Source organism: Sciurus carolinensis, chromosome 5 (assembly GCF_902686445.1).
Source record: "Sciurus carolinensis chromosome 5, mSciCar1.2, whole genome shotgun sequence".
Classification (NCBI taxonomy): Eukaryota; Metazoa; Chordata; class Mammalia; order Rodentia; family Sciuridae; genus Sciurus; species Sciurus carolinensis.
Genome location: NC_062217.1, coordinates 90,305,492 through 90,449,670, shown reverse-complemented (window position 1 = coordinate 90,449,670; position 144,179 = coordinate 90,305,492). Strand labels below are relative to the sequence as shown.

The window sequence follows — 144,179 nt, the reverse complement described above, 5'->3', positions numbered from 1 at the left end:
CTAAACATTGTCATTATAATGCAATTTTTAAAATTATTTTCAACCTGTGGTTGGTTCAATCTGCAGATGCAGAGCCCATAGATATAGTGGGCTGACTGTAAAATGAAATTTAATGCTAATACAAGAGATAAATCAAAAGATGAACAAAAATATACCAGATAAATGTAAATAAAGAAAATTAGTTGCTCATGCATTTAGAGTCTTTAAAATGTCTCACAGGAGAATGAACTACACACTTCTAAACACAGCATTCAACAGATTATTCTATACCCGCTTACATATCATTTAAACCTATCTCACAGTACTGCTTTGTTAAATACTGTGTTTTTCAGTTGTTGTTCTTGTATTTCATGAAGGTGTTGCAAAATTGTACAGCAAACTAGAAAACAATGTGGCATCTTCTTAAAAAGTTATAGATACACTTTTATGACTCAGAAACCCCATTCTTTGGAATTTATCCTATAGAAAAGAAAACTTACAGTCAAGTGAACAACTATATACAAACATTTCTAGCAGTTCTATTCAAAATTGCCCCAAACTGGGAATAGCCCAAATGTCCTATAAAGGATGAATGGATAAACAAACTGGTTCATCTATAAAAGGAACACTACTCATCAATACAAAGGAACAAAATATTGGTACCCAGAATAATTTAACTGAATCTCAAAGGTATTGAGTGCTTTGTGAAAGTAGCCAGTCTCAAAAGTCTCACAAAATGATAAAGAGAGAGAACAGATCAAATGATTACCAAGGGCAAGAAGTTGGGGAGGGTATCAATAGCATGAAAATTGTTTTGTTTTGTTTTGTTTTTAGGTCATACAATGCTCTGTATCTTGGTTATGATAGTAGTTACATGAATCTACATGTATACTTCATAAGCTTGTACAATCAGAAAAATTTTAAAAAAATTTTACAACATAATGCTTTCAAAATAAATGCAATTGCATGTATAAAGAAAAATAAAATGAAAGAAAAAATAAATAAGGCATTAGCAAATATATGAGTGATTTAGAAAATAGAAAAAAGTGGCATAGTTGAGAAGTAAATTCAAAAGCCTGTTCTGAGGGAATGAGCTGTAGTGGAATCTGTAAATCACCAAATAACATAAAGAATGAAGTTTCTTAACACCACAAGAAAAGATAATAAGATAGAAATAATTAGAAAGTGAAAATTAAAAGAATCATAAAGATTTACTTGGTCAATTCTATTCCAATATATTCGAAAACATTTGAAATTGGATAAACTCCCTAGAAAAATATAACTCATCAGATCTAAGTCTCCAAAAGTGTTAACAAGTTTAAATAGAGGAATTTGCAAGAAAAAGATCAGACTCTTGTTATGGGTTGAATTGTGTCCCCAAAATTCATGTATTGAACTCTTAATTCCCATACATCAGAATGTGACCATATTTTAAAATAGGATTATTACAAATATAATTAGGTAATTTAGGATGAAGTCATATTACATGAGGGTGGGACCTAATCCAAAACTGCTGTGTCCTTGCTAAAGGGGAAATTTGGACACTGACACAATCACACAAGAAAAACACCATGCAAAGATTGGGATTATGCTGCCAACATCAAGGACTTATCATAAGGTAGGAGAGAAACCTGGAACAGATCCTTTTCGAGAGGAACACAGTCCTGCATATTCCCTGATTTCAGCTTTCTGGCTTCTAGAACTGAGACAACAAATATCTGTTATTTAAGCCACCCAGTTTGTGGTACTCTGTTACAGGAGCCCCAGTAGATTAGTATAGTCATCAATGCACTATTCCCCAGAATAGCCTTAAATAATTTTATAAGGGAATTTCATAGCCTTTAACAGATAACGGGTATTTTCAGTGCTTTTTAAACTGTTACCAAGCATTGAAAAATGAGGAGGAAAACTTCCAGATTTTTCCTGTGAGTAAATAAAACATTAAAGCTTGGTAGAACATATTGACAAAAAAGAGGATATGTAGACCAATCTTAATTATTACCTCCAAATTTTAAAATCCTGAGTATATCTGAAATAAAATTTTAAAAGTATACATAAAAGTGCTTTGAAATAATAATATACCCATTATGACTAAGCAGAATTTATTCCAGGAATAAGATGATTGAATATTAAAAGTTAATATACTTCATGAAATAAATAACTCTAAAGAGAAAAATAATATGATTATAACCCTAGACCATAAAAATTATAACTTCAGTCTTGATTTTAATATTTAAACAAACCAATAGTAGATTAGTACTTCATATATATTGATACATCTTAGTCCAAAAATTCATATCACTAGAAGGAATCCTAGTAGTATCAGAAATGAAATGAGGATTTCCCTATTACCATTATTACTTAATATTGCTTTTAAGGTACCAGCTAATGCATTGGAGAAACAAATGAGAAGTAGAAAAATTGGAAAGAGGAATTATGACTATTTGCAGATAGGATTGTTTATCTATATAATCCAAGATAATCAATGAAAAAGTCCAACAAATAAGAAAATCCACTAAAGTAGTGGAGAATGTCTTAAAAAAAAATACCTTTTCACATGTGAAAACAATATGAATTAACAGCCTACCAATAGAAAGACAACTGAAAAAGGCAAAGAAAACTGGACATGGTGGCACATGCTTCCAATCCTAGCAATTTGAGACACTGAAGCAGGATTTCAAGTTCTAGGCCAGATTCATCAACTTAGTGAGATCCTGTCAAAATAAAATGTTTTAAAGGCCACAAATGCAACTTAGTGGTAGAGCACCCCTGGGTTCAAGCCCCAGTACCAAAAAAGAAAGGCAAAGAACTTCAATATATATCACCAAAGAAGATATATACAAATGGTCAATAAACATAAACATAAAAATGTTGAACATAATTTATCACTGGGAAAATGTAAAACAAAACCACAATGAGATACCACTTCATACTCTTTTGGATGGCTGTTAATAAAAAAAAAAGAAAGATAATAGCAAGTGTTGGTAGAACTGTAGAGAAATTGAAACTCTTGTCATCTACTGATGGGAATGTAAAACGGTGCATTCACTTTGAAAAACAATTTGGCAGTTTCTTACGATGCTAAAGATAAAATTACCATATGACCCAGGAATTCTCTTAGGTATATATACAAGAGAAATAAAAACAGTATGTCTACATAAAACTTTGTACACAAAAGTTTGTAGCAGCATTATTCATAGTAGCCAAAAGTGAAAATGACCTAAATATTTATCAATTGAGAATGAATTTATTAATTCTAGAAGTTTTCTGGTGGAATTGTTGTATCTTCTAAATATAGAATCATGTCTTGGCAAATAGTGATAGTTTGAGTTCTTCTAAATGAAGGTGCCAAAAACATTCACTGGAGAAAGGATAGCCTATTCAACAAATTGTGCTGGGAAAATTGGAAATCCACATGTAACAAAATGAAATTAATCCCCTATCTCTCACCCCACACAAAAATGAACTCAAAGTGGATCAAGGACCTAGGAATTAGACCAGAGGACCCTGTGCCTAATAGAAGAAAAGTAGGCTCAATCTTCACCATGTTGGCCTAGATCTAACTTCCTAACAAGACTCCTAAAGCACAAGAAATAAAATCAAGAACCAATAAATGGGATGGATTCAAACTGAAAAGCTTCTTGTCAGCAAAGGAAACAATCAATACGTGAAGAGAGAGCCTACAGAATGGGAGAAAGTCTTTACCGCATGCACCTCAAATAGAGCATTAATCTCCAGGATATATAAATAACTCAAAAAACTTAACACCAAGAAAATAAATAACCAATCAATAAGTGGACTAAGGAACTGAACAGACACTTCACAGAAGACATACAATTGATCAACAAATACATGAAAAAATGATCAATATCTCTAGCAATTAAAGCAATCCAAATTAAAACTACTCTAAGGTTTTATCTCACTCCTGTAAGAATGCCAATTATCAAGAATGCAAGCAACAATAAAGTTCGTGAGGATGTGGGGAAAAAGGTACACTCATACATTGCTGGTGGAACTGCAAATTAGTGCAACTACTCTGAAAAACAGTATGGAGATTCTTCAGAAAGCTTGGAATGGAACCACCATTTGACCCAGCTATTCCACTCCTTGGTTTATACCCCAGGGACTTAAAATCAGCATACTACAGTGATGCAGCCACATTAATGTTTACAGCAACTCAACTCACAATAGCTAAACTATGGAACCAACCTAGATGCCCTTCAATAGATGAATGGATCAAGAAACTTTGGAATATTACTCAGCCCTTAAGAATAATGAAATAATGGCATTTACAGGTAAATGGATGGAGTTGGAGAACATTATGCTAAGTGAAATAGACAAGCTCCCCAAACCAAGGTGGAATGTTTTCTTTGATATGCAGATGCTAATTCACAATAAGGGAGTGGGGGGCTAGGGAAAAATGGAGGTACTTTGGGGTAGACAGAGGGGTGTGAAGAGAGGGGAGAGGATATGAAGGAAGAAAGGATAGTAGAATGAATCAGGCATTATTACTCTATGTACATATATGTCTATGCAACTGCTGTGACTCTACATCATGTACAACCAGAAGAATGAGAAGTTATACTCCATTTATGTATGATGTGTTGAAGTGCATCCTACTGTCATGTGTAACTAATCAGAACAAATAAAAAAAACACTTGCAATCTTCACACAACAGATTAATATATATATATGCATAGATGTATATATGTGTATTTATAATACATGCATATATGTATACACATACATACACATGCACACACACATGTACATTGGTTTTGTTTTTCTGGAGAACCTAGTATATACATTTGTTTAAGACATTTTGTTGTGCCAGAAAATAAGGAATTGTTTGAAAACTGACCATGATGTAACAAAGGACACAGGATCCAACTTGAAGATGCTCCCTCTGATGAAATCTGAGGTAATTTGAACATGAAAACAAAATAATGAAAGCCTATTTATATGGATTACCTATAAATTTTAAAGGAGGAAAAAGGTATCTTTGCAAGAAAAACCCTGGCAGACACTACATTGATATTGACTGAAGGTTAAATAATACTAGTATAAGGACTAGCATCCGATGTTGCCCTAAGAAAGGTACAGTGTTATTCCTGCCAAAGATGTGTAACTTGAATTTAATCATGAAAGGACATCAAATTCAAATAAAACATATTCTACAAAACAACTGGCTTCCACACCTCCGGAGTATCACAGAAAATCAATGTTATATCAGATAATTGTATTATGGTTATATAAGAGAATGTCCTTGTTTTAGGAGACAGGTTAAAATGCTTGAAAAATGGTTGTGGTATCTGCAATTTGTTCTCAAATTGTACAGAAAGAATGAGACTGAGGGAGAGGGAAAGAGAGAAGGAGGGAAGGGGAAGGGAAGAGAGGGAGACAAAAAATGTTATCTAGAGACTTTAGGTGAAGGTATTCAGAGATAGGCCATGTTAATCCTAAAACCACAAAAGTGGTGTCTGCTCAGGGTTGCAAGGTGTTGCAACAAATGTTCACACTGATCAGAGGGTTATAAACAGTGCAGGTGACATCCAAGTGGAGCTTATTGCTATCTTTTTTTTTTTTTAATGCAGAATCTAGAGCAGGTTTATTGAATTCCTGTCACGTTCACAGGCTGTGTGATCTTGGTTAAGTTAGCTAACTGCTTTAGACTCCAGTTCCCTCATCTATAAAAAAGGTATAAGAACAATTGGATTAGTCCTAAGGCTGTTTGAAAATAAACAGAGGTCCATATATCTATAAGGCTTACCAGAGTGTCTGGCACACAGTATGGACTTGTAATGTTAATTATATTAATTATCACTTATTATTATTATTTTTTCATTACCATGTTAATTTTTTAAATTTATTTTATTGTAAACAAATGGGATGCATGTTGTTTCTGTTTGTACATGGAGTAACAGCATACCATTTGCATATTCATACATTTACATAGAGTAATGATGTTTGATTCATTCCATTATTTTTTTCTCCCCCCCACCCCTCCCACCTCTCTTTTCCCTCTATATAGTCCCTCCTTCCTACATTCTTACCCCCTCCCACCCTCATTATGTGTCATCATCCGCTTATTAGTGAGATCATTCGTCTTTTGGATTTTTGAGATTGGCTTATTTCACTTAACATGATATTCTCCAATTTCATTCATTTGCCTGCAAATGCCATAATTTTATTACTCTTTATAGCTGAGTAATATTCCATTGTATATATATACCACAGTTTCTTTATCCATTCATCAATTGAAGGGTATCTAGGTTGGTTCTACAGTCTGGCTATTGTGAATTGAGCAGCTATGAACATTGATGTGGCTGTATCTCTGTAGTATGCTGATTTTAAGTCCTTTGGGTATAGGCCAAGGAGTGGGATAGCTGGGTCAAATGGTGGTTCCATTCCAAGTTTTCTAAGGAATCTCCACACTGCTTTCCAGAGTGGCTGCACTAATTTGCAGCCCCACCAGCAATGTATGAGTGTACTCCATTCTAATTGGGGTGAGATGGAATCTTAGTGTAGTTTTTCATTTGCATTTCTCTTATTACTAAAGATGGTGAACATTTTTTCATATATCTGTTGATTGCTTGTAGATCTTCTTCTGTGAAGTATCTGTTCATATCCTTAGCCCATTTGTTGATTGGGTTATTTGTATTCTTCGTGTAGAGTTTTTTGAGTTCTTTATATATTCTGGAAATTAGTGCTCTATCTGAAGTATGAGTGGCAAAGATATTCTCCCACTCTGTAGGCTCTCTCTTTGCATTACTGATAGTTTCCTTTGCTGAGAGAAAGTTATTTAGTTTGAATCTATCCCAGTTGTTTTTTTTTTCTTTTTGTTTACTGATTTTTTTTTATTTTTTTACGTTTACATAGGGTAATGATGTTTATTTTTTTTTCCCTTCCCCCCCACCCCTCCCACCCTTTTCCCTTTATACAGTCCTTCTTTCCTTCATTCTTACCGCTCTCCTTAGCCTAACTCTAAACCTAACCCTAAACCTAATGCTAACCCCTCCCACCCCCATTATATGACCTCATCCGCTTATCAGCGAGATCATTCGTCCTTTAGTTTTTGAGATTGGCTTATCTCACTTAGCATGATATTCTCCAATTTCGACCATTTGCCTACAAATGCCATAATTTATCATTCTTCATTGCGGAGTAATATTCCATTGTATAAATATGCCACAGTTTCTTTATCCATTCATCAACTGAAGGGCATCTAGGTTGGTTCCACAATCTGGCTATGGTGAATTGAGCAGCAATGAACATTGATGTGGCTGTATCTCTGTAGTATGCTGATTTTAAGTCCTTTGGGTATAGACCAAGGAGTGGGATAGCTGGGTCAAATGGTGTTTCCATTCCAAGCTTTCTGAGGAATCTCCACACTGCTTTCCAGAGTGGCTGCACTAATTTGCAACCCCACCAGCAATGTATGAGTGTTCCTTTTTCACCACATCCTCGCCAACACCTATTGTTGCTTGTATTCTTGATAATCGCCATTCTAATTGGGGTGAGATGAAATCTTAGGGTAGTTTTGATTTGCATTTCCCTAATTACTAGGGATGTTGAACATTTTTTCATATATCTGTTGATTACTTGTACATCTTCTTCTGTGAAGTGTCTGTTCATTTCCTTAGCCCATTTGTTGATTGGATTATTTGTATTCTTCGTGTAGAGTTTTTTGAGTTCTTTATAGATTCTGGAAATTAGCGCTCTATCTGAGGTATGGTTGGCAAAAATATTCTCCCACTCTGTAAAATCCCAATGATGTACCTTGCAGAAATAGAGCAAGCAATTATGAAATTCATCTGGAAGAATAAAAAACCTAGAATAGCTAAAGCAATCCTCAGTAGCAAGAGCGAAGCAGGGGGTATTGCAATACCAGATCTTCAACTCTACTACAAAGCAATAGTAACAAAAACGGCATGGTATTGGTACCAAAATAGATAGGTAGATCAATGGTACAGAATAGAGGACACGGACACAAACCCAAATAAATACAATTTTCTCATACTAGACAAAGGTTCCAAAAATATGCAATGGAGAAAAGATAGCCTCTTCAACAAATGGTGCTGGGAAAAACTGGAAAACCATATGCAATAGAATGAAATTAAACCCCTATCTCTCACCCTACACAAAACTCAACTCAAAATGGATCAAGGACCTTGGAATCAGACCAGAGACCCTGCATCTTATAGAATAAAAAGTAGGTCCAAATCTTCAACTTGTTGGCTTAGGATCAGACTTCCTTAACAGGACTCCCATAGCACAAGAAATAAAAGCAAGAATCAACAACTGGGATAGGCTCTCTCCTCACATTTCTGATAGTTTCCTTTGCTGAGAGAAAGCTTTTTAGTTTGAATCTATCCCAGTTGTTGATTCTTGCTTTTATTTCTTGTGCTATGGGAGTCCTGTTAAGGAAGTCTGATCCTAAGCCAACAAGTTGAAGATTTGGACCTACTTTTTATTCTATAAGATGCAGGGTCTCTGGTCTGATTTCAAGGTCCTTGATCCATTGTGAGTTGATTTTTGTGCAGGGTGAGAGATAGGGGTTTAGTTTCATTCTGTTGCATATGGATTTCCAGTTTCCACAGCACCATTTGTTGAAGAGACTATCTTTTCTCCATTGCATATTTTTAGCTCCTTTGTCTAGTATGAGAAAATTGTATTTATTTGGGTTTGTGTCCATGTCCTCTATTCTGTACCATTGATCTACCTGTCTATTTTGGTGCCAATACCATGCTGTTTTTGTTACTATTGCTTTGTACTAGAGTTGAAGTTCTAGTATTGCGATACCACCTGTTTCATTCTTCCTGCTAAGGATTGCTTTAGCTATTCTGGGTTTCTTATTCTTTCAGATGAATTTCATGATTGCTTGCTCTATTTCTGTAAGGTACATCATTGGGATTTTAATTGGAATTGCATTGAATCTGTATAGCACTTTTGGTAGTATGGTCATTTTGACAATATTAATTCTTCCTATCCAAGAACATGGGAGATCTTTCCATCTTCTAAGGTCTTCCTTAATTTCTTTCTTCAATATTTTGTAGTTTTCATTGTAGAGATCTTTTACCTCTTTGCTTACATTGAGTCCCAAGTATTTTATTTATTTATTTTTTTTGAGGCTATTGCAAATGGAGTGGTTTTCCTCATTTCCCTTTCAGATGTTTTGTCACTTGTGTATAAAAATGCTTTAGATTTATGTGTGTTGATTTTATGGCCTGCTATTTTGCTGAATTCATTGATGAGGTCTAGAAGTTTTCTGGAGGAGGTTTTTGGATCCTCTGAATATAGAATCATGTCATCAGCAAATAGTGACAGCTTAAGTTCCTCTTTTCCTATTCATATCCCTTTAATTTCTTTGGTCTGTCTAATTGCTCTGGCTAGAGGTTCAAGGACAATGTTGAATAGAAGTGGTGAAAGAGGACATTCCTGTCTTGTTCCCATTTTTAAAGGGAATGGTTTCAGTTTTTCTCCATTAAGAATGATGTTGGCCATGGGCTTAACATAAATAGCCTTTACAATGTTCAGGTATGTTCCTACTATCCCTATTTTTTCTAGTGTTTTGAGCATGAAGGGATGTTGTATTTTGTCAAACGCTTTTTCTGCATCAATTGAAATGACCATATGATTCTTATCCTTAAGTCTATTGACATGATGAATTACGTTTATTGATTTACGAATGTTGAACCATCCTTGCATTCCAGGGATGAACCTCACTTGATCGTGGTGCACAATTTTCTTAATATGTTTTTGGATACGGTTTGCCAATGTTTTGTTAAGGATCTTTGCATCTATATTCATCAAGTATATTGGTCTAAAATTTTCTTTCCTTGATGTGTCTTTTCCTGGTTTCCGAATGAGGGTGATATTAGCTTCATAGAATGAGTTTGGTAGGGTACCCTCTTTTTCTATTTCCTGGAATACTTTGAGAAGTATTGGAATGAGTTCTTCTTTGAAGGTCTTGTAGAACTCAGCTGAGAATCCGTCTGGTCTTGGACTTTTCTTGGATGGTAGATTTTTAATGACTTCTTCTATTTCATTGCTTGATATTGATCTGTTTAAATTGTGTATGTCCTCCTGGTTCAGTTTGGGAGGAGCATATGTCTCTAGAAATTTGTCAATGTCTTCGGTAGTTCCTATTTTGTTGGAATACAGATTTTCAAAGTAGCTTCTCATTATGTTCTGTATCTCAGTGGTGTCTGTCGTGATATTTCCTTTTGCATCATGTATTTTAGTGATTTGAGTTTTCTCTCTCCTTCTCTTTGTTAGTATGGCTAAGAGTTTGTCTATTTTGTTTAGTTTCTCAAAGAATCAACTTTTTGTTTTGTCAATTTTTTGAATTGTTTCTTTTGTTTCAATTTCATTGATTTTAGCTCTGATTTTAATTATTTCCTGTCTTCTACTACTTTTGCTGTTATTCTGTTCTTCTTTTTCTAGGGCTTTGACCTGTAATGTTAGGTCATTTAGTTGTTGACTTTTCATTCTTTTCTGGAATGCGCTCCATGCAATGAATTTTCCTCTTAGTACTGCTTTCATAGTGTCGCAGAGATTTTGATATGTTGTATTGTTGTTCTCATTGACCTCTAAGAATTTTTTAATCTTCTCCCTGATGTTTTTTGTTATCCATGTTTCATTCAATAGCATATTATTTAGTCTCCAGGTGTTGAAGTAATTTCTGTTTTTTATTTTGTCATTGATTTCTACTCTCAGTCCATTATGATCTGATAGAACACAAGGCAGTATCTCTATTTTTTTTGCATTTCCTAAGGGCTGCTTTGTGGCATAACATATGGTCTATTTTCGAGAAGGTTCCATGTGCTGCTGAGAAGAAAGTGAATCCGCTCATTGATGGATGGAATATTCTATATATGTCTATTAAGTCTAGGTTATTGATTGTGTTATTGAGTTCTATGGTTTCTTTGTTTGGATTTTGTTTGGAAGATCTATCTAGTGGTGACAGCGGTGCATTAAAGTTACCCAGAATTATTGTGTTGTGGTCTATGTGATTCCTGAAATTGAGAAGGATTTGTTTGATGTACAGGGATGCACCATTGTTTGGGGCATTAATATTTACTATCGTTATGTCTTCCTGATTTATGGTTCTCTTAAGCAGTATGAAATGTCCTTCTTTATCCCTTCTAACTTTGGCTTGAAGTCCACTTTATCTGATATAAGGATGGAAACCCCTGCTTTTTAACTGAGTCCATGTGCATGGTAGGTTTTTTCCCATCCTTTCGCCTTTAGTCTGTGGGTGTCTTTTTCTATGAGATGAGTCTCTTGCAGGCAGCATATTGTTGGGTCTTTCTTTTTAATCCATTCTGCCAGTCTATGTCTTTTGATTGATGAGTTTAGGCCATTAACATTCAGGGTTATTATTGAGATATGATTTGTATTCCCAGTCATTTGGCTTATTTTTGGTTTTTAAGTTGGCTTGGTTTCTCCTTTGAGTGGTTTTTCTCTAAGGTATGTCCTCCCTTTGCTGACCTCCATTGTTGTTTTACATTTCCTCCTCATGGAATATTTTGTTGAGAACATTCTGAAATGCAGGCTTTCTATTTGTAAATTCTTTTAACTTTTGTTTATCATGGAAGGATTTTATTTCATCTTCAAATCTGAAGGTTAGTTTTGCTGGGTATAGGATTCTTGATTGGCAACCATGTTCTTTCAGAGCTTGAAATATGTTGTTCCAGGCCCTTCTAGCTTTTAGAGTCTGGGTTGAGAAGTCTATGACTATCCATATTGGTCTCCCCCTATACGTAATCTGATGCTTTTCTCTCACGGCCTTCAAAATCCTATCTTTATTTTGAATGTTAGGCATTTTCATTATAATGTGGCTTGGTGTGGATCTGTTGTGATTCTGTGCATTTGGTGTTCTGTAAGTCTCTTGTATTTGATTTTCCATTTATTCTCAAGGTTTGGGAAATTTTCTGATATTATTTCATTGAATAGGTTGTTCATTCCTTTGGTTTGTATCTCTGTGCCTTCCTCAATCCCAATAATTCTTAAATTTGGTCTTTTCATGATGTCCCATAGTTCTTGGAGATTCTGTTCATGATTTCTTACCATCTTCTCTGTTTGAGCAACTTTATTTTCAAGCTTAAATATTTTGTCCTCATTGTCTGAGGTTCTGTCTTCCAAGTGGTCTAGTCTTTTGGTGATGCTTTCCATTGAGTTTTTTATTTGGTTTATTGTCTCCTTCATTTCAAGGATTTCTGGTTTTTTTTTTTTTTTTTTTTTTTTTTTTTGAGAATCTCTATCTCTTTGTTGAAATGATCTTTTGCTTCCTGCAGGTGCTCTTTCAGCTTATTGGTATTATTATTCATTGCCTGCATTTGCTGTCTTATCTCATCCTTTGCTTCGCGAATCATCTTAATCATGTATAATCTGAAGTCCTTTTCTGACATTTCTTCTAACATACTGTCATTGGATTCTATTAATATAGAATCTAGATTTGTTTGGATCATTTTCTTCCCTTGTTTTTTCATGTTGTTCATGTATCTTCCCCTCTAGCAGTGCAGATCTGGGGTATTGCAGATTTCCCCCTATAGGCTTATATTGGCCCTATAGGTTTCCAAAATGCTTTCTTTAAGGGGAGATCAATATTAGCAGTGCTCAAATCAGACACTATGCAATCCTAGACCAAATAGCCCCTATGGGAACAATAACAAAGTTGTCATAATAAACAAAATGAGTTCGAATATTATCTTGGGTAAAACAAACAGGTTTGCAACAAGGTCTGCAGTTTCTAATGGAGGACAAAGAGGATGCAGAGGGATGTAGAATGTGGCTGTTAATGGGATAAGAAAAGAATATACAGAAGTTCTAGAAAATAGAAAGAGTGAGAGTGTAATCAAAAGAAATCGGATGTTAGCATGCAAAAAAGGGAGAAAGAGACTCTGAGGGAATCACTTATAATTAATATTAATTAGAGAGAATTTTAAAAAATCCTTCAACTGTCTCAGTCTCTTAGTTGTCTAAATTTTCCATATGATATTACTTAAAAGAATTTGGGTAAGTCCTAGTCCAGAAAGCAAGCCCTCTTTAATTTCAGAAAGATTCAAAAGCACTGGGTTCTTTCCATGATCTCCTACATGTCCTTCCTGCACAGGAATTAGGCCAGGTTGAAGGGCAGTGCAGAGGTAGGAGAGACCAGGGGAATAACCATTTCTGCATAGTAAAGACAACAAGGAGACATGTGGGATGAGAACCCAGTGCCATTTTCCTGCAACTACCACTAAAACAGGTAGACCAAATGAGACTTTTTTTTCTGAATAATTTTTGCATCACAGTAAACTAGAACCAAGGGGAAAATGTCAAAGCTATACTTGAGTAGTAAATTCATAGTTTTAAATGGCTTAATTTTTTTTTTAAAAAGAGGTGTTCATTAGCTATTACTTTTACATCTTGGTTCTTCTGAAGATGAAGTCACCAAATCTCAGCATGCTGAAATGACAGAGTATTGAGGCATGTATGTGACAGGACATACACAGGTTTGGGGGAGCACCATTAGCAAGAGGAAAAAAGTGAAAAAAAAAACCCTTTAGCCCATCAGCAACAGAATGAATAAACTGTAGTATATATGTATAATGGAATACAATTTCACAGCATTGAAAATGAATGACATAACAATCTAATTAAATCCCCAAAACTTCATGGAGCAAGAGCATCACAAAAGAATGCATGTAATATAATTGCAGTAATACAAAGTTCATTGTATATACTAACAAAGAAGAACATGGATGTCATCACCAAAATTGGAATATCAGTTATCTCTGGCAGTGAACAAGGGGCATGTGATCAGAAAGCATCAAACAGGAAGGTGGAGGTAGTATATTCCAAGCACTGGAAACATTATTCCTTTTTTAAAAGTTTTATTTTATTGGTTCTTTTTAGTTATACTTGACAATAGAAACCATTTTGATAAAATTATACAAGCATAGGCTATATCTTATTCCAATTAGGACCCAATTTTTGTGGGTGGGCATGATGGTGAGGATCACTTAGGCAATTTCATATGTGTACATAGGAAAATTAAGTTAGATTTATTCTACTGTCTTTCCTATTCCTATCCCCCAAGCAGAATGGAGGTTCCTCAAAAACTAGGAATGGAACCACCATTTGACCCAGTTATCCCACTTCTTGGCATATATCCACAAGATTTTAAATCAGCATACGACAGTGACACAGCCACATCAATGTTTATTGCAGCACAATTCACAATAGCTAAGCTATGGAACCAATCTAGATGCCCTTCAACAGATGAATAAATAAAAGAAAATTTTTATTCTGAAATTGGGTGTGAGTATAGACCTGCTTAATGCAAAATTATATTTTAGATTGTGCATCTGCATTGTACAGATTCTTCCATGTTTATGTTCTGCATTTTGTTTCATCAAATGGTAATATGGGACCTTCAGGTTGGAATCTTTTGTGTCTTACAGTTTCAGGTAAGGATAGTGTAACCCATATGAATTTTTCTCACTCTTATTCTCATAACTTCTGGAGTTTCTTTGGAATATGGTTTATTTTATTGTGCTTCTATGTAAGATGAAGAATTAGCTATTAAAATTACATTTTCCACATACAAAAAAAGAAAGAGAAGGAAGTAAAGAGAGAGGAAGAAAAAGGAAAGAGAAAGAAAGAAAGAAAGAAAGAAAGAAAGAAAGAAAGAAAAAAGGAAGGAAGGAAGGAAGGAAGGAAGGAAGGAAGGAATGAAGGAAGGAATGAAGGAAGGAAAAGTTATGTGGGGAGGACAAAGCAACCACAGTTGTGACAACTGGGGAAAGTACTGCATGCCTGGGAGCAGAGAGAAGGGGTACCTGTCATTCTATGTAGGTTGAGGGTGAGGGCAGGAGAAGGCTTCCAAATTGAGGTATGAATCATGAATGGGAATTTGCCAGGTAAGTTGTCTTCCAGGCAGAAGGCAGCATATGCAAATTCCTGGTGGTCATCTATCTGATAGGAGGAAACTCAATTGGTCTAATTTCATTTTCTTTTACACCTCTCTGTCTGAATATGCAAGCATGCAAACATGCATATGTATATGCATACATACATAAGAGTCCTACATATATAAGCCTAGCATATGGTGGAAAGTTAAAAAAAAAAGAAAAAATTTAACCTATCTTCTTTCTTCCTTCATTACCTCCATTCTTCCTACCTTAATTAAAAACCAAAATCTGCATTATAATTCTCTAGTTGTGCCTTTTCATTCAATTTGTGATTTTCATATGTCCACACTGCAACAATCTGTTTCCAATCTAGCTGTCCTCATATCTGTCTGGTTTTTGAAGTTGGATCCTTGTGTTCACTTAGCTACCAGCTCTAATATTGTTTTCTGTTTATCTTTCCACAATTTAGTAGAGCCCTTCATTCTGAGTGGTACAAACTGCTAATTTGTAAGCTGTGATACTCCATCTCTCACTCCTGGCAACATAGCTCAGGGTAACCTCAGGTCACTGGAGCCAACAGCTGCATCAAGGCTCATAAAAGGCCTCACCCAAGGAGACAAGGCAGAACCTCCCCTGTGGAGGTGGTAACCAGAACAGACCTCTCCTTAGTGCGTAGCAGCTGTGGCCTCACTGCAGAATGGAGGGGAAGGTTGGCAAAGGGGAAATGGGTTGGTGTGTATGAGGGGAAGGGGCCTCAGGGTCACCACCTGGGTTCAGAACCTGCAGCACAGGCTCCTTTCTGCCTTGCCTATGGTGTCTCTAAGAGTCCCCGCCCAAAGTCCAGGGGCAGGGGAACTGTTACCCACGCAAATGCTTTGCCTCCTATTGTTCAGCCAGCATCCATTACTAAAGATAAAAATGTGGCTGCCCTTGCCACATTTTCTCCTTACTCAGTCAAAGTCACTTTCCCAGTTCAAAGAGGATAGTCAGGCACTCATTTCACTGGGATGGAATGGAGACAGGTAGTAGCACTGGCCTTAAAATCTGTTTGCAAGGACCTATGCTTCTGCCTGGTCTAGTTTAAGCTCCTTATCCAAGAAATGAGAAATTTGTTTCCTTTCCCAATGTCTGTGGTCAGCATTGAAAGGTTTCTCCTCACTGCATTACTTTAACAATAATGGGAAAAGGAGAAAAAGACAGAAGACCAGAGACACAGACTCATACCTTCCTTGATTTAAAAAGCAATAACAGGGCCCAGAGCTTTTCTGAAGACAGTCCTAAAAGTCATCTCCACTCTGGACTTAGAATTAGTGCTCAGCACAAAGTGGGTCCTACAACAGTGCTTGCAGATGTCTCCTTCATGGAGAAGAAGCATTTTAAAGATAATTTTACCTTCAGGAGAGGTTGAATGTGTGTATTTATAGAAGGGTGAGTGGAGGAGGCACAAGGGGGCAGGAAGCTAGACTTTGAAGGAACTTGTCCCCTAGCTGTGAGCAGTCACCGCTTTCCATTGGTCACTGGGTATCTTGCTGGGATGAACTGTCCAGTCGGTCTTCTCACTTCATTATTGCTGTACACTGATGGCCACAGCACACAGAACACAGGACATTTTCCAGTGAGCTATCATTGCCTGATCAGGCAATCTTCAATGAGATGAGAAACAAATAAAATACACATTATAAAATAACTTTTAAATTTAATTTTTTCATCAACACATAATTGTACATATTTATGGAGCATGGTGTGCTGTTCTGATACATATGTATATTGTATAATGATTAAATCAGAGTAATTAACATATCCATCCCCTCAAATATGTATCATTTTCTTTGTGATGAAACAATATACAATATATTATTCTTCACCATAGTCACCCTACTGTACAGAGCTCATTCCTCCTAACTGTAACTTTGTATCCCTTTGCCAGCCTCTCCCCCACCTCCACCCTCCTCAGCCTCTGATAACTACCATTCTACTCTCCAGTCTATGAGATCAACTACTTTATATTATACATGTAAAAGAGAACATGCTATTTGTTTTCTTCCCTCTAGCTATAAATGTATTCATTCATCAAGTGTCTGCACACCTGACCCTCTCAGGGTTAGATGAACTAGAACCATGGCACACAGTCCCTATCCTGGGGTCCCTAGATTTATAATTCAGTTCTCTGCTTCACTGAAATACATGAAAGAGCTTACAGTAAGGATAAGTGGAGAAAATATCTTAAAAAAATACCTTTAGAATGTTTTAAATATGTTCTTCCTTTTTCTCTCCAAAGTACACATTCTACTTTCAGAAATGGACATCTGCCAAGGCCAAGACAAATGAAGAGGAATAAAGACCACCTTTTGTTATGTGGAAAGGGCAAACCCTCCTAGCTAGAGATAGGCTCCTAAGTGGTTCATCTACTACTGGTACAAAAGGTGTGGTTATCCCCTAAAACACTGTTTGGGAGGTAACCACTTAATCATTCCTTTCAAACACACAGACTCTATAACCCAGCAATTCTACTTGTTGGTCTCACTCCTGTTTGAAGTATCTGTGAATGACGTTGTGTTTCACAATCTTATTTTCAACAGGAAAACAATCTAATCTCCATAAATGAGAAATGGGATAAATAAACAGGGATATATATCCATAAAACTATGAATAGCAATTTTATAATGAGATGTCATTATAGGAACGGATCTGGAGAGACCTTTAAGATATATTATTAAAGACAGAACTCAAGGAACAGAACTACAGGTACAGTTATGGTTAATGTAAAACAAAATGACATTTTGGAAAAATAAGGAAGTGACTGTTAATAGTGTTGCTCCCAGTAAAAGAAAACAGGATGATAGCAGAAGGGTTGGAGGGGACTTAATTTTCACTTTTGAATTTTGTATTGTATACTTTGTGTTTTCCAAAAATAAATCAAATGCATTTTTTCAGTTTGACTGTGTTTTGGGAACAGCTACCACCAGCAGCCATCTTATTCCCACCAACCTTCTCCTTGACCCCAGGGACCCAAGTAAGAAAATGTCCCACAACCTCATCACTCAACTCTGCAAGTACATCTAAACTTAATCAAAGCCTGTTCCCTGAGCTACCTGCTTTTCCCTCAAGTTTCTAGTTCCCTATACCATAGCTCTTCTTTGTAATAGAAGAAACCTACCACCTGCCTTTGAGGCTCATGTGGTTTGGGTAGTCTCTCACCATCACGGTCACACCCACATTAACACAGGACATCAGAATCAAATTTCCTCAGCTATACACTGAATCTTGCCAAATCCTTGGGGAACCCGATATCTGTATGAATTGCCCATCCAACACAGCAGCAGCCCATTCTCCAATACCTAACTTAGCACTCACCACCAGCTCCTCCTCCACACTCTGTTCCATCCCTCAGCTGAAACTCCAGGTCCTCTATCCTTACCATACTCTTCAAACTACCTTGCTCGATTCTCCATTTTCCTCATTTACTTCTTCTGCATTCAGCTTCTTTCCTGAGCTATTTTATACTTCTTTTCTAACATCTGGTGTTGAACATAGAGCTCATTAATTTTCATTCTATCTTGTTCTCTACCCTAGCACTTAAGGTTATAAATTTCCCTCTAGTGCCATTTTACCTGCATCCCATGAGAGTTAATATATGCTGCTTCTATTATTGCTTGGTTTATATCTTTTGTATTTTCCATTATCATTTTGGCTTTGGCCATTGAATTACTGTGTTTTCCAGATGCATCTGGGTTTGGGACCTGCCTTTCTGTGATTGACTTCTAACATTATTGTATTGTGATTAGAGAGCATGTCCTGCGTATCATCTCTGGTATTTGTTGAAGCCTCCTTTGTAGTCAAGAATGTAGTCAATGTTATAAATGTCCCATCTGTGCTGGAAAAAATTAGAATGCCTTACATGTTAAGTGCAGTGTTCCATATTTGCCCAAAAGATCAAATTTAGCAACTATGTATTTCAATTCTCCTTGTTTTCATGAGTTTTTTTTTTCTGCTACACGTATGATTTTCTGAGAGGTGTGTTAAAATATCACATTGCACAGCTGAACTTGTTAATGACAAGTTTTGCCTTGTCACTCTGAGGCTATGTCATTTTTCAGCCTGTCATGGCTTCCCAGTGTATTACTGCTGTATCCAGGTTATCACTCCATCACTATGGCTCTGTTATCCCTGCACTACTTCCTTCCTTAATGGTTTTCTAATCTGCTTTCTTTGGGTTAGCATTTAGTTATTAGACCGCTTACTTTATCAAAACCTAACCTGAGCACGTTTCATGAACAGGTAAGTTTAATTTCTTCACACTTAACTCTCTTAATGATACATTTTGGATGATTTTTACCAACTTGCTTTCCAACTCCCAATTTTTGCTTAATATCTAGTTGACTGAGTTTTCTTTTTCTCTACCCCCATGACTGATCTAGAGGTGATAAAATCTCTCTTGGGTTGTAATGGCAGTTAGTTTTTTTGTGTTTTGTGACTTTCAGGCACACAAAGCCCTTGCCCTGCTCAGGACTGGCCATCACTGGCATTGGTCTAATCCTTCCTCACTGTCCTAATCCCGTTCCTCACATGCCCCATCCCAAAGCCTCTCAATGCATGTTACATGTCCTTTCCAGGTCAGGTGCCTATTATTTATTTTATGTCTTTGTACACAGAAAAAACACAAATCACCATTTATGTGGCCTTTTTGGTGTACATGAGTGGTATTGGACTATAGTTTCATTCTGATTCTTCTTGTGTTTTAACTGTGTCCCATTCATACCTCCTGCCTGCTGCATGGTCCAGCTTTCCAATGGTTCCCCACTCACTTGGTGACATGTTCTTCAGCCTCTGTGGGGCTCTGAGAACTCTGAGGTCAGATGTATTCTTGCTTCATAACTTTATTTCCCTCTCTGGAATTCTACTTTTTCTGGTGTGAGGGGAAGGGCGGCAATTTGTGAACACTTCCATCTGAAGTCTTGTGTTTCTTTTTAATTCTTTTTATAATAATTCCCTGCTATCTTTTATTCTACTTAATAGGGAGTTAAAAATTGTCAGTTTGCACATTTTATTATCCAGTATTATGCCAAAAATTCCAGTGTGTATCTTTTATTTTTTCACACACACAAAAATAAAAATTATATTCACTTAGAAAAGTTGACTCCAACCAAAAATGCAAAACAGGTTTCAACCAGCTTAGATTTCCTGGTATACTACTCCTAACCCAAAGGCAGAAGAAATACATCTTCCACTTACATGTCCACATTTCTGACACAAGCAAAGTGGATAGAAAAAAACTCAGAACAGTCCCAAGCAAATATGGGAAGTCACAGCAGAGAAACCTAGATTTCTCAGAAACGGTGTTAAGTGGGAAACCTCTAATCCCACCTGGAGAGTGCTTTTCTGTGGGTTTTTCAGTGTGAGTCCAAATCTCACAAATACCTTCAAGGACGGGAGTACCCAGTAACGGGTATGGCAGTAAGTCCAGTAGGATAGCTGTAAGGACCACGTGAATAATGGTGAAAGAAAATTAAGGATCAGATGCTGAGACATCTCCTTATGTTCCATAGTTGGAACAAGTAGTTGAACCCTAGATAGTTTTCTGCATTTTGGAAGCTAGTCACTCAAACACATCTTGTATTCCAGCTGCCTTTTGTTTAAAGAACTGTGTTCTGGGCACTCTCTTGGCCCCAGGCTAAGTTGACAGAGTGGTGTCTTGATCTACAAGGTGGGTGCATTTGGTAGGACCATAAGGTCCAAAGTTCTTAAGTTGCATGACTTTAGGAAGAAGGGTTTTGTTGGAATGATCCTCCAGGGTAAGTGCACTGAAATCTTTCCTGTGTACTTCTTCATCCTTAACCATGAAGAAGGCACGTCGGTGATAGTACTTCTGTAAAAACTTGTATTTGCCCTTAACAGCTTTGTTGGTGATGACTTTGCCATTTGCCTGAAGCTCATGTGAAGTCTTGTGTTTTTCTTTAATTCTTGGAAGTTGTCGGTTAGCCTCTTAGAAACAGGGGGAAAAAACCAACTCACACACTCGGCACTTCTAACACCAGATGTGTGGAGATTTCTCCCCCCACCCCAAGCAAGCCATTCTTCAGTGGACACCAGCTGGGTGTCATCTAGTTCAATTCTAAAACTATCTGGACATTCCATGGTAGAGGGTTTAGTCCCATGAGACTGCACTCATCTCAAACTTTAGATACTAACGCAAGTCCCAGGTTGTCTTACCTGTGCTTCTGACCAACTGGCTACAAATCACCATTCCCATGACCCCCCCTTAGGTTCAAATAATTTGTTATAGCATCTCACAGAACTCAATGAAACAATTATGTCTACCGGTTTATTATAAAGAATATTTACAAGCTAGATTTGGTGAGGCATACCTGTACTCCCAGCTATTTGGTAGGTTGAGAAAGAGGATCACAAGTTCAAGGCCAGTCTTGGAAACTTAGTGAGGATTTGTCTCAAAAAAAAAAAAAAAAAAAAAAAAAAAAAGTGTTGGGAGAGTAGTTCAGTAGTAGAGCATCCCTGGGTTCAATCCCCAGTACTGCAAAAAAAGAAAGAAAAAGATAATAACAAAGAATACAGATGAATAGACAGATGGAAATAATGCACAAGGTAAGGAATGTGGGGAAGGCACAGAGTTTCCATGTCCTCTCAGAATGTGCCTCCCTCCGGGAACGGCCAGGTATTCTGACACCCAGAGTTCTTAGAATTCTGTCTCCTCTGGGGTCTTTATGGAGGCTTCATTACATAGGTATGGTTGATTAAATCTGTGGCCATTGGTGACTACTCAGCCTTCAGCCTCTCTCCACTTCCCAGAGGTGGAGGGGGAAGGGGACTGAAGTCTTGACCTTCACATGGTTTGTTTCCCTGGCAATCAGTCCCAACCTAAGGCTATCCAGGAGCTCCTAGTCACACTCATTTTGTCAGCACATAGAAAGACACATTACCTTGGAGATTCCAAGAGTTTTAGGATACGTGTGCCAGAAAACAGGAAAAAGAACAAACATGTATCTTATTGTAAATCACAATATCATAGCCTATCTTCAAATATTTTCTCCATCTTTCCCCACTTTTCATGACAGGGTCATATGTTTTTCTGCCTTTCATACCTTTCAATCTTCCTCTCATGCTTTCTACTTCCTTGTCCCTTCTTGATGCTTTCTGGAGAGTCCCTCAGTGAAATCTTCCAGCTCATTTCAACAGTTACATTCTTCATACCTCACATCTCCAGCTGATTCATCATAACTGCTTCTTCTGAGCTTATGTTCCCACATGCTTCCTTCTGACAAAATCCTTGGAGGACTTTGGTCACTTACATTCCTATTAATTGTCTCCTGTGGCATAGGGGGCTCCCTTTGGGGTCTTTCTGTCATATCTCCTGTTCATTCCCTTAGGAACATCAGCCACTTTGTGCAAGTCTCCCAGGAAGTGGGAGTGGACGTCGACTTTTGGCTTCTCCAGGCAAGGTTGCAGTGAGAGAAAGAATATTCAGGAAGTGGGCAGCCCCTGTGCTTACTGCTGCCAGCTGTGTGCCCAGGCTACCCCAGCATATCTTCATGTCACTACTGAGTCTACCTCTTGTTGCCCAGTCCCCCAACTCTAGGGCATTAACTATACAGGTGGCTAGGCTGGAGGCAGGTTGGAGAAGCTGGTGACTGCTCCTGCAGGTACATATGGACCTTCTTGATCTGAGGACCTTTAGTGCCACTAATGGAGGGGCCCCTCCGTGCTCAGAAGCCAAATGCCCCTCAGGCTAGTTCAGCCAAGCAATGCTGAGGGAGGAGAGAACCCAGTGTGACAGGGGGCCCCAGAAATTCCTCCATTTGCACCTATCATGTCCCCTGTAATCAGGGACCCACCCCTGTAGTCTCCCTAAGCATCCCTGTAGTTTTCCATTTGCTCTGGGCTTCTCTCTCCCAGAATTTCCTGAGCTGGATTGTGTGAAGTTGCCAGCAGCCCTTGATAGTTGACCATTTCAAATCTCTAGCACCAGAAGTTCCCAGATGTGTAAAATGCAAACACTCTTCTCCAGCTCTCACAGTGTCCTTAAACCTCTTGACCTCTTATCCTTCTGTTGACAGCTCCCCGCTCTGATCTGAATCCAATCAAATGTCCATCTTCTGGTGCCTTCAGATATGGCTGTTGCTCTGGAGTTACCACAAGTGCAGCCCAGCCTCAAGGGCCCCCACCTCTTGCCTTATCCCCAACCCCTGTCTTTCACTACCCACACTTGTCATCACACATGCCTCCCTTCCCTGGAACCTCACCCTGTCATCCCCTTCCCTCCCCGCCACAACCCACACACACAAACACTTAACACATATGCTAACACAAAGCCCTTTGAACTGCTGAGGGAGGTAATGAGGCAATTGTTTTCCCACCAAAGGTATACTCCCAGCAAAACTCCAGGGCCTTCCTGCCTGGCCCCTCAACCTATTTTCTTCCCCAGTCTCCTAACACATATAACTGTGTTTAAATCTCTTCTCTTAAGAAAAAAAGAAAAAAGGAAATAAAAAGACTTCCTCAGTCCCATCATTATCTGGCTCCAGCCACCTCATCTTCCTACTGTGGCCAACCCCTCAGCAGAGCCTGCACCAGCCCTTCCAGCCTGTAACCAGAGAACACTCCATCCTGGGCTCTTGCAGAAGCCAGTAGCAAGTTCCAAAGTCTGGCCCTGAGTGGTCAGCACTGAGGAACTCATTTAACATGATGAATTCTGTTTTCCCAAACTTAACTGCTCTCAGTACTGTTTCTCGTGTAACACCCAGGAACACTCCCATCTCATGTTCCAAGGAGACAACTTGGGAAATCACAGGCCATACTCACTGGTCTCTTGAAGCATTCAATGAGCAAACCTGAAGGACACCTATCCACTGTCCCTCCATGGCCCTGACAACAACTCTGCCTGTGCCCTCTGTCCCATCCTTGGTGACTGCCTGCAGCTCCACCTCCTGGGGTCTTTCTGGCTCTCTCGGCAGCCCTTGGCTCTTTTGCCCTGAGCACTCCCAGGGGACTCTCAACCTTGGATGACCAATTCCCTGGGGACTCTCCCACCCTGATGGCTGCAGGCTGGCTTCCCTTTGCATTTCAGTCCCATCCACTCCTGGACCAGATACCTCCTGTATCCCGGGTCAGCTACCCCAGGAAGGAATTGATCTCCACCTACCTCCTCACCCTGCAGCCTGACCTGAGAGCTCTGACACTGGCTGTACCACACACAAGCCTTCTGATACCACCTCCCTCCATACCTTCAAGCTGACAGTCTTCCTGAAGCACAGCCTACCCTGGGCCAAATATTTCTGAGGCTCTGTATCACCAAGTTTAAACTCCTGGGTGTGTTTATTGTCATCTGAGCCCCACCTACTTTCCTGGATTCTCTTCTGAATCACAGAAAGGACCAACCATCTATCTGGGTTGGGATGGAATACTTTACTGGCCATGGGACTTTTGAGGTTAAAACCAGGGTAGGACAGCGCTTGGACTCGAGCAGCCGCTGGGGCTCCAGGCGGCTGCCTGGGGAGGAGCTGCGTGGCGAGATGTTTGGACCCAGAACAACTGCTTCTGAACACCGGGGGGTTGCCCGGAGGAAGAGGAGGAGCGCGGCGGGACGCTTGGTCTAGGAGTGACTACATCAGAGCCACAGGCGGTTGCCAGAGGAGGAGCTGCGTGGTGAGCTGTTTGAACTCAGAGTGGGCGCTCCTGAGCGCCAGGGGACTGCCCGGAGGAAGAGGAGGAGCGCGGCGGGACGCTTGGTCTGGGAGTGACTGCATCAGAACCACAGGCGGTTGCCAGAGGAGGAGCTGCGTGGTGAACTGTTTGAACTCAGAGCAAGCGCTCCTGAGTGCCGGGAGGTTGCCCGGAGGAGGAGGAGGAGCGTGGCGTGTTGCTTGACCTGGGAGTGACTGCATCAGAGCCGCGGGCGGTTGCCGGAGGAGGAGCTGCGTGACGAGCTGTTTGAACTCGGAGCAGCTGCTCCAGAACACTGGTGGCCTGCCTGGAGGAGGAGAGCGGTGGGACGCTTAGTCTGGGAGTGACTGCATCAGAACCACAGGCGGTTGCCAGAGGAGGAGGCGAGTGGTGAGTTGATTGGACTAAAAGCGACCGCTCCTGAACACCGGTGGCCTGCCTGGAGGAGGAGCGTGGTGAGTCACCTGGTCTCGGAGCCACCGCTCCTGAACACCCGGGGGGCTACCCCAAGGAGGAGGAGGAGGAACAGGGCGGGTCACTTGGACTTGGAGTGACTGCCTAGGGCTACAGGTGGTTGGCGGGAGGAGGAGACCCGAAGTGAGTTGCTTGGACTCCTAGTGACTGCGTCGGAAACCGGGTGGCTGTCCGGAGGAGGAGGTGTGTGGCGGGTCTCTGGGTCTCGGAGCTATTGGCTCCAGGTGGTGGCTCGGAGGAGGGGCTGCATAGCCAGGCGATTGGTGCAGAGCAGGGTCCCGGGAGCTAGGTGGCTTCTTGCTGGAAGAGCCGCACAGAGACACGCCTAGGGGCGGAGCAAAGTTTCCAGGGCGGCGGGCAGATTCTCTGGGAGAGGCAGCCTAAGGAGACTCGCCTGCGAAGGGTGAGGCTCCCAGGCCCAGGACGTAGGTCCGGGCCCCTGGGATCGTTGCAGAGGAAGACAGCCCAGCCCAGGTGGTAGTTGTAGATTGAGGGGAACCTCTAGGAGGGCAACTGACCAGCGAGACGTCCCCACTGAGTGACTCTTCCCGGCCGGGGGAGGTTTTCCCACAGGGACGGTAAAGCCAGGGACATAGGCACAAACAGGCCTTGCCTCAGCCCGCAGTCTAGTTCCCCATTGGATGACCATTGGTCAACAAGTGGAGGCACCTCTGCCCACTAGCAGGGAATATACGCCACCTGAGGGTTACCACACCTAGAGAGGCAGCTTCTTCGTGGAGCTCTGCATTATCAACCTCCTCCAAGACTTCAGGCTACTGAAGGATAAGAGGGGATATACTAGCAATCTTCAGGGACATTATAAGTTGATAGAGGAAATCTGCAATATCTTAATGACCCACTGATTCCTGAACAATATGAGAAAACAAGGGAAGAAAATGCCCCAAACAAATCTAGATGTTACATCAATAAAATCCAATGACAGCATGGCAGAAGAAATGACAGAAAGGGAGTTCAGAATGTACATAATTAAAATGATTAGGGAAGCAAACGATGAGATGAAAGAGCAAATGCAGGCATTGAATGATCACACCAATCGACAGTTAACAGAGCAAATTCAGGAAGCAAAAGATCATTTCAATAAAGAGTTAGAGATATTGAAAAAAAACCAAACAGAAATCCTTGAAATGAAGGAAACAATAAACCAAATTAAGAACTCCATAGAAAGCATAACCAATAGGATAGAACAGCTGGAAGACAGAACTTCAGATATTGAAGACAAAATATTTAACCTCGAAAACAAAGTTGAACAAACAGAGAAGATGATGAGAAATCATGAACAGAATCTCCAAGAACTATGGGATATCATGAAAAGGCCAAATTTGAGAATTATTGGGATTGAGGAAGGCTTAGAGAAACAAACCAAAGGAATGAACAATCTATTTGAAGAAATAATATCAGAAAATTTCCCAAATCTGAAGAATGAAATGGAAAATCAAGTCCAAGAGGCTTATAGGACTCCAAATACACAAAATTACAACAGACCCACACCAAGGCACATTATAATGAAAATACCTAACATACAAAATAAAGACAGAATTTTAAAGGCTGTGAGAGAAAAGAACCAAATTACATTCAGGGGGAAGCCAATACGGATATCAGCAGATTTTTCAATCCAGACCCTAAAAGCTAGAAGGGCCTGGAACAACATTTTTCAAGCTCTGAAAGAAAATGGATGCCAACCAAGAATCTTATACCCAGCAAAACTTACCTTCAGATTTGACGATGAAATAAGATCATTCCATGATAAACAAAAGCTAAAAGAATTTACAAAAAGAAAGCCAGCATTACAGAACATTCTCAGCAAAATATTTCATGAGGAAGAGATAAAAAACAAAGAAGCAAATCAGCAAAGGGAGGAATTATCCTAAAGGAACTGTCAAATAAAGGAGGAACCAAGATGTGTCAAAAATTTTAAATATGAACCAAATGATGGGAATACAAATCATATCTCAATAATAACCCTGAATGTTAATGGCCTGAATTCATCAATCAAAAGACATAGACTGGCAGATTGGATTAAAAAGAAAAATCCAACAATATGTTGCCTGCAAGAGACTCACCTCATAGAAAGAGATACCCATAGACTAAAGGTGAAAGGATGGGGAAAAACATACCATGCACATGGGCTCAGCAAAAAAGCTGGAGTATCCATCCTCATTTCAGATAATGTGGACTTCAAGCCAATGTTAGTTAGAAGGGATAAAGAAGGACATTTCATACTGCTTAAGGGAAGCATAAATCAGCAAGATATAACAATCATAAACATCTATGCCCCAAACAGTGGCTCATCCATGTATGTTAAACAAATCCTTCTCAATTTTAGAAACCAAATAGACCATAACATAATAATACTAGGTGATTTTAACACGCCTCTTTCACCACTGGACAGATCTTCCAAACAAAAATTGAACAAAGAAACCATAGATCTCAATAACACAATCAATAATTTAGACTTAACAGACATTTATAGAATATACCATCCAACCAAGAGCGAATACACTTTCTTCTCAGCAGCACATGGATCCTTCTCTAAAATAGACCATATATTATGCCACAAAGCTAATGTCAGCAAATACAAGAAGATAGAGACACTACCTTGTATTCTATCAGATCATAATGGATTGAAGTTACAAATTAATGAAAGAGTAAAAAACAGAAACTACTCCAACACCTGGAGATTAAACAATATGCTACTATATGATGAATGGATAACAGAAGATATTAGGAAGGAAATTAAAAAATTCTTAGAGGTAAACGAGAACAAAGAAACATCATATCAAAATCTCTGGGACACTATGAAAGCGGTACTTAGAGGAAGATTTATTTCATGGAGCGCATTTAATAAAAGAAGTAAAACTCAAAAAATAAATGACCTAACACTACAGCTCAAAATCCTAGAAAAAGAAGAACAGACCAACACCAAAAGTAGTAGAAGACAGGAAATAGTTAAACTGAGAGCTGAAATCAACGAAATTGAAACGAAAGAAACAATACAAAAAATTGACAAAATAAATAGTTGGTTCTTCGAAAAAATAAACAAAATTGATAAACCTTTAGCCACACTAACAAAGAGAAGACGAGAGAAAACCCAAATCACTAAAATTCGGAATGAACAAGGAAATATCACAACAGACACGACTGAAATACAAAACATAATTAGAAGCTATTTTGAAAATCTATACTCCAACAAAATAGAAAATTTCGAAGACATCAACAGGTTTCTAGAGACATATGAATTGCCTAAACTGAACGAGGAGGACATACACAATTTAAATAGACCAATTTCAAGTAATGAAATAGAAGAAGTCATCAAAAGCCTTCCAACAAAGAAAAGTCCAGGACCAGATGGGTTCTCAGCCGAGTTCTACAAAACTTTTAAAGAAGAACTCATTCCAATACTTCTCAAAGTATTCCAGAAAATAGAAGAGGAGGGAACTCTCCCAAACTCATTCTATGAAGCCAATATTACCCTGATTCCTAAACCAGACAGAGACACATCGAGGAAAGAAAATTTCAGACCAATATCCTTAATGAACATCGATGCAAAAATTCTAAACAAAATTTTAGCAAATCGCATACAAAAACATATTAAAAAGATAGTGCACCATGATCAAGTGGGTTTCATCCCAGGGATGCAAGGTTGGTTCAACATCAGGAAATCAATAAATGTCATTCACCATATCAATAGACTTAAAGTCAAGAATCACATGATTATTTCGATAGATGCAGAAAAAGCATTTGATAAAATACAGCACCCCTTCATGCTCAAAACACTAGAAAAAATAGGGATAGTGGGAACATTCCTTAACATTGTAAAGGCCATCTACGCTAAACCCATGGCTAATATCATTCTAAATGGTGAAAAACTGAAAGCATTCCCTCTAAAAACTGGAACAAGGCAGGGATGCCCTCTTTCACCACTTCTATTCAATATCGTCCTTGAAACTCTAGCCAGAACAATTAGACAGACCAAGGAAATTAAAGGGATACGAATAGGAAAAGAAGAACTCAAACTATTCCTATTTGCTGATGATATGATGGTATACTTAGAGGAACCAGGAAATTCCACCAGAAAACTTTTAGATCTCATAAGTGAATTAAGTAAAGTAGCGGGATATAAGATCAATGCACATAAATCTAAGGCATTTTTATATATAAGCGATGAATCTTCAGAAAGAGAAATTAGGAAAACTACCCCATTCACAATAGCTTCGAAAAAAATAAAGTATTTGGGAATCAATCTCACAAAAGAGGTGAAAGACCTCTCCAATGAGAACTACAGAACACTAAAGAAAGAAATTCAAGAAAACCTTAGAAGATGGAAAGATCTCCCATGTTCTTGGATAGGAAGAATTAATATTGTCAAAATGGCCATACTACCAAAAGTGCTATACAGATTCAATGCAATTCCAATTAAAATCCCAATGATGTACCTTACAGAAATAGAGCAAGCAATTATGAAATTCATCTGGAAGTATAAAAAACCCAGAATAGCTAAAGCAATCCTTGGCAGAAAGAGTGAAGCAGGGGGTATCGCAATACCAGATCTTCAACTCTACTACAAAGCAATAGTAACAAAAACGGCATGGTATTGGTACCAAAATAGAAAGGTGGATCAATGGTACAGAATAGAGGACACGGACACAAACCCAAATAAATACAATTTTCTCATACTAGACAAAGGGGCCAAAAATATGCAATGGAGAAAAGATAGTCTCTTCAACAAATGGTGCTGGGAAAATTGGAAATCCATATGCAACAGAATGAAACTAAACCCATATCTCTCACCATGCACGAAACTAAACTCAAAATGGATTAAGGATCTCGGAATCAGACCAGAGACCTTGCATCTTATAGAAGAAAAAGTAGGTCCAGAGCTTCAACATGTCGGCTTAGGACCAGACTTCCTCAACAGGACTCCCATAGCACAAGAAATAAAAGCAAGAATTAATAACTAGGACAGATTCAAACTAAAAAGCTTTCTCTCAGCAAAGGAAACTATCAGCAATGCAAAGAAAGAGCCTACAGAGTGGGAGAAAATCTTTGCCAATCATACTTCAGATAGAGCGCTAATCTCCAGAATCTATAAAGAACTCAAAAAACTCTACACCAAGAATGTAAATAATCCAACTGACAAATGGGCTAAGGAAATGAATAGACACTTCACAGAAGAAGATATACAAGCAATCAACAAACATATGGAAAAATGTTCAACATCTCTAGTAATAAGAGAAATGCAAATCAAAACCACCCTAAGATTCCATCTCACCCCAATTAGAATGGCAATTATCAAGAATACAAGCAACAACAGGTGTTGGCGAGGATGTGGGGAGAAAGGTACACTCTTACATTGCTGGTGGGGCTGCAAATTAGTGCAGCCACTCTGGAAAGCAGTGTGGAGATTCCTTAGAAAACTTGGAATGGAAACACCATTTGACCCAGCTATCCCACTCCTTGGCCTATACCCAAAGGACTTAAAATCAGCATATTACAGAGATACAGCCACATCAATGTTCATAGCTGCTCAGTTCACAATAGCCAGATTGTGGAACCAACCTAGATGTCCTTCAATTGATGAATGGATAAAGAAAATGTGGTATATATATACAATGGAATATTACTCAGCCATAAAGAACGATAAAATTATGGCATTTGCAGGCAAATGGATGAAACTGGAGAATATCATGCTAAGTGAGATAAGCCAATCTCAAAAAACCAAAGGAAGAATGATATCGCTAATAAGTGGATGATGACACAATGGGGGGTGGGAAGGGTTAGTGTTGGGGTTGGAGTTGGGTTTAGGGAGGGGGGCAGGAATGGAGGAAGGAAGGACTGTATAGATGGAGGGGAAGGGTGGGAGGGGAGTGGGGGAAGGGAAAAAATGGCAGAATGAATCAAACAACATTACCCTATGTAAATTTATGATTACACAAATGGTATGCCTTTACGCCATGTACAAACAGAGAAACAACATGTATCCCATTTGTTTACAATTAAAAAAAAAAAAAAAAACCAGGGTAGTCCCTAGTAGAGAGATAAGTTGGTCACATATGCCACAGTCTGTGTGGCCCTGGATGTCCCTTTCACCCCTATTTATATTGTTGGGGTGTTCAGTTACGGTCCAGGTCCTTGGTGTTATAAATAGAGAACTGAGCAAGACACACTCAAGTAACAGGCAACGTACAGATTTATTGAAGGTAAAGGTGAGAGTAACCCTCCATAAGGTACAGCAGAGTGGGCTGAGGGAAGAGAGACTCAAGGCATCCATGTCTGGAAATTCATGTCTTATGTGCTCACTATGAGATGTTCTCTTTCCTATACAGACCTGGTTGAAAACTTTACCCCATTTGCTCCCATTATGATACCTAGTTAGAATATTGTTCAATTTTCCCCCATTGGTTACTTTAGAAAACCTAATTAGAATACTGCCCACTTTATCCCCATTGGTCAATTTAAAATATCAAACCTGTGTCAGGAGTTGTCATGGTGATAAGTCCTCAGTGGCAAGAGTTGTCATGGTAATGGGACTCATCATAAACAGGGACATGATTTGTCCCTGTCTTGTCCTCCAGTGGCATTTGTCTTATACCCTGCCTCCACCATCTTGGCTTTCCTGAACTCCAACTAAACACTTAGGGATGGCCCTCCTACTCAAGGACTCACTCAGAAGAGCCTGCTGGGCCCTCCCACAATCTGCCATGTTTTCCTTAGGCCTCATCCCACTTATTGCCCATCCTCATGGGTTTGGGTCCCAAAGAGAAGGAACCATGGACTTTAACTCTGTATCCCCTGACCCAGGTAGTGGCCTAATGAGGTTTCCTCTCACACCTTGTCCAACCTGAGCACGCAGACTCTCTGTGGGGAGGGGAATCATGAAGAACCAGCTTGGTGAGGGATCCATAGAATGCCTATCCATCACAAGGGCAGAGGAGTGAGTCCAGAGCCCCTGCCTGAGTGGGTGAGGCCTGAGGGAAAGGCAAAAAGGACAGGAAAGAAGCCTGATACCTTAAGAATCAGCCCTGAATCCTTGGGTGTGGTGCGGGGCCAGGTACCCTGTATGATGCACATACCAAGGTGGACAGGTTTGCCTCTCCAGAGAGCCCCAACACTCAGTGGTCCAGAGCTCCAGGGAGTCATTCAAGTAAGAAGGAGGGGCCTCACAGCTCTACAGGGACAGGCAGAGGCTGTTCACCTAAGGAACTTTTCCTCTCCCTCTGCCACAGGCCATGCTGAGGACAGGTCTGAATGGAGCCCATTGTCAACACAGAAGGCTCCTCTTCCACTGCAGGAAGTAAATGCATTCCACAACTCCAGATTCCGCAGTCAGTCTTCAGCCATCAGCCTCCAATTTTATCCACAGGGCAATGTCTCTGGCCATTCTGAAGGACACTGCCCCTCTGTCCCTGCTAGTCACATACTTGTTGAACCCAGCAGCCCAAGAAGCACATCCAGTTGCAATTATGGCCTGAGCAGTGTGACAAGAGCAAGGGGAAGGGTAGGAGTTGCCCCACAAAGTTCCCTGGGATCCCAAAGGTGACCATAGGCCAGGCAACCCATGTGGTATCCACCCAGGTGACTGCAAGGGCTACTCAGATTCCTGCTGGCTGAGGTCGCACATAGCTCACCAAGACCCTCTGATTGCTGAGCCAGTCAAACCACAGGAATCAGGTGAAGATTCAGAGCAGGGCAAACCTTGTCTGGGGGCTTGAGGGAGGCTGATGTCCACATGTGGAAAGAAGAAGGGAAGGCACTTTATGGATGGTAGGCAAAAGCAGGATACTCAAGGATCTCAGAGTCCATGGGCCAGAGCCCAAGCCCTGCATGGTTCATGGAGTCTGCTCAGTACGTTTTGTAATATGGAAATGAGACTGAGATGCAGTGTCACCCAACTGAACTTCAGCTACACTGTCTGTGGTGGCTTCCTGGTAGAGCCTGGCACCTCTCCAGCCTCCTTGTGTCTCATGGACTTGCTGAGCTTCTCCTACCTTCCCAACAGGTCCTTTTGAGGGGAGCTGGGCAGCACCCACACAGTTGTCATTGCCCAGAAGTTCCATGCAGGACATGGGGCACTATTTCTCAGCCTCTAGGCCATCTCTCTGCTGTGCTCTCTGCTTCTGTATTCACCCACCAGTTCACCACCCACCTCCCCCAAAAACATGAGCCCCAGAAGAACAGAGACAGGACATTGAATCCCTGGACCAGGGCACTCAGTCAGTGTTTGCGGAATGGACAAACAGGGGTGATAAGTGCTGCCAAGGCTTCCTATTTAATTCCAACAGACTTTTTATCTGTTTTGTTTTGTTTTGTTTTGTTTTTCACAACTGGCTAGGCTGTGCTGACCATCTTCATATCTGTATTGGTCAGGGTTCTCCAGAGAAACAGAACCAATGGAAGATTCTGTGTATTATGGAAATGAGTTCATATGATTGTGGAGGCCAAGTTCCTCAATCTGCCTTCTGCAAGTTTGAGACACATGAGACCCACTCTGAATTCCAGGGGAGTCAATGGATGCTAGGGCAGGAGAAGAGGCAAGCCCCAGCCTAAAAAAGCAGGATAACAAAGAGCCCTTCTTCACCTTTTTGTTCTGCTGAGATCTTCAACAGATTGGCTGAGGCCTACTCCCACTAGGAGGGCTATATACTTTATTCAGTCCACCAATGCTAATCTCTTATGGGAACATTCTCATAGACTCACCCAGAATAATGGTTAATCTGAGTATCCCATGGTCCAGCCCAGTTGGCACATGGTTAACCACCGCAATATCTTAATTACCCACACCTCATGTCTCATGCCTGTTCTCACCCACCATTGGACAGCTGGTTGCTAAGACAGACTGCCCTAATATCAGCACATTAATGACCAAAAGAACCCTCACATATGCATTGAAACACTGTGCAAGTGCCACAAGGGCCAGGCTCACATGGCACTAAGAGAAAAGGTTGAGGAGACTAAGACACACAACTTGTTCATGGGGAGCTGGCATTTGAACCCAGGCCAACTGAGCTTCAAAGCTCCCAACCACTGGGCCACTGACTCTCAAGGATACACCTGCCCAGGGTATTTTCCAGTTTCTCCATTGTCTGACAACATGAATGAGGACAGCACCGTACAAGGTTTTGCTGCAGAACACTGCAGATGACAGAGATGACACACTCCCAGGGGACTCTAACATGCCTGCTGGAATCCTGTAGCAAAGGGATTTTATTTATTTATACCTTTATTATTTGAATGAATTTGTGGCAAATCACAATATAACACAAACTTAAGAAAACTGAATACCATCACAGCTAGAAGATAATTGTGTGTTTATGTAACTGTATCATACAAATATCTGTTTGTAGGCACTCAACTGTGCATTGCACACACACATGCAGGGGTCTGCCCAGACTTCTACCAAAAAATGGTTCTGGCAGAGCCTTCTGAGCAGCTGGGCAGGTGGCCACCTGCACTAACAGGCTTTGCATTTGGAAAATGGATTTGATGGGAAAGCCAAGGAAGACAGCAGTGTGAAGCCTCAATGATTTCTTAAGGACACATTTCTAAATGATTTAATCCCTTCCTGAGACACTGCCCATGAATTGATGACCTTTGCTTTTCCTTTCTCAAGTCTGATGAGCAATGGCTTTTCTGACAGGCCAGTAAATTTCTCCCATTGCTTCAGCTAAGAAAAAAATATTTTAAAGATGATGAAGGGAAAGTGCTTTATTGCAAAGCACTCTGCACTCCACCCCCTTCCCTGGCTACAGTGAAAAGAAGTATGAGCCAGTGGCAGTGCTCTGGGGATGAGCCCAATCCTTTTAAATTAAAACAAATGCAGGCGACTTCCAGATGGTGACTCACACACAAAGGAGACTGGAGACAAGGGGAAGAGAGCTGGCTGTCTTCCTGAGTTGCACCCAGGTTCCATGATGAGGTGTCCAGGAGTGGGGCACCTCCTGGCCTCCCTCCACTCCCAGAGCACCCCCAGTCTCTGCACTCACCTCTAGAGGGGGAGGGGATTCTAGAGAGACCAGGAGGTAACCTCATTCTGCCTCTCAGAACCAAGGCCCCAACCATCCATCAATGGCAACAACCACTTTCCGTGCACTTCTGGAGGACAGACACATGGCAAGTCTGTGCCTGCCAGATACCTTTACCCTGAAGTCCTCTAGGATATATCATCAGGAATTCTAGTGCTGAGGTCTGGTGACTGACAACAGCAACCAGTGATGGAAGGCAGCGAAAAAGGAAACAGGATGGGTGAAGGAGTAGAGGAAGGGACTGCGAAGGAAGACAAAGATACCCTGAGAGTACAGTGTGGTGGAGAGGCGACTGAGCAGGCACTGGGTGTGAGAGTCTGGAGAACCAGGAGCTGAGAAAGGTCTTCCTCAGCACCCACCTGAGTACAGCATCTCTTGGGCCTGTTAGCAGCCCCACCTGTCCCTCTCTTACTGCTGCACAAAGCCCCCATCTGCCTGCTTAAGTCACTCCAACATGGTGTCCACCAAGGTTTTGTGTGAGTTGGTTCAACCAGGAAGGGCCAGTAGGCCTGGGCACAAACTCACACTGTGCCCTTCTGTTTTCTCCAGGTGTTTGACAAGCCCTCAGTTTCCATGCTTCTGAAGGGAAAGGGGTTATGAGAGGGAATAAAACACAATGAGATATCCAGGTACTGGACACAAATGTGTAAGGCCTGCCTGCATAGACCACTACCAGCCAGGCTTGGCAGCACCTAGGGTGGCCTCCAAATTTGGGGAAGGGGCACCTAGGTCATAGGCGTGTGCCCCGTCACCCTCTCCCTGTTGTTCACCCCTGGAGAGCAGGGTTCCCTCTCTTATTTCCATGTCTCACATCACAACCCATATGCTTAGCAGACAGCCCTGTCACATCCCATCTTTATTTACTCACTTTCCAGAAAGATGTCCGGAAATCAATAATAATGGGGGAAATGTAAAAAAAAAAAAAAATCCCCATTATTGACCCATACAAGAAGGGAGAGAGACCAGGGGTTTCCACCAGAGAACCTGCCCAGGGAAAGTAGATCTGGAGTTGAGCCTAAAACTTGCCGCTGAGCTTCCTGGAAGCCAAGGTAAAAAAGAGATCCAGGACAAGAAGCAATAATCATTTCTGGGAAAGACACATGTTTTCTTAACCCTCTCCAAGAGATGTATTATCATCTGCTGTCACATATAAAGATCTGAAGACATCTCAGGGTCTCCAATGGTTACCTTTATGTGACCAAATCTCAACCAAACCTTATCAAAAAGCCATGTTAGGTCCTGGTGCTCTAACACATTTCTGTGGAGAGCTTCATAATATAATTAAGGTACGTTACTTAATGGACTAATCCAAGTTCGAGTGTTGTCAGAAATGGATGGCAGTCATGGCCATGGCTCCTGGTTCACTGACAGAGTCTTGGTTTTCATCTCGTAATGGGCACAAACATGAGGGAAAACCATGCAAGCAGCACCTTCCCTCAGTGGCCAGGAAGTGGGACGGATGCCTGTTGCCTGCTTAAAGGTCCTGATCCTTTATAGGGTACAGAGGTCCTTGCCACCATGTGACCTGAAGACATCAGAGGTCTCAGGCAGGCAGCAGAAAGGGGAAGTTGCCAGCACTTGACACTCCCAGCATGAACCCTTGGTATGACATGGGACACATGATGTGGGGAGATTTCCTCTCATAGCATAACCCTGTAGTCAGGGATCCTCGTCATCTATGTCACTTAGAACAAGTCATCTGAGGTGAATCACCTGGGGTCAATCAGTAAGCCTCCTAGAATCCCATTATCCTACACTCACCTAAGGGTGATGGAGCAAAAGTGGCAAGATTGTTTTAAAGACTTGGTGATATGTTAAGCTTCTAGTATGCAGTATGGGAAATGTGGGTGATATTTTTCTAACTTACCTCTTAACCCCCAAAGAGAGCAAAATCCCACCTCTCCTTTCTGGCTTGGAGTCTGAAAATTAATAGACGGTCAGAAGAGTTAGGAGTGGGACATGAAGAGTGGGGGTCAGTGGAAGTCACTGACAACATGGCTATCATCATCACTATTCATGTCCCATGTCTCTTGAGGCTTCCAAAGTCATATGCCAGGTTCTCCATCTGGGCTATAGTCACTCTGCATTTTTGAACTATGGGACTATCGGGTAAGATTCTGCTGAACCAGTAAAATGACATTTTTCTGGGTTCTCAGTCCAGAACCTGTTTCAATAAGCCATGCAAGGGACAGTTGAGATCAGTGGGCATCTCCTTTCTGTCCACTCTGCTCACAGAATTCACAGGGCACCATCCAGACTGCAGAGAATAAGGAGGCCATGTCAGCTGAAGCCAGTTCAGTGAGAATCTCACAAGGAGAGGGCACTTGTGACAGAAAAATGCAGGGGACGCACCCAGTTACACCCAGCCACTAGGATGCACAAGAAGGGTCTTCCTGCCAACTGGGTCCTCTCCTCCTGGCAGCCTGTGATATGCACCCTGTGGTACCCCAGGCACCTCCTTCCCTTTCTGACCCCTGCCTGCTGGGGACACTTTTGCCCTCCAAGGCCCCAACCCCATCAATAACATAATAGAACACCCTCCCCTTCCACTTGGCCCCTCCTTGCTGGGAAACAGACCCCAGACTCTGGAGGCTCCCTTCACGCCACCCCTTGCCCAGCTGTGCTGTTGCTTTTCACTCTGCCTAGAAGGCCCTGTTGGCCCAGCTTCTCAAAACTGAGTGGCGGCCTCCAAGGTCATCCTGGGTGCAGGCTTGGGGGTGGGGCAGGAGAGCCAAAGAGCAGGGTGGCCTCCCTGTATCCAACTCCTGGAATGTTTGACCTTGTCAGTTCTCTCCCATGCACCTGTTGATGATGCTTTCTGGAAAATTCTGGGGAAACAATCCCCAGTATTAATACAGTTCTCAGTCCTGGATTTCAGTCTGTTAACATAATTGAGAGAATGTCTGGACTCTCCCCAAATTTCTTCTCTTAAAAATTTCAATTAAGAGCCTAACCTTGATGGAAAATGGACACTTTCTAGAGTATTCGGCAAAATACTGATTCCTCATTGCTGAATGCTTTTTCCAAGCAGATGCAAACTCAGTGATTTTGAATAAAATCAAAGAAGGGAGGAGAGCAGACAAGCAAGACCAGTGAAAGATGGCCTGGAGCAGGCTCCTCCTTGTCAGAACCAGTCTGGTGGCTGGAAGGTCTCTGGGGCCCTTCCTGCCTGGAGAGAAGCTGTGAGCACTGAGCAGCGTAGATGCCCTGGGACTGGGCCCGGCTGCCAGCAAAGCAGCTGAAGTCTTGAGAAAACTTCCTGATTGCATTAACAAGGTCACACCACCAGGACATAATCAAATCTCTCTGGAGAACGGGGGGCTTCCGGAAAGGCTGTTCCTTACACGCGGCTGAATTAGGGCAACCAGGGCTAGATATAGTGGATGGAGGAAAGTCCCCATACTGGGACCCAGGATAGGAGGCAAGAAGACCCTTGGACCAAACTACCTGGACTAGAGAGCAGCACAGAGCCAGCAGGCAGTACTGATTTACATGGCCCAGGACCAGCCCCTCCCAGAGATCTTGTGCAGACCCCTGACACACCACGTCCCCATTTACTGCCTAGTGGCTCCATGTCACAAGTCCTGCTGATTTTTCAGTTTAGGAAGAAGCCTAGAAAAAAAATACAAGACCACAGGGAGAGCAGGATCTGAGCAAACCTTTTCACACTAGCCCCTGCACGGCATGCTGGGCAGGGAATGAACTTTGATTCCAGCTCCCCATCTGTGCCTCTGCCCAATAGGAGGAAGACTGTGAGGATCTCAGGAAACTCCAGCATGGAGAATGCATGGTGCAGGTGTATGCTTTGGAGTCGGCAGGTTGGGCCCAACCTTGACTTACAGCCTCCTGGTTAAGGAAACTCCGGCGTCTGTTAGCCTCTCTGAGGCTTACCTTCCTCATCTGTGAAATGGGAATAGCAATTGGCTTGTTTTGAGGTTCAAAGTAAGAGAATGTAGGTAAAGCACTAAACACAGAGCCTGGCATAGGAAAGCAGCAGACGATGATAGAGCTGCAGCTGAATTTCTTAGAAGACAGAACCATTCCATTGGGAGTTAGTGCCTGAGCAGAAGAGAACCCACAAATCTGCTCCTTCACTTTGTAGTCCCAGTATCCTTGAGACACAACTCTTACTAACTAGCCCACAAAACCCAAGGGATACACCCAAGGTCAATATCCCACAACCATGCCTCCTGGTTTCTTCTCCAAGAATACTTTTTATTAAAGTTCTCAGGGAAGCTAATTCTATATTCTTATGTACTGACCATGGAGAGAAAATAAATATGAGTTTCTCATTAGGTTTGTTGCAAAATGTACAAATGCAAGGATGAATGAAGATATCCAAAGACACACAGCAACTCAGTAACCCTCCGGTGCTTGTGAGGGCAGTTTGCCATGGGCCTCCATCCCTGGCAGGACTCCCGCTGTGTCTGGCTGCTACACAGTCTTCCTCACTGGGTCGGGCCCACCCCATTCACTGCCTCCTCTACTTGTTTTTTCATCCTGCCTTGCAACTCCAGGAATCCTTCATTGGTCCTTCAGCTTCCTCTCTCTTGGAGACTGAAAATTTTTCCCTACCCCAAACCATTGTGGTGGGTGCCCCTTGTACCTAAGGCCAGGATTTCAATTACTGTACCTCACCTGAGCATTCCTTTGGGGCTCAGGGGATAGACATGCAAGACCACACCTCAGAGGAGTCCTGAGCACAGGGGCAGGAGGGCTCTGCTAGTTGTCAGCATGTTCCTCTTGGTCCTCAGAAGCTCCTGTCAGCAGTTGCTTACCCTCCTGTGTCTGCTCCCTCATTCCTGATTCCTGGGATTGCCCCAAATTAACCACCTCTTTTTCTTTCTTACATTTAAGATATTAATCCGTATGGAATTTCTTTTAAAGCATAGGATGGGGCAGTGAATTTATGTTTTTTCAGTGGAGCACTGTAACTAGCAGCCCAAATCCCACTTACCAAATAACCCATCTCTTCCGTTTCAAGAGGCGTCTGAGTCACCACCATGGTCATGTGCCTGTTTGTCCATATTGTGGGCTCCTGGAAGGACCATCCTTGGGTGACTTCCTTCCCAAGGGATGACCCAGTCACCAAGTTGCCCTCTTGATGGCTCAGGACTTTCTCAATGCTTCTGATTCTTCCCCTGCTCTTTGTCACTCTATTTTCCTCACCATATTCCATCCACCTCCCCTGAAGTATAGGAGGAAGTAAAGGAGTGCCTTAGTCCAACCCCCAATACTCCTTACTAAAATTGGGCTTCCTGAGTCCTACGCCCCAGAATGTGACCCTCAGGATGCAACTGGGTGGCAGCTTCTGCCCTGGGCAATAAATACAGACATTTCTCCTTAATTCCTCAATTCCATCCTCAGGCCCACTCACACTCACGTGCAAGTACACAGAGATACATACATATACACACAAAGACATACATACAGAAATGTGTAAACACTCACATAGACACACATGCAAAAGTTCACAGAAATATATGAAAACACACCTGGAGGGACACCCATGTACTCCCCTCAGGCATGTACATGCACACATGGGCACACTCTCGCATGCCCATACTCCAGCACACATACTCATACGTGTGCACATACAAGCAGTTATGCTTAAAACACCTATTTTATGTTAGAGAACCTCAGGCTCAAAGGCATATTCAAAAGGCACATGACTAGTGACTGGCAAAATTCAGGTCTCTAGTACTTTCAGTTCAACTGGGAGTTTTTAAGTGACAGATTTTTAAAAATACAAACTTTCAATATTGGAGAAATGAAATGAGAAATGCGAGAGTCAGCCCTGGGAGTGTAAGCACTAAATAAGCAATACCCCTCATGACTAACAATTATTCTAGTGGGTCACGGTAGGTCTGGGTCAGGGCGCTCACAAGCCTCCCTCGAGCTGGCGCTTGTCTGTGGCGCCACCTCGTGGCCACTTCATGTAACTTTCCCTGAAAAGGGACCTGAAAGAGTGGGCTTTGGGTGGCAGGATCCGGAGCAACTTGTCAAAAGACAGCTTACACGTGGACACCTAGAGATGGAAAAGTGGGTGGGGGTAACACAGGGTGGAGAAAGGACCATCTCCATGCCTTAATCCCCAGGATCCTGAGAGCAACAAGATCACCCAGCACTGGGGAGATCTGGGACTGTCTTCTGAGCACACACTGACACCTTCACATGCACAGACACATGCACGCACTTAAAAGATCCTTTACAGGTATCATGCTTGGTCTCTCACATGTGGTTGTACTCAGACTGGCACACTCACAGGCACACACACCACTCCTTCTCTCCTCACCCCTCTGGGGGGACTGGATGTTGCTTCCCCTCACAAAGGCACAAGGTGTCAGAACCCCATGCCTTCATGTTTATTTTATAAAAGATAGGGGGTTGGGGAGATAGCTCAGCTGGTAGAGTGCTTGCCTCACAAGCACAAGGCCCTGAGTTCGATCCCCAGTACGGCCAAAAAAAAAAAAAAAAAAAAAAGGAACAGTGAGACCCCTGAGAGAACACACACTGAGTCCAGTCCAACCCCCTACATCTGCTGCCCCACACCACTTGTGGGAACCAGGGTGGTATCTGGTCAGCTCCCAGCCTAGAATGCAGCACTACTGCCCCAGGGGGACGACCACCAGCCCTGGCTCCCAGCAATACTGGCAGACTGTGCACTACAGCACAGGACCCGGAAAGTAGCTGCTTTGGCCTCTGTCAGTCACAGCTGAGCGTTGTTTGTTCTGCACTTTCAAATCCAGCCAGGAAACAGATGTCTCATAAAAAAAGATGCAATAAGAGTATTAGGAGGGATAGGATGGGCATCTACATAGAACACAGAGAGACACAGGGGACAGGACACATAGGCTGTCTGTGGGACAACCCTAAAACTGAGTTTCCAAGGCTGAGGTTATTGAAAGTCAGGGGGCCCTAAAGAGAAGGAAAGTGAGTGCTGAGGCTCCTAAGGGAGAAATAGCTGTGAAAGTACTACTGAAAGACAGATGGGTACAGACAAGTTTTCAGACTTGTCCCTGGGTGGTAAACTGAGCCTTGGCCAATACCTTCTGCAGGAGTTCTGCCCTATTAACTTCTACAACCATTCAATATACACATAACTTCAATTGTACAGATGGAAACTGGCATGATTTTTAAATTGTGGAAAAAACACTCAAAACATACCATTTACAACTTACCAATTTTCTAGTGTATAATTCAATGGCACTAAGTACATTCCCATTGTGCTACCATCACCACCATGCATCCACAGAACTTATTGATCATCCTAGAAGTCCACACCCATTAGACACCAACTCCTGACTCCTGGTCACCATCATTCTACTTTCTTTTTCTATGAATGGTTTATTTTACTGAGCATGTTAGGTTTATCCATGTTGCAGTATGTGTCAGAATTGCCTTCCTTTTTAAGACTGAATAATTTTTCATTGTATTTATAATCACATATTGTTTATCTATTCATCTTTCCATAGACAGTTGGGTTCATTTCACTTTTAGATCCTTGTAGATAATGCTGCTATGAACATAGGCATGCAAATATCTGCTCAATTCCTTGTTTTCAAAAAAAAATTCATGTTCTTACTGCCACATAGAATCATTTCTCCAAAAACTCAGGGAGGAGCAGAAGTGGAGAGAGCCGGTGTGGGTCAGCCAAGTGCGGAACTAAGGAAGTTGGAGTTTGACACACTGCAAAGGATCCATGGCCCCTTGAGAACCACAAGGGAAGGAAGCAAGCCCACAGGGTTATTTTTGTGCAGGATTAGGGTCAGGGAGAGGCCTTAGACACCATCAGAGCAGACGTTCATGAGGGACTTAAGATCTCTGCAGGAGGGGTTCCACACCTGTAGGCTCATCTTCATATGGTTGGTTGGCTCAGAAGCTCAAGCCAGGTGGAAACCAGCTGACGTAATCAATCATGATTAGTACACAAGACAGTGCCTCAGCTGCAAAAAACCAAACAGGTGGAACTTCCCCCAGCACCCCCAATGCAGGGGAAATGCACCTGCCATGCCACTAATCCCACTGCACTCACTGCACTTGCTTGGATAGGCAAGGGAGATTACCTGGCAAGGCACAACTAAGGCAACTGAAAATTCACCAGTCCTGGACAGATACCAGGCTTTTCTCTATTCCCCAATCTATAAACCTAATAAGCAGAAAAATATGCAGAACATATGAAAAGATTCACTGGCTCAAAAGATCTGAACAAACAAAACATTTAAATAAGACTATAAAAAATAGCATACTGAAATATCTTTAACTCATTTTTACAGAGACATTAGAACCCATATCCAATAGAGAATATGTGTTTCTTTCAAGTTCCTACATTGTACATTGAAAAATTGATTGTAAGCAACACAACCAAGGAAATCTCAAGATATTTCCAAGAATGATATTATAGAAATCATATTCTCTCATGAGATTGCAATAAAATAGGAAAGAAACATTTTAAAAGACAATGTTTAGAATACATTTTGGAGTTCTCTGTCTTTGCACTGGGAGCAGCTCTCTTGCCACAGCCCCTCACCCCCTGAAAATGTATGCCTGTTCCAAGTTCCTCTTCACCCATTCCTCGGTCAGGAGCACCTCTCAGCTGCTGAGCCAACCACTATCTGCAGTGGTGCTGAACCAACCAGAGACACTGACATATGAGAGCTTCAGCAGCTCTGCATCCCCACATCCTGTCCCTTGACCTCACTTATCCCTAGCTGTAGCTTCCAAACCCAGCCCTGTTTCAAGGGACATCAACATAGCAGCCAAGTTCATTGGGGGCTGGGCTGCCACAGTTGGGGTGACTGACTCTGGGGCTGGGATTGAGACTGTATTTGGAAGCCTTATCATTGGTTATGCCAGGTACCCTTCCCTGAAGCAACAGCTCTTCTCCTATGCCATTTTGGACTTTGTCCTCTCAGACATCATGGGACCCTTTCGCCTGATGATGGCCTTTCTCATCGTCTTTGCCATGTGAAGGAGCAGTTTCTGCCTCTCATTCTTTCTCCAGTGTCTTTTCTGCCCTGTATGTCCCTTTTCCTATACCTCCTCAGACAGTCTGGGGAGAGTGGTTGGCTCAGGGTTTGATAGAGGGAAGACAAATAAATACTGTATTAATAAGAAAAAAAAAAGAACACATTTTGGAAACAAATTCACACAATGATAATTATGAAATGTTTGTAACTCAAAGGTAGTAAGGTATCACATACTAAAATTACAAAATTCAACAAAATTGGTATTAGAGGTAAATCTGTATTCTCAAATTCATTTGTGATCAACAGGATAAAAGGGAGAAAGGAGACAGGTGATGGTAGCATGAGCCAAAGAAAATATAAATACTATAATTAAAAATTCTTTACAAACAAACTATAATAAAAGGATGATGTATAAAAATCCATGGGATATGTACGACACAGTATTTGGGAGAAAATTTATAGCCTGACATATGTGCACACGTGCCTAAACATAAGAAATATAAAATTGTATAAGTTAAGCAAACAGAATGAATAAGAAATAAACTCATATAATTTTAAAACAATCATAATAAAAGTATACTTGTCAAATAAAACCCCAAACTGGTTCTTTCAAAAGATCAGTAAAATAAATAAATCTCTGGGAAGTAGAGCAAAAGAGAACAAGAAAAGGCAAAAATTGAAAATGTTAGGTTAAAAACAGTGACACAACTATAAATGTGCAGGGGTGTTTTAAACGACAAGAAGGTGGTAGGTATAGCTTCATTCTGGTAGATTTCATTTTCTCTGGATGAAATGGAAGATTTTTCTAGAAATGTATAAATTGCCAAAATTGGTTTAACAGGAAACAGAAAACTTGAATAGCATAAGAAGCTCAGGACAGACTAGAAAAGTAACCAGAGGTGTCCATTGACTCTATCAGCTTCCAGAGACAGGGTATGGCTGTGTTCTGGACAGGCCAAACCACAGGAGAAAATGGGAAGCTTCTGCTTCTATCTACAAATGGACAAACTGAACAAGGATTACACACACACACACACACACACACACACACACACAGAGCAATGACATGGAAAGATACCCTATGATGCTTAGGAGTTAATAGAAAGTTTCTGGGCTGGGGGTAGCTCAGTGATATAACACTTGCCTAGCATGAGCAAGGTCCTGGGTTCCATCATCAGAACTACCCATACACAAATAGAGTTTCTGAACCATCCTTTCTGTGTGTATGCTTTTTTAATATAAAAAAGGACACCACACAGAAGAATGTAATAATATGTGGACATGTATATGTAGGTCTAGCGAGAAAGATTGACCTTGTTAGGTGTGGTCAGGGGAAGACTAGGGACTTGGGAGAAAATGTGGAACTGGAGATGTTTAGCTCAGTGATAGGGCAGTTGCCCTGCAAATGGAAGACCCTGGGTTTATCTCCAGCACCCCTTCCCCTGCACACACATCCACAAAAGATATGGAAAGTGTGGCATACTTTCACTCTTTCTGTATTGTTAGGATGTTTACAAACTGAATACATTTATAATTTACTTCAAAACAATTCAATTAAACTGGTGCAAATTAATACATGCAAATAAATATGGCAATGATTAATAATGCAATAAACAATTTTAAAGAAAAATGATATTAAATAATTAATTAAAATATTTTTCAGCTAAAAAATAAAACTTGAAAATTTAGACAACTCATGCACAGTTCTTTTATGGTAGGATAATATTTAAAAGGAACACTTTTGTGACTAAAGAGGTAGAAAAGACTTGCCCAAACAAGAAACAAAACTTCGAATCCCCCTAGAGAAAACATCGGGTTTGTTTTTATGGACATTTAAATTCTCTGAACCAAACCAAACCAAAACAAAACAAAAAAACAAAAAACAAGCATTGTGTTAGAAGACAAGTGTCACGCTAGGGGAAATATATTTATAACATTTATCAACAGTCACAGGATTTATGCAGAGATCATGTAACAAGCTTCTATGAACAAAGGCAACCAACCCTGCAGAAAAATGGGCAAAGAATAAGAAAAATCACATGAGACAAAATACCCAGTAAACACTTGAAAGGATGCTGAAACCTGCTGGTTATTAATTAAAATGCAAATTTAAACAATAATGAGACGTGTCTTGTGCTCACCAGACTGGCAAAAATTAAAAGTAATGCTTCCATTCACCACCAGTTGGCGTGGGGAAATGGGCACTTCCTGCACCGCAGGAAGGAAAGGAACCTGGAAGAGCTCTTTGGGAGCAGAGGGCGCTGTCGCTGGCATCTGCTCTGCCCTGCAGACCCTGGGCCAGCGCTGCTGCGCCCAGGCCTTAAAGTCCGCGGGCCTCCCCAGTCGGGTCTCAAGGGCCTGCTGGCAGCAGCCTGTCAGAGCTGAGTCTCCCCGACCTGGCTGGCCCTGGCAAAGCCCGCCTGTCTGGCCGCCAGTGAACGCAGCGCTTCTGCCAGGCTGACAGGAAGAACTGGGGTCACCCGAAGCCGCCTACTGACATTGGGGACTTGGAGGGCCCAGGGCAGGTTGACGCCCACAAGCTCCACCAACGCTTTAGACTATGAAGTCGCACAGATCTGGGTCCTGGGGTGACCGCCCAGGGCCGGTACCGAGACCTCACGGGTCCTCATAAAGACAACAAAGGTCCTAACAGTTGTGGAAGGTGAGCAAAGACCTCGGTGAATGCTTGGTCTTCTAAAGTGGTAACACAGCACATGTGCCCAGTGAGAAATGCCCACCACCCCTTAGGAAAATTTATTGTCCTTTTGTAGAAGGCCTGTGTGTATAACATGAAAACGCGGCTCCCCCCGCACCCCACACCCCTTTTAAAAGAGAACTTTTGCTACATGTGGACATCTGGGTGTAGGTTGTCAAAGTATGCTAGAGTTAGAAAATAACACGTCTAGTAAATGTCCATTTGTTTTTAAAAATCAGAAAAGAATTGACCCATGGAAGTGATTTTTTTGAAACGGAGTTGGTAGACCACCTCCAGAAGCAACACCAGGAGGGAGACTCCTTCAGGTTTGTTCCTTGGGTTACAGGACTTGAAGAAGGAAGAGAAGGTCCTGTGCCAGACTGGCCATAGGCAAAAGATGTTTGTATTTTAACTATTGTTTTGTGTGTGTGTATATTCCTCACTACTGTATGTATGTTTGTCAATGCTAAGTACTTTTTTTAAGTATCTAGTCTTTCTAGATGTTTTGAAGTACCTGATGCTAAAAGTACAAGTAGTAAAATATTACACATTTTGTAAATTTATTTTTGTTAAAATTTGTATGAAAATTATTTTGAGGGGAAATAACAACCCCCTCTTGAATAGTATGCATTATGGTTGTGCACTGATTCTCTGAAGAAGGAATTCAAAGAGCACTATGCCCATGTCTTTATAATGAGGAAAGAGTAACAACTCTTCCTTATAATCTATGCTTTTGTTTTACTTGCTGCATACATTGTGTCTATAAAGGACAAAGGAGCCCTGATCTACAACATACAGTCTTTCTAGATGTTAAAGAGGTTACCATTCTTTGACAAAAGTAGAGTTAGTAAATAATAAATTTCACATTTTGTATTAAAAATCCTAGAAAAGATTATCATCTGAAAATGTGAGCGTCAGAGAATAGGGGCAATTCACTCAGTAGGGTTGGTGGTGAAGGGCCAGAATGCTCATATTTCAAAGACACTTTCAAATGAGAACTACTGTTACATGTATACAGTTTATTCAAGACTATTGTGTTCATAGTGAACAAATTGAGTTCCCACTTGAAACATCTGGATGTTTAGAATTGTATGACATACATTAAATGTACAGGTAGTAAAATACTCTTCGTAAATTATCACTTTGCTAAAATTCATATGAAATATTGTTGGTGAATGAAATTGTTAAAACTCTGTGGAGGAGGTGGGAGAGAAGCAATTGCAAACAGTAATATGCTAGTGTGTTCATACTTGGACGTTTCAGACACCATTTTCTGTATGTTTTGTATATTTTCTTTTTGTGTGTGTGTATCGTGTATATAATGAGCAAGCAAGACCAAATTTTGCAGCAACCAGTCTCTAGAAGTTGAAGAGGTCTCCAGTGTGTGATAAAGTAACAACTTGTGTTAAAATCCATATCAAAACTTGTCCTCTGTAAATGACTTTTGGATATGAATTTGTTCAACCATTTCAAGAATTACATATGCCTATATTTATCTACTGGACTGATGACAGAGAGAAGGGTGTAAGGATGGAATGGTTCAAGGCCAAATGGTCATATTAGAAGATACCTCAGATTATAATAATTGCTACAGGTACAGTTTTATTTACCAGTGCTGAGTGCATAACAGATAAGTTCTTATATAAAAATCTAATCTTTCTAGATATTTAGAAGTACTTGATATATTTAAGACTAAAAGTAGTACAATTAAACTTTTTATAAAGAACTATTGAAAATTGTTAGGAAATACTGTGTTTGGAAATGGAATCATTATGGAGATCCAAGATAGCGGACTACGGGGAGGCTGCACTCCTTGTTGCTCCATAACTTGGGATTCAAGCAGAGGAAATAATGTTTCTCTGTGAGGCAGTCACTGCTGCCCACTGATCCCCGATAGTTTACCCCATCCGTCCACTTCGATCACCAACCATCTGCCAGAATATTGCCTACTTTTGAGGGCAGATCGCTCACTGACTGACACCTATCATCTGCCATTTGCCTGTTTACTGCCTCTTGCCTGCCCATCACCCACTGCCCAATATTCACCTGCCGATCAGCCACCAATAGCCTGCAGGCCACCTGCAGACCCCCAGTAGATCATCCACTGCCCACTGTTGCCTGGAAGTCCATTGTCACAGTACCCACAAGTCTAGTTACATGTGACTGCGACCATTTGGGGGCAACAGCCTGGATCTGCAGGTTTGCTGCTGTGGCTGCCACCATCTCCAGGCATGGCCACCTCAGTCTGGGGACTCAGGCCAGGACCTGGAGATACATTGTGGTACCTGCAGGTCTGGTTGAACCTGAGGTCTTTCTGCTTGCTGTGGTAGTGGCTGCCATCTGGCTGACTCTTTGCAGTGTCGCTCCTTTGCGTGGGCACATACCTGGTTGTCTCTCTGCAAGTTGAAAGGGCATTGAGATCTTGGGACTTGCAGCAAGACAGGGCCTATGGAAGCTGAAGCCCGGTCCATCAGATTGCAGCTGGGTTTGTGTAGGCCAGTCTGGGTCTGGCAAGCCTGTGGAAAGTCAGAGAATAGGGTCCATTCCCCGGGGTGAACACAGGTTGAAGAAACTGGAGAAAATTGGGCTCTGTTCAGCTCAGTGAGTCCTGAAATGTGCAGGGATAGAAGACACTGGCTATAACTGGTGGAAAGACTGTAAGAGGGTGTGAGGGCATCTTACTGTCAGCTCACCCACCTGACCGGTCTGGCACCCACTGGACTGAAGCTAACATCAAACTTCAAACAGCTTCACCTATCAGTAGAGAAGGGAACCTGAGAAAAGTTTTGAAAGCCAAGGGAAGCAATCATTCAATTTTCCATTGAGACTTTCCTCCTTTTTTCCCCACTCTTTTTCACCCTCTCTCTCACATTTCTACCATCTTTGCACCCAAATATTTTTCATGCATCAATTTATTGAGGAATGGAATGTCTGGAAAGCATATGACAGTTTTGTTGTGTATTCCTAGTTTTTACTTTTTTAAAAAACAAATCTGTACATATTTTTTCTCACCTACCTGTCTCCCTAGATTCTCTTTCTCATTTTTCTCATAGTAACAGCCAACCTCTATTAATTCCTCCCTTGCTCTCATTATAAATTTTAACTTCTAGCTTCTCTCTCTCGCTCTCATAAACATCACATCTTACACTACTTCTGTTCCCTCATTGTCCATCGTTTGAAATGGAAAACCCGTTTAGCAAACTTACTGCTTATATGGTAGACAATAATTGAACACTTCATTTCTATCTACTGTGACAAAACAGTAAATGCCTTAATAGGAGACATTTGGTTTAAGGTGGTACTTCATTTGCATTGAGTGCCGTTAATATTGGTCTGCCACTTAAAGGTGAGGTACTGGAAATCTTCAGGGACACTAAAAGACTACAGGGTAGGCTCTGTACTGCCTCAGCTCTGTACTGATAGATGAGAAGACACACAAACAACATGAAACAACAAGGGAACAAACTGCCTCAAACAAACCAAGATGTCCTGACAATAGAATCCATAGACAACACAGTAGAGTAAATGTCAGAGATGGAGTTTAGAAACTATATAGTTAGATGGATCTTCAAAATAAAGGGTAGTATTGGAGAGAAAACACAGGAAGTGAAAGATCACTTCAATGAAGAGGCAGAAACTCAAAAACAATTGTAGTTTAGTGTGTGTTTAGTAATTTTAGTTTAATTATGTGTGGCAGTAATGAAGCCACTTTTACATCAAATCATTTTTTCCCCTTAGAATTACAGCAGAATAATTTCTATAGTTGACAGTGAGATCTTACAGTGTTTCAGCCTTGTTAGTTTATTGGGGAAATTCAAGGATCATCATAATTCTCTGGGTTTATGCTACTGTATCATCTCTCTTTGAAATATATTAAATAGAACATATATGTGTATAATTTTTTCCCTGTATGTGTGTTGTGCTACAGTTCTTAAAAATTTATTCTCTGCCATGTAAAAATGTATGGTTGCAAAGACTAATAAAAATATCCAAAAAAAAGAGGCAGAGATTATAAAAAGGAATCGAGCAGAAATACTCAAAATGAAAGAAACAATAAACCAAATTAAAAATTCAATGAAAAATATGACCAACAGACTAGACCACTTGGAAGACAGAAACTCAGTCAGTGAAGACAAAATATATACTCTTGAAAATAAAGTTGATGGCACAGAGAAGATGGTAAGAAACCATGAACAGAACTTCCAAGAAATATGGGATAACATGAAAAGACCAAATTTAAGATTTATCAGAATAGATTAAGGTGTGGAGATATAAATCAAAGGAATGCACAATCTTTTCAATGACATAATATCAGAAAACTTCCCTAAAAAATGAAATGGAAAATCAACTACGAAAGGCCTACAGGACCCCAAATGTACAAAATTAGAGCAAACCCACACCAAGGCTCATTATAATGAGAATGACTAACATACAGAATAAGGATAGAATTTTAAAGGCTGTGAGAAAAAAATCAAATTACATATGAGGGAAACCAATTTGGATTTCAATAGATTTCTCAACCCAGACTCTCAATGGCAGGATGTCCTAGAAAAACATATATCAAGCTCTGAAAGAAAATTAATGCCAACTGAGAATTTTATATTCAGCAAAATTAAACTTCAGATTTGAAGATGAAATAAAAACCTTCCATGATAAACAAAATTTAAAAGAATTTACAAATAGAAAACCTGCATTACAGAACATTCTCAGCAAAATATTCCATGAGGAGGAAATGGAAAAAAATAAAAACCAGCAAAGGGAGGAACTACACTAAAGGAAACGTCAATCAAAGGAGAAACTAAGTCAAGTTAAAAACCAAAAATAAACCAAAATGACCAGAAATACAAATAATATCTCAATAATAACCCTGAATGATAATGGCCTAACCTTATCAATCAAAAGACATAGAATGTCAGATTGGATTTTTTAAAAAGACCCAACAATATGCTGTCTTCAAGAAATGAAACTCATCTTCTAGGAAAAGACATCCATGAACTGAAGGTGAAAGGTTGGGAAAAAACATACCACTCATATGTACTGCGTAAGCAAGCAGGGGTTTCCATCCTCATATCAGACAAAGTGGATTTCAAACCAAAGTTAGTTAGAAGGGATAAAGAAGGACATTTCATAGTGCTTAAGGGAATCATACACCAACAAGACATAACAACCATAAATATATATGCCCCAAATTTGTAGCATCTCCATACATCAAACAAATTTTTCTCAATTTGAAGAATCAATTAGACCACAACCCAAAAATATTGGATGTCTTTACTACACCTCTCTAACCACTAGATAGGACTTCCAAACAAAAACTAAACAAAGAAGTTACAGAATTAAATGATACAATGATTTAGAATTAATGGACATATATAGAGTTTTTCATCCATCGAGTGAATACACTTTCTTTTCAGCAACACATGGATACTTCTCTAAAATAGACCACATCTTCTGCCACAAAGTTACTCTCAGCAAATACAAAAAAATAGAAATACTACCCTTCATTCTATCAGATAATAACAGAATGAAACTAGAAATCAATGATAAAAATAAAAAATAGAAGTTACTCCAACACCTGGAGACTAAATAGTATGCTATTGAATGATGAATGGATAAAAGAAGAAATCAAAGAGGAAATAAAACAATACTTAGAAGTAAATGAGAGCACCAATAAAACATATCAAAACCTCTGGCATGCTATAAAAGGCAGTGCTAAGAGAAACATTCATTGCATGGAGCTCATACATTAAAAGAAAAAAAAGTCAACAAATAAATGACCTAACATTACATCTCAAAGCCCTAGAAAAACAAGAACAAATGAACACTAAAAGCAGCCAAAGACAGGAAATAATTAAAATCAGAGCTGAAATCAATGAAGTTGAAACAAAAGAAACAATTCAAAAAGTTGACAAAACAAAAAGTTGGTTCTTTGAAAAACTAATTAAAAATGATAAACCCTTAGCCACACTAACAGAGAAAGAAAGAAAAGTCAAGTTACTAAAATTCTTGATGAAAGGGAAATATCATGACAGATACTACTGAAATACAGAAGAAAATTAGAAATTATTTTGAAAATTTATACTCAAATAAAATAGAAAAACTTGAAGACATCAACAAATTTCTAGAGACATATGGTCTACCTAAACTGATACAGAAGGACATACACAATTTAAACAGATCAATTTCAAGCAAGGAAATCGAAAATGCCATCAAAAGTCTACCAACCAAGAAAAGCCCAGGACCAGACAGAGTCTCAGTCCAGTTCTACAAGACCTTCAAAGAAGAAGTAATACCAATACTCCTTAAATTATTCCATGAAATAGAAAATTCCATGAATTTCATGATTGATTTTTCTATTCCTATGAAGTATGTCATTGGAATTTTAATAGGAATTGCACTGAATCTGTATAGCACTTTTTGGTAGTATGGCCAACTATATTAATTCTGCCTATCCAAGAACATGGGAGATTTTTCCATCTTCTAAGGTCTTCTTCAATTTCTTTCTTTAATGTTCTGTAGTTTTTTGTTGTTGTTGTTGTTGTTTTTTATTGTAGAGGTCTTTTACCTCTTTCATTAGATTGATTCCCAAGTTTTTTTTTTTAAGGCTATTGTGAATGGGGTAGTTTTCCTAATTTCCCTTGCATCTTCATTGTGTCAGCTTAGGATCTGACTTCCTTAACAAGACTCTTAAAGTGCAAGTAGTAAAATTAAGAATCAATAAATGGGATGTATTCAATCTAAAATCTTCTCAGCAAAGGAAAGAATCAACAATTTGAAGAGAGAGCCTACAGAGTGGGAAAAATCTTTACCACACCCACCTCAGATAGAACACTTATCTCCAAGATATATAAATAAATAATTCAAAAACTTACCACCAAAATACAAATAACCCAATCAATAACAAGACAGAAGAAATACAGTCTGAACAAACACTTCACAGAAGAAATACAGTCCATCAACAAACATATCAAAATAGTTCATCATTTTTGCAATTAGAGAAATACAAATCAAAACTGCTCTAAGATTTCATCTCAGTCCAGTCAGAATGGCAATTATAAAAAATACAAGCAATAATAAGTGTTTACAAGGATGTGGGGGAAAAGGTATACTCATACATTGTTGGTGGGACTACAGATTGGTGCAAACACACTGGAAAGCAGTATGGAGATTCCTCAGAAAACTTGGAATAGAACCACCATTTGACCCAGCTACCCCACTCCTTGGTTTAAACCCAATGGACTTAAAATCAGCATACTACAGTGATGCAGGCACATCAATGTTTATAGCAGCTCAATTCACGATAGCAAAACTATGGAACCAACCAAAATGCCCTTTACAGATGAATGAATAGAAAATGTGGTACACATTCACAATGAAGTATCATTCAGCCTCAAAGAAGAATGAAATTATGGCATTTGCAGGTAAATGGATGGAACTGAAGAAGATCATGCTAAGTGAAATAAGTCAATCCCAAATAACCAAAGGCCAAACGTTTTCTCCGATAAGTGGATGCTGATCCATAGTTGGGGGTGGGTAGGGAAAAATGAAAGAACTTTGTGCAGAGTGAAGTAAGGGGAGGTTTGGGGCAGGTGTGGTTGGGAAGAATGGTAGGTTGAGATAGACATTATTACCCTATGTACATGTATGAAAAAAAATTTTAAAAATATTTATCACTATCAAAAAAAGTTAATGAAAAAAAGTTTAAAAAAAAAGAAATGGAATCATTAAACCACCTCTGTGAACAGTATATTGTGCATACTTGTTAATTGGGTTGAGGGAGGTGGAAGGGAGAAAATTTCAAAATATGTTTTGTTAGCATGTGCTGCAAAATTTCAGCCTTCCCATTGCCCTGTATGCTACATTCATTTCATTTAATTTTGCTCTACTGTATATATTATATGTATTCTTGACAATGGAGTTCTAATTCTTTAGCCTCTAGATATAAAGTGGTTGTTAATGTATAACCAAAAAGTAGAGTTAATAAGGTCACACATTTTGTACACTTCATGTTGAAATTCACAGAAAGACTGTCTTATGAAAAGGATTTTTGGGAAGTGAAAGTGTAACATCACATCTAAAAGACATATGTGTCCATGTCGTGGAATATAGGAGAAAAGGAATTAGAAGATATGAAGGATTCTGGGCCAGAATGCTTCTGCTTAGTAGACACTTTCATATATAAACATTGTCACATGTGTGTACTTATTCATAATTACTAATGTATAGTAGACAAACTTAAATCATTATTTGAAACATCTAGTCTTTCTAAATATTAAAATTTCACAAAGTATGTTTAAAAGTAAACACAATAAATATCACATTTTGTAGATATTCTTTTGTTAAAATTTGTAATGAAATATATGACTCTTCACTGGGTGGTGGATGGGGGAAGAGAAGTTATGCAGAGAAAAGTGTCCTGTACCCCTTAGATTTGTTCAGATTAGCTAGCCATTGTTTTATACGCTAGGTATTAAAAGGCAAATCCTAATGCCCAAAATATGTTAGAAGTTGCAAAATAGAGTGTAAGAGGAAGATGGTGGGAGTGAGTTAGGCAGTGTGTCCTGCTTTCACTACATGGGAGGAGAGAAGAAAAAGGAGAATTGAGAGGTGGGTGACAAAATAAATGCTCTAAGACTCACTAGTAAAATATGAGATCTGGAGAGACTAGACGATAGGTTACCAGAGTAGAAAACAAACTCAGAGTCCCCTAACCCCAAACCCAAACCTGGGGTAGGGGCCACAGAGAGAAAGAGGGGGGTAAGGGGCAGAAAATCTCTTAAGCTCACTTAAAACATGCATTTGGAAAGACAGACAAAATTTAAAGTGCAACAGTAATAGAAGGGTCCTTAAAACAGAGCAAACAGCTTAAAACTAAATCATGAAAAGAAAACTAAGCAAGGGGCCTGCAGCCACCTTGTGGAGCCCTCAACCAACCGGTCACCCCCTTAAATCAGCATGGCATCTTCCCACATACAGACAACTTCAAATTAAACCAGAAGGAAGTCCCCTGCAGTGGGACTTCTTAAGAATATGGCCAGAAAGAACTTCTAGAAGGACCACTACTGTCAGAAAATTGTCCTGTCTCCCTCCCTATTAGCATGGGCAAGGGGAGTGGGCTGACAAGACTTGAGCTCCAGAACTGCCCCTAACCCTGCTCGACTTCTGCAATCCCCTCTGAAACCCAGGCAAGGGCTTTCTGCTCTGTGCAGTATTCGCTTGCTCAACTCTGAGGCAGCAATGTACAGCTTTGGTCCTGAACAGAGGAAAGCAGATTCACAAGGCCACAACCACTGACGTTGAGGGCAGGCACCATGGGAAGCATCGGTATGATACCCAGGATTGCAGGGCTGTAGCAGAGGGAAGCTGCCTGAATATACAGAGAATGAATGCAGCATCAAGGGCCCAATCCCAGGCTTAATTGATGCACTGCCTGACCCATGATCACAACTTTCAAGTGAAAGGGCATTTTTTGGCAGGACCTTGCATCAGACTCAGTAAGCAGAGGGAATCAATGTCCACCATTCACAACTGGGGCAGTATAAACTAGAGCCCAGGTAAACCACCTGAGACCCTTCACTACAGTACCTCAGAGAGTGGCATCAGCATGGGCAATAGTTCTGTACCAGAGAACTCCTGCAGAAAAACCACAAGAGTTCTTGTGCTCACAGATAGCCCCCAGGATCTTTGCCACTGTGAAAAGAATTCTATAGAGGGGAGCAGGTACACAGTGAACCACAGCAATCACAGGGATACTCAAGAGCCTGCATTCTAATTTTTCTAATTTCTCTTTCGGAGGATTCATCACTTATAAATAGAAATGCATTAGATTTATGAAGATTTATGAGTGTTGATTTTATATCCTGCTACTTTGTGGAATTCATTTATTAGTTCTAGAAGTTTTCTGGTGGAATTTTTTGAGTCCTCTATAGAATCATGTTGTTGGCAAATAGTGATAGTTTGAGTTCTTCTTTTCCTATTCGTATCCCTTTAATTTCTTTCATCTAATTGCACTGGCTAGAGTTTCAAAGACTAAGTCAAATAGAAGTGGTAAAAGAGAGCATCCCTGTCTTGTTCCAGTTTTTAGAAGGAATGCTTTCAGTTTTTCTCCATTTAGAATGATGTTGGCCTTGGGCTTAGCATAGATAGGTTTTCCAATGTTGAGTTATGTTCCTACTATCCCTATTTTTTCTAGTGTTTTGAGCATGAAAGGGTGCTGTATTTTATCAAATGCTTTTTATGTATCCTTTGAAATGATCATATAATTCTTAATTTTAAGTCTATTGATGTGATGAATTACACTTATTGATTTCCAGATGTTGAACCAACCTTGCATCCCTGGAATGATCATGGTGCACTTTCCTTTTAATACGTTTTTGTATGTGGTTTGCCTTAATTTTGTTAAGAATTTTTGCATCTATGTTCATAGGGATATTTGTCTGAAGTTTTCTTTCCTTGATGTGTCTTTGTCTGGTTTTGGTATCAGGGTGATACTAGCTTCATAGAATGAGTTTAGAAGGGTTCCCTCCTTTTCTATCTCATGGAATACTTTGAGGAGTATTGGTAGTAGTTCTTCTTTGTAGGTCTTATAAAACTTGACTGAGAAACTTTCTGGTCCTGGGTTTTTCTTGGTTGGTAGGCTTTTGATGACTTCTATTTCATTGCTTGAAATTATCTGTTTAAATTGTATATGTCCTCCTGATTCAGTTTGGGTAGGTCATGTCTCTAGAAATTAGTTGATATCTTTGAGATTTTCTCTTTTGTTGGAGTATAGATTTTCATAATAGCTTCTAATTATCTTTTGTATTTCAGTAGTGTCTGTTGTGATATTTCCTTTTTCATCATGAATTTTAGTGATTTGAGTTTTCTTTCTCATTAGTGTGGTTAAGGGTTTATCAATTTTGTTTCTTTTTTCAAAGAACCAATTTTTTGTTTTGTTAATTTTTTGAATTGTTTCTTTTGTTTCAATTTCATTGATTCAGCTCTGATTTTAATATTTCCTATTCTACTACTTTTGGTGTTGATCTGTTCTTTTTTTTTTCTAGGTCTTTGAGTTGTAATGTTGTCATTTATTTGTTGACTTTTTATTCTTTTAGTTTATGAGCTCAATGCAATGAACATTCCTCTTAGCACTGTCTTCATAGCATTTCAGCATATTATTTAGTCCCCAGATATTGGAGTAGCTTCTATTTTTTTATCATTGATTTCTAATTTCATTCCATTATGATCTGATAGAATGCAGGATAGTGTCTCTATTTTTTTTTTTTTTTTTGGTATTTTCTAAGAGTTGATTTGTGGCATAACATATAGTCCATTTTAGAGAAGTTTCCATGTGCTGCTGAGAAAAAAGTGTATTTGCCTGTTGATGGATGGAATATTCTATATGTCTGTTAAGTCTAAATTATTGATTGTATTATTGAGTTCTATGGTTTCTTTGTTCAGTTTTTGTTTGGAAGATCTATCTAGTGGTGAGAGAGGTGTGTTAAAATCACCCAGTATTATTGTGTTGTGGCCTATTTTGTTCCTGAAATTGAGAAGGTTTTTTTTTTTTATGTACATAGATGCTCTATTTTGGGGGGCATGAATATTTATAATTGTTATCTGTTGTTGATGTATGATTCCCTTAAGAAGTAAGAAATGTCCTTCTTTATCCCTTCTGACTAACTTTGGCTTGAATCCACTTTATTTGATATAAGGTTGGAAAACCCCAGCTTTTTTACGGAATCCATGTGCTTGATGTGTTTTTTCCCATCCTTTCACCTTCAGTCTATGGATGTCTTTTTCCTATGAGATGAGTTTCTTGAAGGCATCATATTGTTGGTTTTTTTTTTTAGTCCAATCTGCCAGTACTGGCTAACTTGTAGGTACCTTGATATTGGGTTTCTAGTCTCCAGCAGGTGTCCCAAGATGGAAGGTGCCCCAATTAAAGATGACTGTGGGAGCAGTGGAGGTAACCCAAGATGGTGGTTGCAGTTTCCCAAGATGGAGGCTGTCATGCATTGGTAGATGTTGCCCTCCCTTTATTGACCAATTATTATCACTCCAATTGTTTAGTCCTCACTTAAGATTATAGGAAGTTTACTAAAACAACTAATTTTTTACCTATTTCAGAACTGTATCATAAGTTAATACTTGAATTTGTGGAACCATGAAGAATTATTGCAACAAGTTTTTGTTTCTTGTACGGTTAAATAGAATAAGACTTGGTTTTAAAATGATTATAGTAAATAGGGCTCAGCAGCATCTCTTAAAGTGGTGCTGATATTAGGATCAATAGCAGTCACACATGACTTAATACTCTTAAGAGAAATAAGTAGTTCTTCACTTAAAAGAAGTGAGAACTATACCAATAGATGGGTAGACATACAAACAAAATGAAAAAACAAGGGTACAAACCATCCCAAACAGCCCATTACTCTTCAACGACAGACTTCATTGACATCACAGTGGAGGAAATGTCAGAGAAGGAATTTAGAAAGTTCATAGTTAAAATGTTCCATGAGCTAAAAGAAGATGTAAGTAGTGAAATCAGAGAGAAAACACAGTAAGTGAAAGGTCACTTAAATAAAAATAGATTATATAAAAGAACCAAACAATATCCTCAAAATGAAAGAATCAATAGCCAAATTAAAAATTCAATGGAAAGCATCACCAATATGTTAGGCCACTTTAAAGATACATTTTTAGACCTCAAAAACAAAGTATATGATCTTGACAATAAAGTTGAACATAAAGAAAAGATATTAAGAGACCATGAACAATATTCAAGAAATCTGGGATAACATATAAAGGCCAAATTTAAGATTCTTTGAGATAGATGAAGGCTCTGAAATGCAAACCAAAGGGATGCACAGTCTTTTCAATGAAATACTATCAGAAAAATTTCCAAACCTTAAGAATAAGATGGAAATTTAAGTACAAAGAGGCATATAGGACTCCAAATATACAGATTCACAATAAGAGAACCATTCTTTTCTTTTAAATATCCATGTATAACTGTGCTTTGATTATACTCTTCTGTCAGGTGTTTAAGACCAAAACATCAAAATTGACCATTTTCCTATTTGTTAAGAATCAACTGGGAGGAATCTGCTGCTGCAGATGCCACTGCTACAGACTGCCCGCCACCTCCTGGAGCTCTTTTTTCCTGGACACAGCTGTGGCCTATGCCACTGCCACCGATACCGCTGTCCCCAACTCGGTCTTTTCTCCACTCAGCTGTCGGTGCCCAGAGGTCTTTTCCCCAGGCGAAGCTCTTCCCTATGCTTCTGCCCTCAATGCCACTGCCACCTTGGTTGGGAGGTCTTTTCCCTGGTTGCCTATGTGATGCCCCTGATGCTGCTCCTACTGCCACAAGGAGGCCTTCTGTCACAGGCAGTTGCTGCCTACGCCACACCTACTGTCACTCAGAGGTCTTCTTTCTGGACACTGATGCCACAGTGAGCATGATAGAAAGAGTAAGTGTTAAACCAGCTGGTGTTTGACTAGAGCATGCTTATCTATCTCCTCCTGTACTGGACACCAGAGGTGTGGTTGAATGGGCAAGCTGAGGCAAGACCAGCTTATCAAGAAATACCTAGGACACCAGATGGGCATAACCATGGGGTGGAAACCCACAACCAGAAGTAAGTCCCAAAACCTTTGAAGCAACAGGACCAGAACAGAACTGGACATCAGAGAGAACAGCTGATGCTGCATTCACCTGTGATCCCTGCCATGCCCCATGAGGAAACCGACTACAGCTTCTCAACTAAGACACATCTCAGTAAGTGTGCTCTGGGTTCAGCACTAGGAGAAATAGGTTAAGCTTAGAATGGGATTGAAGTGATGTGTGATACCTCATGTGATGCATAATAAAATGAGTTCAACTCGACAACCAATTCCTAGTCAATAAGATGCTCACAACAGCTACCACTGGGGCTGTTCCCACCAATTCTCTAGGTGCTGCTACAAATGACCTGCCACCCTCTGCTGCTGACCTGCTGCTGCCACCACCCAGAGGTCCACTGCCAGAGTGCCTACAGGTTTGATTACACACTGCCGCCTTCATCTTGGGATACTGGCCAGCACCTTGGGAGCCAGAGTGCCAGCAAGTTTGCCACCACTGCCATCTCATGGTGTAGCCTCCTCTGGAGACACTGGCCAGGAACTGGAGGTCCAGTGTGGGAGTTCCTGCAGAGTTGGCTTCACCTGGATTCTTCCTGTTGGGTGTGCTGGTGACCGCTATCTCACTGCTTCTTTTCAGGGTCACTCCTCTATGTGAGTGAATCTCTGGTTGTCCCTCTGCAAATTGGAACAGCACTGAGATCTTGAGACTGTAATGTGGCCAAACATCTGAAACCCAGATTGGTGGGATAGTGACTAGGTCTCTGTGGGTTGGTATGGGTCTGGTAATCCCATGAAGAATCAGAGACAGAACTGAGAAAACTTTGAATGCTGAAGTGAACACCTGTTCAGTTTTCCATGGAGTTTTTGTTTGTTTGGATTTTGGTTTTGTTTTTAAATCATTTTTTTCTCTTCTCTAGCATCTCTACTATTTTGGGGGTCAGGCATTTTTCATTCATCAGTTTGTTGAAGACTGGTGTATGAATGGTATTTTGCAGTTTTGGTGTGTTTTCTTTTTTATTTGTACTTTTATTTTTAGTTGTAGATGGACACAATACCTTTATTTTGTATATTTAGTTTTTTTATGTGGTGCTGGGGATCAAACCCTTGCCTCACCCATGCTAGGCAAGCACTCTACCACTGATCCACACCACAGCCCTTGTTGTGTATTAATATATTTTTAATTTTTTTTTTTTGCAGTGCTGGGGATCGAACCCAGGGCTCTATGCTTGTAAGGCAAGCACTCTACCAACTGAGCTATCTCCCCAGCCTTTAATTTTTTATTATATATATTTTTCCTCTTGCTTGTCTGTTTTCCTGGATTCTCTATCTTTTCTCCCACTAACAGTCAGTCTATGTTAATTCCTCTTCCACTCTTACTGTAGATATTTGCTTCTGGCTTCTCTCTTCCTCCCTCATGAACATCATGTTCTGAACCACTTCTATTCTCTCTTTGTCCAATATTTGGAATTGTGAACCCTTTTATCAAATTTGCTGTGTGTAGTATGGACAGTAATTGAACTCATCATTTCTGTTGCAAGAAAACTGGAAGTCTCGATAGAATCTAGTGGGTGTGAGGTTGTGTGTTGTTTGCATTGGATACTGTTGATGTTGGTCTCCCCCATTGAAGGCAAGGTGCTGGAAACCTTCAGGGACACTATAAGTTGCAGGGTAGAATATGTGTTGCCTTAGATCCACACTGCTAGATGGGAAAACACAAACAGCATGAAAAAACAAGGGAATAAAGTGCCCTAGACAAACCAAGTTGCTCCAATGACAGAATCCACTGACAACACACTACAAGAAATGTCAGAGGAATTTAGAATGTACATAGTTAAACTGATCTATGAAGTAATGGATAGTATAAGGAGAAAAATAAAAGAAAAAACACAGGAAGTAAAAGATCATTTCTATAAAGAGAGATTGTGGGGAAAAAAACCCAGATATCCTCAAAGTGAAGGAATCAATAAACCAAATTATAAATTCAATAGAAAGCATCATCAACAGACTAGACTGCTTGGAAGACAAAACCTCAGGCAATGAAGACAAAATATATAATCTTGAAAATAAAGTTGACTATGTAGAGAAGATGGTAAAAAATCACAAAGAGAACATCCAAGAATAATGGGTAACATGAAAAGGCCAAATATAAGAGTTATCGGGATAGATGAAGGAGCAGAGGAATGAATAATCTTTTCAATGATATAATATCAGAAAATTTCCCAAGTCTAAAGAATGAAATGGAAAATCAAATATAAGAGGCTTACAGAACCCCAAATGTACAAAATTACAGCAGACCCACACCAAGACATATTATAACGTGAATGACTAACACAAGAGAAAAAAATTGAATTACATATAGGAAACCAAGTCAAATCTCAACTGATTTCTCAACCCAGACTATCAAAGCTAGGAGGCTCAACAATAATATATTTCAAGCTCTGGAAGAAAATAGATGCTAACCAAGAATTTTATATCCGGCAAAATTAAGTTTCAGATTTGAATATGAAATAAAAACTTTCCATGATAAACAAAATTTAGAAGAATTCACAACTAGAAAGACTGAACTACAGAACATTCTCAATAAAATATTTCATGAGGATGAAAGTGAGAAAAAAAGTGAAAACCAGCAAAGAGAGTAACAATGCTAAAGGAATAATCAATCAAAGGAGAAACTAAGTCAAATTAACTAGAAATAAAACAAAATGACTGGGAACACAAATCATATCTCAATAATAACCTTAAATGTTAATGGCCTAAACTCATCAACCAAAAGACATAGAATGGCAGATTGGATTAAAAAACAAGACCAACAATATGCTCTTCTCTCCAAGAGACATTCACAGACTGAAGGTGGAAGGATGGGAAAAAACATGTCATGCACATGGACTGCATACACAAACAGGGGTTTCTACCCTCATATCAAATAAAGTGGACTTCAAGCCAAAGTTAATCATGAGGGACAAAGAAGGACATTTCATGCTGCTTAAGGGAATCATACATCAACAAGATTTAACAATCATAAATATTTATGCCCCAAACAATGGAGCACCTACATACATCAAACAAACTCTTCTCAACTTCAAGAATCAAACAGACACAACACAATAATACTGGGTGACTTTAGCATACCTCTCTCACTACTGGATAGATCTTCCAAACAAAAAACAAAGAAACTCTAGACCAAAATAATACAATCAATAATTTAGACTTAACAGACATATATAGAATATTTCATTCATCAACCAGTGAATATACTTTTTTCTCAGCAGTACATGGATCCTTCTCTAAATTAGACCATATCTTATGCCATAAAGCAACTCTTAGCAAATATAAAAAAACAGAGATAATACCCTGCATCCTATCAGATCTTAATGGAATAAAATTAGAAATCAATGATAGAATAAAAAATAGAAACTGTCATAACACCTGGAGACTAAATAGTACTCTATTGAGTGATGAATGGATAACAGAAGAAATCAGAGATGAACTAAAAAAATACTTAGAAGTAAATGAGAACACTGTTACAACGTATCAAAATCTCTGGGACAACATGAAGGTAGTGTTTAGTGTTTTCACTAAGTGTTCATTGCATTGAGCTCATACATTAAAAGAATAAAAAATCAAATAAATGACCTAACATTACAACTCAAAGCCCTAGAAAAAGAAGAACAAATCAACACCAAAAAAAAGTAGAAGATAGGAAATAATTAAAATCAGAGCTGAAATTAATTAAATTGAAACAAAAGAAACAATTGAAAAAATACACAAAACAAAATGTAGGTTATTTGAAAAAATAAATAAAATTGATAAACCTCTAGCCATGCTAACAAAGAGAAAAAGAGAAAACTTAAATTACTAAAATTCATGATGAAAAAGGAAATATCACAACAGACATGACTAAAATGCAGAAGGTAATTAGAAACTATTTTGAAAATTTATACTCCAATAGAATGGAAAACCTTGAAGTCATTGACAAATTTCTAGAGACATATGATCTACCCAAACTGAATCAGGAGAACATACTTGATCAATTACAAGTAATGGAATAGAAAATTCCATCAAAAGCCTACCAATCAAGAAAAGTTCAGGACCAGATGGATTCTCAGCTGAGTTCTATAAGACCTTCAAACAAGTACTACTACCAATACTCCTCAAAGTATTCCATGAGATAGAAAAGGAGGGAACCCTTTCAAACTAGTCAGGCTAATATCACCCTGATACCAAAACCAGACAAAGACACATCAAGGAAAAAAAAAAAAAAAAAAAAAAAAAAAAAAAACCTCATGAACATATGTCCCTCATGAACATAGATGCAAAAATTCTTAACAAATGGCAAATCGCATACAAAAACTTATTAAAAGGATAGTGCACATGATCAACTAGGGTTCATCCCAGGGATGCAAGGTTGGTTCAACATATGGAAATCAATAAATGTAACTCATCACATCAATAGACTTAAAAATAAGAATCAAATGATCATCTCAATAGATGTAGAAAAAGCATTTGACAAAATACAGCACCCCTTCAGATTCAAAACTTTTTTTCCTTGAAAAAAAAAGGAATAATAGGAACATACCTCAACATTGTGAAAGCTATCTATGCCAAACCCAAGGCCAACATCATTCTAAATGGAGAAAAACTGAAAACATTCCCTCTAAAAACTGGAACAAGACAGGGATGACCTCTTTCACGACTCCTATTCAACATAGTCCTTGAAACTCTAACCAGAGCAATCAGACAAAAGAAAGAAATTAAAGGGATATGAATAGGAAAAGAATTCAAACTATCACTATTTGCTGATGACATGATTCTATATTTAGTAGAGTCAAAAAATTCCACCAGAAAACTTCTAAAACTCTAAAATGAATTCAGCAAAGTAGCAGGTTATAAAATCAATACCCATAAATCAAACATGTGTCTATACATCAGTGACAAATCTACTGAAAGAGAAATTAGGAAAACTACCCCATTCACAATAGCTTTGGGGAAAAAAATACGGGGGAATCAATCCCACAAAAGAGGTAAAAGACCTGTACAATGAAAATTACAGAACATTAAGGAAAGAAATTGAAGAAGACCTTGGAACATGGAAAGACAGACCTTCCATGCTCCTGGATAGGTAAAATTAATATTGTCAAAATGGTCACACTACCAAAAGTGTTACACAGATTTAATGCAATTTCTATTAAAATTCCAATGACATTCTTCATAGAACTAGAAAAAGCAATCATGGAATTCATTTGGAAAAATAAGAGACCCAGAAAAGCCAAGGTAATCCTTAGCAAGAAGAGTAAATCCGGAGGCATCACACTACCAGACCTTAAACTATACTACAGAGCAGTAGTACCAAAAATGGCCTGGTATTGGCACCAAAATAGACATGTAGACCAATGGTACAATCTCTCCGCTCATCTCGCCTGGGCAAGGGAAAGGGTTCCTGTTGGAGGGATGACTGTAAATTAATTGCTAAGAAATTTATTTAATAGAAAAAAAACCACAGGAGACAATTATCTTTTGAATCAGGTGTTGTGACTGGTTGAGTCATGCTAAAGGGTCTGGCTCTAACAAAATGAAGGAGCCCATGTTTCTTTTATTTATAGCAGCACAGATCAAAGAGGGACCTGGAGGAGCTTCTACTGTGAGAAACAGGATGGGAAGGAGTTAGGCAAGCCATTTTGCTCTAGTGGATCATCCCAGCAGGACCTGCAAATTCCAGTGGTAAATCACTGCATGGAAACCACAAACTCCAGGCGATCTGGACAATGTCTCATGATTGGTTCCCGAGAGTCAGATTTCCGTATCTGATAGCTCGACCAAGTCTGTTTTTATTTTTTTCTGACCTTTGATTGTGCCCCATAGTACAAAATAGAAGACACAGAGACAAATCCACATAAATATGGTCATCTCATAATAGACAAAGGTGCCAAAAACATACATTGGAGAAAAGATAGCCTCCTCAACAAATGGTGCTGGGAAACCTGGAAATCCCTATGTAACAAATGAAATTAAATCTCTATCTCTCACCGTGCATAAAACTCAACTCAAAGTGGATCAGAGACTTAGGCATTAGAACAGAGACCCTGCACATAATAGAAGAAAAAGTAGGCCCAAACCTTCACCATGAGGGTTTAAGATCTGGCTTCCTTAACAAGACACCTAAAGCACAAGAAGTAAAATCAAGAATCAGTAAGTGGGATGGATTCAAACTAAAATCTTCTTCTCAGCAAAGGAGACAATAACGTGAAGAGAGAGCCTACAGAATGGAAGAAACTCTTCACCACATGTACCTCAGATAGAGCAATAATCTCCAGGATAAATAAAGAACTCAAAAAACATAACACCAAAAAATAAATAAACAAATAACCCAATCAATAAATGGGCTAAGGAACTGAACAGACACTTCACAGAAGAAGAAATACAATTGACCGACAAATATATGAAAAAATGTTCAACATCTCTAGCAATTAGAGAAATGAAAATCAAAACTATTCTAACATTTCTTCTCACCCTAGTTCGAATGGCAATTATCAAGAATACAAACAACAATAAATGTTGGTGAGGATGTGGGGAAATGGTACACTCATACATTGCTTGTGGGAATGAAAATTGGTGCAACCAACTGGAAAGCAGTATGAAGATTCCTCAGAAAACTTGGAATGGAACCATTTGATCCAGCTATCCCACTCTCATGATTGCCAGTTCCTGAGAGCCAAATTTCCATGTCTGATAGCTCTACCAAGACTGGTTGTATTTGCTGGTCATGGATGGTGGTCTGCAGCGCATTTTCAGTACAAATGAAATTTTAAAAAATATTTTTGGTCCATGGTTGGTTGACTTCTGGAATGTGAAACCTACAGATATGGAAGCCAAATATACTTGGTAGAGAGCCTTAGAACCAGGGTGATACCTTCCAAATAGATTTTTAAGACAGGAGGCTACTCTAGGCAGAGCTTAGGGCAAAAAACCTGGGTCCTCTTTGCTCATCTCCAGGGGCTACCTGGTCCCCAAGACACTTCCCTATCCTTCTAACCTGGGTGAGGTCTCTGACCAGAGGTTGCCAATTTGTGTTGTGATTTGACTTTCCCTTGCAGTAAGAAGGAGGGAGTATTCATGTGCCGCCAGCCAACCTGCCCAGATATCATGGCACACACTCCAGGGTATAATTCATTCACAAAAGTGATAAACCTCTACCAAGATTGACAAAGACAACAAGAGTGAACACACAAATCATTAATATCAGGAACAATACAGAGAATATTACAAAAGATGCTGTAGCCATGAAGAAAAAAGGAATATTATTAACAATTATTCTCATAAATTTGACAACCTAGGGGAAAAAATTAATCAATTACCCGAAAATCACAAATTACCAGAGCTCAGAAAAGAGGAAATATATAACCTGAATAGTCATATAGTCACTATATGAATAGGATTTGTAATTAAAAGTCCCTCAATATGAAATATATAGGCCCAGGTAGTTTCACTGGAGAATTTATCAAATATTTAAAGAACAATTAACTCTGGTTTTATGCCATCTCTTCCAGAAAATAGCAGAGGAGAGAACACTTCCTGACTATTTTTATAAGCCCAGAATTGTACTGATATGAAACAGGACAAAGGCAACACAGAAGATAAGGAAGGGAGGGAGGAAGAGAAGAATGAACACTACACACAAATATTGCTCATAAACTTAGATGCAAAATCCTCAAGAAAATATTAGCAAATCAAATTCAACCATGTAGAAAAAGAATAATAGATTACAATCAAGAGAAGTTTTACTCAAGTTAGGCAAGGCTGTTTCAATATTTGAAAAATCAATGTGATCTATCACATAAAAGGCTAAAGATGAAAATCATATGATCATATAAATTGACCTAGGAACAAGTTTTGACAGAATTCAATACCTATTCATGATGTACATTCTTAGCACACTTATAATAGGGAAAAATTTCCTCAACTTTGTAAAAAGTGTCTATAAAGCCCTATAACTAAAGTCATACCTAATGGTGAAAATTCGAATATTTTCCCCTCAAGAACCTTTTCATCACTTTTATTCCACATAGCACTACAAGTCCTAGTCAGTGCAATAAGGTAAGGAAAGGAGAAATTACATTTTATTTATTTATTTGTACTAGAGATTGAACCCAGGAGTGCTAAATCACTTAGCCACATCTTTAGCCCCTTTTTTTATTTTTTATTTTGAGACAGAGTCTCACTAAGTTGCTTAGGGCCTCACTAAATTGCTGAGACTGGCCTCAAACTTGCAAATCCTCCTGTCTCAGCCTTCAGAATTGCTAGGATTGCAGGCATGCACTACTGTGCCTGGCAAGGAAAAATTTTTAAATGCATAAATTGAAAAGAAAGAAAAAACCCTGTACATTTGCATAAGATATATCGTCTGGGGGCGGGACAAAAAAAATCAAAGGACTGTATAAAAAACATTCTTGATCTAATCAGTGAGAGCATCAAGGCCACAGTGTACAAGATCAACATACAAATTGTACTTTGATGTACTAACAATGAATAAGTGAAACTAAAATAAAAATAGCAATACTATTTACAAGTGCTCCGGACAAGAAATAGGCATAAATCTGTGTTAGTCAGCTTTTTTACTGCTGACTAAAACAGCAGTGAAAATTAGCAGAGAAAAAGCTTATTTGGAGGTTCATAGTTTCTGAGGTCTCAGTACATAGACAGCTATCTCCATTCCTCAGGGGTCAAGGTGAGGCATAACATCATGGTGGAAGAGTGTGGTAAAGGAAAGCAACTGGGAACATGGTGCCAGGAAGTAGAGAGACTCCACTGTCAGATGTAAAACAAACACCCCAAAGGCAAGCCTCTAAGGACATACCTCCTCCAGTCACAGCCGACCTGCCTTAAGTTACCAACCAGTTAATTCCTCTTAGAGGGTTAATTCACTGATTGGGTTAAGGCTCTCATAACTCAATCTTTTCACCTCTAAGCCTTTTTGCATTGTCTCACACATGAACTTTTGGGGGACACCTCACATTTAAACCATAAATATTCCACAAATTATTTAATAGTAGAGTGGAAATTATAAAATTCTGATGAAAGAAATCAAAGACTATCTACCTAAATGGAGAGACATACCATATACAGAGATGTGAATATTCTCCATAGATGTTAGTCTACCCCAAGTTGTAGATTTAACACAATTCCTATCTAAATTTCAACATTATTTTTTGTATTATATATACATATATCACATATATGTGTGTGTGTGTGTGTGTGTGTTAAATTTTTAAAAATTTTTGGTAAAAGGGAATGGCACTAATATAGCCAAAACAATTTTGTACACACACACACACACACACACACACACACACATAATTTTTCTAAAATTTTTGGTAAAAGGGAATGGCACTAGTATAGCCTAAACAATTTTGAACAATAATAATTAAATGGAAAGAATCACTCTACCCCCCTTCACCAAATAGAAGAAAAAGTAGACCCAAATCTTCATCATGTTGGTTTAGGACCAGACCAAATAGAAGAAAAAGTAGACCCAAATCTTCATCATGTTGGTTTAGGACGAGACTTCCTTAACAAGACCCCCAAAGTGCAAGAAATAAAAGCAAGAATCAATAAGTGGAATGGATTCAAACTAAAAAGCTTTTTCTCAGCAAGGAAAACAATCGATAATGTGACTAGAGAGCCTACAGAGTGGGAGAAAATTTTTTCCACACACACTTCAGACAAAGCACTAATCTCCAAAATTTATAAAGAACTTAAAAAACTTTACACCAAAAATACAAAGAACCCAATCAATAAATGAACTAAGAAACTGGGCAGACACTTCACAGAAGAAGATATACAGGTGATCAACAAATATATGAAAAAGTACTTATCATCTCTAGTAATTAGAGAAATGCAAATTAAAACCACCCTAAGATTTCATCTAATTTCAATTAGAATGACTATTATCAAGAACGCAAGCAATAATAAGTGTTGGTGTGGATGTAGGGGAAAAGGCACACTCATACATTGCTGGTAGAGTTGCAAATTGGTGCAACCACTCTGAAAAGCAGTATGGAGATTCCTTAAAAACTTGACCCAGCTATCCCACTCCTCAGTTTATACCCAAAGGACTTAAAATCAGCATACTACAGTGATGCAGCCACATCAATGTTCATAGCTGCTCAATTCACAATAGCTAGATTGTGGAACCAACCTAGATGCCCCTCAATTGATGAATGGATAAAGAAACTGTGGTATATATACACAATGGAATATTACTCAGCCATAAAGAAGAAAAAAATTATGGCATTTGCTGGTAAATGGAGTTGGAGAATATCATGCTAAGTGAAATAAGTCAAGCCCAAAGAACCAAAGGCTGAATGTTTTCTCTGATAAGTGGATGGATGATACATAACAGAGTGGGTGGGGTTGTGGCAGGGGGAGCAAAGAGAAGAATGAAGGAACTTTGAATGTATAGAGGAAAATGGGGTAGGAGGGGTTGGGGAAGGAAAAATAGTAGACTGAGACATTATTACCCAATGTACATGTATGATTACATGAATAGTGTGAATCTACATTGTGTACAACCATAGAAATGAAAAGTTGTACCCCATTTGTGTATAATGAATCAAAATGCAGTCTGTAAAAGTAAAAATAAAAATTTAAATTTTTTTTTAAATAGTGGGAGAAAGAGATGTGACATGAGAAGGATCCAAGAGCCAAGAAATGCAGACTCTGGTGGCCAGAAAACAAGGAAGCAGACCCTATCCAGAGCTCAAGAAGGAAGCACTTCCAACACCAGGGAGGCTTGTCTTGGGTTTCTGCCTCCTGCACCATCAGATACACATTCATGTTGTCTGAACCACCACATTCGTGGTGATTTGTTACAGCAGCCACAGGAAACTAATACAGCACTACACTTTTTGCTGAAGGAAGGATTTAAAAAATGAAAGAAGGGAGTAGAGTCTTCAGCGACCCCCAAGGGCACTCGCTGTAAAGTCCATTTCTGTCTCAGTCTGTGCCGCCCAGGATCTGCCCTGCACTCACGCTATTGGGTGGATCTACTGTTGGCCTCTTCTTTTCAGCCTCTTGCTGGTAGTAGACCACTCGCTAGTGCATCTGAGGTAGCCAAGCTACACTGGCCTCACACTGAACTGCTCTCAGATTTCCATATTTAGCTAGAGAGTCAGGTGCCCTGTGCTGCCTGTCTGCTCTGCTTCCAGGGTAGGGCTGACCTCTGAAAGACATGCGTGATGTCTCTCCCCAAACTGCCCCTGCCCCCCAGGCCTGCTCTTGTGCTCCCTCAAACAGGTTCCCGTGGCCTCTGGAGGGCTCCTTTCTGACTTGGGTACAATCGTTCTTGTATGACACAAGTTGATTTCCATGATGGTTCCAAACCCAGAGTCTCTCGACCTTGGCACTGGGATGTCTCATGTGCACAAGTCAGTCGCAGGACTGTCCCGTGCATGCCGGGAGGTTGAGCAGCATCCCTGACTTCGGCTTCCAGACCCCAGTAGAACCCTCCTCGGTCACCACACTCCAAACTGTCTTCAGACATCGCCAAAGGCCCCCTGGTGGGAGGCAAAATCACCCCACGGGGTTTCTATCTGCACCTCTGTTTCAGTTAGACCTGTGGATGGATCTGCATTGTCCCCTCCTGGGCTTCCATAGCCCCAGGCTCTGCTCCTGGTTTTCAAGGGGACGCGAGTGGGCTGCTCTATGCGTGAAGGTGTCCACAGAGAGGCCAGTTTTCATTAGTGTTGTGGATTAGTCGGGCGCCCCAGAGAAATGGAGCGGAGCCAACTGGATGTGTGTGCCCAGTGTATGCCAGAGAGGTCCGTTGTTAGGCATCTGCTCACGTGACTGTGGAAGTGTGGTTAGGCCAAACTCCGCAGGCGGTCTAGCAGTCCAGGCTGGAGCCAGCTGAGTCCAGCCGCCAGCTGCTGGCAGACTGTTATGGGTCAGGTTTTATGGGCAATGACCAGACTCCGTTTTACCCTGAGACTCCTTGTCGTGTAAAAAATGCGTCTCCCATGAGGAAACTCTGCCTCTGCCATGCTGATCCTGCTTAGCACACATTGCTTGGAAACGCACATGTTTTTGTTCCTCTTATACAATGTAAAATTGTCCTCTTTTTGGTTCCTATTTTTCTTGGGCAGTGTACCCTGTCAGAGAATGATTGTCCAGACATTAGTAACCATTCTTTAACTTGTACTCAACTAGGGTCATTTTGACCCACTTCCCCTTCCGCTTATGATTCTAGATCTCATAATGTTTGTTCGTGGTTTTGAATCATAGCAACAGCCACTGATGACAATGTGGTTTTGGACTATTAAGGTGTACTCTAGCCCTTGGATGGGGTCGAGGAGTGTAGACTTGCAGTCTGCCCTCATACTGCCAAGCTGGGGGCCGCTGGCTGGTGAAAAAAAATGGTTCCAACTCCTGCTGTTAAAAAAAATAAAAATAAAAAGACTCACTCTAGCCAATATTAAAAGCTTACTCCATATAGTAATCAATTCAGTGTAGCACTGGGGGAGTGACAGACACATTGATCAATGGTACAAAGCAGAGAACACAGAAAGAGACATGGAAATATGCTAAATTTTTTACAAAAAGGCAACAGCAAATCAGTAGAAAAGAGAGAGGCTTTTCAACAAGTACTGCTCAAACTCACACTGCACAGGGAAAAGACAAACCCTGACCTAATCTTCACATTTTATATTTAATTCAAGGGTTATGGATTTAAATGTTAAAGTATACATTCAGGAAAAAACAAAACGAACAAAACAACAACAACAAAAAACCCCAAAAAACAGGACAAAATCTTTCAAGACCAGGATCTAGGCAGAGTTCTTAGACTTTGCATCTATAGTAAAACTCATTAAAGGAAAAATCAATATATTGGGCTTTATTAAAATTTCTTTTTTGCTCGGCCAAAGATCCTGTTAGGATGATGAAAAGAAAAATTATAGATGAGAGAAAATAGCTACAAATCACATATCTGATGGAGAACTTATCTCTAGAATACAGAACTCTCATAACAACATTAAATAAGAATTCCAATCTAACATGTATAAAAGACATGAACAGATACTTGGCCAAAGAGGATATTCATATGGCAAATAAACACATGAAAGAATGCTCAATATCATTAGACATTAGGAAAATGCAATTTAAAACCACTGTGAGATATTACTACACATCTATTAGAAAGGCTTTAAAAAAGTGATAACATCAATTCTGGCAAGGATGCAGAGAAACTGCAGCACTCACACATTGCTCTTGAGAATGTAAAATGGTAAGCCACTCTGGAGAAGGTTTGGTGACTCCTTATAAAACTAAAATTGGGCTTATTGAATGACCTAGAAAATACAACCTTGGGTATTTATACCAGAGAAGTGAAAACTTACTTTTACACAGAATCTTATATGCAAATATTCAAAGCACCTTTATTTGTAGCCTTGAAAAACTGGAAATTACTGAGGTGTCATTATATGGCAAATGGTTAAACAGTAGTATATCCATATTATGGGCATTACTCCAAATTAATAAAAGAAACTAATGATATATACAGCAGCAAAGCTGAAGGAAATTATGCTGTGAAAAAAGTCAATTTTAGAAGAATACATAGTACATGATTCCACATATAGAATACTTGTGAAATAGCATAATTATTCAGCTGGAAAGTAGATTAGTATATTCTAGGGGTTAAAGAAGGTGGAAGTGAGGGTCATGTGGCTATAAAATGATGTGAAAAAACCTTCTGGTGATAAATGTATCATGATTATGGTGGTAGGTACACCAAACTATACACATAAGACTATATAGAATTATTCATGTATACACAAAAATGAGTACACAGCACTAACTCATTAAATCTGAATAAACTCTGTGGGTTGTACCAATGTCAATTTCTTGATTTTCCTATTAGTTATGTCAGATGTTAGCATTAGGGAAAGCTGGGAAAAGGGCACAAGAACCTTGCTATACATTTCTTTGCAACTTCATATGAATCTTTATTTATTTAAATAAACATTTTTAAATGGCCAAAGGATCTCATTCATAGGCATTCATTTTGAGGAAACTAAATGAGGAGAATTTCAGTTTAGGGGAAACAGACTAAGCACATTTCACCTTGCAGTTTTCATTAAATGCTATTATAGAAATAGGCCAGTAAGCATGGAGAAACTATTGGAAGACTTTTAAAATCAAATAATGGTAGGTATTTTAAAAGACCATATTTCAAATTATCTCAGAGCTGCCATTGAGTTTTACCCTTTTCCCTTCCCTGAGATCTCCCAGCCTGTGCTCACGGCAGTCTGAACCTGAACATGGATACTGGTGCAAACAGCTTGGAAGAAGCCTTCAGGTCTGGCTGGAAAGCATGAAAAGGATCCTTCTAAAACCCAGAGTGCAAGAAACTCCCTTTATTCCTTAATTCATTTCCCATTTCCCAATCCCCTGTAGGCCCAAACACCTTCTTTTCTGACAGGTAGAACTGTGATCCAGGCAAGGTAGGCACACCCAAGAATGGGTCTAAAGGAACAGAATGTTGAGAATGAGTTTTCTGAATAGGCTCTGGGGTTTCTAAAATTGTCTCTAATCTGATTAGGTATACTAATAACTATTTCCAGTGGCAAGAGAACACTGAGTCCATGGCATGATCTAGCCATAAGAGATACACAAAATATCACTTGATATTCCTAATTCGTAAGAAGCAAGGATCTGGATTACACATGTATACTATTACTTTGAAATATTTTTTAAAACTAATGAATATAAAGAGATCAGCTGATTTCTTCTATTGTCACTGGACAAAATGGGGGAAAGGAAAAGATGAATGAGCTCAGATTTAAATCCTCAGATCAAGTGTCATACAAATAATATGAAAATCTCGTTTTCCCTCCCGCAGACCCTTAATTCCTGCAGCATAGGACTAAGATTGCTGAAAATCAAACTCAGAATCTTATCCAGTGAATGGCTGAATTTAATGAAGTTAAACTCAGCTTACAGCATAGGTGTTTACTGTTAAGGTTGGGACATTGGTTGGGAAGGAATGGGGTCTTGACAATTGGAATGGAAATAGATGTGTGGGAAGATTCTGATGAAGCTGGGAACATTAAGTCCTAAATTCTGATGAGTCTCCTTTGCCAATAGAATAGGCTTCCCTACCCTCGTTTGGGGGCACTGGCCATACATTGCATGCGGAAGCTGTAATAATGTCAGCCCCTGAGGTGGCTGCATACAAGACAGTGCTGTCTCCTCAGGACCCACCTCCACTATTCCTATTTGCTTCTAGACCTATAAATAAATTCAGGTCTAGTGGGCCCCTAAAGGAAGGAGGTAAACTACAATTCAAAAGAACTACTGGAGCTTTCTAATTTTACAATCAGGAAATGTGTATAGGAATAGATACTAAGACTTCAGGATAGTGATGGAAGAAACAAAGATCAGTCGAATTTGTGCTCACTTAGCAGAGATTCTGCATGTAATATTGCAGCTTGGGAGAGTTAATTGAAAATGCTAGACATGTTATGGTTTAATGTAAAAGAAGGGATTCAAAGGCTTAGGGAGATTTGGATGTTAGAGTAGATGTGTTGTTCAAGACCTACCCATCCCCACACAGAAGGTCTAGAAGACTTGATTCCCTGTGACTGAAAATTTGTGAGAGGAGCCTTGCCATCCTTGAAGAGTTCTGTGATTGCTATTCTCCTTAAGTCAGACCTGATGTTGGAAACTGCAGTCATTGAGTTGGAAAGCCCAAATACAATGACAGTAATTGGATCCTAGGGTATCAAGAGAACAAGTGGCAGTACTTAACTGCCAAAGGCAAGGTAGGCATGGTTACTGTAACGAACAGTCAAAGCAGCGATCAGAACAGTGTGACTCATGCAGACTTATGGTATTGCCTAGTTGATCATTGGAAGCTTATTAAATTCTTTCTTGATCTAGGCAGAAATGCTCTAGGTCAAGCAAACAAAAGTATAACCTGAATAAAAACAAAGAGTCACAAGTATTCAATTTCCAAACTTGAGCCTCCATTTAGACCCCAATACCCTTTGACTGAAGGGAGGCTGCCTCAGTCTGTTCCTGCTAATATAGCAAAATACTTCAGATTGAGTAATTTATGAATAATAGAAACCCATGATTAAGGTCCCAGAAAATTTAGTGACTGGTAAAGACTCATTCTCTACTTCATAGCTGCACCTCTTGCTGCACACTCACATGGTGAGGGGGAAGGTCAGCTCCCTTCTACTTCTTTTATAAGGGTTCTAATTCCATTCATGAAGGTGCTGCCTTCATGACTTAATTGCTTCTTAAAGTCCCTACCTCTTACTACTACTGCATTGGAACTTAGATCTTAACATATTAATTTTGAAGGGACATCTACATTCAGACCATAGCAGATGTCAAGTCTTTCCCAGGGGAACCTATTATAATCTCATGGTCCACAAATGACAGAGGTAGGAGACGGGAAGAGAACCTTGGATTAGCAAATTTTCCTTTATTCTGCAGCAAGGTTCACCCATCAGGCACCAGAGGGCTCATTTTCTGGGTATGGAGATGGCCCCCATGTTACAGGAGTCTGGGTTTTAGTTTCATTGGAGACTGTGAAGTGCAGTTTGGACAGTCAGGGGCTAGTTGTGCAGGTTAAAACTCATTGTCATCTAGAGAGCTAGGAGTCTAGATCCCATGGGATGAGTACTCAAATCTTGCCCACTGCTTTTTCCTCTGGGATTCATTATTTCCCAGAGTTTCGATATTTACTGTGCCTCCATTTAAGACTAATTTGCAATAGGTTCCCCCTCGTCCAGAGCCCAGCATTCAGGACCCATTGTTATTGGGAAAGGATGTACTGGGAGAGGTTTAATGTTTGGCTAATTTCCCCTTCCTCCTCCAAAAAAGTCATACTGTCTGTTTTCCTTGGAGTGCTGTCTTATAGGAATACTATTTTCCATAACCCTTCACCTATGGCCATTTACCAGGGTAACTGTGCTTTAGAGAAAAGCAAATAATCAGACCTTTGGGGGACTATTGGACACTAGTCCTGAACTTACTGACTTCAGGAGACCCAAAATGTTACTGTGCCCCTACCCCCAGTCAGGGTTTATGAAGGTCTGCTGACAAATGAGTTTTAGCTCAAGATCTGTCTCACAGTAGATAAACCCATCTTGTGGTTATTTCAATGCATAATTGGAGTAGATATACACAGCAACTGGCAGAACTCCCACATTGGATCCCTATAGAGTGAAGGCTATGATGGTGGGAAAAGCCAAGGTGGAAGCCAGTAGAACTCCTTCTATCTAGAGAAACAGTAAACCAAAACCAATGCAGGATTGTAATGGTTCAGGGCCATCAGGAAAAAAGGCTCAAGTCTGGTAACCAGTAAAGAATCATGACCAGCTCTAGTTTGTGGAAGGAAAGGGAACACTGAATAGGAACTGGAAGAAGGTAGTCATATGACAATGTGACCAGTTACAGAACCAAAGGCTGTAACTGTCTTATTTCCTCCTTATTTGGTATGCATAATTTGCATATGCATACATAGTTGAGTATGTATTTCTCTTTCTATATACATACAAAGTTTTAGAAGAAAACAAGAGAGAATCTTCATGATTTGAGGGTAGAAAATGAGTTCAGAGAATGACACCAAATGCACAATCCATAAAAGCAAAAATAAATTAGGCTTATCAAAATAAAAAAAAATTAGCTTGGGAACTACATGTTGGGAGAAAATATTTGCAAATCACATAACCTACAAAGGGTATATTCTAACCTTGGACTGTGTAGACGGAAATGAGGGGGAGGGGGAGGAAAGATGGTAGAATGAGACAAATATCAATACCCTATGTACACGAATGATTACATGAATGGTCTGACTACATTGTGTATAATTAAAGAAATGAAAAGTTGCACTCCATTTGTGTACAATGAATCAAAATGTATTCTGCTGTCATATATAACTAAATAGAACAAACAATTTAAAAAAGGGGGTTATATAAAGAACTCTCAAAGGGTCAGCTCAGTGGTAGAAAACTTGCCTGGTATGCACAAGGGCCTGGGTTAGCTCAGTGGTAGAGAACTTGCCTGGTATGCACAAGGGCCTGGGTTCAATCCTTAAGCACTATAAGAAAAAAACTCAGTCAAGTTGGAAAATGATTCAAATTAAAAGTGGGCAAAAAGCTTTGAACATAAACTTTGCCAGAGAGGACACTAGTGGAAACATGAAAAGATGCTCAACATTATTAGTTATTATGGAATGCAAATTAAAACCACAGTGAGATACCCACTAGAATAGCTGAAAAGCTGCTGGTAATACCAAGTATTGGTGAAGAGGCAGCCTTGAACTCTCATTCATTACTGGTAGGAGTGCAAAATGATACAGCACACTCTGGTGTTGGGGCTATGCGGTGCGGAAGGCGCCGGGATGGCGCTTGGCAGCCAGCCAGAGGTTGCTTTGATCACATCTGCGGTGAGGAGGTTGATTGACATAAGCACACCCAGGTGATTTGTCATTGGCCGTATCCAATTAAGTCCACCCACACAACGTGTGGACAGGTGCTCCTGCTCGTGCCTGCTCATTTTGACCTTTACCATGATTGGGCAGCTAGCTCTCACCTAATCTTTGCATGATTGGCGTCAGCCCTACCCTTCACCTCCTGGAGGGGATATAAGCCGGCTCTCCTTGAGCACCAAAAAAATTTTTTTTTTTTTTTTTTTTTTTTTTTAAGAGGTTCGAGGTTCCAGTTCCCGGGTTTCCTGATTCATCAACAAACCGTTCTGAATTCAAGAGCCTCGCTACTCTTTTGTCCCCCACGCCAAATTAACTCCGCTGGACGGCGTCACTCTGGAAAACAGTGAGACAGTTCTAAAAGTCCTACTCCCAAGTGTTTACCCTGGGGTAATAAAAAATTATGTTTACACAAAAGACTCTACAAAAATATATACTGCGCATATATTCATAATTACCCAAGTCTGGAAACAACTGTATTGTCTGTTCATCGGTAAATGGGTAAACAACAGTTATCTCTGTACAGGTGGATACTATTCAGCAACCAAAAGGAACACACCATTCATACAAAAAACAATTGGGATGCATCTTGAAGGTATTATGTTTAGTGGAAGTAGCCAGTTACACAAGACACTACATACTGTTTTCACTCACAAAAGTTATATGACAAAAAACACATCCGTTAGTAGGACTACACAGCAAGAGGGAATACTTTTCAGTGATGTGACTCTTTTCCATCTTGACTGTAGTGATGGTTATGTGACAAGACCTTTATACTTTGAAGACTTCAAAAAGTCTTTCTTCATACGGATTTTATTTATCAATTTTTACTCTGAAGCCTCCAAGAAGTTGAATTACAGACTGTGTGTTTTTCTTCATGCAAATTTCTGAAAATGGTGGTATGTCACCAAAAATAGTATTATAGCAGTTTCAAATTAAGAGGAGCCTATTTTTGAGGGATGATACCTCTCAGATGTCTCCCAGATTTGCCACAGTGGCCCAGTGTTTGCTTTAAACAAGTTCATGTGTTTAAAAAGAAACAATCTGCACTTACACTAAGGAACCCAAAGATACTAACAGTTTAATAAGAATATTTTAATGGCATGGAATGTTATATTTACTTTAGGCCAGTATCAGTTTAAAAAAAAAAAAATACCCCAAAACTACAGTCACATGTGCATAGTAAAAAGATAGGTATAAAAATGAGTGGTTTACCTCAATTTCCAATTTTTGTCAAATGCAGTCTCTAAAAGATACTATATTTATTTATAATTTATAAAGCTTAATGCAATTGAGAAAGGTTTCTATAAAAAATTTTTTACGATAGTTTAGAAAGTGAGTGCATACTCTTTACAGAGCATCTTCAGTTATCTGGAATATACCTCCTTCATCATTCCAAGCAGATGTTTGTTTATTAAGAACTTATTTTATTTAGGCTTAACTCTTAAGTGCTAAGAAAGTAAACAACCCAGTTCCAACTCTCATGGAACTTATATTCTGATAGAATTTTCTTTTTATAAAAAATACTCTAATGGTATCCATGACTAAAGTATTAGTATTGAAAAGTAATTTTAAAACTCTCCCATGCTAGTCCCCACTTGGTTATACTATGTTCCTGTAAAATGGATGCAGACTTCAGTTACAAAAATTATGCACATGTATATTTTATTGACTGAGCCTGCTGGTATCATAACCAGTAAATATTCTAAATATGCTACAGTAACTTTCAGACAGGAGAGGTTTCTTTCTTTCTTTCTTTCTTATTTTTTAAATTTTTCTTTAGTTGTCGATGGACCTTTATTTTATTTATTTACGTGGTGCTAAGATTCGAACCCAGTGCCTCACACACACTAGGCAAATGCTGCACACCATGGAGCCACGACCCCAGTCTGAGAGATTTCTTAAGTTTTAAATATTCTTGATATGTGAACTTTAAATTTCTTTTGTTCTCCAAATATGATGTCAAGATTTTTAATATTAACAGATATTATACTCACAAATATTATCTTAAGACAATTACCTCCAACTCTGTTTAAACATTCCTTTACTTCTCTATGGCTGAAGAATCTGTTTTGGTTAAAATATTAGAGACTAAACAATTACACATATTACTTGCAATTCTCATTCTGAACAAATTTACTTGTATGAGACACTTTTAAAGCCAGGTTTTGTCTACTCTGGATGACCTGTAAGCTACTTAATTGAAAAATATGGTATGGCTTAGAGAGCTTTGTATATTTTAATTGAATTATAGCTTCATATTTTAAAAATGGATTATGCCATTGCCATATAACACAACAGAAGTTAAAGTATTTTATTAGCATGCTGACATTTCCAATTGCTCCTCAGGAAAAGAGAAAAATATACAACCAGAGTTCCTCAGAAGGGTCTGGGCTCATCCCAACTGTTGTTTTCCCCGTTGACTCAGTGTTGGCAGGATTTTCACAGTTCTATCACTTATTTTTTAATTTTATTGGTTCTTTTTAGTTACAAAACATTAGGACTTATTTTGATACCATCACATTATTATGAAGAAAAAAGACCCAGCACTTTCCCACTAATAGCTATAGGCTCTCATAGAACCTACCAGACTAAGCCAATTATTCACAATCCTACCAGAAAATTCAGTAGTTGGCCCCTGGTGAATTTTCTTTGGCCCACATGTTTTCAAAGGCAACATGGTACTCACATCAGCAGCATACACACTAAAACTGGATCAATACAGAGAAAATGAGCATGACCCCTATGCAAAGATATGGAAACTTGTAAAAAATGTCCCATTTTATACACACACTTACAGTATAAACTGGGGAAATCTGAATAAAATCAGTGGATTGTATCAATGTCACTATCCCAATTGTAATTTCTACAAAATGTTACCATTGAAGGACAATAGGCAAAGTACATATAGTATGTGACTCTATGAGTACACTATATAGGACTAGGTCACACATGATTATACCTACATGTTGTATAATATATATAATAGCACACACACACACAATTACATCAATAAGTTCAATTAAGAAAGGAAATACAGTTAGGCAGTGTAATGCATAAGCATAGTACAAGAAGCTTCACTGGGATATTCCATTTCCTTATTCTCTATATGTACCTTGTCTAAAACAAAAAGATACATCTATAGTTACTTGGTTATAATACCAAAGTGCAAAAATATATTAAATAAGATATAAAATGTCCATTAGGGTCCATGACCAAAGAATACAACAAACAAAACAATAAAAACCCAAAACTCAAAAACAAATCACACACCCTTCTCTAAAATGTTTACACTAAAGCTGAAAATTTAAATATATATATTTTTCCCCTCCTGGAAGACTTATCATGAAGAGAAGTAAGCTATTATTTATTCACAAGCAACTCTCAGGCATTCATACCTAATGAAAACTATTAAATCAAAATTAACAGAAAAATAGTTTAATATTTTCTGTAGCACAAAATAATTAAATTGAGATAGATATAAGAAAGTGAGACAGTTCATGTGCCAATAAGGTGACAATGCTTTAAATCTCTATATAACTGGATGCTAAGAGGGTACACATGTCCTACCAGCACAGTCTCACAGTCTTCTCCATTTCTCCTATTAAAGGCACAGTCTGGGTGATATATTCAATTAAGAGTTCTCTCTTGGGTTCCTGTCTCTTGTTGTTTATGAACTATAAGATTTGAAGCCATTAACCTGTACAGATCCAAAGGATGGTCAATCCATTCTGAAATGTCACTTCAATTGCTCTCAGCCCCTTTCAGACTAGACTTCTGATTTCTTCTTTCCTTCTGACCCTGAATTCGGAAGAGCTTCTTCCTAAGGTCCTTCTGTCGCTTCAGCTTTTCCTCTTCCTCCTTCTGCTTCATTTTGACATGCTCTTTATTGTGCAGATGCCGCTGTTCCTTAGCCTTCTTCATCTTCTGACTGTGCACTGTGCTCAGAGCATCTAGCAGTGCAAGGATCTGACAAAGACAAAACCCAGGGAGCCTAGATCAATCTTACAGTTATGGCATGAGACCTACATTTCAGAGGCCTCAACATATGGGCCCACAGTATTGAAACTAGATTCAATTCATAACTCAAATGAATGTTAATTGAGTGAAAAGCATCCTGAACTAGGAAATCACAAATGGCTTGGAGATACAGATGTGAGTGATTAACCATCTCTGTTAATTACTCTCTGGATACTATGTGCAACTAGCTAAGGCAGAGTGGTTAACCAGCTGTGTATCTATTACTTCCCATTCGAACACATAAGGCAGAGCATAATGAATCAAAAGATGGAAAAATGAACTCTAGACCTTCCTCCAACTAAGGCCATGAATGAGTCTGGCCCTTATCTTTCCTAATGAAGACAGAGAATGCAGTAGAAATGCTATGAAGAACACTACTTTCATCTCTAAAGGAAACATGCAATAAGTTGTCTGGTCAACAGTACCTTCCTCTCATGAGGCTCACGTATAACTGCTGGTCTCATCCTGTCCTTAGGCACCTTGCCTGCCTTTGCTTGCGTCTTGGGCTTATTCTTAAATGGCAAGGCCTTTTGCAAGGCTTTTGGAATGTGCAATGAATTAAAATGTTTCTTTTGCCTCAGGATCGGCTGAAAAGACAAATAGGAGAATGACACATTTAAATTATGACCTATGTATATTTAAAACTTTTGCATAACATCTTTTCAATGTTTTGACTTGCCCACAAGATTAGTGACACCTGAGTCTGCTGACCATAGAAATCAGGATTTGATCACCCATCAAATATGAACTGCCTCAATGGACATCCATATCCCTAGGCCAAATAGTTACATTTACATTTGTTTCAAGAAATCAACCGCCCATTTCTACTATATGGAACTATGGGATCTCAACAGAGGAGATAAATCAATCCAAAGTTTCTTTTAAGGGAAAATTCAGTGTTTATTTTGGGGCACTGAGGTCATCTATCTTTTCTTCTTGACTCTCTAGATTTAAGGACACAGTTCTTCTACTAATAAGCAAAGTGTCCCCATTCCTGATTCCAAGTTTAACTTTATTCCGTTTCTGATGGAAGGTTGGCTGAATACAGAAAAGATTTAAACAAAAGATGAAGGGAAAACGCTCTATATTGATTTTTCAAGGTAATCTAAGTTCTATGCTTAAATAAAGGAGAATGATTAGAATTATTAAATTGCCTCAAAAATACTGTTTAAGTTGAAAGTTTTGCCACTGGCTTTTACCAAAGGTCAATGTCAACTATGTAGAAAAATCTTCTATGTATTTAAATTTATTATTAAAGACATCATACTCGGTAACACTCAATGTTCTCTGTTCAGAAACAGTAACTGCTTTAGAATTAAGGAATTCAGAGAAATCTCAAAAAAGGAAAAGCAACACAGGCTGGAAAAGAACACCATATTCTGAGTATACGGCAATAAAAATTCATGCAAGATGAACCAAAAGTTTATTCTATTTTATAGAAAAAGTAATGCCTGGGAGATTTCTATTTCTGACAGAATGGCAGACTAATACACTGAATCACCCTCTATTTCAAAACAAATGAATATCTTGGATTAAAACAAGCAAAATTTTTCAAATGCATTATTAAGCTGTAAAGAAAATAATCCCAAGTACTCAGAGTCTAGAATCTACACAAAAATGGGAATCCAGACAGGCACTAAAAGTCTAAAATAAAAAAATAATACATGAAGCCAACTATTGGTAAGGATGTAGGACACTGAGAAGGTGTTAGTGGAGTCTCAGATGGTGTCAAGTTTAGGATACTCCAGACCTCCAGAGAGGCAGAAAAGAATGAAGGCTTATAAACAACCATAAAACAACAAAAGAGCAGAAGTCCTTGCCTTTCAATAATAACCTCAAGTGCAAATGCATTAAACTCTCTAAGTAAAAGCCACAGAGTGGCTGAATGTATTTAAAAAATAATAATATCTAATTATATGCTATCTAGAAGAGAACTACTTTAGCTTTAAGGACTCACATAAGCTAAAAGTCAAAGGGTGTAAGAGGACATTCCAGGCAAACAATAACCAAAAGATAGCAGAGGTGGCTATACTTACAACAGATAAAATAGATGTAAAGTAAAAAACTGCTACGAGATAAAGTTATTATTGAATGATAAAGGAGTAATTCATCAAGAGGACATTACATATGCATATATATGCATTACAAATATGTAGTACATGTACATGCACTCAATTTACATGTACTTAAATATAGGAAGCAAATATTAATAGACATGAAGGAAAAGACAGCAATACAAAAAAGTAGAGGACTTCAATACCCCACTTCCAATAATGAACAGATCAAACCAAACTAAGAAAATATTGAACTTGAGATCAAATGGACCTACAAGACAGTCACAGATATATCCACCCAATAGTAACACTCTTCTCTGGCACACATGGAACATTATCCAGATAGACTGTATGTCAATTCACAAGCAAGTCTGAACAAATTCAAGAAGATCAAAAAAACTAGTATTGTTTCTAACCACAACGGTATAAACTAGAATCACTTACAAGAGGAATCCTGAAAAATTCACAAATATGTGGAAATTAAAAACCATGCTCCTAAATAATCAAGTCAAAGAAAAAAAAATAGAAACACAACATATTAAAACCTATGGATATGGCAAAAACAAATTCCAAGAGGGAAGTTCATAGTAATAAATGCCTGTATTAAAAAAGAAGAAAGATCCTAAATAAACCTAAAGAGTTTTATCTTAAGAAGCTAATAAAAGAACTAAACCCAAAGTTGGCAGAAGGAAATACTAAAGATCAGAACAAAATTAAAGAACAGAAAAAAAAAAAAACGGAAAAAAAATGAATCAATAAATCCAGGAATGAGATCTTAAAAAAAAAAAAAAAAAAAAAAAAAAAATCAAGGAACTCCTAGTTATTTAAGGAAAAATAAGAAAAGATTCAATGTCAGAAAAGAAAGTGGAGATATTACAACTGACATTCTAAGTAATAGAAAGGATCTTAAGGGACTCTTATGAACAATTATATGCCAACAAATTGGATCACCTAGAGGAAATGGATAAATTTCTAGAAAAATATAACCTAACAAGACTGAAGAATGTGCAAAGAGAGACAACAAACAAGGTAAAGAAGTAATTAGAAAACTTCCAATGATGGAAACACTATATGGTTTCACGGCTGAATTCTACCAAATAAAAAAGTATTACTAGCCTTCTTAAACTCTTCCAAAAAATAGAACCTAGAGGCAAAGCTTCCAAACACATTTTATAAAGCATCACCCTGATACATAAGCCAGACAAAGATGCCATAAGAAAAAATATTATAGGCCTATATTTCTGCTGAACATTGATACAAAACCCCTAATAAAGTATTACAAATCGAATTCAACACCAGAATGATTATGTGTCATGTTCAAGTGGGATTATCCCTAGTATAAAAGGCTGGTGTAAGATATGCAAATCAATGCCAAATACCACATTAACAGAATAAGAAATAAAACCACTTGATCATCTTAATTGATACAGAGAAAGTATCTGAAAAATTCTGCACCTGTTCTTAATAAAAACTTCTAAAAGTTTATGTGCAGAAGGAAAGTTCCTCAACATAATAAGGGCTATTTACGAGAAATCCACAGTTAACATCATAATCAATGGGGAACAACTGAAACTTTTTCTAGTAAGATCTGATACAAGACAGGGATGCCTGCCTATTCTTGCCATTTCTATTCAACACAGTATTGGAAGTACTTGCAAGAGCAATTAAATAAGAAAAAGAAATAAAAGTCATCTAAATAGAAAAAGTAGTAAAATAATTTCTATTTGCAGATGACAAAATGCTACTCATAGAAAACCCCAAAGATCTAACCAAAGGGAAAAAAATCCTATTAGAATTAATAAATAAATTCAGTAAAGTTGCAGGATACAAAAACCAACATGTGAATACTGGTATCATTTCTACACACAAATAATGATCTCAAAAAGAAATCAAGAAAACAATTCCATTTATGAAGAAATTAAAAAAAAAAAAACCCTTAGGAAGAAATTTAACCAAGGAAGTGAAAGATTTCAATATTGAAAACTATAAAATGCTGAAGAAACTGGAAAAGACAGAATAAATGGAAAGACATCCCATTTTTACAAGTCAGAAGTATTATTAAAATATCCCAACTTCCCAAAACAATAAACAGATTTAATGCAATGTCTATCAAAATTCCAATAGATTTTCACAGAAACAGACAAAACCAAACAAACAAAAATCCCTACGATACTTAGGAATCACAAAACAAAACCAAACAACCAACAGTCAAAGCAATACTGAGAAAGAAAAACAAAGTTGGAGGCATCACATTTCCTGATTTAAAATTATATTATAAAGGTATAGTAATCAAAGCAGTATGGTATTGGCATAAAAACAGAAAGACCAAAAGAGCCCAGAGTTAAGTCTAAACTTATATAGCCAACTAATTCTCACCAAAGGCAACAAAGACAACACAAAAGGAAAAGGTTGTATCACCAACAAATAGTGTGGGAAAAACTGGATGTCTCCATGAAAAAGAATGAAACGGAACCCCAATCTTATACCACATACAATAATCTACTCAAAATGGCTACAGGACTTAAATATAAGATCTGAAACCTTAAAAATCTTAAAAGAGAACGAGGCTGAAAAGCTCTTTAACACTGGTGCTGACAATGTTTATTTTGGGGATATCACACCAAAAGTCCAGGTTATAGGAGCAAAAATAAACAAGTAGAACTATATCTAACTAAAAAGCTTTTGCAGAACAACAACAAAAAAGAGCAAATGAAAAGACAACCTATAGACTAAGAAAAAAATATTTGCAACTCTATATCTATTAGGGGTTGATACCCAACATTTATAAAGAACTCTCACAACTAAATAACAGAACAGGTAACTGAATTTAAAAATGGGTAAAGGAGCTGAAATTTTTCTCTAAAGACGTAAGAATGGCAAATAGGAAGTGGAGAGATGTAGGTCAAAGGATACAAGATGGTTGATGTTAAAAGATGATTAAGTCTACAGATATAACATGACACAAGAACTACAGTTATAAAAAATGTATTTGGAATTTTTGTTAAATACATTTAACAAATCTATTGTTATAGATATATGTTCTTATCACACAAAAAATAGCTATATATAACTACTATGGTAGCCATCTTACTATCTATACATACCCTATTATAATCCTTAAATATACACAATAAATTTTTTTTCCAATCCAGAATAAACAACTAGTACCATTTTCCCATGTTCCTTTTCAAAACATTCTAGAATATACAGTATTTGATCAAATTTTATATTAGACTTCATATCTGAAAAATTCAAAGCACATAAGATATTACATACAAAAGCATCTGTGTGACTCCTTGTCTGGTGAGCACACATAGTACTTTCAATGATGCACACACACACACACACAACCTGTACCTTGTAGAGAGAGTCCTTGCTCGGCTTTAGTTTGATACCATGAGCAAGCCTGAGTTGACCTGTTGTCCGCATTCCTGACCAGGTGTCTTTCTCACCCACTGGTTTCAACAAAGATGTTACTGGGTTATAGAAGGCTGGGACAGAGACAGGATACCAAGTTCGCATGAAGACGATATCTGGAAACAGAGGAAATTAACGTTTTCAAAAGAAAATTCATAACCATTTTTAAAAAACCAAAACCAAACAATGAAAATCCTAAAATATTCACCACAAACTTTTCTACTAGTTGTATAGTATTTGAAGAGAGACTTCATCAAATAAACTACTCATGTATATCACAAATCTTTGGGCATAAACAAGAGGCTGCAGACATAATGTGAATTAGGAGCTACAGAAGATGCTCCAACTGGGCAGAACTGGAGGTTTGACTTTCTATAGAACCACACTCCAACCTCTAATTATCAGCTAGAAAAAAAAGAAAGAAAAAAAGGAAAAAAAAAAAAAAAAAAAAAGAATAAAAATGCAGTATTGAGAACACACCACAAATATATTTACCACTCATCAGCAATTTATCCTCAAAGCTAGCCCGGAAAGCTCCTTCTGGAGCCCGGAGTGCTTTCTTGATCTGTCCCCTTATTCCACTGACAGTTCGAATCACAGCCCCTTCAAATTTTGCCACTTCCAAGGCAGAATTAAACATTCCCTATAGGCAAATGAAAATAAAAACACATACACATAAATTACACACTTACCTCTATTTATAAATGCATTATTGGTTAAGAAAACAATAACAATTCACTGAACAATTATATCAATGAATAACAATTCATTGATTTTTCCCCTTAACAGTGGATCTGTTACATGAAAAAGAATACAACTCTATTTTATTTTCTCCAAAATAACATTAATGAAGACTCTACTGTTTGCTCATTAGCATGTTCATCACCGGCACCTTTGTAAAAGAGCCTTATGCTCACATCTTGCTGGATGGACTGTAGTTTACATCACTAATTAGGTTCAGGCACTTAAACTAAAAAGAGCTAAACAAATGCTAGTAGTACCATTTCTGGATAAGGAATCAAATTGTATTTCATTCTTCCTTTAACATTTATGAAAGCGAATATATAGATATACAGACCTTAATAAATGAAGTGTTCTTAAAAATTTTATATGGAAAACCAGTCAGCTTTAATTTCTTCACAATTTTAATGGATTTATCTAGATCAAGGACAACTCCTGTGGCAGCTATCCGGAAATCAGGCTAAAAGAAATAGCCAAAATTTGAATATAGGAATAATTCATCAGCAAGAGAAAAGCTTGCTTACAATTCTCTGTGATGTAATAAATTACAAGTCATTTTACTTCTAATCAGCTAAAAAAAGATCGAGAGAACATATGAACATGCAAACAAGAAATTTAACAAAAACAATCTAAAACTATAATACTGGTATGCCAAACAAACGACAACTCAAATATTTTCATGGTGATTTCACAATAACAGAGTTTCACAATAATCAATTTGAAATGAAAAGGAAAATTCACTTGTAATGTTTAAGAAATTAAATTTGGACCTCCAGGGTGGATTTCATCTGCTCATTATTATTCTGTTTTCTCTGATGTTACATGAGTCAATAAACATGCTCTGATTGGTCCAATGAAGCCTGTGAACATACTTTGCTAACAAGCATTACTAGAGGGTAGTTTTATGTCTAGCTAGTTATCATGCATCCTCAGAACTTAATGTAGTGTTTAGCACATGATGAACACTGCTTAAATACCTTTTTAGATAAATTAAATCCAAACAAAGCACAAAAATATGAAATGTCATCAATGCCATTGTAATTCTTCTATTTCCCTCTCCTTCCATACCCTACTTAGAATTAAGTAGGAAGATTAAAAGCAAAGAGAAATTTACTATGTATTAAACATGAGTGATTTCCAATTCACATGTACAAAATCCATACTCAAGATATATTTTTCAAATACAATCTATAAAATAAAATATCCAAGATATTTACCATTGTATCACTAACAGACTGTATTGCCAGGAATCCAGTTCCCTGTGGAGTGATAGGACCTTAAGAGAATAACAATAACAAAAATAATGAACCACAAATTTTGGTTTTCATTTTACATATATACCCAAAAAAAGACAAATCTTATGAATTAGGATTTCATAAAAGGAAAAGAACAAAACTATAATGAGAAAAATATAAATTAACCTTACAAGGAAGTTATTTTAATCACATTTTACCCCAGAAGGATGCTCCACAATGCATGTGCTGTGGGGTATATTTTAGAAGCCTTTGTCTTCCATTGTGGTCTTCAATATAATAGAGTGGAATGGTCTGAAACCTCCTCCACCCTACGGAAAAAATAATTGGATCTCGGGACTTGAGGATTTTCTTATACCAACGATGCTTCTTCAGACGCATCTAAGGGGGAGAAGAGTTTGATAAAAGCATGCAGAATATATCCAGAGAATTTTGGTTGCCAAGCATGCAGCTTTGGACCTACCTGCACATATCCCACGTTGCCCTCACTGTTGCCCAAGCCACCCAGAATCACTGGGTAGTGGGGGTCAAAGTTCAGCACAAATTCACAGGGGACATTTTCAATCTCAATTCGAACATACATCCCAGGTCGAAAACCCTCATACTGAACTCTTGCTTCATCATCTTGATCTTCAAATTCTGCCCGGTTAAGCTATATATGGGGGTGGAGGGGGGAAGTAAAACTCTATCATGCCATTATCTTTTATACACATTTAAGATGCAAACAACTCAGAAAAGATCCCTGGATGCTGGTTGGCAAATGCTTGCAGCTTCCTCAACCCATACCTTCTCTGCTCATTACAAACTATTATTTCATACGTTTCCCTGTCTTCAAACACCCAACACTTCCTCCCCTTATTCTCACTCTCAGTTGATGGTTGGCTGTTAATTCATTCCAAAACCAAGTAATCTAGAAGAACTTTCACAGTAAACCCCTCTCCCATTGTTTACATACACATGCAGCCTTTTATTGCTCTGCACTACTCTGTAGGGTAGCTACATGTGGCTAATAAAATTAAGTAACATTTAAAACCCAACTCTTTAGTCATATTAGCCAAGCTACAAATGGTCAATATCAACATGTGCCCAGTAGCCATGATACTGGGTAGTAACACATACACAATTCCATTATTGCAGCAAGTGCCATTGAGCAGCTCTGGTACAGGTTACTTATCCATACCTCTACTCAATGCTAAACACTTGCACATCACATACCACCCACTTGTGCTGGACTTTATTCCAACAGATCACCCCTTTGTTATTTCTCTTGTCCAAAAAATCTTTTGCTTCTACTTCCTCCACTAATAGCTGCCCAATTTCAATTTCTCTCAACAGCAAAACTCAATAAAAATTTCCTGTAGTTGCAATCTCCAGATCCTTTACTCTTCCTCTCTTAAAGCCACTAAAGTTGGATGGTTATACACCATTCCAAGAAAATGCTTATCAAAGTCACTGATGGTTTCAAAATTCTAAATCAGTGGTCAGTTTTGTTCTCATGTGAGATCATTACCTCCAACAGCCTACTCAACACCTGCAGACAGGAAGGTCACATAATATCCTTTTCTTTGTTCCACATACCTCCTTTGTTTCTGTATATGACCTCACACAAATACCCTCTGAACACTGACAAAGATGAGTTTTCTGAAAATCTCCCCTGAAGAGCACTGGTTTGTGCATAACCCACACATTACCTATTCATTAAAATGAGGAGCAGTAATCAGGAACCTATGCTTGCATTTAAATGAACATACTATCTCAAATCCCTGCACATGAGACCCCCAGAAGCAGAGATTATGCCTCGGTCATTTCTGCTTCCTCAGTACCTTGTGCTTGGTGCAAAAGAGGTACTGATATTTTTCTGCCGAACTTCTGACTAAAGAAACAATTAGATCATTACACAAATAAACATACTTACTCTTCCATATCTTAACCCAGGAGTCCAAATGAAAAGCACAGGGAGTGTCTACAACCTTGGAAGGAGGCTGACAGGAACTAGGTTTTTTTTACCTGTGCTTGTTTCTGCATTTCTCCTTTAAGGTCATCAAAATATGTGCTTTCTCCTTCATCATATTCTGCATCAAACATCTCCTTCAATTTTCTCTTTTTATCCAAGTGTTTTTTTTTGGCATTTTCCTCTGTATTGGGGTCAGTTTCTTCCTTAACTTCTTCCTCTGTATCTTCAACCTTAAAATTTCCAGAAGAGAAAATGTAAAGTTCATGGAGTCCTTTTCATTAAACATTATAGCAGACAAAAAAGAAAAAAAAAAGTTCTGAGTTACAAAAATGTTAGCTATGATCATCATGAATAATTCAAAACAAAAAACAGCCTCTGGCTGTAAACGACACATTGCCACAGAAGGCAGTTGTTTGTACTACAATTAACTGCCACTCTCTAATCTGGCTGGGAATGCCAAACATGAACAAAATAACAGCAAATATCCTCCATCCAGATACTCCCAGACTGTTCTAAAGAAGTGTCCAGGACAATAGGAAATTTGTTTTCTGATAATGACACTTAAATTTAAGGAGAGGAAAATAATGGCAAAAAGAGCCAATGGAAGAGGAATACTCAGGCTAAAACTTGCATGAATGAAAAATCATAAAGAATTTGGTGACTACAACAAAAGGGTAGTAGATGTCATCCAAAAGACTGAGAATAAACAACCTTTTATCTGCACCCATATGCCCACACTTTTAAGAAGGAATCTTATCTGTTCTATAAGTTACACAGATTAAGTTGATAGTGGCCATTGCAAAGACATACCTGAGTATCCAGGCTTGGTTTTCCCTTATGAACGTCCCCTGTTTCTAGGTCTTCAAAGTCACCATAGAGCTCCTCTGGAAAAAGAACCACCAAATGGCTATACTGTAAATGTGCTCGTGTGTGACATTAGCGCCACCCAGCTCCAGGCTGACTTTGTCCTCCAAATGTCATTCTTATTGTTCCCAGCACTATACATATGCTCCCCCCTCCCAACTGTAGATTTCACCTGTCTAGATAAAGTAAACCTCCATGTTTCCATACTTACTTCAAAACCTCAATTAGCCAAGGGCTACTTTTCCAGTATAGGTAATGGACTCTCTGTGAGTGACATTCAGAGATGGCAGTCATGGTCAAAACCAACAGTTCAGAGAAAATAGAAAAGCCACAGCTTGACTGTAGTATGTGAAAAGTCTTGAAAGTAACTAACACAACATAATTATCTAACACACACACAGAAAATCTTAGATTATATAAACTATAGATTTTAGAGCAAAAGTAGAGCCCCAAACAGAACTGAGCCCACAAGAAAAGTTCATTCATTCATCCATTTGTTCTTTTTTAGAGCTCTGTGTTCAGTTGCAAGTCTTACTCTTAAAAACAGATAAGCTGAAACACTTAGAAAGGTATTACCTTCATATAAGAGTTTATGTGTAATAAACACAAAAAAGGATAAGAGATCCCAAGTATAAAGAAATAGGTTGGAACTTTATTTTTAAAATAAAATAACTTAAAAAGGTTACTAATGGACAAAGGAGTAACACCATCAGTCAACACTTTCCAGGGCTTTCCATACAACGGAGTGTTTTTAGTACCACAAATGCCTTCCATGTCAGGGGCAGGCTCTGAGGGCCCCAGAGCCGCACCGTGGCCTGATCTCTAAGATGGCATCTGGCAGCTTGCCAGACGTAGCTGCACTCATATTCAAGTTTTAGGAAGTAACTCTGGTTGGCTGTTGTACATGAGGCAATCCTGGTATCTCCCTGGAGACTGTTCCTTGATAGGCTGACTTTCCTGGTAGTCTACTCTCTGATAGGCTGATGTTCTCAATATAAGTCGGAGACTTGTGGAATAAAGCTTTTTCAGTTCCTGTGATCAAGAAAAGCATACGTGTTGTGATTGCCCACCGCCTGTGGGCGGTGGGCGATCATAAGTGGTGCCGAAACCCGGGAACTTGAGTTACAAAGAAGGAACTGATCAGGTAAATACAGGGAAAGTAAAATACCATCTGGCCAGGTTAAAGTTCGCTGGATAAGCGACGAGTTAAAGTTCGCGGGGTAAGTGACGAGTTAAAGTTTGCTGGGTAAGTGACGAGTTAAAGTTCGCTGGATAAGCGACGGAGTTAAAGTTCACGGGAAGCGACGGAGTTAAAGTTCGCGGGAAGCGACGAAGTTAAAGTTCGCGGGTTAAGCGACGAGATTGTTTGTAAGTGCTTTCGCTTTTGTTTTGCTAGTTAAAGTGCTTTGCATTCTGTTAGTTTAATAGAGAAAAATGGGCACTGAAATGTCACGAATGCGCATGGAAGGTCCCTTAAAGGATTTGCTCCGGGCCAATGAAATTCCTCTTGAAACTAAAACAGCCCGAACCAAATGCAGAGAGGCCATAAAACAAGGGGAAGAGGTTTTGGAGGAAATAAAAGAGGAAAGGTCTAAAGCATCAGAAAGGGCATCAATAAGATCAGAGACAGACAAGGAAAATGAAACTGGGTGTGAGGATAGTTCAGATGAAGAGGAGGATTTACTATGTAAAACAAAAAATCTTGCTATTACAGGATCTACTAAAGAAAAGATGGGGCAAACACACACCACACATGGTGACCCTGCGCTCTCAGCTCTAAGACTCATGCTGAAGAGTAGCAGCCTTGAGTGGTCTGATACAAAGGCGGAAAAAGCCTGGGACACCTTTAAGAGGGAAATCAGTTTAGGTGAGGGTCCCCCATTAGGAGTCTGCCCTATCTGCCCTTAAGGCCTGCTTCTCTCCAGGACCTCCCAAAGGGGGCTCCAAGTTTCTCCCCAAAGAGCCACCACCTAAAGAACCGCCAGCTCCTCCCGTTGCATCTCCTTCCAGAAACTTGCCACATAGTAAACAACATTGGGAGACCTTTAATGAGGAGCCCAATCCATCTCAATCCGCTCCTCCCAAGGTTGAGGAACCACGAGGGTAGCCAGCCTCTACACATAGGGAGGGCCCACTACCGCCCCGGGGAGGATCATTGCTGCCATCTTGTATTCTGGGGCCACATCAGACTCCAATGAAAGCCCTCACCCTCCTCCTTCCGGGTGGCGGGAAATCTTCCCGGTGGCCATTTTGTGATACTGGGCAAGAACTCACAGACTCTAACCTCCCCCCTCCCTGTAGGGCCTTCCCGGTAAATGTTAAAATGTTAGTTTGGGAAGGAATGACTACCAATAACAAATTGGCCTGTGCAGGGATGAAAGATGGTTCCATGGGAAGGTGGATTGTGGCTACCAAAGATATTGGCACATAGCTTCCGCAAGCGAGCAGGCAGATGGAAAGGGATTCCTTATCTTCAAGTCTCTTCTTTCTTGCGCTTCTATGCTCTTCCTGCAAACTTGAACGACTCCTTCTTCTCTCCCTCTTAATTCCTTCTCCTCCTCCAACTTCGCCCCACCCAGCCCACCTAGTCCTCTTGCCATGAGGTCCCACACATGCCGGTGGGGAGGAGTAACCAGCCCAACCATCAGTGGCATGTCCTAGTAAGGAGTATGATATAGTAGCCCCAGGCCCCACAAATATTGGGAGATAATTGTTTCATAATTTTCTGCGTCCAAACCTGAATTGATTACTAATCAGGATTAAGGGTTAAAATGCCCTAGGCATCAAGTTTCTGCTGGAACATTTTAGCCCCTTTTAGATCCAGATCTCGGTCAAAGCTTACACTGAAATGTAAATGGAGGAAGCTAGAAGACTCAGTAGGAGACCGGTCTCAAACCCAAGGTAAAAAAAAAAAAGAGCAAAAAGAGTCTTACTTGAACTCCAGCAAAAGTAAATTTTATGGTGCTTTACTAAAGTACTTAATGGCTGCTAAATTTTTCCAGGACTCTTGTTTTTTTTTTTGAATTCTACATATTTTTTAAGCTCCTGATTTTTTGATCAGTTCTATTTTTTTTTTTATTCAACTAGAGTTTTGAACATCTGTTACATTGCAATGGAGATTCACCTATAAAGTTTCAAGGCCTTTGATTTTGTGTTATGTGTATGTTGTGCTGTCTAATGTCATGTTTTGTCTGTATCAAAATTGAGCGCTCCTAAAATTAAAATTTAAAAATGGATCCAAATATTTTTAATTCACGTGATTTAAAGAGGTTCAATTTAAATTGGGTAAACTAATAGAAGTAAAATGTCTTAAAAATAACTTGTGAGTCTCTAGGTGGTCAAACTAATAAAATGTTGATGTAAAGTACTATAAATAACAAATATTTAATCTTATTAAAATAGAGTAATTTTTTAAATTTAGAAATTTCATAAGAGTTGTTTCAGAATGTGAACAAAAAGGGGTCAACAGGAAAGAGAAAATAAAGGTTCTGGGTATGGAAATATATTTAGTAAAAGGGAAAAGGAAATGTTTCTGGGTAAGAAAGTGCTTGTGTGATGAAATAAATGAGGGTCTAAGTAAGTGCTAAGAAAGTCTATATAAGTAAAGGGCAAGTTTCAACAAGTTTGCATGTAACTAAGTTGGTTGTATGTATGTGAAACACTTAAAGCTATTTAAGGTTTTTCCTAAGGTGAAATACTAATGTTCTAATATAAACCAAAGTTTAATCTATATGGTAAAATGACATGGTAAAATAACAAGGATTTCTTAGAAACACTAATTTACTCTTAACTTTGTGTCTATTAAGTTTTATTCTTTAGAACAATTAGTCTTAAAAATAGGGGTTTATACAATTATGGTTAAGCAACTGTTAGAGCATTGTACTACGTTATAGAGTCTAAATTTTTCTTTAAAAACTAAATTTGGTAAGAACCAATTTCTCACTAAATTTGAAATAACTCTAACCACAGGTATACCTTATAACCCACAAGGACAAGGTATTGTTGAACGTGCACATCTCACCCTCAAAAATACTCTTTATAACAAAAAGGGGGAATAGGGGAGACCTTCAGGTCCCCTAAAGATAAACTTTCTCTTTGCCTCTTTATTTAAAATTTTTTTTTAATTCTGGATAATGAGGGTCGCTCTGCCGCTGAGAGACATGGTAATCATAAACAACATGATAGAGCGACGGTAAAATGGAAGGATGTTCTTACAGGACAATGGAATGGCCCGGACCCAGTGCTTTACTGGAGCCGCAGCTCGGTTTGTGTGTTTCCACAGGATAAAACATCACCTATCTGGGTTCCTGAGCGACTAACTTGACCAGTGCCAACGCTACCAACAAGTAACTCAGACCAATATACTTCTGATGACCATGATGCTCGTAGCCCCCCTTGAACTAACTTACAACCTCTTTTTAGTCTCTTAGGATGCTATCTCTCTCAATGTTGGAATGCTTCTAGGTTCCCGCTGGCAGTCTTAATGTGTGTTCCTACCTTCCTACCAGTCCCAGTCTCTGTTACAGATGTGGAATTGCCAGTGTTACTATCAAGAAACAGGAGAGAATTTGGCATCACAGCGGCTATGGTCACTGCAATAGTGGTTTCTGCAACAGCAGCACTAGCAACTGCCATACCTACAGCAACAGCAGTCAATCACTTGGCCGAAAATACAGCTACAGCCTTACATACTAAAGAGACCCTAAACCAACATCTAACAGCAGGCATACTCCTTGTAAATCAGAGTGGACTTACTACAAGAACAAGTGGATATCTTGCAAGAACTTTTGGGACTGGGATGTGTTTATCCTTTAAGAGCAGTGTGTGCCACCCCTATTGCTTATAATAACCTTAGCTCTGTGGTTATGTTATCTAAAAATCTCTGTCTACCTTACTGGTAATTGGTCATCTACGTTGATAATTTAACCAGTCAGCTATGAGCTAAAATACTCAGAGTCAATGCCACCAGGGTTCAAGTTGCATCGGTATCCGAGATGTTCTCTTTGTTGTCTAAAGCCCTGGGATTAACAAAACAGTGGGCTGGAACAGTAGCTGTTCTGATTATTATCTGCTTAGGGATAGCCTATGTTATACGCAGCCAAATCAGAGCTCGCCAAGATGCCCGACGTCATCGACGGGCTGTAGTACAGGCTTTGACAGCCATTGAGACAGGCACATCCCCCCAAGTATGGCTAAGCATGCTGGACCAGTAGTCAAAGACGGGTAAGATCCGTGGAAATGCATACCAACCTAAGACAGGGTTCTGACGCCTGGAGGTCAGAATTCCAAAGACGGGTAAGGATGTAATTTGCCATGGACAACCTAAGACAGGCATGGTCCCAAGTCATCTTTTCTTTATTTAAAGAATAAGGGGGAGATGTCAGGGGCAGGCTCTGAGGGCCCCAGAGCCACACTGTAGCCTGATCTCTAAGATGGCGCCTGGCAGCTTGCCAGACATAGCTGCACTCATATTCAAGTTTTAGGAAGTAACTCTGGTTGGCTGTTGTACATGAGGCAATCCTGGTATCTCCCTGGAGACTTTCCTTGATAGGCTGACTTTCCTGGTAGTCTACTCTCTGATAGGCTGATGTTCTCAATATAAGTCGGAGACTTGTGGAATAAAGCTTTTTTGGTTCCTGTGATCAAGAAAAGCGTATGTGTTGTGATCGCCCACCGCCTGTAGGCGGTGGGCGATCATACTTCCATTCTTCAACACAACCTAAGAAAGAAGGTATTATGCACATTATCTGCTTGATAAATAATGATGTCCCTAGTTTGGAAAGGAAGATTCAACATACAGATGCCAAATCTTCCTTTAATGAAGTTATAATAAACAAACACACACCAAGGATTTCTGGTCTGGAGAACATATTTCTCTGTGTTCCTCCTGACTACATATAAACATAAATTCCAGACAATGCAGGAGATAAGAGACAATCAACTATGAAAATTAGAAAGAAAAAGTAAAAGATAGGCTGGTCAGGGAGTCCTGGACTACAGTAATGACTTGGTAGCTAAGTGTCTCACTAGACCCTACACAACAGAAAGGTGACCAGGGTGCAGTGTTTCCCAACCCCCAAACTAGCAATAGAAGGTGGCCCAGGCAGGTTCGCTTTTCCCCAGATCAAATGAGATATTGCTGGCAATAGCAGGTAAACCTGGAAGCACTGGCAAGGGAAAGGGAATCAGGAGTCCCACTGACAACAACGACAAGGGGGAAGTGCTTTCCTTCCCTAAAGGACCTAAACCAACCTTTCCTCCACCAAGATATCCAGAGGACTGAAGGTTATCAGCACAGGGAAATTCTGCCAGGCTTGAGACTCTTCTCCCTCACTCTAAAGCAATGTGTGGCCAGGCAATACCAGCAAAGGAGATCTCCTTCCTCCCCCAGACAAACAACTCAGTCCCATAGGCCAAGGCAACCTTCCCCTTAACTAAAAGCTGGATGCAGTTCCCACTGCCTTAAGCAACACCAGTAAGGACTGATGGGAGTCTGAGTGATACCAGATAAACTAAGTGGGCCAAACAGCACCACAAAGGCTCTAAAATTAAATTATCATTGGAAGCACAGTCATGAAATACCAGGACCTACATACAAAACCTAAACTGACTGCCTGTGAAAATCACATAGGACCCCATCCTCTAATTTAATAACCAAAATGTACAGAAGACAACAGAAAATCACCTGTCGTATCTTGAACCAGGTAAATTATAAGTTTAATGTGAAATGACAACTGAAGACACCAACTTCAAAATGAATCAGATATTGGCATTATTGATCCATCTCTTAGAGCAGCCATTTTAAATATGCTTCAATAAGCACAAATCCTACAACGACAAGGGAAAAACTGAAAACATCAGTAAAGAAACTAAGAATCAAATGGAAATGTCAGATCTATGAAAACGAGGGAAAAAAAAAACATGTTGGATAGGCTCATTGGTAAGAGTAAAGGACAGAGGAGAGAATGGGATTGCTGAGGTCTGATCAACAGAATTCATCCAGTCTGAACAACAGACATAAAATATCCTGGAAACAAATAAATAGAACCTCAAGATTCCATGGAACCACAACCACTATTTATACCATGTGCATAAATGAGACTAAGATCCTAATAACTGAAGCTCCCCAAATCTGGTGAAACACATACAGATTCAGGAAGCCAAATGAACCTCAAAATGAACTTAAAGGAATCCACATTAGTTAAACTTCTGAAGACAAAAAGGCAAAATCTTGAAAGGAGACAGACAGAAAAGACAGAAGGGAGATCCAAGATGGCGGACTAGAGGGAGGCTGCGTTCCTTGTCACTCTGTAACGCCAGTTTCAAGCAGAGGACATATGTTTCTTGGCGAGGCAGTTTTTGCTGCTTATGGATCCCCTGCTGTTTACCCCATTTGTCTGCTGTGATCACCTGCAATCTGCCAGCATATCGACGCCTTTTTTGAGTGCAGATTTCTCACTGTCAGGCGCCTATCATCCGCCATTTGCCTGCCTCTCGCCTGTCCATCACCTGCCTTACACCTATCCATCAACCAATGCATGAGGTTCACTCCCGATCGTTCGACAACAGTCAGCAAACTGATCACCAACTGCCAGTGGAGCACCAGCTGCCTGCTGTTGCCTGGAAGTTCACTGTTACAGTACCTGCAGGTTGATTACACGTGGCTGCTACCATTTTGAGACAACAGCAAGGCCCCATAGGACCCCTGGTCAGACTGACTGAACCCTGTCTCTAGGAGCCCTCAGCTCGACGGATCACTCCCTGCCTCTGGGACCCTCATATCAACTGACTGCTCCCTGCCGCCAGGACTCCCAGACCAACTGACTGCGCCCTATCACTGGGACCTCAGACCTACTGCACCCGGCCTCCAGGATCTTGCAACCACACAAAACACGCCCGAACGTCAGGACCCCTGCCTGACCAACCGCACCCCGCCTACAGGACCTCCAGCTGACCACGTCCACACCCTGAGCTGCAGCTCCCCATTTGCCAACACATTTGGAAGCCAGAGTGGCCATCTTGGATAATCCTGGAAGCTGGAGCTCCGATCTTTAGGTGGGGCAAATCCCATCCTGAGAAGCCTGCTGGAGACTTGAAGCTCATTGTCAGGGGCTATTTGGTCTAGGATTGCATAGTGTCTGAATTGGGCACTGCCAATACTGATCTCCCCTTAAAGAAAAGGTTTTGGAAACCTATAGGGCCAATATAAGCCTATAGGGGGAAATCTGCAATACCCCAGATCTGCACTGCTAGAGGGGAAGATACAGGAACAACATGAAAAAACAAGGGAAGAAAATGATCCAAACAAATCTAGATTCTATATTCATAGAATCCAATGACAGTATGTTAGAAGAAATGTCAGAAAAGGACTTCAGATTATACATGATTAAGATGATTCGCGAAGCAAAGGATGAGATAAGAGAGCAAATGCAGGCAATGAATGATAATACCAATAAGCTGAAAGAGCAACTGCAAGAAGAAAAAGATCATTCAACAAAGAGATAAGAGATTCTCAAAAAACAAACAAACAAACAGAAATCCTTGAAATGAAGGAGACAATAAACCAAATAAAAAACCCAATGAAAAGCATCACCAAAAGACTAGACCACTTGGAAGACAGAACCTCAGACAATGAAGACAAATATTTAATCTTGAAAATAAAGTTGCCCAAACAGAGAAGATGATAAGAAATCATGAACAGAATCTCCAAGAACTATGGGACATCATGAAAAGACCAAAGAATTATTGGGATTGAGGAAGGCACAGAGATACAAACCAAAGGAATGAACAACCTATTCAATGAAAATAATATCAGAAATTTTCCCAAACCTGAAGAATGAAATGGAAAATCAAACACAAGAGGCTTACAGAACACCAAATGCACAGAATCACAACAGATCCACACCAAGCCACATTATAATGAAAATGCCTAACATACAAAATAAAGATAGGATTTTGAAGACCGTGAGAGAAAGCATCAGATTACTTATAGGGGGAGACCAATATGGATAGCAGCCGACTTCTCAACCCAGACTCTAAAAGTTAGAAGGGCCTGGAACAACATATTTCAAGCTCTGAAAGAACATGGTTGCCAACCAAGAATCTTATACCCAGAAAAACTAACCTTCAGATTTGAAGATGAAATAAAATCCTTCCATGATAAACAAAAGTTAAAAGAATTTACAAATAGAAAGCCTGCGCTACAGAATGTTCTCAACAAAATATTCCATGAGGAGGAAATGTAAAACAACAATGGAGGTCAGCAAAGGGAGGAACTACCTTAGAGAAAAAAAACCACTCAAAGGAGAAACCAAGCCAAATTAAACCAAAAATAAGCCCAAATGACTGGGAATACGAATCATATCTCAATAATAACCCTGAACGTTAATGGCCTAAACTCATCAATCAAAAGATATAGACTGGCAGAATGGATTAAAAAGAAAGACCCAACAATATGCTGCCTGCAAGAGACTCATCTCATAGATAAGGACATACACAGACTAAAGGCGAAAGGATGGGAAAAAACCTACCACGCACATGGACTCAATAAAAAAGCGGGGGTTTCCATCCTTATATCAGAAAAGTGGACTTCAAGTCAAAATTAGTCAGAAGGGATAAAGAAGGACATTTCATACTGCTTAAGGGAACCATAAATCAGGAAGACATAACGATAGTAAATATTTATGCCCCAAACAATGGTGCATCCCTGTACATCAAACAAATCCTTCTCAATTTCAGGAATCACATAGACCACAACACAATAATTCTGGATGACTTTAATGCACCACTGTCACCACTAGATAGATCTTCCAAACAAAAACCAACCAAAGAAACCATAAAACTCAATAACACAATCAATAACCTAGGCTTAATAGACATATATAGAATATTCCATCCATCAACGAGCGGATTCACTTTCTTCTCAGCAGCACATGGAACCTTCTCGAAAATAGACCATATGTTATGCCACAAAGCAGCCCTTAGGAAATGCAAAAAAAATAGAGGTACTGCCTCGAGTTCTATCAGATCATAATGGACTGAGAGTAGAAATCAATGACAAAATAAAAAACAGAAATTACTCCAACACCTGGAGACTAAATAATATGCTATTAAATGAAACATGGATAACAAAACATCAGGGAGAAGATAAAAAATTCTTAGAGGTCAATGAGAATGAAGATACAACATATCAAAATCTCTGGGACACTATGAAAGCGGTACTAAGAGGAAAATTCATTGCATGGAGCGCATTCCAGAAAAGAATGAAAAGTCAACAACTAAATGACTTAACATTACAGGTCAAAGCCCTAGAAAAGAAGAACAGAATAACAGCAAAAGTAGTAGAAGACAGAAAATAATTAAAATCAGAGCTGACATCAATGAAATTGAAACAAAAGAAATAATTCAAAAAATCAACAAAACTAAAGTTGGTTCTTTGAAAAAGTAAACAAAATAGACAAATTCTTAGCCACACTAACAAAGAGAAGGATAGAGAAAACTCAAATTACTAAAATTCGTGATGAAAAAGGAAGTATCACGACAGACACCACTGAGATACAGAAAACAGTGAGAAGCTACTTTGAAAATCTGTATTCCAACAAAATAGAAACTACTGAAGACACTGACAAATTTCTAGAGACATATGCTCCTCCCAAACTGAACCAGGAGGACATACACAATTTAAACAGATCAATATCAAGCAATGAAATAGAAGAAGCCATTAAAAACCTACCATCAAAGAAAAGCCCAGGACCAGATGGATTCTCAGTCGAATTCTACAAGACCTTCAAAGAACAACTCATTCCCATACTTCTCAAAGTATTCCAGGAAATAGAAAAGGAGGGTACCCTACCAAACTCATTCTATGAAGCTAATATCACCCTCATTAGGAAACCAGGAAAAGACACATCAAGGAAAGAAAATTTTAGACCAATATCTTTGATGAATATAGATGCAAAGATCCTTAACAAAATATTGGCAAACTGTATCCAAAAACATATTAAGAAAATTGTGCACCACGATCAAGTGGGGTTCATCCCTGGAATGCAAGGATGGTTCAACATCCGTAAATCAATAAACATAATCCATCGTGTCAATAGACTTAAGGATAAGAATCATATGGTTATAAAAACTACATAATGATAAAAGGATCAATCCACCAAGACATAACAATCCTAAACATTATATGAGCCAAACAACATATTCTCAAATATTAAGTAAAACTTCATAAAGCTGAAAGTAGATATAAATAAAATCCAGTTATACTTGGTGACTTCAACTTGTCTATATGCTAATTGTTAAAACTAGGAAGAAAATCAGTAAGGACACAGAAGATCTGAACAATATACTCAACCAACAAAATTTAACTGATATCTATAGACCATCCACCAACAATAGAGAACACAATTTTTTAAAGTACAAACATAATATCTATAAATACAGAGTAAATTCTGGACAGTAAACAAATTTCAACAAATTTAAAGAACGGAAATCATAAAAATATATTACCAGAATATAATTAACTAGAAACCAATAATGGAAAGCCAAAATCACTATAAACATCAGGTAATTAAGCAACGTACTTCTAACTAATTCATGGGCCAAGAGAAGTCCCAAAGGAAATACAAAAACACACAGAATGTAATGAAAACAGAAATATATTACATTTAAATTTATGGTGTGCAGTTAAGCAGTGCTAAGGGGGAAATTCACAAGCACTGAATATTTACATTAGAAATAAAAAAGGTGGTACAGGGGAAATGGTGATATAGAGGCATCCAGCAGCAGTTCTATATTAATCCTCTACAGTATAGAAATAAAGCTACAGTGTGTAACTGCTTGAGTTGAGTGGCTGTGGGTGACCACTGAAAACTGATAGCATAGAAAATAAAACTGGGTAAAATCCAGGCACTATACCCCAGATCGAGCACTTGGCACCTCAGACAGAGGAAGAAGACACTCCCCTCCAAGCAACTAAAGGTGAAAGAATCATAGCATAACGAAGAAGGCTGCATCCCACAGACAAACAGTTTAATAAGTGACCTGTAGTCTGCAAAATAGGGTAGTTTTGAAGAGATTATACTGAATTTCTCAGCAAACTCTCAGAGTACTAAAGTCAGGAGCCATCTTTAGAAGGGCCATTATACTGCTTTGGTGTCAGGAAAACTGGCATAATCACTTCTCAGAGTCCCCAGGAACACTACGCTACATTGACTGGGCAGACAACAACCACAGAAAACACTCTTGGCTTGTGGGAGTGTCTCTAACACAAACCTCCTGTCAGTTATGTCACAGGGAACACAGGCTATAACCAAGAGGAAAGTGGAGGGCAATGCCTTCTGGAATTAGCAGTTTTAGTGAACCTGTCCTCTGAAACAGGGAGCAATAGTAGTTACATATGGTTTGATACTGAGGTCGGATCTGAAGGTGTCAGGATTATGGGTTGCAGATCACTTGGCTCCCACAACACCCCTTGAGCACATAACTTGGTGGTTCAATTGCTACCCTCCACTCAGAGGTTTTGGCATTTGCCACACCCTCAGACACAAAGACTAAAAACCTCTGAAGTAAATAAAGGCCAAGAACGATTTGCCAACTTTGTTGACAAGATCTCACTGACACAGCTCTGACATTTATCTCGTCCCAAGGTGGCAGAATAAAAACCTCCAGAGAGAATATACCCCTGCTTTATCTGATATTCTGCCTTAACCCACTGATAAAGAAACACTCGATGCAGCATGCATCCTGCCCCAGCTATTTTGATTAAAGCTGAGAGTATCAAGTATCAATCATGGCCCACTACCTTCCTCCATAATTGGGGGATCCAACCTTAGAAGATCTAGAGAAAAGAGTAGTCCAACCTGGAGAAAAGTACAGACAAAGATTAGCTGCTTTCACTTGTGTTTTTGAGCACCTCAGTTCGGAAGTATTTTTGACTTTTTTTTTTTCCCTCTATCTTTTATTAGTATTTTGAAACATAATTTCTTTAACTGCATTTTTAAAAAACATTTTGATTTTCCTTTTAATTTCAATTTTAATCATTTTTTCCTATTGATTCTTTCTTATCTATTTCATTTATCTATTTAGTTATATTGTTCTCTCCTTTTCTTTTTAGTACTATGGATTAAGCATAGGGCCTTGTGCATACTGGACAGATGCTCAATCTCAGAGCAACACTCCTGCTTGAACCCAGTCTCACTTGAACACTTCTACCTAAAGAGAAGGGTGGACATAAGCTCCCAGCTGTTGACCCATTCCCAGGCAGGTAGGAAGAGGTTGAGCAGATACCCCCACAGTAGCTACAGAGAGAAAAAGAGAAAAAACATGATGGTTGGCATTATGAGGGTCCTCTACATTCACTGCAGCTGTACCAGGTTAGATCACACAGGGCTATTAAGACTGAAGGTGAATCCCACAGGAGGTGAGCTGTAATTCCAGCCCTAGCCTCTCTGAATGATCAGATAAGAGCTTCAGGCACTTCAACGTGACTACAGGAACCAGCATCAGAATCAATTTTAAGTAACAGCTACCACCAACAGTGTCTATAGAAATTCCCAACATCTGAAAGGGATACCACTCCAACAGTGGGAATAACCACAGAGTTTAATATCTGCTGCCTATATCACATGTGCCTGAATTGTCAGGAGCTCCCTTATTCTTGCAAGACCTACAGGGACATGGGTTTGTTTGATCCCAGCATGGTATGCTCTGTGCCCAAACACAGATCACAACCAAAAAAAAAAAAACTAAGAGAAATTACACTATAGTGTTCAGCTGAAAATAAACTCAATATTACACAACAAATTGATGCCCCAAGGCACATCATCAGGAGAAAATCTCTTACCTAGGTCATCACATAAAAGTAGAAAAAAGATATCCATCCCAATAGATGTACAAATCTCAACACAGAAACGCAACAAATATGAAAAAAAAAGTCACCTCCTGAAGTTCCTAATTCCACAGATATCAAAGTAGATGAAATGCTGGACAAAGAATTCAAAAGAATGATTTTTTTTTAAAAGTTCAATGAAATCCAGGAATATACAAATAAATGATAGAATGAATTGAGGAAGGCAATATAGGACATGAATGAGCAATTTAATGAAGAGGTTTTTAAAAACCAAACAGAAATCTTGGAAATAAAAATCCCCATAAATCAAATAAGAAAAAACTCAGCTGAAAGCCTCAATACCATATGAGATCAAGCAGAAGAAACAATACCAGAGTCTGAAGACAACTCCTCTATCATAATATTACATTCAGGCAACAATTTTTAAAAAAATGAATGAATGAAGAGAACATGAGATCTTTGGGACACCATGAAAGATCAAATATCTCTACAACTGACATGCTGAGGCAGAAGAGCTACATGCTGAGGGCATACACCTATTCAGTAAAACGACAGCAAAAAATTTACAATCCCGGCAAAGACATGGATGTCCATCCAGGTGCTAGAAGTATGAAGAATCCCAAATAACACAACCAGAAAACAACTTCTCTACAACATATTATAAATTGCCAAAAGTACGGAACAAGGAGACAATATTGAAAGCTGCAAGAGAGAAATGGCAAGTCCCATTTAAAGGCAAAAACATACAACCAAGAGTAGTCTTCTCAGTAGAAACTCTAAAAGCAAGGAAGGTATACACTAAGTTATTTCAAGCCCTACAAGGAAAAAACTATCAACCAAGATTACTATACACAACAAGATTATCCTTCAGAATGGAAGAAGACATAAGGATCTTCAAGATAAGTATAAACTAAGAGAAATTTGTAATCAATAGACCAGCATTACAGAAAATGTTTAAGAAACCTTACACCCAGAAGAGAACGAAATAGACAGACAATTAAGAAATAGGAAAGAACTGGGCATTAATCAATACAAGTAATCATCGAAGATTACAGTAACTTCAAAGATTAATAAGAGAATAAGAAACATACATAGAAAATTTTTAAAAAGTCAACAAAATGACAGGAACAAGCACATCTTTCTTATGATAATTCTGAATGTAGATGATCTTAACTCCTCATTAAGATATAGACTGGTGGAGGTTTTCAAGATGGCAGAATAGAGGAGGTTGCGTTTCTGACTGCTCTGTGGAGTGAAACCAAGACAACCAAAAGGTAGCTTCTCAGCACGGTGAGTGAACAACATAAAAACAGCAGGGGAACTTTAATGTAATTTAAAACTGGACATTCAAGCACATCTGGGACTCTGATGTTTGAGTATAATAAAATAAGGAAATCCCCAGTGGCCCAGCCACTGCCATAGCCCGGACAGAAGCTGCATAGAGGTCCCTCTGTGAGCATAGTGGAGGGATAAGGGAATAAAGGAACCTGCATTTTTGGGAGGCCTGAGACATGTCTGGGTACAGAGCATTCAGAGATCAAGGACACTGCCTGGAAAATCTGAAAGATGTGCTGTACAATATCCATGTGTAGGGAAAGAAGTTGCCATCTCTCCAGGCAGTGAGTGGAGAACAAAAGAAGAAACCATTCTGCAGCCCCTGTATGAGTGGTCAGCAGCTGAAGGGGCTGATTCCTGGTAAACCTGAGTTTGGCCCAAAATACAGGACAAGTAAACAAATGCTGCATGAGATAAGAATGTGCTTAAGTGAGTAACAGAAAATCAAACATGGACAGAGGTTTATACAGGGAACAAATGGTTGTGGAAACCTACCCAGCTCTACCCTTCCTCCTCCAAACCCACTGCTTTGCAGAACAGGCTGGGAGAGATGCATCTGGCCAGGAACTTGGAAGGGTGGGAGGCAGAAGAAATTATTTGGAGACTGAATCCAACACCAGGAAATGTGGGATCTACAGGTGATGAAGGGAACTAACAACTGGGTCCCCTACAACACGAATGGAATCTGGGGGAGATCCCTGGGGTAAGGTCCTCCAGCATGGACCAGCCAGTGCTAGATACTAGGGGGTGCACTGATTAAAGTCTCCAGACTGATTGGCTTTCAGCAAAGAGCTTGGAGCCAGCCTGCTGGGAGCAGTAACAGAGGATGGGAGAGCAGTGACTGAGATCAGGGGTCTCTGATGACCTCATGGCTGTGGCATGCCTGGTGCCTGGGAATGTTTCTGTGCAATGGTACAGGATGCTTAGCTGCTATGGCAATGTCCTGCATGAGGAGGCTCTGTGCAAGAGTCCTATCAGCTCTGACCTTGATCTGAGGCACAGAGCTACTGCGAAGGAAGGAAGGAATTCTTGTGCTAAACAACCACAAAGCTGTGCTTCTCCAGTTCCTGACTGCCTTATAAAAATGGACTTTCTTGAGAGCTACACAAAGCTCCTAACATTGCACTTTGCAACTGTGGATTGCAACTATGAAAAGTTACATAGGCTGTCCTCGTTTCTGTAACTTTCCTGAATATAAAGAATAATGGTTGCATAGTCTTTAACCTGATAATGAGACATATATAAATAAAGATTGGTGGTGTAACCTCTTTAGATGTGCATCTCCATCAGAGAGCAGAGCTCCAACTGATCCCAGCTTAATCTTCAAGATCTGTATCTGCAAATCTTTACTTTCCAATCCCTCTTCGCCCCTCACTGGACCCAAGAGTTTGGTTGTGCTGGTCATAGCACCAGCCTAAGCCTAAACCCTGCTTCCAGGAACTCCACCTATGGGATTATCTCTCACTCCAGCAATCCAGATGGTGGAACATCATGCTCCAGAAGATCCCACCTAAACTGCTGAGAAGAAAAGCAATATTTGAACTCCAATGAAAAGAATTCTTTAATTTTTCATCAAGATTTTTTCTCTTTTCTTTTTAAAATTCTTTTTCACTGTTTAATTGTGACCTTAATAGTACATGGACATTTATATAGTCTTCTATTTTTTTTCTTCTCATCACTGGCATTGTTTGTAGCTACTTATTTTACATGGATTAGTTTTTTATGAACTAGGATGTTTGATTAGTATATTTAAATTGTATTTTGTATTCTTTTATTTTTAATTAAAAAAATTTTTTTTGCTATATATTTTTCTCCTGTTTTCCTTTGATTCCTTCTTTTCTTCTTCTAACAGCCAATCTCTACTGTTCTCTATTTCACTCTCCTTTAATCTTTTTTTTTTCTGTCTTCTCTCCTCCTCTCTCATAATCATCATCACATCCTGTATCATTTCTGTCCTCTCCCTGTCCACCACTGAAAATGCAAACCCTTTTGCAAACTTGCTGTTTTTATTATAGGCAATAACTAACCATATCATTTCTTTTTACTGTGATAACACTGTAGACATCATAGTAGGAACTATTTGGTTTAATGCTGTAAATGTTTGTGTTGGTTGTTGTTATATTTGTCTCCCCCTAAACAGTGGTATGGGAACCTTCAGGGATAATCCAGGTCCACAGGGTAGAAACTACTGCCTCAGATCCTACTGGTAGGTGGGCAGAATCACAAACAACATGAAAAAGCAAGGAAACAAATCACCCCAAGCAAACAAAGATACTCTAGTAACAAATCCATCTGACCACCATGGTGGAAGAAATGTCAAAAGAGTTTAAAATGTACAAAGTTAAAATGATCTGCCAAAGTAAAGAATAATGTAAGAGAGCAATGCAGGTAGCAAAAGAGCATTTCAATAATAGAGGAAAAAAAAAAAACAAATTAAAAATAGAAAGCCTCACCACAGACTAGACCACTTGGAGACAGAACCTCAGGCAATGAAAACAAAATACATAATCTTAAACAAAGTGGACCACGGAGAGAAGGTGTACGAAACCCTGAACAGAACTTCTAAGAATTATGGGATAACATGAAAAGACCAAATTTAAAATTTATTGGGTTAGGTGAAGGCACAGAGATACAACCAAGGAAGTCACACATCTTTTCAATAAAATACTATCAGAAAATTTCCCAAATCTAAAGAATAAAATGGAAAATCAATACAAGAGGCTTATAGAACACCAAATGTACAAAATTAACATTAAACCATATCAAGGCACATTATAATGAAATGCTTAGCATATAGAAATTTTAAAGGCTGTGAGAGAAAAAAATCAGATTACATGTGGGGGTAACCAATATGGGTCTCAGCTGATTTCTCAACCCAGACCCTCAAAGCTAGGAGGTCCTGGGATAGTACATACCAAGGTCTGAAAAAAAAAAAAAAAAAATGGATGCCAACCAAGAATCCTATATCCAGCAAAAATTAAGCTTCAGATTCAAGATGAAATTAAAACTTGCATGAAAAAAATAAAAAAACTCGCAACCAGAAAGCCTAAACTTCAGAATATTCTCAACAAAATATTCTATGAGAGATAAAATTAAAAAAAAATAAAAGTGAAAACCAGAAGAGAGGAATTAATTAAAGGAACAGTTAATCAAAGGAGAAACTAATTCAAATTAAAAACCAGAAATAAAACCAAAATGACCAGGAAAATAAGTCATATCTCAATAATGACCTTAATAGCATAAACTCGTCAATCAAAAAGGTATAGGCTGGGCAGACTGGATTAAAAAACATGACCAAACAATAATGCTGCCTCAAAACAATCACCTCATAAGCAAGACATCCACAGACTAAAGGTGAAAGATGGGGAAAAAAAAACCATATCATGGCACATGCACTGCATACACAAACAGGGGTTTCTATCCTCATGTCAGATAAAGTGGACTTCGAGTCAAAGTTAATCAGAGTGGACAAAGAAGGACATTCATGCTACTTAAGGGAATCATATATCAATAGACTTAACAATTGTAAATATTTATTGCCCCAAACAATGGAGCACCTACATACATCAAACAACTTCTCAACTTCAAGAATCAAACAGATCACAACACAATAATACTGGGTGACTTTAGCATACCTCTCTCACCACTGGATAGGATCTTTCAAACAAAAACTAAAGAAAGAATAGGACTAATAATACAATCAATAATTTAGACTTAACAGACATATATAGAATATTCGTCCATTAATGCTGAATACACTTTCTTCTCAGCAGCACAAGGATCCCTCTCTAATATAGACCATGTTATGTAAGCTATCACATATGTTGGCCTACAATTGTAATATTACCTTAATATATTTTTAGGCATCTGTAGGGTTATTTCATAACTCCCTTTCCACTGATATTAATTTTTATGTTTCTTGCTTTTTCTTGATTAGATTGATTTTTATCAAATTTTAGTGGTATTATTTCTTCTCTATTTTATATATTTTTTCTACTTTTTTCCTTCCTATTACGTAATTTAAAAATAATTTGTTACTCTAAGCTTCTTTCTGATACAAGTACTTTACATTATAAATGTTCATCTGAATACTGTTTCATCCCAGAGATCCTGATATTTTAAGCTTTATTATCACTTAGTTCAAATCACTTTTTATTTACTTTCTTGTCATTTCGTCCTTGACCTCAGAAAGATTTATAAGTGTACCAAATATTTTGAAATAGTTGATGTGGGTGTAGGTACTATAAATCAAGTGATTGATTTAATGTAATAAATCATGCAGGAAACACAGTCTGCATAGTTTCAAATAAAAAAAGTAATGGAAACACTTTGTATATGATTGGTTACATACATTCAAAACTGATCAAACTGCATACTTCAAATATGTGCACTTTATTGAACTTCAATTTTATCTCAATAAAACTATGGGGAAAAAAAAGATACAGGACTGGCCATATGGATTAAAAAATAAGACCCAACAATATGTTTGCATAGAAGAAAAGTACCTCACCTGCAAAGAAATACACAGACTGAAAGTGAAAGGACAGAAAAAGATATTCCAAACAAACAGAATCTAAAAGCAAGCAGAAGTAGCTAAACTTAAATTCAACAAAAACAGACTTTAAAAACAAAATCAGTTAGAAGAAACAAAGACTACATATACTGACCAAGGGAATAATACATTAAGAAAATAAATTCTAAATACATGCACCAAACATCAGAACACCCAATTTCATAAAACAAAAGCCATAGACCTGAAGGATGACATAGGCCCAAATATAATAATGAGGAACTTTAATACCCGACTTTCACCACTAGATAGGTGATCCAAACCCTCCCCTAAAAAATCAACAAAAAAATCAGATTTTAATTACACTATAGGTCAAATGAATTTAAAACACATCTACAGAATATTTCATCCATCAGCTGTAGAATATACATTCTTTTCATCAGCACATGAACTTGTTCCAAAATAGACCATCTATTAGGCCACAAATCTTAATTAATCCAAAACTGACATGATTTCTTGCATTTTATCCAATCACCACAGACTAGAAATCTACAGCAAGAGAAAATGCAGAAATTATACACACACATGGAGAACGAATAACATACCAGTGAACAATGAGTTGTAAAAGAAGTCGCAGGGGAAATTTAAAAATTCCTTGAAAAATAAAGACACACAAATACTGATATCTGTGGGACACAGCAAAAGCAGTACCAACAGGAAAGTTTATAGCAATGAGTGTCAATGTTAAAACAAACAAACAAACAGCAGAGACATCTCTATTAAGTATGGGTTTGGTGGGTTCTTGTTTTTCTATGATCTTGAAGTGCATCATTATATTGAGATATCAAGATATTGGAACTGATAAATTCCATAAAGTAGAAGACTACAAATCCACATACAACTTCATTAGCTTTTCTATACATCAATAATTAACTCATTGAGAAGGAAGTCAAGAAAGAAATCCCATTCACAAGAGTTACTCAAAATAATAAGATGGCTAGGAATAAACTCATCTAAGGACATAAATACCTCTGTATTAAAAAGTCACAAAGCACTGAAAAAAACTGAAGATAAGATTAGAAGATGAAAAAATCTCTTATGTTCATGGTTTGGGGAAATTGTTATTAAGATGGTTATACTAACCCAAAGTAATCTACAGATTCACTGCAATTCCCATCAAAAACACCAATGACTTTCTTCACAGAAATAGAAAAAGATGAAACAATCCTAAAAATTCATATGAAACAAAAAGACACCAAATAGGCAAAGCAAATCTAACCAAAAAGGGCAATGCTGGAGATATCACAAAACCTGATTTCATAACTATCTAAAAGAACCAGAGTAGCAAAAACAGCATGGTACTGACATAAAAACAGACCTGAAAAACAATGAAATAGAACAGCTATCTAGAAAAAATCCACACATCTTCAGTCAACTGATTTTTTTTTTTTTTCAGTCAACTGATTTTTGATAAAGCTGCCAAACAAAACCAAAAACAAACAAACAAACAAACAAAACAACATTGGAAAGAACAGTCTCTTTAACAAATGGGGGTGGGGAAACTGTATATTCACATAGGAATAAAAGTAGGCACCCCTCTCTCACCCTGTACAAAAATCAATTCAAAGACCTTAATGCAAGATCTGAAACTTTGGAACCACTACAAGAAAACACAGGGGAAACACTTTAGGATTTTGGGCACAGGCAATGATTTCCTAGATAGGACTCCAATAGGAGTTAACCTTCAGGTGGGATCCGGGAATAGGGGAAGAAAAACATACAAAACCTGAAAGATCTATAAGCGCTGAAATATTTTGGTGTGGGGAACTGCAGGATCAGAGGTATACACCACCCTGGGAGCATCCAGAGGCTACTCTTGCAAATAAAGGGTATGCAAAAAGGCACAGTCAGCCAGCTGCACCACAGGGAGCATAGACTTAAATATCTCCATGTAAAAGTGGCACCAACTCAGACCCGTGCTTAGATCTGAAAATTTTAGCCAAAACCAGCACATGAATCCAGCAGACACCAAGAGGGAGATCTAAAGTGAGCCTAATGAATCAGGAAGAATATTTATTTAGCCCAGAGATTTTTCGAGCACCGAGGCCATTTTGCCTGGGGCATCACAGATCAGGGAGGTCAAAGAAGTCCATGTCCCTCTTCCCCACTCCACTGACCCGGAGCCAACAGCACACAGAACCAGACACAGAGAGAAACTAAATGGAACAGAGGACTTAAGTTTAGGGCTAGAAATCTCCCTCTTGAGTAGCCCCCCAGACACTCGGTATCCCCAAAAACAGAACTGTAAGGACAACTCCCTCTTCCCATGGGTGGTGCCCTGTGGAGTGCAGTGGGATACAAACCCAGAAGTACATCCGAAAACCCCCTCATAAAAACACCTGGGGAAACAATACACCAAACCCCCTCCTGGGGGAGGTTCACTGAACTACTCTGCACAGATCTCAAAGAATCTCAGGGAATCAAGCTGCCAGCATCTTCCACAGCTCTTCAAACCATTCCACTGAGAAGAGACTTTGAGGAACAGAAGGCAGTTTTGCACAAACAGCAGACAAAAAGCAAAAAACTTTCGTTGATTATTTTGCCATTTGTTTTTGCTGATGTTTTGATTTTTTTGAATGTGTACTGATTAACAAATGATGGACGTTTACACATTTGTACATATATTTATTTGTTTCTGGTTTTTGTTTAGCTTTTTGCATCTCAAGATAGCTAGTTTTTTTTTTTCTTTTTTCCTATTTCGTGCTCTTTTTTATTATTATGATTATTTTTAATGTTTTGTTTCCAATCTTTTATTCTTGGAAGGTTAGGTCATTGACTACTGTAAGTTGGATTGACTTTCTATGACTATTTACAACTGTTTACCTTGTGTCATAATTCTTCTTCTGCCAACGGCCAAATTTTACTGCTTTCTCACTCTTCCTTTAACTCTTTCACTTCTATTCTTTTTTTCTTTAATAATTGTTTTGTTTTCACTTCTTAAAAATGCCTCCTACCTGGCCTCTGCATAGACCCCCATCTACTTCGAGAACCTATAAACCCTTTTCTACTGCCGCCATCTCTTCTTCTTTCCTCTTAAAGACACTGTCTTTAAGAGGAATCATATATATACTCATTTACCTTTTTGTTTCTCATTTCTACCATTTTTTTTGAAGATTGAATAATAAAGATTAATACTTTTAAGACTAATATGTTATAGTGTATAGTGATTGTATTCTGAAAGCTTATTTTTTTCTGATATTTTATTATCTTTTAATTTTTAAAATTTTTCTTTTATCTTATTCTTATTACTTATTTCTCTCCTATCAATTTCCCTTGACTACTTTCTTTTCCTCTACAGCAAACCTCTAATGTTCTCCTCTTCCACTTTTTAATTTTTTACCTGTATTTTTGTTCCTCCTCCCTCATGACATCACAGCATATATCTCCATTACATTACTGTTCACCACATGAAATTGTAAACCCTTATGTAAACTTACTATTTTTACTATGAGGAACAGCTGATCATATAATTTCTCAGTATTGTAACAACCAACACTGTAGATTTCATTGCAAGAGCTATTTCATTTAATACTATAAATTGTTGCATTGATATTGTCTCCCCTAAACTGTGAGATATAAGTAACCTTCACGGACACCATATATCCACAAGGTTAAAACCCTACTGCTTCAAAATCAACTGTTAGGTGGGTAAACACTCAAACGATATGAAAAAACAAGGGGAAAATCGTCTCCAACAAATCAAATACTTCAGAAACAGAATCCATTGACACCATAATGGAAGAAATGTCAGAGAAGAATTTAGAATGTATATAGTTAAACTGATCTGTGAGGTAAAAGAAGATGTAAGAGAGCAATACACGTAGCAAAAGATCACTTTGGTAAAGAGAAAGATATTCTGAAAAACAAAACCAAACAAAAAACCAGGGCTGGGGTTGTGGCTCAGTGGTAGAGCATTCACCTAGCACTTGTGAGGCCCTTTGATCCTCAGCACCACATAAAAATAAAATAATAAAAACCAAACAAACAGAAATTCATGAAATGAAGGAATCAATAAATCAAATAAAAAATTCATTGGAAAATATCACCAGTAGACTAGACCACATGGAAGACACAACCTCAGTCAATGAAGCTAAATTATACCACATAGAAAATAAAGTTGAGCATGCAGAAAACATGTGACAAGGCCATGAAAAGAACTTCCAAGAAATATGGGACAACATGGAAAGACCAAACTTAAGATTTATTGAGATAGACGAAGGCCCAGAGATACATTTTAAACCAAAGGAATGCATAATCTTTTCAATGAAATAAGTGTCTGAAAATTTCCCAAACCTTAAGAGTGAAATGGAAAATCAAATACTGGAAGCTTACAGGACCCCAATTCAAATACCCACAATAAGGTATATTATTATGAAGATGCCTAACATACAGAATAAGGATAGAATTTTAAAAGCTGCCAGAGTTAAAAACTCAAGTAACATTTAGAAGAACACTAATTCCAATCTCAGCTGAAACTCAGACTCTTAAGCTAGGAGATCTTGGAATAATATTTACCAAGCTCTGACAGAAATGGATGTCAGTCAATAATATTACACCCTGAAAAACTAAGCTTCGGATTTGATGATGATATAAAAATCTTTCACAATAAACAAAAATTAAAAGAATTCACAAACAAAAAGCCTGTACTACAAAATATTCTCAAAATAATAATGAAATCCAGCAAAGGAACTATACTAGAAGTAAAGTCAATCAAAACACAAACAAAACAAAAACATAACATTCACGTGAATCTTGCAAAAAAGCAGGGGTTTCTATCCTCATATCTGATAGAGTGGACTTCATGTCAAAATTAATCAGAAGGGACAAAGAAAGTCATTTTATACTACTTAAGGGAAATATACTTCAACAATACATAAATATCTTCAACACTTATGCCCCAAACAATGGAGAATCTACATACATAAAACCAACCTTTCATAATCTCAAGAATCAAACAGAACACACAACACAATAATACTGGGAGACTTCAACAAACCTTTCTCACCAATAGAAAGATATTCTCATCAAAACTAAATAAAGAAGTCATAGAACTAAAAAATACAATTAATAATTTATACTTAACAGACATATAGAATATTTAATCCATCAACGAATACTTTCTTTTCAGCACATGGAACATTCTCTAAAATACACCACATCTTAGTCCACAAAGCAACTCTTAGCAAATACAAGAAAATTACATTCTATCAGATCATAATAGAATGAAATTAGAAATCAATGATAAAATAAAAAATAGAAGCTACTTCAGCACCTGGAGATACAATATTGAATGGTCAATGGACAGCTGAAGAAATCAGGGATGAAATAAAAAATAGAGGTAAATGAGAATAGTAAACCAACATATCAAAATCTCTGGGACACTATGAAGACAATTCTAAGGGAAAAGTGTATTACATCGAACTCATTCATTAACAGAACAGAAAATCACCAAACAAATAACCTAACTTTAAAATCTCAAAGTCCTAAAAAAAGAACAAACCAGCACAAAAAGCAGAAGGCAGAAAATAATAAATATCAGAGCCAAAACTAATGAAACTGAAACAGAAAAATTTCAAAAAATTTGACAAATCAAAAAGTTGGTTCTTTGAAAAAATAAACAAAATTGGTAAATGCTTAGCCACACTAATGAAGAGGAGAAAACTAAAATTACTAAAATCTGTGATGAAAAAGGAAATATCATGACAAACAATATTGGAATACAGAACATAATTAGAAGCTCTTTTGAAAATCTATACTTCAAAAAAATAGAAAATCTTGAAGACACTGACATAGTTCTAGAGACGTATAATCCACCCAACTAGATCAACTTCAAGCAATGAAATAGAAGATACCACCAAAAGCCTACCAACCAAGAAAACCCCAGGACCAGACGGATTCTCAGCTAAGGTCTACAAGACCTTCAAAGAAGAAATTACATCAATATTCTTCAAATTATTTCATGAAACAGAAAAGGAAGGAACCCTTCCAAACTCATTCTATAAAGCTAGTATCACCCTGATGCCCAAACCAGACAGACTCATCCAGGAAAGAAAACTTCAGACCAATATCCCTGAAAAATATTGATGCGAAAATTCAATAAAATACTGGTGAATCGCATATAAAAATATATTTAAACATAGTGCATCATTAACAAATGGGGTCATCCCAGGGATGCAAGGTTGGTTCAATATACGGAAATCAATAAACACAACTCACCACATCAATACACTTAAAGACAAGAATCATATGATTATCTCAATAGATGCAGAAAATCATTTGAGTATCCATTCATGCTCAAAACACTAGAAAAACGAGGGAAAGGAGGAACATACCTCAACATTGTAAAAGCTATATACACTAAACCCAAGGCCAACATCATTATAAATGGAGAAAAACTGAAAGCAATCCCTCTAAAAACTGGAATAAGGCAGGGATGCCCTCTCTCACCACTCCTATTCAACACAGTCCTCAAAACCTAGAGTAATCAGACAAAAGAAAGAAATTAAACAGATATGAATAGGAAAAGAACACATGATTCTACATTTAGAAGACACAAAAGCTCTACTAAACTTATAAAGCTCCTAAAACTTATAAACAAATTCAGCAAAGTAGCAGGGTTTAAAATCAGTATCAATAAATCAATTGTTTTTCTATGTCAGCTGAAAGAGAAATCTGGAAAACTATCCCCTTTACAAAAGCCTCAGAGAAAATAAAATATTTGGGAATCAATCTAACAAAAAAGGTGAAAGATCTATAGGATGAAAACTACAGAACACTAAAGAAAGAAATTGAAGACCTCAGAAAATGGCAAGATCTTCCATGTTCCTAGATAGGCAGAATCAATATTATCAAAATGGCCATACTACCAAAAGTGCTATAAAGATTTAATGTAATTCCTAAAGATCCTAATGAATTTCTTTACAGAAATAGAAAAGCAATCATGAAATTCATTTGGAAAATAAGAGGCCCAGAATAACCAAAGCAATCCTTAGCACAAAAAGTGATGGAGAACGCCTTAAACTATACTACAGAGGTACAGCATGGTACGACACCAAAACAGACATGACGACCAATGGAACAGAAGAAAAGATAGAGAGACACATCCACATAAATTGAGTTATCTCATCCTAGACAAAGGCACCATAAACATATATTGGAGAAAAGATAACCTCTTCAACAAATCATGTAGGAAAAACTGGAAATCCATATGTAATAGAATGAAATTGAACCACTATATCTCACTCTGCATAAAAGTAGATCAAGGACCTAGGCAACAGACCACAGACCCTGCACTTACTAGAAGAAAAAGTAGGTTCAACTCTCCAACATGTTGGCTTGGGAACCAAATTCCTCAACAAGACTCCTAAAGCGCCAAGAAGTAAAATCAAGAATCAATAAATGGGATGGTATCAAACTGAAAAGCTTCTTCACAGTAAAGGATACAATCAAGAACATGTACAGAGATCCTATAGATTGGGAGAAAATCTTCAACACCAGTACCTCACATAAGGCATTAATTTCCAGGATATACAAAGAACTCAAAAACTCAACAACAGAAAAATAAATAACCCAATCAACAAATACGCAAAGGAACTAAACAGACACTTCTCAAAGGAAGAAATACAAATGGTAAAAAAAATACATGAAAAATGTTGACCATCTCTAGCAATTAGAGAAATACAAATTCAAACTATACTGAGATTCCATCTCACTCCAGTCAGAATGGCAGTTATAAAGAATACAAGTAACAATAAATGTTGGCAAGGATACGGGGAGAAAGGTACTCTCATACATTGTTGGTGGGACTGAAAATTGGTGCAACCACTATGGAAAGCAGTACTGAAATTCCTTAGAAAATCCTGGAATGGAACCACCATTTGATTATAAACACATTAATGTTTATAACAGCTCAAATCACAATAGCTAAGATATGAAAACAACCTAGGTGCCCTTAAATGGATGAATGGATAAAGAAAATGTGGTATATATATATACACAATGAAGTATTACTTGGTCATAAAGAAGAATGAAATTAAGGCATTTGCCAGTAAATGGATGGAACTGGAGAATATCATGCTAAGTGAAATAAATCAATCCCAAAAAACTGAAGGCCAAATGTTCTCTCTGATTTGTGGATGCTAACCCACAACAAGAGAAGGTAGGGAGGGAAAGAATAAGTCCACTGACTTATACAAAGGGAAACCAAGAGAAGGGACAGAGCAGGGGAAATAGGAAAGACAGTAGAATTAATTGGTTATAACTTCCCTAGCCTTGTATTTGTATGCATAACCAGGGTAACTCCACATCATGTATGACCACAAAAGTGGGAACCTGAATAGAATGTTATACTGTATGTATGTATATTCTGTCAAAATACATTATTCTGTCACGTACAAATAAAAATAAAAATAGAAATAAAAAATAAAAGATGGCATAAAATAAAGAATATGTAAAGATCTCAAAAAACTCACTACCAACAACAAAAAATCACTTAAATGGGCAAATGATTCAAATAGACACTTTACAAAAGAGGAAGTACAAATGGCCAATGTATTAAAAACAAACAAGAACAACAACAAAAAAAAGGCCAACATATTTAGCCATCAGGGAAATGCAAATCAAAACTATACTAATCCAGGCACCGTGGTACATGCCTGTAATTCCAGTGGCTCAGGAGGCTGAGGGAGGAGGATCACAGGTTTGAAGTCAGCCTCGGCAATTTAATGAGGCCCTAAGCAACTTACTGAGACTCTGTCTCAAAATAAAAAATAAAAAGGGCTGGGGATATGGATCAGTGGTTAAGCACCCCAGACTTAATCCCTGGTACCAAAAAAAAAAAAAAAAAAAAAAAGCTATTGAAAAGAGCAAATAAACAAAGACAAATGATGGCAAGGATGTTACTGTTGGTGGGAATGTAAGTTAATATAGTTTCCTCAAAAAGCTAAAAAGAGAACTACCATATGATCATGCTATACCAGCCCTACATATATCTGAAGGAAATGATGTCAGCATATAAGAGATACTTCCTTACCTATGTTTACTGTTGCACAATTTATAATAGCCAAGGCATGGAATCAGCCTAGATGCCTGTCAGAAGATGAATGAATAAAGAAAATATGGTGTGTATATGCATACATATATATACACATACATACACACACACACACACACAAAATAGAGTATTACTGAGCTACAAAGAAAAAAATCCTATCACTCACAGAAAAATAGAACTATAAGACACCATGTTAAGCAAAATAAGCCTGACAGAGAAAAATACTGCATATATTTTGTCAAAGGTGGAAACTAAAAAAAAGAAAAAACAAAGAAAAGGGCCTGTTAGGCACTGGAAGGGAGATCAAAGGGAAGGCAGAGGTGGATGCAGAGAAGGGAGAGTGGGCATATCAAAGCACAACATATGCATGTGTGGAAATACCACAGTGAACCCATTAATACACATTAGCATACAATGAATTTTTACTAATTAAATTTTTAAAATGAGACAAGTTTCAAACCAGTTTAATAAAATTGAAAATTATAAAGCAAAATAAACTTAAAACAAGCAGAACAGAATAACAAGGTTAAGAGCAGACATCAACAAAACTGAAAACAGGAAAATAAGGGGAAAAAAAATCAACTCAGATCATATCAAATGTAAAGCCAACATGAAGAGTCTCCTATGGGTCACAAAGGGTATAAGTGTGAGCATCAATAAAGAATGAAGTATGCCAACTATATTTAAATCCATGACTTAATAATATTTAAAAAAAAAAAAGAAAAAGAAAAAAGTTGACATGCACTGTGGTACATGCACTTCTTCCTCCTCATCCCAGTGCCAGTGATGATCTAAGCGAGCAAGCGCAGCCCCTGATGAGACTTTTGGTGGGCTGGTCTAGTGCCCGTGTGGCTGGCATGGAAGATTTGGACACTGTGAAGCCCACTCACCTGCCCCCAGTATGTGAACATGATGATTGGCCCAGGCTGGGGGAGGCCATGGGCAGCAGAAAGGAAAACCACCAGTGAGTGGTATGTGTGCAACAGAGAGAAATTATGTGAATCACTTAAGGCTGTCTGTTCAGTAACCTTGATCAAGGAACACAGATTTCCCAATAGCATTAAGAAATCAGGCTGGGTATTTATTCAATTATGTCATTCTTTTGTGTCATCTGTTTTTAGCCTGTTTATGTCTAGAACATCTATCAGTGGGTTGCTAGGAAGAAGTTCAATGTTTGTATTCTCACCAGATCAGTTTTAGAGACTGCTTAAAGCTAATCCAGACTGGAAAACCCAGACTTCTTGATTTAGGTGCTGGAGAGGGAGAAGTCACAAAAATCATGAGCCCTCATTTTGAAGAAATCTATGCCACTGAACTCTGAAACTATGATATGGTAGTTTCAGAAGAAGAAACAGAGTGCTTAGAATCAAGGAATGGCAGAATACAGGGTTCCAGTATGAAGTCGTCAGCTGCTTGAATTTGTTGGGACTGCTGTGATCAGCCCTTCACTTTGTTAAAAGATATCAAAAGTGTCTTGGAGCCAACTAGAGGCAGAGTCATCCTTGCCCTGGTCCTGCCCTTTCATTTCTATGTGAAGAACAGTGGCAAGTGAGAGAAATCATCAGAAATTCTGGAAATCAAGGGACAACTGGGAAGAACAAGTGAATAGCCTGCCTGAGGTATTCAGAAAAGCTGGTTTTGTCAGCTTTTGAAGATTTCACCAGACTGCCATATGTGTGCAAAGGTGACATGTATAATGACTACTATGTTCTGGATGATGATGTCCCTTTCTCAAACCAATACAGACCGTGGAGGCCAAAGTCTTCAGGGTCCACCCCAGGATCTACCCTCCAGAAGAACGTTCACAATTATGTGACAGGAGGACCTTTGGGAACTGTCATTCTAAACATGTGGGAATTTAAAAAGCCAAAATATTAATTATTTCTTTGTAGTCTGTAAAAGGCATGTTTTTAAAAAACAAAAACCCAACTCTGGATTTTTTCAACTCTTTACTCAGAGCTGTACTTCAATGCAGGTCTTATTCCAGTTATGAGGGAAGATTTTTTTTTTTTTTTATATTTAATTGCAGTTGGGACTCATTCCCAGACAAAGAAATAGTCATGACTTCATGGAGCCAATAAATGGATTATTTATAATAAAAAGAAGACTGGTGATAAACTGTCCATTCAATTTCAAATATTGGTTATAAGGTATAGCCACTGATATTCTTTCATGTTAGAAACTGTTATTCAAGAAAATGTTTTTAATCATGCTAATTTAATTTAATCATGCTAACTGTTATGGAGATGAAAAAGAAAAAGACTTGAGGGGACATCTCACAAAATAAGATATTCAAATGGCTAGTAAGCACACAAGAGATACTCAACAACATTAATATAATAAAGATGTTCAAGAGAGAAAAATAGAAACATGAGAATAAAGAGATCAATAAAACAGAAGACTGCCTGAAAAATGACCTAAGATATACACTCACACAGACTTTAAGAATACATCATGAACCATGTGATTCCCAACAGTAATAGAAAATCATGATCTGCAAATAAAATTGAAGTTGATCTTTATCTGAGTTCCAGTTAAATGTACAAAATGCAACTATAAAATCCAATTCTAGGATCAGTCATATAAGATTTAAGTGCTTCAGTAATTGTACGAGGAGGGTTCTTTCCAAAGATCTGGAAATAATTAGCTTGAGCTGTTTTGCTAAATTCCTCAAGGCAAGGACCTCTGATCAGTGTGAATAAAAATCTGACCATGATTCTGTTATGCTCCCTGGTGCCCTGTGTTCAAAGGAACTGTGTCCAACTACAGCTTTCAGAGGAGGGACAAATGATACTGCATCTGGCCTCTGATGGCCCCAGGTTGCCTGGTGGCCTATGTTGAGATTGCCATTTGGCAACCTTTTCCTGAAATGTACTACAAATTTGAAAGCACTGTCATTTTGGATTACCAATCTTTTTTACCTTTTTTAGTGCAGTAATACGAAAGGAATTTATTTTGATAACAACTCATTTTGTTCCATTGTCTCCATGTAGAACACACGCTAAAAACTTATATACATCATTTTATATAATACATAATGACATAAAAAGATTCTATATGTAGTTATATAATAATATTAATTATACTAATATTATAATATATATAAGTTCTAGATTATGATTTCCAACCTAACACACCTGTCAATTTTACTGAAATATTCATAGAATTCAAAACTTGGGACTTAACTGGCTAATGAAGATAATTCCCCTCCCAAAAAATTAATAGATCTAACTCCATAATCTCTTTTTTTTTTGATGCTGGGGATCGAACCCAGGGCCTTGTGCTTACAAGGCAAGCACTCTACCGACTGAGCTATCTCCCCAGCCCCTCCATAATCTCTTGAAACAAGTTTACTGTAACATTAAACAAAATTTTTAAAATAAATGACAAAAAAAAAAATATTTTGAAATAAGTGAAGGACAAATGTCCTTCAGAGAGAAAATCTTTAGAGAAAAATCTTATAAATCAGTAAAAATATAAACAACTCATCAGAAAAATGGTCCAAGGACACCAACAAGCAATTAAGAAATACCACAGTCAATCCACTGTAAATAAAAATGCTTACTTGTGAATAATCAAAGAAATGCTAGTTAAAAATTTAAAAGCCAAATTGAACAAAATATTTTTTTTTTATTGCGGTACTGGGGATTGAACTCAGGGCCTTGTGCTTGTGAGGCAAGCATTCTACCAGCTGAGCTATCTCCCCAGCCCACAAAATTTTTTTATAGACATTATTTGGTGCTGAATGAAAGCAGTAAAATAACTACTAAGATATACTGCTCAGGCTTATAAATAAGAATGACTTTCTGAAAAAACATTTTTTAACCATGATCCATTAAAATAACTCTATTCTAACACTTATGAATCTGTCTTATGAAAATGAAAACATGAGCCAAGAGTTAATTTGAAGATCGCCCAGTGCAGAGTTCTTTATAGTATGGACAAAGTACAAAACTGCTAAATGTCAACAGAATTGACTTGAATTACAGTATCATATTTATATCAAAAAAATGAAACCTTTGAAAACATTTCATGGTAAAACTTATTAAGTATACTTGTAATTAAGGTTTATTCACACACACACAATCTTAAACGTCTAGAAGGAAACATCTCAGAAGATTACAAAGTTTTTTTTTTTATTGTTAGTGGAATTCTAGTATGGTACTGATAAGTACTTTTTATTCTAATTTCCCAAAAGATCAAAAGACAAATATAAATGTTATGTATTTCATACACAAAAATCTACTTTTAATGAAATTGATAAAGTTCTTCACTTTTCTTTATGGTCCACAACTAACAAACTGATTACCCAAGGGGAGAAAATGAAATCATCATGAAAGGAGAAACCAGGGTATTACCCAAAACTTCTGGGAGAGCTCCCCAATGCATTCCCAACTATCATTTTCAACTGAACTATAATTTATTAAAAAAAAGAATGTAGCCCTTACTTACCATCATCTGCTAATATTTTGGCTGCATCTTTATCCTCTTCCCACTTCCCAGTCACAAAGCAATCTTTGATACTGTTCATAACCTTACACAGAAAAGACAGCACTTAGTTGATGTGTCCTAATCACTCAACAAAACAACTGCTGTTGAGAAACAGTAGGCAACAACTTCCCTTTACTTCTTAAAGGTACTTTCATGGATATTCTCACTATAGGTGGGCCTGTAAGAATACTTGACAGAATAACCACAGAAGTAAAACATAAAGGTCACAACATTAAGCAGCAGACAGGGCAAGTACCATTAGTCCACTGACCTCACAAGCAACCGATATTTATAGTTTTAATTTTCAAAGTGTAATAATGTTTCTAAGGTAATGCAGCGAGACAGCATTTTACAAAGTTGGTCTTCCTATTTGTTAATACAAAGCTATTTTGTGTGTCTAAAAACATAATTCTTATAGAATGGGAGAAAATATTTGCAAATCATGTATCTGATAAAGGACTGGTATTCAGAATATATAAACAATTCTTTCAATAAACAACCTAATATTAACAATAGGCAAAAAATACAAACAAGTCAGTCACAGTGGTGCACACCTGGAATCCCAGTGGCTCAGGAGACCGAGGCAGGAGGACTGCAAGTGCAAAGTCAGCCTCCTCAATTTAATAAGGCCATAGGCAACTTAGAGAAAACCTGTCTCAAGAAAGTTTATTCAATAAAGGGAGCAGAGAGAGAGAAGGAATGAGGCTTAGTGGTTGAGTACCTTTGGGTTCAATCCCCAGTACCAAAAAATAAATAAATAACAGTTTATTTCTTCAAAGTATATACACAAATGGCCAATATGCACTTGAAATGAGGTTTGACCTAATTAGCATTCAGGGAAATGCAAATCAATACCACAATGAGATACCACTTTGCACCTGCTAGGATGGCTATACTCAAAACCATAGATAATGAAAGCATTGGTAATGATGTGATTACAAACATTGCTGGTGGGCATGCAAACGGGAAATATTTTTCTATAATCATATTAATATTAATTGTAATACTATCCTGACATTGTTTTGTGTGCAAAAAGGAATAAATCAAATGACTAATGATGTGATCTGTAAAATTTCATCATCTTTAGGTTCAGTCAGGGGATAATTCTCCAGTGGAAAAATGGATACAGACATAAGATGTAGTTCTAAAATGAACCAAAAATAATCTGTATGATTCTAGCTCTAGTCACTGAGAAGACCCTGAAATAATGACCAACTCATAGCAATAAGCATTCTTATGCTCAGATTGTGTGTTAAAATACCATTTTCCACTAAAATAAATCAGCACTTCTAAAGGTTGATTCCACATCTAGCATCAGAAAAAAACAAGACACTGGACATTTTATCACATCAGAGGGCAAAGATCATGTCAAACATAAGGCCAACAAGAAGAGTCTCCCAGGGGTCACAAAGGATATAAGTATGAGCATCAATACGCAATGAAGCACACCAACTATATTTAAATCCATGACTTATTAATATTGGAAAAAAAAAAAAAGTTGCCAGGCACAGTAGTGCATGGCTGAAATCCCAATGACTTGGAGGCTAAGGCAGAAGGATCTCAAGTTCACGGCCACCTTCAGCTGTCTCAAAACAAAAAATAAAAGGATTGGGGATGTAGCTCAGTGGTAAAATGCCCCGGGTCAATCTCCATTACCAAGAAAAAAAAAAAAAAAAAAAAAAGTCACATTTGGAGAATCATTCTAAAAACTGATTAAAAGAAAAAACAAGAAGAAGTAACAACAAGAAAAAAAAAAAAATTTTAGAAACAGGAAACCCAACAGTAGGTGGGAGTAAGTCTTTCTTTATATAAGCATTCCAGATAATAAAGAGAAATAACTGAATCTCCACTTCACAGCTTTAGGAAATTAATGGTCCTAGGCACTGAGCTGCTAACATCAGAAAAAAAGTTAGCCAGACTGCCTTCTAATGAAAAAACATTACCATGTAGGAAATGGGGCTACCAAAACATAAAAACTTAAATTCTGTCAAATTTCTAGATGTTTTATCTATAAGGTAGCTACATCCATGTGGCTATTTAAACTCAGCTTTTAATTACATTTAATCTTTTAATTAAAAGGGTTGGGGAATGTAGCTCAGTAGCAGAACACCTGACCTGATATATAAGGCCGTGGGTTCAATCTCCAACGGTGCAAAAGAAAAAATAAGAAGAAAAAAGAGAATGAATACAAAAATGTAGTTCTTCTAACTCAGTAGTCATATTTAAAGTGCTAGAGAGCCACAGTAGACACACTGGACAGGTAATGCACAGAAAATTTCCATAATGACAGAAAGTTTTACTAGTATTCCTCTGTACTGATTTAGAGGAAACCTAGAGGAGAGAGCCTTATGATTAAGGGCACACAGGGATGCAATACAATCTACGAAATCCAGAATATCAGAAATTTTACATATCAATACATGGTTTCTTCAGTAAATAAAATGTAAGGAAGAAAAAGAGATGGGAGGAGGGAGGATTGTAGATTAAGAGAGTTAAATGACAGATAAAAACAATACTAAAAACCAAATGAAACTATACTATAGTGTTTACTGATGCAAACTTTGAGGATGAAACTGTTTAGAAAAGGACATAATCGTGAGTCTGGATGTGATTCCTTCCACAAAAGGAAGAAGACTATGACAGGCATGGTCACATGTAGTGAGTGCTGCTGAAGAGCAGCAAAGCTTGATTTCTTGAGCCTAGTGGTGGCCACAGGAGTATTTCTAAGAACTCACTGTTAAACAATTGTTTTTACATGATTTTCTCTATTACATTTTACCATTAAAAACTGGTTAAACAAAATTTCATTCAGTGTTATACAATGATATACATTAGGTAATATGAGAGTAATCAGGTCTCTCTGAGGTGAGACATTCAAGCAAATCACACTAAATACTATCAAATTCATAGATGCTTTGTCTATAACTACAAATTAGGTGATTATTTAAACTAAACTTAATTAAGCTTAAACTTTTATTTAATTAAAAGTTAAAAGTCTGAGCATGAGTAAAGGTAACAGGTACAATAGAATGAAGCACACCAACTCTAACCCCATGACTTCATAACACTAAATTTCTAAAAAAAATCACCTTTGGAGAATCATTCTAAAAACTGATTAAAAACAAACCCAAATAAACAAATAAACAAACAAACCAAAAACCCAACAATCAAACTGAATGACAGGAAGCCAAGCCTTGGAAAGATCTAAGAAACATTCCAAGAGAAAATGCGGTGGGGGTCAGGGGGAGACTAAGATGACATTAAGTCTTGACGAATTGAGAACTGAATAAATTTCAGTATGACACCCTCTGTCATAGTCTCCTTCCTTTCATGGAAGAAACCACACCCAGACTTGTGATTATTTTCTTTTCTTCATAATTTTATCCTCAAAGTTTGCATCAGTAAACACCATAGTATAGTTTCATTTGTTTTTTAGTATTGTTTTAATCTGTTGTTTAAATCTCTCAATCTACAATCTTCCATCCTCCCATTTCTTTTTTTCCTTACATTTTATTTGCTGTGGGAAACCAAATATCTGACATGTAGAACATGTAGAATTTCTCATTTTCTGCACTTTGTGGATTGCATCACATTCCTGCATGCACTTAATCAGGCTCTCTCCTCTGGGTTTCCTATAAATCAGTATAGAAGAATACTATTAGGTGAGCTGGGGGAAGAACATTCATCAGTGTCACAGAGCAGAAAACATAAACTCAGGACACTAAGTATTTCCCCATTAGACACAAAATATTTCAAATGTATAAAAATTTGTCTGAAATGCTTCAGAAGAAAGAGTAATGCTACTATTACAATGTAAGTTGAACATTTTCCCTTTCACTATGACAAACATAAACTAACAAAACTCAGAACTTATGTAATCACTCAGGATGTACAAAATATTCACTCTAATATTTGAAAAAAGACCTGTTAACTCATAAAAGAAAGAAACCAACAACAGATAAGCTATACTGAAATCAGATAATGTTCTTCTAGAACAACTCCTCAATTCTTTCATTATAGTTTGTTTTGTTTTACTGATTATATGTGTGTGTGCAGGGGTGGTCAGGAATCAAACTAGAGCCTCACACATGCTAGTCTAAAGTGATCTGCCACCAAGTTATACCTCCAATACTCCTAATTCTTTCCTAAATTAAACATAAATACTCAGCCTTACCTCCTCTAAATCCCAATCATGGGGTGCCTCCACAAGAAATTTGGAACAGTCCAAAGAATCAGCCTTATGCTTACACCCTCTGTCAGGCTGTCTGACACGAAACAACCCTCCAAGTTCTTCTTGGGTATCTTCATCTTCTTCTTCATTATCCTGTGTTACTAAAAAGACCACCAAGAGGAAAAGATGAGAACAAACACTTCATCCCTAGAGGACTCAGAATCTTCAACCAGTTAGGCCACATATCTCGGAAGTCAGGGGTGTGGGGATCCCTATCTGTGGGAGGTATGGTGGTGGCCCTGAGTCAATCAGCCACCAAGAGCAGGTCAGTCACAAAGAAAGAAAAGTCCAGGAGACTACCACTCTCCATATATGGAGGACTCTACTCTCCTACAAGACAGCAGCAAAGAGACCACTGAGGAGTGAGAATACTGGGGGTTGGGGTAAAGAAGGGAAATTAAAGGCAGAGCTTTAAATTATTATGGAAGAGTTTCTGGAAGGAATGTTGAGTTTCTAGTAACTAAAAGTCCTTAAGCAAAATCTAAATCAAACCCAGTAAACACTAACCCTCCAGTTTAGTGCTCCAAGACCAATGTCCAATCACATAGCAACCAGGAAGCACAATATAAATCTCACCACTTTATGTTTGTTTCTGCACTATTTTTTTCCAAAAAGAACATTCGGACAAGTTAAATAAAACACAAAATCAAAGAACAAAGGCAAAAGGAAGAATAGAATACATTACATGGATTCTCACTCTAAGGAAAAAAAAAAATTTATTGGCAGAAATACTTACCTGGCATTAAATTCTACACAAAACTTCTCATGAAGCACTTTTAAATAGGGGGTATAAAATGATAAAAATGGACTGTATTCCCAACATAATTTGTATGGCAAACCCATAAATCTATTTTGTATGACCAGTTTGTGGTTCTCATGAGGTAATGATTAAAACATCTGCCAAGTGTAAAATGTGACAGCCAAGAATTACGGACCAATTCCCTTATTTTTTCTTCAGAAATAATCTAAGAAACTACAACATTGTAGCTCTGAATCAGAGTTCTTTACCTGCCCCATAAATAAGTTTTCGAAGGTTTGGAGTTGCTTGTTGCTGTCTCAGAAAGGCCTCTGCTGCCTTCCTGGAAAGGTCTTCCTTCCACTTGAGGGCACCTAAAAGGTCAATGCCAACATTCAGTTACACCTGTATACTTGTCCTTGCTGCTTCCAGCTCACAATTCATCCTAAAACCCATAGCATTTAAACAGCTGACAAAATCTCCAAACAGTAGACCCCAAATGTAGACATTCTACTGATAGCAACATTTCAAGTGCCAACTTTCAAAAAAGAATTAAACGTCAGTATATTTGAAGTTACTATCGAACAGTTATTTACCTGAAGTTTCTATGGAATAGTTATTTTCTTCCTTGTAATCATCTTCCTCTTTAAGTAAATCTTCAATATCACTGGTCTCATCAATTAAGTTTCAGACTTAAGCTTCTGTCCACTACTCACTTGCAAAGGTTTTGTAAGCTCTTCCCTAATATCCCCTCCATTTTCTGAGTCTTCTTCCTCTGAACTGAGTAAGGAGCTTTCTTCAGATGCATCTTCAGATGCAAAGGCCTCTTCAGCTGTGCAATGACCAGAATCAGAAGTGGTGAGGGCTGCTTTTTTCATAGGTGAAGACTTTTCCTTAGTCAGATGGTCATTCCAATGATTAGATGGCAACAGTCTTGCTTCACCACCTTCTCCAGCAGCCTTCGATTCTAAAACATCCCTTTCTCCTTCTGCAGAAGAGTCTTCTTCACTGCTTTCATCAGCTTCCTCTGCTTCCTCTTCTTCCCCTGAGCTCTTCTCAAGATCATCATCACTATCAGCAAATGCTGGCAAATCCACCTCACTATCTTCCTCCTGCTCAAGTTTCTGCCGTTTGACACCCTTAATAGTCATATACTTAGTCATTTCAGTATGTGCTTTCTCCTCTTCTGTTTCATCATCACTAGAGCCATTTTCTGACCTGTCACTTTCAGACATTTCATCATCTTCATCATCACTATCTCCAGACTCATCTTCCTTATCTCCAAAAACAGCTTTCCGACGCACTCGACCAGTCTTCACATCCACTTGCTTTTCCTCTTTTGGCATCCACAGCCTGTATTACCAAGTAAATGCAAAATAACAACTTGTACAGTAATTGACTAATCTAGAAATGGTAATAAAGCCAATAAAAATGCAAAGAAATATAAAATGTCAAGGAAAAGTTTAAGATGACATAGCATAAAAAATTATTTGATAAACAATGGAATAGTTAATAAATTTATGCAGTTCCCTAACAACACACTTGTAAAGCACTTATGGAAAGAATAGAGAACCTTTTAAAACCAATATACATATATATATATACATAATATTATGCATTATAACATAATTATATATGTAAATTAAATTCTATTAAATTGTTTTAACATATAATTTTTGGAAAACATGTTCAAAAGGTAAGTTAGCATTTAGTAGATCCTTTGGAAGACTGGTTAATTCCCAAGTTGGATACACATGTTCTTCAGGGAAATAGTTGACTCCAGGCCCAAAGAGAACAAAATAAGCCTAGATCATCTTTTGTATCAGAAAGCAAGATATCCTCAAAGATTAATGGGGATGTGCCAAAAGGACACCAGACACAGACTGAAAGCTCCTGTGACCAAATCTATAAAAACAGAGGCATCAGAAAGAATAATGATGGCAATGGAATAATAGCACATGAAATAAAAACAAAAGTTTACTGGTCAACAATGACACTGAAAGAAAGAAGTAAAAGCTCTTTGTTAAAGAATGACAGCAAATAAATGTAAAAGGATGACAGATTAAGAAAATGCTATTTTCAAGTCACCAATGCTATAAATGGTACAGAATCATTAACATACTAAAAACAGGATAAAACAAAAATGACACATATATGTAGTGCTACATATAAAACTGTGAGGGCTGGGGTTGTAGCTCAGTGGTTGATCGTCTGCCTAGCATGTGAGGCACTGGGTTCAATCCTTGGCACCACATAAAAGTAAATAAATAGAATAAAGGCATTGTGTCCATTTACAACTTAAAAAAAAAACATGAAAACACCAATTTAAACTGCACCATAAATAGGTTAGTAAAAATACACCAATAGAAACAAAATGATGACTATATGAAGACTATATAAAAAGGAAATGTTCAGGATGTAGAAATAAAAATTTACATTTATTATAACTATATGTTAAAAAATAGCATTCATATTGACAAGGATGACAAGAATAATACACAAAAATGAAAACAGTTAAGTACAACACTGATTACAATAACCATGATCTTTTTAGTGAACACTTTGTCAGGTACTAATAGATGTTAAATAGTTATGCACATTAGTACAAATTATATACTAGATCATCTCAACCACTTTCAAATTGATTATAGGCATAAATCAATATAACAAAATCAAATTTTAGCAAATACCCACTATGTTTGAAGGTATATAAATTCCTTTTCCAGTCTAAAGACAGTTCACATAAGCCATAGCATTAGGGTACCTCTATTTAGAGACATTAAGCAAAACATTCGGAGACAAAATGTGTGGCTCTGAATAGCACATGAATAAGCTCCCTGATTCTGCTCTAGAATTTTGGTCATCAGAAGAAAGTCAAGTGACTTTGAGTTTCCTAGGAAACTAAAAGAAAACTATAGGAAAGATTTTGTGGTATTTGATGAATATTCTGATTATTTCAGTTGATAATTAAACCCTGATTTTTAGAAAATACTCCCATGTGGTATAATGTAAGTGAAAAAAAACCCTGAAAAACACAAGCACATACAAAGCAAAACAAAACAGCCTGGATTGAATCCCACCAAAATAAAAACTGTGTTATGATGGCAGAATGAGAGATAATATATTTGTTTTAATTAAAAAGAGAAAAAGTAGACTTACCCTTGGTTATCTATTTCCTCTGACTCCAGAGGTTTAGAATCAGAAAAAAGTGTGACTCTGCTTGAAGCCATCTTGGCATCAATAGTGGAATGTGTGGAGATGAGACTTTGGACCAGTTCACTGGTGTGTCCTCCCTCCTCCTGTCAAAGACACCAAGAAAGAGTAACTGAAGAAAGTAAAAAGAATCTAGAAAGACACACTAGTTTTAATCAGTTTCTCAAAATTATCCTAAAAATAGATGCTGAAAATTTCATTATGCATAAAGATAATTCCTGTAACAGGTGAATTTAATTCCTATCTTCATAAAAATTTTCTAGGTACATGGAGTATATCATCTAAATAGTTAACAAGGAAAACCGTAGGTCTCAGTGCTTCTGAAAGCACTATTTTAACCCAACAAAAATCCCATTTCAAAACTAAAAATCTCAAAAAACAGAACCAGACCATTCTGAAAGAGAAAAAGGCCAAAAATAGATGAAAAACACACTTGTTTGTAAAATGTGCCACACTGGCCCATGGTCAGGGAGACATGGGAAGACAGGATTCTTCTTTCTGCTTGATACACTGAAACTGCCTAATGTTCTTCTACATATTTAAAATATACATTTGGACCTTTATCTAAGTGTGGATAAGGAGAAGAGCTTCAATAAATAAAAATAAAATACATTTCTATGATAAAAAAAAAAGTAGCTTTGGACGGATGACAAGAATTCAGAGCAAAGACTCCTCTTACTGATGACTGAAAACCATGACTGCCTCCAAGGTCGACATAGACAGCATCTTTGTCATACAGCACACCCCCAACTCCAGAAAGAGGTGCATAAACCAGCTTCTCCTTTTCATTTAAACAGCGCTTCTTTTGTTGTTCAGGAAGAGCACAGGGATCTGGGAGGAAACTGACATCACTCACAGCAAAATCTCCTACACCTAGAAGAGAGAACCCACAAAGTGACTTCAGTTACTAGAAATCAACCAGTATCAACTGAAAGCAAAAATGCCCCACAATCTAAGGCTTATGATTCTGAAAAGGGCATTATTCAACAACAGAACTGTGCCTTTCTAGTTAGATGTCACCAGCATCCACTAATACCTCTGCCAGCTGATACATATCTGGATTACTTTTTAAAAGTCTGACAAAGTAGCTGAGTTGTTTGGACATGTTTCAATTTTCATGAGAAATGAGATCATTTCAAGAGTTCTACAATATAGTGTTTTACAAGAAAGAGGATACCTGGCATGTGAATCTGGCTTTTGTTTTTCAAGTGTGCTCCTCGTAAATAACCATAAAGGGACACCTTTCGGTCACACTTGATGTTTGTTCGGATATCTTCAGGGTTTGTCAAATCTTCCATCCTAGAAAAGTAAAACTAAGTACTATCACAGTTTTATTTTGTTTTCCTAGCCTTTTTAGCTTTAAAATACATGGACTGGGAAAAAAAAAAAAGTTTATATTTACCTGTCTGCCAGGATATAAGGATGAGAAGTTTGCCATGTGAGAGGCCTAAACTTCATAACTGTAATAAAACGGCCTAGATTGTGAATTTCTTGGTTCTGATATTCTCCATGTACCATTCCAGAAAGGTAGAACAGTTTGGCACCCTAAACATTAAAAAAAACATGAAAATTAAATTTCAGTTAAATTCTGGTCAACCCAGTGCCAAAATAAAGGCCCTAAATAAGATGAAATTCTGCGAAGGGAGACCACTAGCAATCTATTGTCCTGACGCTTCCAGAGTCTGCCTGGGTTTCTTTAAGACTTGTCATGTGAGGGACTTGCAGATGCAGACTGTTCTGCAGTCAAGCAATGGCATCAATCTGGGCATGGCAAGGATAGGACAATGAGAATCCCAGGCAGAAAAAGGATTTTATAACTGATGAGTTAGAGAAGAGTTGCAGTCCCTGATTCTTCATTAGGGAAAACTTGTACTGTGCTTTAACATATTATGACCCCACAAAAGAGCCAGATACTGTCTGGTATGGCAGATAAGAGAGACAAATGAAATATGATAAGGAGCCCAGAATAAAGATTCTCTTCAGGGAAAATATTCCAGGGACTGAGAAAAGATGCATAAAGGAAATACAGGAGGCCAAGCCTATAGAGATGTTTATTAATGTCCCACTATATTTTAAAAGGATTAGTTCAATAATTTCTCTTCCTACCGGGTAGACTTCTGTCCAGAATCTGTGTTTTAATCGCTTCTTTGTCTTCTTCAGTTGCTTATTATGCTTGAAGGAGTCTAAGTGAGTAAGAACTCCCATAATTTTAGGAAAGCCATGTACTTGACAGATGTTCAGAAACTCAAATGTTTCCATTTCAAACCCAAAGCTGGCATCTATAAGCATCAGAACCTAAAAACAAAATAAAAAATTTCTCAAAGGAACTACCAAAACAGAGCAGGGGTCAGCAAAACATGGTCCACAGGTCAAATTCAGTCCATCGCCTGTTGATGTAACTAAAGTATCACTGGACCACAGCCACATTAATTCATTTACATATCTCTACAGTGGCTTTTGCACTGCAACTGCAGAGTTAAGTAGTGGCCTTAGCAACTGCATGGAATATTTACTCCTTAGCCCTTTGCAGGGAAGTGTGCTGATTTCTGCACTAGACTCAACTCAGTGGCTCTTTAAAAAGCACCCTAACAGTGAAAGCCCCACCCTCTGACTGGACAATGCCCACCAGAGCATAAATTTTCATCTCAAAAATCCAGATATATAAGAAAGAACTTGAGGCCAAATTTGGCCCTTATATAAAAATCTATGACATCAAGAAATGAAATTTTCTGTAAGGAAGCCAAATACTTGTCTTTAACATACAAAAAATTGGCAAAGTGATAATCAACGGCTTCAATTTTCTCACAGAAAAAAAAAAAAACCTGTTTTTGTGCTAAGAGGTATAAAGTAGAAAAGCTCTATCTTGCATGTTAACTGGTATCATTCAATTACTCAGAAATCATTTTTTTTTCAAAAAGGTTATCAGTTTATAGTCAAGATAGAAAAGTTATGATGAATAGCAATCTATGTAGAAAATATGAACAAGATCTATTACTAAAATTTAAGACTCCTCAAATAAATAGTGAATTTCAGATCAATTCCTGGAGACATGTAGTTTTAGATTTTGAAGACACCTTTTTATAGTTAACTAAAAATATCAAAAAACATAAACAGGTGGGGGTGTAGCTCAGTGATATAGTATGTGGCTAGCATGCACAAGGTCCACCATTGTGGGCACAAATCACACAAAGGCAGGCTAGTAAGTGTTGTGAGTAAGCACACATGCCACTGCACACCACGGGCAAGAGTCTACAAGAAGAGTTATCCAATGACAGTGGAATAAGGCAAAGATGGATGGGATGGATGTCAAACAGTAGAATATCCTGACATCCCATTTGACACCACAGTGTACCAATGGACAAGTAGTTGCTTGTAGCATACAGTCCCTTCAGCTGCCATACTTGTGAACTAAGTCTGTATTATACCCCCAATACCCACGTATGTATGTTCGTACATAAATCCATGTATTATGTATGCCTTTTCCATGACTTAGGAAGCTTTATGACAACCTAGAGAACAATCAACATAAACCAGGTTAAATTATGGTACATTCATGCAAAGAAGTAGTATATTAAAAAGAATAAGGTTGAGCTATAAAAGTTATTAATTATATACACCCAAGATACATTATGTTAAGCAGTGAAGCACAGAATGGTTTGTATAATAAACTATGATTTGTGTTTATAAAGGGTTGCATGTGTGTTTAAATGTATCTGGAAGGATACTCTTCTGAGGTGAGCTGAGATACCAAAGACAGAGTCAAGAAAGAGAAAATGTGCATGTTTGTACCCTGCAGTACACTTTTGAATATTTTACCGAATATGTGCTCCTTTTTAAAATCTTAAAAAGATTTACACAAAAACCATCTTTCTTAATAGGCATGCTTTTAAAATTAGGAGGAAAGTACTAATTCAATCATTTCAAAACACAAGGTTTAGTAAATTTAAACTACTGTGGTGCTGACAATAAACACTTATTTCTACTACTGGTAGCATTATTTGTTCAAAATGTGAATGCTATTTAATTTTCTGAAATTAAAATGACACAGTTTTAAAAATCTATATTACTCGTATTTATTATTTTAGGAGTCTTCCTAGGCGAAAGGATAAAATCTGTATCTTTGTCACCAAACAATTCTCTGGAAAGAGTTAGAAGAAAAAAAGAAAGTTAACTGTCATGTCATGTCATCCTACCATGCTAGTTTAAAAAAGAGTTAACACAGGGGTTGGGATTGTGGCTCAGTGGTAGAGCACTTGTCTGACAAGTGTGAGGCACTGGGTTTGATCCTCAGCACCACACAAAAATAAATAAATAAAATAAAGGTACTGTGTTCATCTACAACTGAAAAAAAAAAAAAAGTTAACAGAATATCAGAAATAATGAACACTGTCATTTACAAGATACAACAGAAGCTGGTTTTCCACATTCTTAGTACTGCCTAAATTTTCCATTAATAAACTATGACCACTTCATGATAGCAATCCATGTACTTATACTACCATAATCACAAAGAACGGAAGTTCTGACATTCTTAAGAGTAGAGTCCAATTTTCATACAAGCTACTTAATTGTTTGGGGGCCTCAATTTTACTATATGTAAAATATGGATAATGCCTACTCACTTCAAAGGAGTATGAGGGGTTATATAAGCTAAATTTATAGAAAACAACAAACACAGTGCCTAGGAAGAATCCACGAAATGGCACATATTATTATGTGTGTAAACACACACACACACACACACACACACACACACTTTTACATATACACTAATGAGCTTTTATAGTTTTCCCCATCCTGTGGTTTGCTTTTAGATCTTAGAATAACTGAATCAGGCACATGCCATTTTTATTATAACAATTAATAGTATCAATTCAATCATATCTACTGATTTAATAATCACAAAATCTTCTCCCTTTCAACATGGCATAAATAGCCTACGACATTTTTGTAAGTCTTCATCAGAAACCCAGGCTGCCCCTGAGTAACTTACCAGATCTGCTACTTTGGCCAGATCAATCATCATGTTAATGTCACACCCACATTCAATAATGGTGAGTCTGCGTTTTTTACCTGTAAGGAAAAAGATGAACATTTTACTTTTAAAAAATTCTGACAGGGTAATATTCATTAACTAATTATCATGTTTTAAATGGATCCATTAATACAACATAAATATATATGTTGTATTAATATATTATATATTTACAAGAATGTGCTAGAAGGACATTTTTATGTGAGAAAACTGGCAAAATAAAATATATTCCACCTTGATTTCCTTGTTATGTTCTCTATTTAATTTAAAAATAATACCAATTCTACCCAGATAAATAAGTGCTCAAATAGGTAAAAATCTGACCGAACAGAGTTCATGATAACTGATTCTGCTGTTTAGTCAAAGTCTTTAACTTGGTCACTGCAGTTAAAACATCCTCAAATCTAATGCAACAGAAAAATTCATGGTACAATGATTATTCTCAATTTAAAAAAAGACCTGACCATATTACTGTTGCAAAACACTTCAGATTCTACCATTGCCATTTGGGGAATTTGTTTCATTTCCCCCTCAAATTTGGAAAGGTCACCATCACTCCAAAGTCTTCTAGGAATAAAGAGAAAATTTCTTCTCACTTCCACAAGAATGTAGCCTTAAGAGAGAAAGTGGGTATGCAAGGTGCACAGTGGTACTTACTACCTTTTAAAAGAATGTGCCCACAGTGACCTGACCAGCTTGTCCAAGTCTGCTAAGCCTTTCCTAGAGACACACATGGCAAAGCCAACAGAGCAATCAGAGTAGGGTATACACATATATCATTATCTCTAGGAACTTATCCTTTTCTGAAGCTACAATCAACTCAGTAAAAGCACAAAAGGAAAGAATATGATGTGACAATATTACTTTAACAATTTCTACTCAAGAAAACAACAAAGACATGTATGTCACTCAGATGACAACATCTGCAATGCCAGCTCTGTGGCAGCATACCCTACCTGACACAATCGTCACAGGGCCTCTAATTTCAGTCAACTTTTGCCTGGTAAAATTCCGAATGAGGCATTGTATCAAGGTGCTCTTTCCAACTTTTGGAGGTCCCATCACCACAACCACTATTGGTGGTGGCTCTAGTGGAGTTCGATCAACCACTGGAATGTGATGCTTTTTGGTTTTTAAGTCCTGAGTCCTATTTGTAAAAATAAATAATTAATTAATTCACTTTCAAAATAATAAAAGGTTAGAACTCTGTTAAGTATAGATTTTATGAAGAGGACAATACATAGAAACAATTAACTTGTTAATTGTTAACTTATTAACTTCTTGCCCCAAGCAAAGTAACTGCTCTTCAGTAAAGACATAACAGGATGATTCAAAACTAAAGTGAGTTGAAAATTAAATACATGTTAAATCTCATTGTTTAAAGAGTTAAGTTTAGTAGTTTAAAAGAAAAGAGATAAACACCAAGGCAGTGTGTCAAAACAAACAAGAGCAGAGGTTTTGGAGATCAATTTGACTGTCATATTTACTGGTTATGTGATTGAAGGGTAATGCCTGTTTTCTTATTCATTAAGGACAAAAATAATTCTTGGCTATTCAGAGATTCAATTAAACAATGTTTTAAATAAACTACTAGGTATACAGTAAGGACTCCCTAGATAAACCTACTTTGCTATTGAATGTTACAATTTTAGAATCACATGAAAAATTTTTAGGGGGGAAATGCACTTAACACCACAGATTGTTTAGAGCTTAGGGAAAGAATTATAAATTAAATTCTGTAAATTCTTTTTTCTTTGGCAAAAATAACCAACCAGTGGGCAGATGCTGGAGGCAAGGCTGCCTCTATGGGAAAGGTTTCTCAAGTTTTAATAAAACTCACATGGCATGCAGGTGTCCTTCAAAGCTCAGGAAGCCAAATATTATTTCCTACCATCTAAAAAAATAAACAGAGGAACCACCAGAATCCAGCTAAACATACCTGTGAAAGGATCTAGCCATCCGCACAGCAGAATGAACTGCAAAAGCTTTGGGGTTTCTCTTTCGAGCATCTTCTTCATCTCCAAGTTGAAGATCCTGCAGATGTCGTTTCTTTTTCTTCTCAGCTTTGGGCCCACTGTGTTTCTTTCTGTGTTTCTTCTGATCCTTAGACTCCATATTGGGTATTTATCAACTTACAAATAACTCTAACCTATATAGAATGGTATGGGAAAGTAGGGGAAGTATTTTACAATCAGGGGAAGGAGGGGTGCAAGAGTGCATGTGTGCAGTAAACTTCACTTATTTCTTTATGAAGAGATGATGCATTTATTCAGTGCAGAAACTACTTAATATCATCCTCCTTTTACTTCTCTCTGTTATGCCATAAATTACAAGTTATCTCTGCTAAGGCTACTTTTATATTTCTTACATTTTATTCATCTAAGTGTCCTATCAACATCAGCAGTGTACAGTGTACACTCCTGTAATAAAGAAAATATTCTCTATTTGTATTTTCTCTATCTGTATTTTCCCATACGAAAACATTAGCCACGCGGGTACTAAGAATTTCAAATGTACCTAGGGAAACTGGAAAATTAAATTTTAATGAATTTAATTCTAAATTTAAGTAGCTATATGCGGCTAGTGGTTAACATAGTGGAAAGTTCAAGCCTAGATATCAACTGAATCAACAGTTTCCTAACTTACACGAAAACTTAAATTTTAATAAAACGTCTAAAACATTCTAATGGCCGTCCAACCTCATGTGCTGGACGGACAATTTCTAACTGCCAGACTTGTACAGGATAAAATCTAGCTCACGTGCTGGAATGATCCTGCCACGAAACTACCTCTCCCTGTCACCTTCCCTCCCGGTCCGGGATTCTTGACTAAATTCACTCCGCCACTCCCCAACGACCTGAGCACATTTCAGGTGCAAGATGTGCCTGTCTGGTTTTGAAGCGTTCCCTAGGAGCAGACTGCCGGGAGAAACTTACCACGCTCACGACTCACTATCCCCAAGGTCGTCTCGTCCACCCGAGCCCGCGGCAGTTACCAGGTTCACAACTGCAACTCCTCAGCTCCGCATGGACGCCACCGGAAACGGAAATTCGCACTACCGCGGGCTCCCGGGAGGGAAACAAGAAACCGAAGAAAGAGACCTACAGAGGGAATGATTTCAAAGGAAGAAGCCGGAAGGCAGGCTTGTGATTGGCCGAATGTGCGCAGACGCTGTCTGCTCAGTTCTTTCCACCTAGCGGAGCTCCGCCCCGCCGCGCCCCGCCTGGCTCCCCAAGAATCCCTAGGCAGGGCGAAGCACTGCTGGACAGCAAATCTAGCGGTGTAAATGCGGAGCGGAGAGTGCTGCGCGTGCTGGAGTCCCAGCGGAAGGTCAGGACAACGGTGCGATGCGAAAGACGAAAGTGGGTACTTTCAGTACACGGAGTCACCGTGCCAGTACCCTTCGAAGGCCTTGGGCCCCACAGCCCCCAATTCGCCGAGTGGACTTTTCATTCCATTGAAATCCTTAAAGACGGCAGAGCCAGGGAAGGATTCCTTGGTGTTTTTTGAGCCCTCTTGCCCTCTTTTGCCGGGACCGACAGAATCAGAACAAGGATAAACAGTCCCGGCTTGAATGGCCTCGTTTTTCTCCTGGGAACAGGGTTTTCGTTGAAGAAATGCTGCTTTCTGCCGTCGTCTTTGTGCACAGCTTTGCCTTAGCAGGGCTCTGCCCATTCCTACCTGGGGAAATGTCTCTTGAGTCCCTTTAATCCTGGTCTCAGCTACTTGGGATACTTGGAAATGTTGGTACTTGGCTTGCAGGGTTTCTTTTCAATATGATTGCACCAGTGCTCTGGGGGACTCAATTTTACACCACATAACTAGCTCACTCTAATAATAGAGAGCCCCATACTTCATTCCATTTCACACTGAGTTTGTCAGGCCCTCAGCTTGCACAGATATTCACCCTCCACACACTTTACACTGTGCTGTTCTGGGGAGAAGACCTAACATGGCACATACTCCCCTTATCTATGAAGTGCTTAGAACGTTTTAACTCCTCCAACACTATTCTCTCTTTCTTCTTGGAAATTTCAGTATTCAGGTAGATGACCCTTCTAACATCCTCTTGGGCCCAGGAAGCATAAACTTGTATACTCTGCATTATCTCAACGTCTCACTCACTGCCCTCATTCCATACCTTACACTTTGTCAGATCTGAGAACTGCAATTCTTGCTGCATTCTGATCTACACCACTACTTCCTGTCTTCCCAGGCTACTTCATCTAGTGCCCTGAAATCAAAATCCTATTACCTTACCAGCACCTCCAATCCAGATCTTACTTCCTGTTCATTGTTTCTTTGCCCATTAACTACTTCTCTCTCTGTAGCAGGCTAGCCTTATGTCCAATACTGATGCATTAGTTGGATGATTGATGATGAGCAATCATTGTTGATGACCAATCATCAAATCATTAGCATTGGTCTCTTGCATACCTCCTCAACTCATACTGGAACTTCATCATCTGCTTGGTAAAATGGGAGACCTGAATAAATAAAATTCTTTTATTTTTATTTTTTACATTTTTATTGGTAC

At 38.3% G+C, this 144,179-nt stretch overlaps 1 protein-coding gene, 1 non-coding gene and 2 pseudogenes across 2 annotated transcripts; 3 read left to right on the top strand and 1 right to left on the bottom strand.

Annotated features, from left to right (window-relative positions):
* Positions 1 to 43,607: 43,607 nt before the first annotated feature.
* LOC124985926 (ATP synthase F(0) complex subunit C2, mitochondrial-like) lies at positions 43,608 to 44,039 on the top strand (annotated as a pseudogene).
* A 37,244-nt stretch (positions 44,040 to 81,283) lies between these two features.
* Bms1 (BMS1 ribosome biogenesis factor) lies at positions 81,284 to 142,680 on the bottom strand. Its single transcript, XM_047553686.1, is given in 24 exon segments — positions 81,284 to 82,796; positions 83,273 to 83,434; positions 88,259 to 88,434; positions 88,814 to 88,961; positions 89,397 to 89,519; positions 90,277 to 90,335; positions 90,513 to 90,693; positions 90,776 to 90,964; positions 92,320 to 92,496; positions 93,077 to 93,150; positions 126,389 to 126,470; positions 130,602 to 130,759; positions 131,667 to 131,768; positions 131,991 to 132,083; positions 132,086 to 132,747; positions 134,554 to 134,693; positions 135,287 to 135,480; positions 135,785 to 135,906; positions 136,010 to 136,152; positions 136,714 to 136,902; positions 139,601 to 139,680; positions 140,599 to 140,789; positions 141,582 to 141,791; positions 142,579 to 142,680. Coding segments are annotated over 23 exon segments (3,846 nt in total). The 5' UTR covers positions 141,758 to 141,791; positions 142,579 to 142,680; the 3' UTR covers positions 81,284 to 82,571.
* On the top strand, positions 81,509 to 81,612 carry LOC124986007 (U6 spliceosomal RNA). The gene has a single exon (XR_007108925.1). It is a non-coding gene; the product is annotated as a U6 spliceosomal RNA (small nuclear RNA).
* LOC124984782 (protein-L-histidine N-pros-methyltransferase-like) lies at positions 122,752 to 123,814 on the top strand (annotated as a pseudogene).
* Positions 142,681 to 144,179: the final 1,499 nt, after the last annotated feature.